The following is a 144,179-nucleotide window of genomic DNA, read 5'->3' on the forward strand; positions in this document are numbered from 1 at the left end:
TATTTATTTACAATAGTATTGTATTTTTACATTTTGCTTGTAAACAGAGTAAAATTTTTGTAAAATGTCAAGTTGCCATGCAAAGTTACAAGTAACTTACAAGTAGTTACTTCACTGCACTGACAACTACAGACCCAGTGATTATACAATACACTGCAATATATTTGTATTGTATTAGTGATCAGACCCCCTAGGGTAGAAAAGAACCATAGTCAAAATCGCACCCTTTTCCCTAGACTGTAAAAATGAATAAATAATCCTAAACATGTAGGGTAAAGCTGCGTCTCAAAATTCCTGATCCATCAAACACTCCCAAAGAGCCACCACTTTTGTGCCATTTGTCACATGAAAATTTGAATTAAAAAAATTCATCAAAAGGTTGTAGAGTCCTTATTTTGGGAGCAAAAAACTACAAAAAGTTATTGTCATCAGAATATGGCAAAAAAAAGAAAAATTTAAATAAATTATATTTTTTACAAAAGTTTTGATATTTGAAAAATCTATTAAAACCTAATACAACCTGTATAAATTTAGCATCACTGTAAAAACGTCCCGACCCCAAGAATAAAAGAGAGCTATCGTTTTGACTGCACAGTGAAATCCCTGAAAAACTGAGCCCTCAAGAATATGACTCAAAAGCAAATGTGCAAATTTTACAGCATTTGGAATTTTCTTTTCCCACTTCCCAGTACATGTCATGGAAAATTAATTCCGTCTAGGAAGGTCAATTTGTTATGCAGAAAACAAGCCCTCACACAGCTCCGCACATGGAAAAAGTTATGGAATTTTGAAGGTGGGGAGTGAAAAACAGAAAGCTAAAATGCAAAAAGTCTATCAGCGACAATGGGTTTTGGGTCTCAGTGATGGGACCCCCACGGATCACGAGAACTGGGGTCTAATGTGTTTGGCAATCTCCTGGGACACCCACAGATTACATGAACGAAGGTCCAATGTGTTCTGCAATCTCCTGGGACCCCACAGATCACTAGAACAGGGGTCCAATGTGTTCGGCAATCTCCTGGGACCCCCACAGATCACGAGAACGGTGGTTCAATGTGTTCGGCAATCTCCTGGGACCCCCACAGATCATGAGAACGGGGGTTCAATGTGTTCAGCAATCTCCTGGGACCCCCACAGATCACATGAACGAGGGTCCAATGTGTTCGGCAATCTCTTGGGACCCCCACAGATCACTAGAACGGGGGTCCGATATGTTCTGCAATCTCCAAAGAGATGAACGGGGGGGGGGGGGCCACCATGAGCTTCCGGCTGCTCCGGTCATCTGGGTTACATCGGACCCCCGTTCTGGTGATCTGTGTGGGTCTCAGTGATGGACTCTCCTGTGGATAGGGACTATCTTATGGGAAAACCCCTTTAAGCGATACTTTCATCTAATAAAATAGCTCCCAGACAAGTTGTAGCGGGGTCCATATTAGTTGTCACAAAACTTTCCCACTAGCTGAATAAACAATTTATAAAACCACCTTAAACTAGTACTTTTCCCCTACTTTTTCTCCATGTCCTCCCGCCATTGCCCTGTCCTGGGCTCACACTACACTTTTCTCCACAAGTAACAACAAGTGTCCATGATGTTTGTGAGAGGATGTGCGCGCCATGATGTGAGGGTGATGGCGCAGCGCCCCTGTCCTGTGTGCGGTCATTATTATCATATACACATTATTATGAGGTCTCCCCTCTGCCGGACCCTCCATGAGCCGCCATGTTGTGCAGCCCTCCTCCTCCTCCCTCCTGTCTCCTTTCTCCTCCTCCTCTTCTTCCTCCCTAGGGAGACTGCGCGGCCTCAGCCCACACAGCCGCAGCAGCCGAGGCGCCGACATCCTCCAGAGCCGCCCGAGTAACGGAGCCTACAGGAGGGAGGAGGAGGAGGCGGCGGTAACGGAGGAGCCCGGGGCCCCACACAGGTACGGCCGGCGCCATTCTGACGGAACTTTAGCGCCATTTCTCACATGACGTTGCGCTTTAACGCTAAAAAGTCGTCGGATGACGAGAAGTTTACTATATGCTGAATGCGATTATCCAGCCCAGGGGACTAAAGTTCATGATGGCGGCCGGGGGTGGTGTAGTAGTGTCTGAGTGCTGTGCCCTCATGTCTGTGTCACATAGAGGCCTCTCTGTCCTCATCCTGATGTAGCAGAGCCCAGGGTGTCACACACACAACATTGCAACTTTCTTTGAGTTCAGTTAGTTTTCAGTGGAAATAACTAAATTTTGGAGCCCTGTGAAAAAAAAAAATTACTTCCTTTATTATATAATTTGAGTGAGGGGATCTACTGAAACTTGTCTTATGTGTGCCCTGGTATGTGACCTCTGTGTTATGCCAGGGACCTGAGCTGACAAATTCATGAAATTTGGTACAAAAAATGACTCCTTTGCGCAAATTTCTCACGATTTATAAGGAATAAGCCGCACATCAGTCGCGCCGATGTAATAGTGACGGAAAGGCAGCTGTGATGTGGAACCATGATCAAGTCACGGCTGCCCCTACGTTTGGATCTAGTAGTCTAGCGCCATGTTCATGTATTTAGAAACACAATTGTCCCAATCACAGACGCGATTACAGCGAAACAATTGCCACCGGGAATGAAAATCCCATTGGCGTTTTGCTGTAAACGCATCTGCGATCAGGACAAGCTCCTCCCCTTCAAGCTTTCACTTGTGTTCAGAAATGCAACATGTGAACGTGGACTAACTATTGAGTTAGAAGGAAACGGCAAAAGACATTGCGTGGTCGGGCTCCACCTGTCGCTCAGTTTGCACCCCTAAAATGTAGCCTTGGCTTACGTTCACACGTTGCGTTTTGATTTACAATTCCGCCACGTCGAAAGGAGTGAACACTTGCCTTTGGGAAATAGCAACATGAATTGAGTTGCGTTGTAACTTGGGCTTCAGCTTTCCCTATCCTCATCATGTTTGGGGGAGAATCTGTAAAAAACTTCTAAACTTGGGACAGCTCCTTAAACAATACCTTATAGGTTCTGTATAGGATAAATATAGGCTGTGTTTTAAGGAAACTTGTCAGGGCTATTTTAGACACTAAACCACTCGCAGGTCCTTTTGGACCACTGGTTTAGCATCCCAAATCGCCCTATAATATTTCTGTCCAGAGCTCTCACCATTTTTGCGGTGGAGCTGCGGAGTACACCCCCATGCAGGGGTAGGTACAGAATGAAGCTGGTATGTACTAAGCTGCTTTCACCGGGGCTCGATGCATCGGACTGACATGTTGCAGGGCGATTTGGGACTCTAAACCACAGATCCATAACTACTTGTAGTTGGTTTACTGAAAGGCTTCCTTTAAGAACATTGCCCCAGGGTTTAGAGTCCAAGCATCATAGTTGTATACAGCGCTAGGAATCCCTGCTGGGCTCTTGTGCCGGACTGAAAACCATTATAATACAGTGTGGTGGTCCTGCGTGGATACAGGGACCCCCCCTTACATCATGTCTACATCCCTGGACTGGGGTTCAGTCCATGAAATGTGACCACCATAAGAAGTCCATCATCAGACATTTTTAACTCCTTTAAGATGTTTGTTATGGTTGATCACTTTATTGAATTGAAGACATGTGTTTGGTTTGCCGATTGACAGCTTGGCTGGTGTTTGGACTCCTGTCTATTTTGGGGGGGGGGGGGGGGTAAAAAATTGACGGATCAACTGTAGGGGAAAACACTCCACCAAACGTGACGTAATGACCCGTCATCCCAAGGTGCCCGGTCATACCATAGCTTCATAACAGCAGGATAACATGTATCTATGTTATAAAGTTTACAGCTTTTGGCTCCAACGTGAGTGTTTTTTTTTGCAAAGGTTTTTAAAAGCTGTGTACCCTCTACACACCCAAATCCCATGCACTATATTGTGACTGTAAATTGCTGCAGGTTACTATTGTTCTCTGTTTGTCCCAGGTCAATGGTTGTATTCAGACATTGCAGGTCTACAGAAACTGCAACAAAAATTGCATACGTATTTGTTGCTATTAGCTGCAGCAGTCTCTTCCTTCATATACATGCAGCCATCTACTTGCTACTAATAATGCATAGGATACGGCTGCAATACTCCTTTTCGGATATGTCCTCCACCAGTTTCCTGATTCCAGAGCATCCCTTTAATATGACCATCATCTTTGGGCTGATTATTTGGAGTTTACTAGCTGTTCTTTACTCAATTGTCCACATTTGCAGGATATTACTTCTAAGAACATTATGGCAAAACCTTCCGTAAGTTATCACTCTGTGTATTATCCTGCCCCGGGCACATCCTAGTTGTGTTTGTATAAGGAGATGCGCTCATAATTCGCCAGCTCTGTATACACAGGGCTTTATCGCAATGGGCTGAGTTATTCTGACACTCGAGCAGCTGTTTGCTTTTCATTGATAGTGTTTGGATAAAGCTGCAGCCGGCGCTGATAATCTATGCAGGTATTCACACTGTGACCTTAAGCCATCACCTGCACGTATGTTCTTTGGGCGTCTTCCAAATAATCCTTAAAGTGGTATTTGGGACTTTTAAGTTGAGGGCGTCTCTTTTAGGGTAGGTCATTAATGTCAGATCAATAACACATCCCATTGATGATTGACAGGGCTGCAATATTCAAAGCAGCGCCGCAGCCCTACTCAATGTATTCCAGGTATAAGCTAGGAATGGTATGTCCGCTCTGTAACAGAAGGGTCATGTGACTTGAGTCTGCTGTGCTTGCCTTGGCACCTGATCAGTAGGGTTGTTAATCGTCAGACCCCCGCCCACATCTTGACCTAGTGTAAGACCATCGTTCTGAAAATACAAAAAGTTTTGTAGGATGTTATAACTTAACCATATAAACTATACTCGCCTTATAAATAGCCGACACTATGGTGATCCCTGCTGGTGGTGATTTAAAGTGACATTGGCACTGAACCCTTCGAGGGCTCACAAATATCCTTAGAAAGCTGTAAATGTGCTTAAAGGGATTATTTGCGATGTCAATGAATTATTCTAGATAAAAAAAAAACTTGCAGAACCTACTGTACATCTTATATCATGCACAAGGGGATAAAAGCCAAAATCAAGCTCCTATGAATTCTGCAACAAAAAGGAATGGAGTTAGATGGGAAACCAATAAATGTCAGTTCTGCACAGAAAAAGAAGAAATGTCCCTTCTTCTTGCAATGTTCCCCGGAGGGGAAATCAATCAGATCAAACCTTTCGGTGGGTAAAAATATAAAGTAAGGGTTCAAGATCTTCAAATATTATAACGTCGATTGGCGAGCTCCACAGCTTCCAGCTGTTGTGCATGTAATGCGGCCCCCCAGAAACGTAGACCTGGGCCACTAGTCGGATGGTCCGCACTGCAGGAGATCTTTTTGATCTCTTATATAAAGCACTGCAATACTTATGTAGTTCTGTGTATTCTATCTGACAGAATCGGGCATCTATTTTCCCAGGCCCCAAATAAATGTTGTCTTTGCTACGTTGGTAGTAATTTTAAAGTTGTGAATAGTTGGCGTTCTGACATTACCATGTCAGGGGAGCTGAGGCTACTTGGACCTGAGACAGTAAGGAAGGCAAGGGGTTAGGCTTCTCTATTTCTGGAAAGATAGGAAAAAATGTATACCTGGTGGGAAGTCTCTGTTGAATGTTACTGGGGTAAGAGGCATCTCTGAAGAAACGTTTGACAGCATAAAGTCATCAGGTTCCGGGCATCGGGGAAGTCGGAGAAGGGGGTAAAGGCCGGCCCAATACCTCGGGAGATTAGAGAGGGGGCATCGGGTGATATTTACCTTTTCTGCTGTGAAATCAGTCTGTTCATCTAGCAGCAGTCGTCAAAAAGTAAACCCTGCAGCCTGAAAGGGCTAAGCCACCCACAGGGCTGACTTGGAAACCATTGTCGAGGACGAAGCCAAAACAAATTTGGAAAATGAGGAGCTTGATTGAATGGAAAAAAGGAGTAAGGGTGAAGACACACGTGGCGTGTTTTTGACAGGTTTGACCAATTATCTTAATTCAAACTGGTCAAAAACGCATGCGTTTTCAAAACGGCCCAAAAACGGCCTAAAAACGCCACGTGTGTATTCACCCTAAGGCAAGTGAAGGGGTAGTTTGAAATGGATACAATAGGCGGAGAAGGGTGTTTATTTTAATACAGTTGATCCGCCCCAATCTAGATATGAGGCCGCGTTTCCATGTGGAGAAATCTCCCTTTAAAGGACACCAGGATGAAGGGTTGTAAACCAAGTACACTTACATACTGGTGTAGGCCCCCTCTGGCAGGATCCGTTCTTTCTGCTTCTTCTGCCTTTTTTATTTATTTATTTATTTTTTTACAGAGCAAGGCTTTACAGAATTATGCAAATTAACCTTGGGGGGGATCTTGGCTCTATGGCTGTCAATTGAGCGTGGAGCCCCCGAGGCTCATTCGCATAATCTTGAAAGCCTTATTTTGTAGAAACGAGCAATTGAGAAGCTAAAAGAAGAGTGGATTCTGATGGAGAGGACAAACACCAGCCATGTAAGTTTGCTTGGTTTACAATCCATCATCCTGGTGGTAGATTACCTTTTTTTTAAAAAAAAAGGAGCGAATTAAAGTGAAAAAGTGTTGGCATTATTGTCAGATTTGACTGCCCAGGTATTTTATGGCTGTGGGTGTGATGAAAAGGGGAACTGTGATCTCAAAGCTTCCACCAGTTTCCTGTCAAGGTTAATTCCACACTTTTTGGAAGGTTAATTTTATAGTTGCTAAAATAGCTGTAGGATGGATGTAGGAAGAACGGTTATACACAAGAGGACACTGTGGGCCAAATCCCTGCATTTATTTTGTTGTGTCCCAATTTGCACACCATGGACGTCAGAACGAAGTCGAAAAGAGCTGAGAAAATGTTCAATGATTTGTATTATGGAGCAGCCCAAAGCTAAACCCTCTTCTCTCATAAACCTACCTAGTTGCAAATTGACCGTGGCATCTAAGGGGTGAAATAGGTCAGGATCTGTGACTTCCACTGCTCCAGTGGAGTCATTTGCTAACATTCAGGGGCTATTCCTTTGTCCTAATATTTTCATGCCATACTACAGGCAGTCCCCAGGTTACATACAAGGTTACATAGATTTGTTCTTAAGTTGAATTGGTATGTAAGTAGAAACTGTATATTTTATAATTGTAGGTGCAGACAAAAAAAGAATTTTTGTCTCAGTGGCAATTGGATTTTCAACATTTTTTGCTGTAATAGGACCAAGGATTATGAATAAATCTTCATTACAGACACCTTACAGGTGATTATTGCAGCCAGAGACTATAGTAATTATAGCATCCAGAGAGCTTCACCAAAGATCAGTGGGCAGAGGGGTCCGTCTTTAACTAGGGGTCGTCTGTAAGTCTGGTGTCATTAAGTAGGGGACCGCCTGAATTGCCATCATGAGTCAGGAGCGACTGAATGTTGTATCTATTGTCCTGACTGCTATAAACCTACAGTACCAACAAATTCCTCGGCACTAGAGTCTTAACTTCTGTCTGAATTGTAGATATTTGCCATCAGAATTGTATTCAGATCATGGCTGGGGATGACAGGAGCTTAGAAAGATGACTGTATACTAGCCCAGGGATACAGATGTCTGGGTCTGGTTTTATATGGTCGTAGTGGTGATGTATGAGCTGTGAGAGCAGACTATGTGTTATAACTCTGTGCTATGGAATAACTGCGGCAATGGTAATATCATTATACTTTGTCTTTCCTTTATGGCAAGGACTGGAAAAGACATTAAAGGGCAGGTTCACCTATTGTGAACCCAGATGAGTATATCATAAGGGTGTATTCAGTGCAACTAAAAACAAGTTCCATTAGAGATATCTTTGGTCCCTTAGGTGCGGCGGATGAACACTGGGTGCTGATGGCTTGTTGTGGCCGCTATACGTCATGTTTGGCTATATGTATAAGGATAGGACCTGTGCTGGGAATGGGATAGATCACAGATACAAGTGTCATTCTGAATCCTCTCCTACAATACTATGTTTTCACTGCACAGCTCCTTCTGCTCTATAACGTGCTGCAAGATTGATCCGCAGGAAACATCTGATCAGTCTGTTTTTGACTGATTCTGAGCTGTATTTATCAGTCACGTGCGCCGCACTGACCACACATAATGATGGGAAGCGATGCTGGGATTGTAGGATTCCTGGATATAAATAGAGAGGAAGTATAGGCCTCTGGTATGTCAGGACTATTTTCAGACACTTCTACAATGAGTGGCCTGTGAAAACCACAGCCATGCCCTTGTGTTGTACCGGAAAAGGCCTCCAGAGGCAGCTGCGAAAGTCATCATTTGCAGGTTTTATTTCCCATAATCACAATTGTATTTTAGGTTACTTGTTGTAACCTTGTGCTTTGTGTAGCCTTTACTTTTGTATTTGTGATTTTATTTAAAGCTGTAGTAGCCAACTTCATAGCACGGACACCTAAAAGGGCACCTACCACCAGGATGAAGGACTGTATGCAAATGAGCCTCAGGGGCTCCAGGCTCCATAGGTTTTAATGAGTGGTTCTTAACCTGGGTTCTATCGAACCCTTGGGGTTCGGTGAGTTGGTCTCCGCCACGGAGGTCATGACACACACATATTTGACTTATATCCTTTAAAAGGCTACACCTCCAGTAGTTTTTAGGCCTTCCCTCTAAATTAATATTGGGATTTTTAAAAGACTGGGACATGAATTTCTGATCCGTAGGGGACCAACAAGTGGCACCTACATCAATCAGACTCTTCTTCACAGGCCGGTGATGTCACATTAATTTATCACGTGGTCCGGTTGCATCACCATCTTATTCATTTCAATGGGCCGACATGGCTCTCTTCATGGTCACTAATCTTAACCCCTTAACGACTTGGCCTTTTTTAGTTTTTTCACTTCCATTTTTCACTCACCAACTTCAAAAATCTATAACTTTTTTATTTTTCCACATAAAGAGCTCTGTTTTGGCTTATTTTCTGCATAACAAATTGCACTTCATAGTGACGGTATTTAATATTCCATGGCGTGTACTGGGAAGCGGGAAAAAAAAATCCAAATGCAGTGAAAATGGTGAAAAACCACATTTGCGACGTTTTCTTGTGGGCTTGGATTTCACAGCTTTCACTCTGCATCCCAAATGACATGTCTACTTTATTCTGTGGGTCGGTACGATCATGTGGATACCAAATTTGTATAGGTTTTTTAATGTTTTCATACATTTAAAAAAATTAAAACCTCCTGTACAAAATATATATTTTTTTTATTTTGCCATCTTCTGGCGCCAATAACTTTTTCATACTTTGGTGTACGGAGCTGTGGATAGTGTCATTTTTTGCGAATTTTGATGGCATTTTCATTACTATAATTTTTGGGACTGTACGACCTTTTGATCACTTTTTAAGAATTTTTTTTATATTTTTCAAAATGGCAAAAAAATGCCATTTTCGACTTTGGACGCTGTTTTCCGTTACGAGGTTAAACATAGTGAAAAAACATTATCATATTTTGATAGATCGGGCATTTTCGGACGCGGCGATACCTAATGTGTTTATGATTTTTACTGTTTATTTATTTTTATATCAGTTCTAGGGAAAGGGGGGTAATTTGAATTTTTAGGTTTTTTATTATAATTTTTTTTTTTACTTTTTTTTATTTTTACTTTTACTATTTTTCAGACTCCCTAGGGTACTCTAACCCTAGGTAGTCTGATTCATCCTATCATATACTGCCATACTACAGTATGGCAGTATATGGGGGTTTTACTACTCATACATTACAATGTGCAATTAGCACATTGTAATGCATGGGTTAAAACGAAGTAGCCTCGGGTATTCGGAACACCCGAGGCTACCATGGCAACGGATCGCCGCTCCCCGTGACGTCATCGGGGAGCAGCGATCCACGACAAGATGGCAGCGCCATCTCTTAGAAGCCGCCTGCAGCATTGCCGGCGCCGATCGAGGTGAAAACACCCGCGATCGGTGCTAGCTGTATGCAATAGCTGTATGCAATATGCAGCAAAGACTTACCGGCTATGGAGAGGGCTCGGCCCGCGCGCGTCGGGAAGGGGTTAAATTCCTGGAAGGCCCCTTTAAGCAAGACACAGATACAAATGATGGAAGATCACTAGCATGGATTTTGCTATTAAAGGAAATCTACCATCAAAATGTGTTATGATAAACCAGGGACACTTACTCATAGATCCACAGGCTGTGACTGTACTAATCTTCTTATATTTGCCTTCTTCTAAAATCAACTTTTAAAAATTATGCTTATGAGTCTTAAGGGCTCCTGGAGGTGTAACCAGAGCCCGTCTGTGCTATAGCTTCACAGTGCTGGTGCGCTCCTTCCGCCCCCAAACGCCAAGTGCAGTGGGAAGGTGAGACAATGTAACATCATGTTAAGCTATAGCACAGAGTGCTCTGCTAACACCCCCAGAGCCCTTCTGGTTCATTAGCATAATTTGATTTTAGAAGGAAGACTGTGGATAACAAATATAGTAATATTACCAGAGGCCCGCTGCCTGGATGTATGAGTAATGTCCCTGGTTTATCGTGATGGATTTTGGATAGTAGAGCCACAGTCACTGCTGTGATCAGCCAATCTTAATGGAGACTTCTCCTGGCAGCCCTGGCAAAAGCGATGTCAACCAGTGAAGATTGCAGAGGAGTATTACATGGCAGATATGTGCAAATGGCTTCTACTATCTCCACTGTGTAGTGAGTTGTACTTCCTAGGCACCACGGGGCAGTATGCATCGCCCTGTAACGTCATATTGAAGGCTTAGGGGCCTGTACTTGTATATTATGCACATCATTGTATAGACATGTATCCTCCCATCAGCGGGATAGGAAATACATTTCTGATTGCTGGAGGTACAACCACTGGAATCCAAATTGCTTGGACCACTAGGCCAGCTCCACCCAGCTGCCCTATACCGCATAGGACTATAGTCTATGGCAGTGATGGCGAACCTTTTAGAGGCCGAGTGCCCAAACTACAACAAAGACCCGCTTATTTATCGCAAAGTGCCAACACAAAAATGTAATTTGTGATTTATACTCCCTTCTCTGTCACAGTTTTCATTGATGCCAGCCCCCTGAGGACACCAATAAAGCAGAAAATAGTCCCAGGAGCGCTGTCACTTTAATATAGCTCTGTGCACAGCAAGTATTGGGCTGTCTGGGACTGCAGGAAGATACCTGGAGTCATCTATGGTGATGGCCTGAGTGCCCACAGAAAGGGCTCTGAGTGCCACCTCTGGCACCAGTGCCATAGGTTAGCCATCACTGGTCTATGGGATCCATCTGATTGTGCGGCTCATTTTTGTCCAGTTGGGCTTTAGCTTAATGTAATATTGTGATGGGAAGAATAGAAAGCACAGCGGGAGCCATTGGAAGTTACTCTGCTTCTTCCTTTTGTATTCTCGTCTCCATCCGCCTCCTCCGCCTGTACATGTCTGATGCAGTAGGATGGGATTGTGAAGAACTGTACTGGAGGAACCTTCCCCATACATCCTCTTTCTTCTGTGTATATATATATATAATGTATGTATGTATATATGTATGTATGTATATATAGGAGGAAGGAACAGCTGGGACCTCCGGAGGAGCCCTTTTCTCCAAGCCTTGCGCTTTATATACAAATGGCCTTCTATCTGTATGTAAATATCATTTTTATTTATTGAACATTTATACAGCTGACCCTCTTGGTGGATTGACATGAAACACAACTCGCACGTTTTCAGACGATCACAGCCGGGTCAAACTCTTCCCCATGGACTGAATAAGGGAAAGCTGATGAATCGCTGGAAATCCAATTGCTGGAATACCTACAGGTCATGTCCCAAGTTACCCCTCTGAAAGAGCGTTCACCACTGTCCCTGTTGTCTCTTTGAACTACCCAAAGAAGCCGAGTACTTTACAAGGATTGCAAAAGTCCCATAGATTTCAGTGGACCCCCTATTCCTGTGACCAATGGGGGGGAGGGGGGCAATGGTAGTTACCCATGTCTGATGCTATATTCCTAACTATTCTTATAGTGAGCCCAAGTTATTTTACTAGGAAAATGTAAGGGTACCGGATGAATCAAGCACTAAAAGAGAGTATGTAAACGGGTCCTCTCTCTATTCCTAGAAGGAAGAGGCTGTTCTGAGGTTTCCTAGAATCGCCTTTGATCCTCACATCAAAGCTTCTGTTCTTCCAGTTGAATAGATTTTGTACGGTGCATATGGAAATCTGTATTGTTTGTTCGTATTGCAGAGGAAGACAAGCTGATTTTAGGATCGCTGGTCAATGGTACACAAGCAAGTCTACGTGAGGTTACTTGTCTTCCGAAAAATAGAAAACCGTTGCTGTGCGCTGTAGCTGTGTCCTACAGTATCACACTGGTCTTCTTGTTAATGGGGGGCTCTGAAGACTACGCCATGAAAGTATAGCTCATGCAGGAGGAGCTGAGCAGATTGTACGTAGTGTCCTATCTGCGAGCAACATGTTATAGACCGACGTGAGCTGAGCAGACAAGGCACTATGCGCAATCTGCTCACCTCCTCCTGCTCCATAACATGCTGCCTGCAGATAGGAGGGCACGATGTACAATCTGCGGGCAGCATGTTAAAGACCAATGGGAGCTGCGCAGATAGGACACTATGTACAATCTCAGGCAGCATGTTATAGAGCAGGAGAAGCTGAGCAGATTGTACATGGTGGCCCCCTGTCTGCAGGCAGAATGTTATAGAGCAGGAGGAGCTGAGGGTTTGTATATAGTGTCCTATCTGCAGGCAGAATGTTATAGAGCAGGAGGAGCTGAGCAGATTGTACATTGTGTCCTATCTGCAGGCAGCATGTTATGGAGCAGGAGGAGCTGAGCAGATTGTACATTGTGTCCTATCTGCAGGCAGCATGTTATGGAGCAGGAGGAGCTGAGCAGATTGTACATTGTGTCCTATCTGCAGGCAGCTTGTTATAGAGCAGGAGGAGCTGAGCTGATGTGGTCTCCAAAAATGAAGTGCCTTAGGCAGAAAAGCCAGCTCCCAGATGCATGAGATACATTAGTAGTGATAATTCTTTATAATAATAATTCTTTATATAGCTCACACAGATTACGCAGCACTACACAGAGCTTTGCCAAATCAGTGCCTGCCTCCAAAACATACTGGTAGGTTCATAAGATTGCGAGCCCCATTGGAGGATGGGAAGAAACCAGAGGACCTGGAGGAAACCCATGCAAACATGGAATGAACATACAAATTCTTTGCAGATGTTGACCTGGATGGGACTTGAACCCAGGACCCCAGCGCTGCAAGGCCGTAGTGCTTACCACTGAGCCACCATGGTTCCCATTCTTAGTTTCTGCATTTTACACAACAAATCTGCTTTGTGTAAACCTAAGACGGTTCTCACAGAAGTCATGGGGGGGGGGGGGATTATGATTATGAAACTGTGAAATAAAATCTCCTATTATTATACCAGTATTGCACAATCCACATTGTGCATATTTCCAGATGTAACTGCGGTTTTGTTGTAATGAATTATTAATAAATTGTCTGAAGTGATATGATATATAATGTAGTTTCCCACGTATTGTAGAATAGTTAGCGGTGTCTGCGTTGTATTAGTTGTTATTGATGCTCTGCTGTTCTGCAGGCGGCTCTGGTGTCGGGCACAGATGTGTGACGTTCCCTGACATGTTGTGTATATACACATGTTAATGAGCGCCCAGTGATAATAAACACCAGGTCCTGGAATAGCTCCTCATTGTCTGCCCCATGGAGAAGCGTTTGTGTACACGGAGGGAGGCAGATGTTTGTGATTTAGAAGGCATTTTATTTAATGGTGGAGGTTTAATTACTTTTGTGGAATTAGAGAGTCTCTATGAGGATGTGAGCGATATTAATGGAAAGATTGGCCGAGGACGTAAGTGTATGTAAATGTTTACAAAGCGGACATTAAAGGAGTCGTCCGACTGAAACCGCAGAACACAGATCATTTGAGTAAATGAAAAAATTTCTTAAATGTGTTCCCGTTGGTCCATCAACCTCTGCAGCTTCTGGCGCTGCTGTTATGGAGCTTTTCATTTTACGCCGGCAAGTCGCCGGACCTACACTCGTGACTTCAGGAATGCCCCCAACACATACATTTTTGCTCTTGAGCTTGACTATCCTATTTACATTCCTTAGGCAGGCGGCACACGTGGCGCTTTGAACCAGTTTTTGGGCCGGTTTTAAGCAGTCCGTTAAAAAACTCATCCGTTTTTGCCCTGTTTTAATTAAGATAATTGGTAAAACCGGTCCAAAACGGATGCATTTTCAAAAAACGCATGCATATTTCAAAAAAATGCATGCGTTTCTTTTTTTTTACGGACTGCTTAAATATGGCACAAAAACGGGTTAAAAATGCCACGTGTGCCGCCGGCCTTATGGTAAAGAAGTCATTCTGGACTGCACATGGAACATGTACATCCTTAAGAGGTTGCAGGTGTATGTAGAGTGCTAATAAGCAGGGCTGGTGTTAGGGAGCAGCAAACTGGGCATCTGCCCAGGACCCCCTGCCCCCTGTATGTGGAATTTTGTGGGCAGAAGATGTTATGCTCATTTATTACCCATTGGTTGATTGCCCGGGTGTAGATTCTTATCATCTATTTGTCTAGTGATCTATCTCCTATAATTTTTTATCTATCTTCCTATCTATATATCTGTGTAACAGTCTATCTAGCTTGGGTTTAGAAATGCAATACAAACATTTGGGGACAGGGCCCAGTCCAATCGCATGTGCATTTCCATTAAAACCCATGCGATCAGCAGCAGTCACCAGTGATTTGCCAGGAGAAGCTTTAGTGTTTTATGACGGTGTAGTGTATGTATTGTAAAGGTTGTCCTGGTATTGTTACTATTTAGTATACTATTTTATATTATCATTTAGGGCTCATTTAGACAGGCGTTTTTGATTTCTGTATGCTATACTTTTTTTGCGAATGGCAAACGGACCCACTGTTTCCTATGGGTCTGTTCACATGTCCGTTTTTTTTTTTTCACGGATGTGTATACAGTCAGACAAAAACTGCAGCATGTGTTATTTTGTCTCGTAATGTGGACCATGTACATCCATAGAAGTCAATGAATCCGCAAAAACATGGACGGCACATGCATGACCTCTGTATGCAGGGTTTTTTTTCCTCAATATGGATACAATATCCACATGTTAATTTTTTTGCAGACACACCTGTCTGAACGAGCCCTTTTTTTTTTTTTTTTTCTTATACATTTTTATTAATTTAATGTAAGTTTATTATATGCTTAAAAATAATAATAATGTGATGATCTAAAGAGAGATGTCTGAGAAGACCCATCTCTATATAGCAGTGTATGAAGCCAGCGTCAGAGTGAAGCTCTTAGTTACATAAAATCCTTCCATTGATAACCAGTAAGTCCATAGTCTAGGGCAGTGATGGCGAACCTTTAGGAGACAAAGTGCCCAAACTACACTCATAACCCACTTATATGTTGCAAAGTGCCAACATGACAATTTAAGCAGTAACTTAGTGACCCCTGCTGTATCACAGGTATTGATCGTATTGGCGTCCTGAGTTCAATACAGCAGAAAGATGATGGAGAAATTTTGATTGTAGCTTCCTTCCAGGGTGCCCTGAAAAGGAAAAATAAGGGGACCCAGAGCAGGACCTCCAATGACAATCCATCTCTGTCCACACCTTCTTTCTCCTCCTGGCAGCCAAGGATGTTGCTTTAAAATAGCGCTGAGCTTGGCAAGTCCTGGGATGTATTGGACCACAGGAGGAAGCGTTGAGTTCTATCTGGCAAACTATGTGTTGGGGTGGAGGCCTGGGTGCCCACAAAAAGAGCTCTCAGTGCCATCTCTGGCACCCGTGCCATAGGTTCGCCACCACTGGTCTAGTGGATAGAGGCTCTGTCTCTGTATGGGTGATGCCACACGTTTTTTGGTCTGTTTTTAAGCATGCATTTTCAGTCAGTTTAAAAAAAAAAAAGCATGCATTTTTAAAACACATCAGTTTTTTACTGTTTACCATGCGTTTGGCTGCTTTGAACCTGTTTATCTATTAAGATGAACACGTTCTAGGCAGCCAACCGCGTGGTAAACGGTCAAAAACGGATGCGTTTTTAAACGGACTGAAAACGCGTTCTTAAAAACTTAGCAAAAACGCTACGTGTGGCATTGCCCTATCTCTAGGGCAGGTGGAGTGTGGAGGTTGTGGGCAAAAAATGTATTGAATAATATAGAGCCTCGTGTCAGGGGAAGCCCTGGGTGATGTAGAGACCATGTATGGGACAGTCCATGGTATTTCCCTGATGATGTGGCCCCTGCTCTGCCGCTAACCTCACACATCTATAGAAAGGATTCCCTGCCCAACGTCTCCTCTGCAGACAGATACGTACAAGGAGTCTATAGAGCAGTAGAGGTCATCCAGTACCGCAAGTAATAGAAACCCAGTACTGAGCCGTTCTGACTCTGAAAGTACCGATGCATTGTGCAAGCCTAAACTATATTCACGCTAATGTATATTTCTGCATCTAGAAATCTATTATCTATTTATAAATCTATATCATCTTTTATATTAATCTTCTATCATCCATCTCCCTATCATCTGTCTATCTCCCATATTACAGATACTTACCTACTACTGTGTGTAACTACAAAGTGTTATTATTGTGCAGGGGTAAAGGAGCCTCTTACTGACTCTGACTGCTCATAAAATAGTTTTGTTTTGGGATCCCACTTTGTCCGGCTGTGCTCACAGGCTGACCCCTTTTCATGTACACCAGGGGAGACCTCTATCTGCGCTTCTATACCAGATTTCTGGCTCGGCACTGAAATAATTGTTTATTCTTATGACTACATCCAGGCCATGTGGGCACGGAGGGGCACGGCTGCTGGCAGAGTAGGCCGGCACAGAGTATTCCTGCCCTGTGTCTGCGCAATTTTATAAAATCCTGCCAACATTCACAGTTGCAATTCTTATTTTCCCGCTTCCCAGTACACGGCATGGGATATTAAAGGACACCTACCATCACGGATCTACCTAATAAGGTAGATCCGGTGGCAGGTTCATCTATTGGATGCCCAGTGGTAATGTTACATCCCTATCCCGAGAGTCCAAACTACTGTTGATACATGACGAGATCCTGCTGGCTTTAGAGGCAGCTGATTGACATTGCAGGCTGTTATTCAATCTACGAGGGACTCTCCTGCACGTAGGACATACATTGTATATAGATATTTATCACCTTTCCATTGTAAGACTGCCCCTTTTTACATGTAGAGAGCATAGTAGTCACCCAGACAGGAAGTAAAGTCTGCACTCACTCATCTGTTAATGCACTAAATATTTTATGGGAAGGTATGTATTACTAAAGCCCTTCCCCCACCCTGTACTCCTAGGCGTGATGCTGATGGTCTCCGCATGACGTTATAGTTCAGCGTTGGATGGCGTGCAGGAGTCCTCGCCACTAGTCCTGCTAGTAGTTATGTCTGTGCTGAGGACCCCGGCTGATCATGAGGAAGGATGAGCAGGATGTATATCCTGTACACAGGGTTCACCCAGGAGTAAACACACACAGAAGCAGCTGCCAGCCTCCCCCCGGGGGCTCACGTATAATAAGTGTCACTGCTGCTGGGAACGTCAGATGCTTTCACCCTATGAACAAAAGCCGCTCTTCAAGTTTTCATTTCCGGCTTATCTTTCGGTAAAACATATTGCCCACAGTTTACAGCATGGAGCAGTATTTCGTGAACGTGGTGCAGATGCGCTGTAAAAACCAAACCACAATCCATCATGATAGACCAGGGGCACTTACTCATAGATCCAGGAACTGGAACTTTGCCTCCTTCCTTCCAAAATCACCTTTTGCAATTATGCAAATGAACCCAATGGGCTCCTGGAGGTGTTACTAGAGCCCCTCCGAGCTGCAGATTCACTGGCTGTTATACTGCGCAGGAGAACTTCTTTCTTCTCACTATACAAAAGGAAGCAAATCATATTCTTTCACATCTCGCCATCTCTAGTCGGAAGTCCCCAATATGTTAGACCATATAATGACCCCTTCACCCAGACCAAGTCACAAATGGTGACACCGACCCTCCCCCCGGCGATTGAGCAATGACACCGAACCCCCCCCCCCCCCCTCTCACAGACCAAACCATGAATGACACCAACCTCTGAATAATGACACCGACCCCCTCCAGACCAATTGACAGGTGGTCCTGGATGGCCACTCTCGGATTTGTTCATTGTCCTGTGCGTTCACATGTAAATGATTTGACAGGGGCGTCTGCTTCACCTGTTTGGATTCTGTGGAGTATTTGTAGCATTTACTTGATGAAGTGATGAAAAATGGACGGTCTGCACACGTGACCTTACAGTGTACTGCTTGTTATGTGCTGTTTTATTACATTGTGTAATTCGCTTGCATTCATCTCCGTTCTATCTGTTTGCAGGAGAGGACAATCGTTTGCTGACCCCGAACGCAGACAAGATGCCGAAGCCGGTGAGTGTACCGAAATTGCACTTTTTAGCGAAATGCATTTGACTAATGCTATATAATCTCTGTCCTTTCTGCTAAACCAAATCCGTCGCTTCCCTTCACACCTATCTTAGGCTACATTGACATGACTTTTGGAGGTCGGATAGACTGTCACAAGCTTGCGGTCATATATATGTCCCCCATAGGCCGGCAATGGGCGCGCGGAGCGATACGGTTCTGTCCCATACCCTGGGAAAATATAGGACTGTGTGCCATACATCTATATGGAGAAGGGCGGGGGTGAGCAGTGCTCACCCACTCCTTTTCTCCCGTGCACCACCTTGTGCGGCAGGCACACTTTAGTGTTAATGTAGCCTTAGAGCGAACTTGTCACAAAAGCTGGCAGCCTGAAGGTGTAACATTTATCAGGCCTTGTCAGAGCAAGAGCCTTTGGTGTAGTTACCCACCGGATATTTCTCTTTTGTAAGAAACGGGCATACAAAAATATGGGGACAGTTTGTTCTCTGTCCATTGTTCAGCACATTTTAAGCAGATTGCATGTTGGGAACGCTCCTTTTTTTGTGAGACGGCGTCCCTGAATAAACAGACACATAGGTAAGTGTACAGGAGCTGCTGTGTCCCTGGTCATGTAGTGATTATACGGTGACCAGTACATGGGATTTTTACAGATCAATCATAATACTTACTCATAGATCCATATATTTGTTATATATGGCCTTCTTCCTTCTAAAATAAACTTTGCAAAATTGTGCTAATGAGCTTGAAGGGCTTTGATGAGGGGAGTACTGACGGTATAGAGGGGTAGGGATAGACAGTATAATAACCTGTGAATCTGCAGCGTGGAGGGCCTTTGGTAACACCCCCCAGAACCTTTCTGACTCATTAGCATGATTTTAAAAGTTAATTTTAGAAGGAAGGAGGCCATGGATAACAAATATAAGGAGATTACCACAGTCACAGTGTCTTCATCTATGAGTAAATTCATCAGGATGGATTTTGGTTATTGATTTGCTTTAAATCTGCAGCATATTAAGCTGCAGATTTTTAGTGCAGATTTCAACCTTGACAATGCAATTTAAGGTGAAGCCGGGGAACAGCAGCAGCAACTTTCTGCTGCAATGATCAGTGTGTATTGGGTGATTTTGGGGCGAATGAAATGTGTACCCTTCTCCCCTATAAGGCTTTTTTCACACAGCTGTTGTGGGGTCATATTCACGTCCCCTTAGATGGCTATGGCACCCGCCGGTGTTGCGGTGCCCACACACTTGTGGCACAGTACCGTGTACAGGGAGAAGATATGGCATGCTCTATATTTCTTCCATGTTTATGGCGGGGCGCCGTGCCCTTCTATGAGGATGGGAAGGGTGAGCAGCGTTTACCCCTTCAGTGCGCTGGGCTACTGCTGGGTGAGCATATGTGGGGTGTTCTCATCTCTGATATTATGGCTTGCGCATGGGATATTTCTTTATTGACTGTTCGGTACAGGCCCCAGAATTGCTTTTCTACTGTGACAGAGCGGAACATAATTTATCTCTAGTGGAGAGGTGAACATAAGGATGAGGACTGATCTACGTCTTCTCTAGATGCGTCTTCTCAGATTGGTGTGCGGTCAGGTAATATGAGTGAGCACATCTCTAAATTAAGATTACGACTTTTCAAACATGCAGCGGTCTCTTCTGTGTATGAGACAATGCCTCCTGCGCTTACTTTCTGCCACTCGCCTCCTATTTTTGTTCCTACCACAATGGGAAAAAGTGAGTAATGCTCCAGCAGCCGCCGCCTGAGGACATGTAATTAGGGAGATTTAACCAAGTCCTTTTGTTCCTCTGTCCTCGTCATCTCCCCCGAAAGAAAAATTAAAAAACATTTAAAGGAAACTATTTTTACAGTTGTGTAGAAAGCAAAAACTTCTTGAACTTGATCATGGAGCCCACAGGGATGACATATCGATAAACTTTAACCTTTGGGACACCCCCCTTACACATCAGCACCAAAGCAGTAACATTTCCCATTACTGTGTACACTGCTCCTATGGGGTATAGGAGCAACTTGCTTCTTTTGAGGAGCAGAGACATATCAGGCAAATTTATGGAAGAATTGTGACCTGTGGGTCTGACTGAGGGGACTTCCACTGTTTTTAGGAGAATAGGAATCTCTAAGTGACCTGTGTGACTAAAGTGTATGAGGATGTAACTGATTTCTATCCCACTTCAAGGTTCATGAATAAAATTTTATAAAAGTAAAAATCTCCATCGTTGGCAACACAACGCTAAGGCCAAATATGTGTCTGAGGTTTGGTTTAGGCTGTATTCACATTTTCATCAGAGGCCTCCGCTTTTCTGTTCTGTTACAGAAGTGGAGAAGTAGCAGGAACAGAAAACCCCATAAGTTTGCAGAACATTACACTAGTAGTGCCCTAAAGACCCCACGTTTGGAGGCTGCAGGGGAATGCTACTCATGGCGTATTAGAGATAAGAATCTCATCTTTTAGAACACATCAGGCTGGTGGTTCTGTGATCTACAGAATCAGAAATACAGACCACTTTAAAAGATAAAGGTGAGAATTGGATCTTTATCCGTAGCTTGCCTTTTCCAATCTGCCTGAATCTCTGTAGATTACAGAACCATAAGGTTACATACATTCACACTACCGTATGGGGGACGTTTATACGGCCGACGTATATACAGCCGATATACGTCCCCCATAGACGGCAAAGGGCGCACGGCGCCCTACAGGAGCGGTACCCCGGAAAAAGATAGGACATGTCCTATCTTTTTCCGTAGTACGGCGCCGTGCGCCATAACTTCCCATGGAGAGGGACGGGGGGTGAACTGCACTCACCTCCTCCTCCTCTCCCCGTGCACTGCTGTTGCCCGGTGCGGTACGGGCGGGCAGCGGCAGTGTGAATATAGCCTTAGCCTGATGTGATCTGAAGGATGAGATTCTTATTTGTAATGTGACACCAAATCCATGTACCTATAGAACCAAATATAGTGGCGTCTGAAGTGAAGCTCCACATGTAGCCTCTAAACTTGACTCCTCTTTACTCAATTTCATGACTAGAGTTGTTTTTTTATTTCTTTTGTATCGGTAAAGAGGGAGGTCTAGAAAAGAAATTTCTAGACCTCCCTCTAGAAAAGAAATTTCATAAAATTTTGTTATGAATTTGAAACACTTTATCACCAACATATACAACACTATGGAGGCAAAATGTGTGTCTCTAGTAGTTGTCTACGGGTTAGGCTACACTCACTTTTTCTTTTGGGGCCCCCATTATTCTGAAGCGTTAAAGAAGCAGAGGAGTAGGAAGAATAGAAGCCTCGAAAGGTTGAAAAAAGTGACACTTCTGTGGGGGGGGCTATAGACTCCATCGATTATTATTGGGTACCTAAGTTTTCTGTTGTGTTGGGGAAAAATTCACATGCCAGGACTTTTTGGCTATGTAAGGCCTGATTCACACCTGTGTCCCTCGGGTTATTCTCTTTCACTACTGAAACCATTATAATGGAAATCTAGAATGTCCATTGTTTTCAATGGAATCGGTGGCTTCCTTATGTGTCTGGAAGTAGATCTGAGCGGATAATCGGACCTGACCTGCAGCACTCAATTTATTTATTTTTATTTAGTCTCAAGTAATGGATACTAGAAAAAAAATAGATACAATAGATATAAATAGAATATATTGGTTCAATTTGACACTTATAGAAACCATTAAAAGCTGTATTGAAATCTGTGGGCATTTTTACTGCTCCGCTAGGTTTCCGTTATTATTGTTGTAGTGACGGAAGAGAATAGGTCCGAAAGCACTTAGACCTGGTGTGTGTCATACAAGATGGGAGGTAAATGCTGGCAGACTGAAATTTTTGTAAAACAACCTTTTCGGAGCCTATTGGGAGAAAAACAGAGAACAGAGAAAAAACCCCATAGACAGCAGTGTGTGGGAATCCAGCCTTTTGAAGTCTCTGTCTGGGAAAGCTGGATGACAATGTGAATACCTGTACATCTCCCTGGGGGTTGGTTGTCTTCCAGGTTTCCTAGAATCAGATGTAACATGTGAATAGACTTGGCAGAACAATGGCGATCGCTAGTAACTACTTCTGTAAGGCAAGTGATGCACACACATTGTACAGATGTGGCACTGTTAGGCTTATAGATGGCGGCACGGTTTCCTCCATCTGGCTTTGGGTCCAAATGAGTCTAGTTTTGCACCAGCGATGATATATGGGGAACGTAATGGTTGAATGTTTCCTCAGAGTTTACAGTAACTTACGGTATTCTTCAAGAAGTTACAATACTGGATCACCATATACTTGAACGCTAAACCATGCTGTTCCTCTGGATCTTCCCCTATTTTCGCCACCATATGTTTTATAGTGGCTGTAATTGGTATTGCATCTCCACCTTATTAATTTCAATGGGATTGAGTTGGAAACAAATCACATGATGAATGGATGTGGTTTTGAGGATCAACCACATCACTTGTTCGATGGGATTGTCAGTCACTCACCTATACGACAGATAGATGATCCATAAAATGCCTAAAACTAGGCTGATTGTGACGCAGATTTCCCCAGTGATGGGAAAGTCAGTTTTAATCAGAACCTGTCAAGAGATTTAAAGGAAACCTTGCATTTGCTTTTATGCATTATGAACCAAACATGCCTTGAGAAAGTTGTAGCAACACTAATGCAGACACATATATCTTGTCTAATCCCTGTACTGTATGACTTTACTGAAAAAAAAACAATTATAAAATTATGATAAGAAGGCCCTGGCGCTCCTGTGGCTGCCCAGGTGCTTCTTCTTTTGCTCTAATTATGCACTGGTCCAGCCTTGTTCTCCTGAGAATACATATTCACTGTGTTGTCTCTGCCAGACAGAATAATCAATCGCTGCACCATCCCCCAGCTGCTGTGTACGACTCATCCAGCTCAGGTTGATTAGTCCTGTCTAGACAGTTCAGGCAGCTTTATTGTGAACAGCAGCCAGTATGCACCCAGCTTCCCCAAGGTCCTGTATTATATGATTGTCTTTTGAGCAAAACCTCTTAGTTCAGGGATTAAACAAGATATGTTTCTGCATCAGTGTCGCTACATCATATTTTGCCTGAGATGAGTCAAGTTTAGAGGCTGTAGGGGAGTGTCACTTTTGGTGTCATATTAAAGATAAATATTTCATCTTTCAGATCCCATCAGGCTCATTGACCTATTAAAAAAAACTAAACAAAAAAACCCTTCAAAGTTGTATATTTTTCAAATCAGATCTTTATTATTTTGATTTTCAAAAAACGCACCAGCCCCCCCACTAATTATCAAATAAAACCCTTGCGGTACGGTTCCAGTTGCAATATGCACCACGCAGGGTTGTAGTAATACAGTCATGCCCCAAAATATGAATATCACACGTACAGATGTCACAGCAGTATACATATTTACATGTTAAATATCCAGGTTTTCCCCCCAAAACCATTCTGTCTTTTAGGAGGACCCCAGAGACCAGACCTGGTTCAATCAAGCCACAAGGCCCATAACTTTTCAAACTTGGGAGCAGTATTGTGCTTTATATACACAGCTTTTTTATTCAGTAACATAACCTCAACTTTACTGAAGAATCCTTTCTTAGTAGAGGATATTGGACCCATCCTTGCTGCTATTGTTTTCTGCCTACGCACAGCCAGTTTTCCTGACCCTTCTAACAGTATCTCATCCGTATAGCCAAGAATAGGGAGACTAATATTATATACTTTGTCAGTAAGATCCAACAATAACACATGATAGGAGTCATATCCGTTGGTTCTTCTCCACGTTTGGGGGAAGTAGCATCTTGGCGTCTCCCTATATCACATAGAAATTTGGGAGTCCTATAGGCTATGCACAGTATATACTTGTGGAAGGACGTTTGGCCTCGCCAAGGGAGCTCACTGGGATAGCCTCAAACAATGACTGCCCATTGCTCATCATCACAGATATCGCCAACGTCAGCCATCCATCTGTTACGGAGCCAAAATCCATCTAGAAACGTGCCCAGAAGTCATTGGTAAAGCAGCGATATCAAACTGGCAGCATGATCATTCTTAGCCACATTCAACAATAACCTATCCCTTAATAATAATACTGTAATTCTTTATATAGTGCACACAGATTGCGCAGCACAGAGCTTGCCAAATCTGTCCCCAGTGGGGCTCACAATCTAATCAACCTGCCAGGATGTTTTGGAGTGTGGGAGGAAACCAGAGGACCCGGAGGAAACCCATGCAAACACAGAGAGGACGTACAAACTCTTTGCAGATGTTGACCCTGCGACTTACACTCAGGTCCCCAGCGCTGCAAGGCTGTAATGCTAACCACTAAGCCACCGTGCTGCCCTAAACCATAAACTTTACAAAGGCTGCAATAAACCTTTTGAAGTCACCATAGAGCTACTCAGAGACTTTTGAAAACCTGTTTCGGCTGAAGATATGTAAAAAAGAAGAAAAAAGTCCTTATGACCCACAGGTATACCCCCTGCACCAGACCTACTTGTTTCCAAAAAGGCGCACATTCTAGGCGTTGAAACTCAGTCGGGGAGGGTTTGTGCCCTAGGGTAAATGCAGAGATTCCCTGCAGATGCTTTACCCTACTTTGCCCTCACATTTTTGAGTTAATAGCGTGGCCATAGGGGAGACTCCCCAGTCTGAATGCCCCTGGCTCTAGTAGTGTCTAATCTTGTCTACCGCCATGGTTCGCACTCCGTCTTCTCCCCACCCCTGACGGTGTTGTGCCAAATAATACAAGCACGGGTTTATTAATCTATTTTAGGGCGCTGCAAGGGCTCCAAATGATTCAAAGGTTGCCCTTTTCCCCAAATCAAGTGAGAAGAGTGATATTTAGAGGCTGCAGGTGGAGTGTCAATTTAGACACCCCTATCTTATGTTCTGTAGCACCTAGAACCATTTATAAGATAAGAAACTCCTCTTTCATATTGTCTGTATTTCTGATTCTATAGATCACAGATCTGCATTCTGTTGTGGGAATTGGAATTTTATCTGCAGCTTTTGTTTTTTTTTCAACTATGGGGGAGATTTACCAGAAGTGTCTGGGGTAAAACTGTTCTAGTTGCCCATGGCAACCAATCAAACTCAACTTTCATTTAATAAACAGCTGTGGGAAAATGAAAGCTGAGCTCTGATTGGTTGTCATGAGCAACTAGAACACTCCTGCGCTCAGGCACTTAACTGTCTGTATCTCTAGTTCTGTAGAGCACAGAGCTACAATCCTAATGTGAGAGATGAGATTCTCTTTAATATGTCACTGAACAATGGTCCTAGGTGCTATAGAACATAAGATAGTCATGTCTAGGTGACACCCAAGCAGCCTCTAAATATGACTCTTTTCTGCTTATGAGATGGATGAGATGTTGCATAAAAGGGGGGATTCTAGAAAGGACATTTCATGCCCTACCTGAGGGGCTGGTAGTTAATGGGGTAAAATCTGGTGACCCTTTTAAAGGGGTTTTCCCACAAAAATAAGTTAAGCTCTATCCATGGGATAGGGCCTAAGTTGCTGATCAGTGGGGGTCTCAGTGCTGAGACCCCCACAGATCACAAAATGAGGGGTCCGATCGGGTCGCACGTACCTCTTGGCACTGAGACCCCCACTGAACAGCAAGTTAGGCCCTGTCCAGTGGATGGGGCCTAACTTTTCTTTGTGGGAAAACCCCTTTAAATCGTTGTGGATCCTTGTGTTCTGGATCCATACATACTTGTATCTGTTGTCATGAACATTCTTCTGAGCCTCACTCCGGCCGCGGACACTTACATGTTGTGTTATGTCAATAGCAACGGCAAACAAATGCTGCAGATGAGGTCATCAGATTTACTTTAAATACCTATTCAAAACACAGGGGCGCAACTTCCAAAACGACGCAGCTCAGTGGCCTGAACCTCGCAGATGTGATGACTTGTCGGTTGTGTCGGATCGTGTGTGATATGGCTGCTCAGCCCATGGAGCAGTCTCCTCTACAGACGTGCACGGTCCATACATTTAGTCTGGATCATCTTTGACCTCTGATCTAGTGCTGACCCTTGCAGAATCCCTCATATAATAACCCTGTGCAGTAGCGGGTAAAGTCTTACATAGCCGCATGTATCGGTGGGACGTGTGTGTGAGTGATGGGCTATGACGCAGGTATTTTCAATTGCAAATTCCCTGCTGTTTTCCATACAGCGAGTCCTACTGTATATGCAGGATCAGCTGTACAGCAGCGTGGCAGGAATTCACTTACAAATGCAGCATTTTTATTGCGTTTCTTACCTTTCCAGGTTGTTATTGCTTTTATGTTTTTCTATACAAGTTAAATAAAAGACTCGCTTTTATCTAGGAAATAATCCATGTGTCTAATAGTTTGTATTTTTATGGAAATGCAGGTGTTTTATCACTTATATTATAGAATAAATATTATTTTTTTATTTTTATTGCCAATTTACAAGCTAGGGGCTAAATTGAATCTACCATCATAAACCTGAGAGACTTACTCATAGAGCCATGGTATTTGTTATCCATGGCCTCCTTCCTTCTAAAATCAATTTTTACAATAATGCTAATGAGTCAGAAGGGTTGGGGGCGGGGGGGCATTACCAGAGCCCCTCAGTGATGTAGCTTCATAGGCTGTTACACTGTGCAGGAGCACTCACCCCTTCCACTACCATATATAATCTCACACAGCGGGAAGGTGGGAAGTGTTGAGGGAGCATGGTGGGATGGTAAGACAGCGTAACAGCCTGTGAAGCTTTAACACAGAGGGGCTCTGATAACACAGCCATATCCTTTCTGGCTCATTAGCATATTTATAAAAGTTGATTTTAGAAGGAAGGAGGCCACGGATAACAGATATAAGAAGATTACCAGTCACGGTATGCATCTATGCACAAGTGTCCCTGCATCTATGAGTAAGTGTCCCTGATGGATTTCGATGGTTGATTTCCTCTAACCATATCTTGGCTATGCACGCTGCGGCCATAACTATTACCAGAAGTGTCCTCCTCTGCGGATGTGGTGCTTTACCCTACAGGGTCACTGATCCTGTATCATTGTTGAATTTATAGGTAACAATACTGAGGAATGGCCGTACTGACCCCCATACTGAAGAGCCGGAGTGAATGTTTTGCATTTTACATTATGATAAGACCCTGTTGATGTATGATGGGGGTCTGTCAGGTTGTAGGGTGGGTGGTCTGTCATTCAGGGAAGACGAAAGACAAAGATGATCAAAAATGTATGGTTCTGAGAACCTCTGCCCAAAATGAGAAGATCTCGGGTCTCTCCACATTGTGGCACTTAAGGCCGTGTAGTTGGATTAGAGTAGCTTGCACCTTGTTGTTCTGTTATGATGTGCTTTGCTGACCTGGGGGTCCACAGTCGGTGACTCCCACCCATGGTGGCTCCTCTGTGTGATGCTGCTCCAGTCATCTCCTGGGGAGATAGTCATGTCATATATTCAGCTCTTCCACAGCCCCAGATGAGAGCAGCCACCGCACATATGTAAAATGGACTGGGGGATGCCAGGACCCCACAGCTCTGATATAGAAGACCTTGGTGATGGAGTAATAATTTTGCACCTTAACAAAAGACGAGGCAAATCCATGTCAGAATAACATGAAGTCTATGGAGCTTATTTACGTACCCGGTCCAGTCGCGAACCAGCGGCGCGCTCTCCGACGAGGATTCGGGTTCTGCCGGGACTCACTAAGGTCCGTGCGGAATTCGGCATATATCGGAAATCGCCGGGAAACCCAACGAATGTGCGCGGTTCGCACCCTTAGTAAATGAGCCCCTATGTGTATGTGGGCAGTCAGGGAGAGGGCACACTATAGTCATCCATGAAGATCCAGCTTCCCCTTAGTGTAGCCCAGCTTCTGTAGCTACATGATGATACAACCCTTGTAGGTCCAGGAGCTGGAGTTGTATTGTGATGCAGGTACAGGTGTAGCAGACGAGTTGTTAATGTCTCTTTTTAATGTCTGTTTCACTTAAGCGGCGGTAAGTGAGCAGTGAACGCTTCCTTTGGCTGCTGTCATTAAGCAAGACCACATCCATTATTAATAGCACAATCCTGCCAGATACTGCAACCAATTAGTGCTCTACGTGTGGTTACCTGAAACACTACTTACAACAGGGAAACTATGGATTTAGGGATTATGTGTGTGCGTTTTGAATACAAATTTTAACCATTTTGGTATTAAATTTGTAATAATGCACACAGTCGCATCGCAGTGTGTGGGGTTATGCTCACAGTCATGTCGGGGGATGCACACAGCCATGTTGCTAGGGGCGGTGGATGCACATAGCCATGTTGCTGGGGGACGGGAGGAATGCACACAGTCAGATTGGAGTTCACAGTTGTGTGTTGGGGGGTGGTGCACACAGTCGTGCCGTTGTGTGTTGGGGGGGGGGTGCACACAGTCGTGCCGTTGTGTGTTGGGGGGGGGGGTGCACACAGTCGTGCCGTTGTGTGTTGGGGGGGGGGGGTGCACACAGTCGTGCCGTTGTGTGTTGGGGGGGGGGGGTGCACACAGTCGTGCTGTTGTGTGTTGGGGGCGGTGCACACAGTCGTGCCGTTGTGTGTTGGGGGGGGGGGTGCACACAGTCGTGCCGTTGTGTGTTGGGGGCGGTGCACACAGTCGTGCTGTTGTGTGTTGGGGGCGGTGCACACAGTCGTGCTGTTGTGTGTTGGGGGCGGTGCACACAGTCGTGCTGTTGTGTGTTGGGGGCGGTGCACACAGTCGTGCTGTTGTGTGTTGGGGGCGGTGCACACAGTCGTGCTGTTGTGTGTGTTGGGGGCGGTGCACACAGTCGTGCTGTTGTGTGTGTTGGGGGCGGTGCACACAGTCGTGCTGTTGTGTGTGTTGGGGGCGGTGCACACAGTCGTGCTGTTGTGTGTGTTGGGGACGGTGCACACAGTCACGCCGGTGTGTGTGTGTTGGGGACGGTGCACACAGTCACGCCGGTGTGTGTGTGTGTGTTGGGGACGGTGCACACAGTCACGCCGGTGTGTGTGTTGGGGACGGTGCACACAGTCACGCCGGTGTGTGTGTGTTGGGGACGGTGCACACAGTCACGCCGGTGTGTGTGTGTTGGGGACGGTGCACACAGTCACGCCGGTGTGTGTGTGTTGGGGACGGTGCACACAGTCACGCCGGTGTGTGTGTGTGTGTTGGGGACGGTGCACACAGTCACGCCGGTGTGTGTGTGTTGGGGACGGTGCACACAGTCACGCCGGTGTGTGTGTGTTGGGGACGGTGCACACAGTCACGCCGGTGTGTGTGTGTGTGTTGGGGACGGTGCACACAGTCACGCCGGTGTGTGTGTGTGTGTGTTGGGGACGGTGCACACAGTCACGCCGGTGTGTGTGTGTGTGTGTTGGGGACGGTGCACACAGTCACGCCGGTGTGTGTGTGTGTGTGTTGGGGACGGTGCACACAGTCACGCCGGTGTGTGTGTGTGTGTTGGGGACGGTGCACACAGTCACGCCGGTGTGTGTGTGTGTGTTGGGGACGGTGCACACAGTCACGCCGGTGTGTGTGTGTGTGTTGGGGACGGTGCACACAGTCACGCCGGTGTGTGTGTGTGTGTGTTGGGGACGGTGCACACAGTCACGCCGGTGTGTGTGTTGGGGACGGTGCACACAGTCACATCAATGTCTGTGGGGCGGTAATGCACACGTCCTAGTGTTTCAGTCACTGTCACATTGCAGTGTGGGGGCAAGGATACACACAGTGGTGCCACGGTGTGCATGGTAATGTACACTGTCGTGTCACGGGCTGGGGTCATATGCACACAGTGATGTCACAGTGTGTGGGGGCTGGGTAATGTTGCAGTGTGGCCGGCATGCACACAGCCGTGTTGCAGTGCAGGGGAATACCAAGTCAATACCACATTTAAACAGATAATAGTGTTATGACTATTTTTGGGATTAGGGGGATTGGAGAAGTGTGGTCATGTTTCCTCCGCCCGGTCCTCGGCTGTGGTCCTGGTGGACTCCTGATGGTAATCCTTTAGTAGAAAACATTAAAGCCACTCAGGCTGCAGAGTCATGGGGTTATCCGGGCAGGACTGCGCAGCTATTAATAGTCATTTGTTTAGTGGGAATGATTAACACCTTGTAAAATAAGCGAGTGGATAAGCCCCCGGAGGAGCTATTCCTGTCCTTCCTGGAATCCCTGTGTCACTAGGACGGGGGATGGAGCATATACTGTGTGTGCCGTATATATGCAGGACATACGTTACAGCTATAGTAACTTACTCCTCATAAACGTGTGGCTTATGAAGCGTCCCAAAGAATGACAGCAAGCAGAGATCTAGAAAACCGTGAGAAATCGATACAGAAAGTATATTTTGTAGCTTTTTACAATTACTGTATATACCCGAGTATAAGCCGAGGCCCCTAATTTTACCACAAAAACCTGGTAAAACCTATATTTTTTTTACCCGAGTATAAGCCGAGTTTGGAGTTTCAGCACCTTTTCTTTGTGCTGAAAAACTAGGCTTATACTCGAGTATATATGGTATTTGCTGCAAGTGGTCAATCCCTTTAGTACATAATGTCCCCCTATGGTGTCCATTTGTGATCAGCTGATGAGTTTAGGGAGACCTGGTAAGGGTAAGCTTTGCATAGGGTCTGTCGGCAGTAATGAGTGCACTGTGGGGGGTGTCCTCACACTGCTGTGCTCTTAGATCTGTGCATTCAGAAGAAGACAGAATGCAGTGAGACCTGTTCTGGTCTGGCTGATATCTCTTCTTCCAGCGAGACGGATCATGTAGTTCTACATCAGATCTATTTTGGTGGCAGTTGTTTTGTGCTCCCGCTAGTAGAGCCCCACAGGGGTGCATGACGTGACTGTGTGCTTCTCAGTGACTTATCCCAATTTCATGTGACAAGCGATTCACGCCACATCAATCCCATCCTGTTATTTGTGTGGTCTGGGAGCGGCCAGGTCCTGGTAGTGCAGACATGACACGGAGAAGCCTAGGCACCAGTGTCTGCTCCCTGCCTCCGGTCATTGTATTCCTGTAATTATTATTCATGGGTGAACTGCGATCAGGAAACTCATCGTCTTTTCTTTTTTATTATAGATCAATGTACGGGTCACCACCATGGACGCCGAGCTGGAGTTTGCCATCCAGCCGAATACCACGGGCAAACAGCTCTTTGACCAGGTATGTTGGGGCGTATGACTGTGTCGCCTGCAGGCTTCATCACTATGGGTAATATGTGCTCAGAGCAATGTCCCCTGCAATACAAAGCCAAAAATGTTGGTCCCTATGTAGTGTAGTACAATCATAAGCCAATGAGAATAAATCTATATATATATATATAGCGCCAGCATGTTCCGCAGCGCTGTACAGATCAGACAGAATAAGACATTAAAGCAAGTAATATGGTCAGATGAAACAATAGTAGTGAGAGCCCTGCTCACAAGAGCTTACAGTCTATGCAATTATTAGATGAGATGTGAAGTTATTTATACACGGACAACTGCAACACAACATTCTGGTTCATGTTGACACAAACTTATTTCTAAATGCCCAGCGGCATCCATGTAGAATGGATAGATCTAGATGTATAGATAGATCTAGACGAAAAGAGAGACAGAGCGAGTGTAAGCTCCTGCGAACAAGGGCCTCGTTCCTATTGTTTCCTCTAAATAATAATTATTCTTTTTTTAATACAGGGCCTTCATAATCTGCAGTGCTGTACAGATCATGAAGGACATACCTTATATACTCGAGTATAAGCCTAGTTTTTCAGCACAAAATATGTGCTGAAAAACCCAAACTCTGCTTATACTCGAGTCAGAAAAATAAAGCAGCAGGCTATATACACTGGGGCAGGGTCTGGCAGGCTATATACACTGGGGCAGGGTCTGGCAGGCTATATACACTGGGGCAGGGTCTGGCAGGCTATATACACTGGGGCAGGGTCTGGCTGGCTATATACACTGGGGCAGGGTCTGGCTATATACACTGGGGCAGGGGCTGGCTGGATATATACACTGGGGCAGGGGCTGACAGGCTATATACACTGGGGCAGGGGCTGGCAGGCTATATACACTGGGGCAGGGGCTGGCAGGCTATATACACTGGGGCAGGGGCTGGCAGGCTATATACACTGGGGCAGGGGCTGGCAGGCTATATACACTGGGGCAGGGGCTGGCAGGCTATATACACTGGGGCAGGGGCTGGCAGGCTATATACACTGGGGCAGGGGCTGGCAGGCTATATACACTGGGGCAGGGGCTGGCAGGCTATATACACTGGGGCAGGGGCTGGCAGACTATATACACTGGGGCAGGGGCTGGCAGACTATATACACTGGGGCAGGGTCTGGCAGGCTATATACACTGGGGCAGGGGCTGGCTGGCTATATACTGGGGAGGCTGTGAACAATGCATTTCCCACCCTCGGCTTATACTCGAGTCAATATGCTTTCCCTGTATTTTGTGTTAAAATCGGGGGCCTCGGCTTATACTCGGGTCGGCTTATACTCGAGTATATACGGTAATCCGACAAAATAAGAAATTACATGACCAGATGAAACAATTAGAGAGAGGGCCCTGCTCCCAAGAGCTTACAGTCTAAGCGAACCATAATATTACTCTGTAACATCTTATTTTGTCCGTAGAGCAATGTTTAATATGAAAGGGCTAAGTATAGGGCTACATTCACACGAACGTATGGGGGACGTATATATAGTGTATATACATCCCCCATACACTTCTATGGGCTCATGGCCATGTACATGTCCTATCTTTCTACGGAATACGCCCCCGTGTGCTGTATATTCGGGAGTGGGGCGGGAGTGAGTTGCGCTCATCCCCTGCTCCTCTCCGCAGCGCCGATGTGTGCCTTCCGTACTACAGTAAGGTGGGCTTACATCGTGTGAATGTAGCCAAAGCTGTGAATAGGGATTGGTATTGCAGGGTTGTAATTTTTTCAAAGTGCACGGCGTTGGGGGGTGTCCTCACACTGCTTTGCTCTTTGCATTGAGTTTTAAAGGAAATCTACCATCAAAATCAAGCATGATAAACCAAGGGCATTTTACAGGCTGTTACGCTATCTCACTGAGACTGTGTAGCAACTACTGAAGCCAGATCACAGAGGGGCTATTATCTTATTATCATAATTACTTATTATCATCATTTTAAGCTTGGATTTTAGAAGGAGGAGGTCATGAATATCAAATACAGACAGTCCCCGGGTGACGTGCAAGTTCCATAGATTTGTTCTTAAGTTGAATTTGTATGCGAGTCGAAACTAATATATTTTAGAATTGTAAATCCAGACTTTTTTTTTTCCCAAGTGACAATTGGAGTTTTAAAATTTTTTTGCTGTAATTGGACCAAATTTTATCAATAAAGCTTCATTACAGACACCTTACAGCTGATCATTGCAGTCTGGGAGTAAAGTTATAGCATCCAGAGAGCTTCACCAGAGGTCACAGTGCGCAGAGGGGTCCGTCTGTAAGGGTCATCTGGAAGTCAGGTGTCCTTAAGTAGGGGACCGCCTGTATAAGAAGATTACCACAGTCACGGGGCCTGGAAATATGATATCCCCCTGGTTTATTATGATGGATTTTTTTATTTTAGAATTCCTTTAAAGAGGACCTGTCACCCCGAAAAAGCCCCCCCCCCAAGGTGCTCCACCTAACCCGCACCCTACCCCCTTTCTGCCCAGCAATTTTATTTTAAATCTATGACCGTAAAGGTGTTTTAAACAGATCCGACCTCTTACAAAATAAGAGGTCGGATCCTCATATCTGGGGAGCTGCAGTCGGCGTTATTCATAAGGGGGCCGGCCGACACACCCCCAGCACGCCCCCTGTCACCTAGGACCAATAGGAGAAGCCGGCAGCATGTATTGCGTAATTGCTGCCGGCTCTCCGCGTTGCTGGCGCGCCAAATGTTATATATATTCGGACCGGCGCTGTCAATGAGCCCGGCGTGGCCGCAGCCACTGTCAGTGCAGCGCGGCCGGCCATGTGAATAAGCCCCGCGCCGGCTTCTCCTATTGGTCCTAGGTGACGGGGAGTGCTGGGGGTGTGTCGGCCGGCCCCCTTATGAATAACGCCGACTGCAGCTCCCCAGATATGAGGATCCGACCTCTTATTTTGTAAGAGGTCGGATCTGTTTAAAACACCTTTACGACCATAGATTTAAAATAAAATTGCTGGGCAGAAAGGGGGTAGGGAGCGGGTTATGAGGGGCACATTTGGGGGGGGCTTTTTCGGGGTGACAGGTCCTCTTTAAAGCTTTAGCAGTCACATCATTGGATTTTTCATGACCAGGTGCAGAGAGCTAAGAGCACAGCAGTGTGAGGAGATCCTAGAATGTCAGGATATGAATTTATTTTTCTGCTGCTTGTAATGGTTAAACAATTTATTCTGGGCTTTTTACTAACATTGTGCAAAATTTAGCATGGGCCGCCATTCCCTTTAATTGAGTAGTCGCTGTTCTGTGCAGCGTTTTGGACAGGGCTGGAGCGGACAACCGTTTTCTAAAGATCTTCTCTGCACAGACATTGGCGTCTCATTAGGACATGCTGACTGTTTCCGCTTGGCAGGGGGTGAGACATTGTGCCCCCTTTCCACCCGTCTCCTTTTAGACCTTTTCCAGGTCATTGCTTGGTCACAGCGAGTCCCACTGTCAGAGCAGTGTATGTCTGTTATACACAAGTAGCTATTACAATCCTCAAACACTATACATAAACTTTTTACATGTAAACGCTATAGAAAGACCATGTACAGATGGTGATCTTCTTCCTGTACCTTTCTAGGTGGTGAAAACCGTGGGTCTCCGAGAGGTTTGGTTCTTCGGGCTGCAGTATGTGGACAGCAAGGGTTACTCTACATGGCTGAAGCTCAACAAAAAGGTTTGTCGTGTCCCTCCCCCCCCCCCCCTTACAGCTTCTTTTATCTGTCTGGTTCTTTGTTCTGAAACGTCCTTTGAATCGGAACGTTCGGTCTTCATTACTTTTGTAATGGATTTATTTTTGGAGCGGCAGCAGGTGGAAACATGTGAGGAGCGGGTAACATGGCTGTGCACAGGGAACTGAATTGTAGAAAATTGCTGGTGCTGGTTATTTTTAGGTGGACAAATATGTAGAATTTTGTAGAGTTTTTTTTTTTCTTTTAATCTACTCTGAGGACAAAGATACAAAGTTTGTAACACTCGGTAGAGAATCCAAATCTATCCATAACATGGTGTGAGGCGAGATCCATACCTATCAGACACTTGGTGGTATATCCTGTGGATGATAGGTGATTGGCACATCCTATGCTCCATTCCGCCTGACGAAGGAACGTCACATCCAAACCGAGAATGAACTCTCCATCTACTTGCAACTCTTTTTGAGAGGTTTGTAGGTCAAAGAGGTAAAGCCAATATAGGGCATGTGACACATCCTTGTTACGTTAAAGGGGTTGTCAGCAGTTTGAAAAAAATTAGCAGGCGGGCTAAATAGGGTATTTACAAAAAAAAAAAAACTATACTCTCATCCTCCGGAGCTTTGGGTTCCCTGCTCCGTGGTCCATTGGAGTCGTGCCCTTGTTTGCCTTTTGTTTTTTAAGGGGCACAGCATTTCTCCTCCGTCAGTCTAGCACGCCCATCAATCTCTTGTCCCAGCACCTGATACGGCCTTGCCTGTTTAAACCAGAAATTAGAGGAAAAAAACCCACTAGGAATTGGATCATCATCTGTAGCTCACAACTATGGGGATCATTTACTAAGGGCCCGAATTGCTCTTTTTCGTCGGGTTTCAGGAAAATTACCGGTTTTCGCCGAATTTCCCCGGGTTTTTGGCGTACGCGAGTGGATTGTGGCGCATCGGCGCCGGCATGCATGCAACGTAAATCGCGGGGCGTGGCCGTCGGGTTTTCCGCGGTATTTTAAAAAATGTGTCGCGTGACATGCGCTTACTTGCACCCAGGAATAGCATGGTGAACTCCGGCGGACTTCAGCGCAGCAGCGACACCTGGTGGACATCGGACACACTACCTTAGTGAATCGCCGGAAGAACCGAATCCTCGACGGAGAACGCGCCGCTTGATCGCGACAGGATCGGGTAAGTAAATGTGCGCCTATGTCGGATGGCGTTTTAATCTCGGTGCGGAGTTCTCTGTTTGTACACGGATGTTCAGTGGTGAAGTCGCAGTGACCTTCTCCGACAAAGATGTGAAGTCTTTGTCCATCCAAACTAAACAGAAATTTGCATTATACAATTGATGTGGGTTGGAATCGGAGGTGGGAATTGTCAGGCTTTTTTGTACTTGTTGGGCCCTGGGTTCAGTGCTAGTTTCTCATGGAGGTGGGTACTAGGGAGCAGCTGCCTGACAACCCTATAGAAAAGCCTGTCCTTGTCAGGCAGTGTACGTCGTCTGTCTCGCATGACTGTTCAGTTCAGTGCTGAAAGCGGCTTTGGCAGCCGTCACACCCTGTCATTTCCTACATTCAGGGGGGGGATCCAAACCCGGATTACGTGTCCTACATGAAGCAAGGAAACAAAACTTGCAGTTACTATTTCCAAAGGTGACAAATGTAATAATCAAACATTGCAGGTGGCCATACACACAGTAGTTGTCTGCTCATGTGGACTATGCCATTCCAGCTCTCTCATACACAGACGTGATTAAATGATATGGGGGATTACGCATTTTAGGGGATAACATCCTATTCGGTAGAAAAGTGGTCCAGTTTTCACTAATTGATGGAGCGACAGGTCATGTATGAGTTTCTCTCATATTGAATGTGAGTGCTGAATATAGCGGAGCGCTGTGCTCAGCAATTTCCATTGTATTGAATGGAGCGGCACTACAGATGCTCTACCTGTTGCTCGCTTCATTCAATTAGTGAAAACAGGACCCCCTTCTCGTGATCTGTGAGGTCTGACTTCTTTTGTTTGCTGTGGATAGCAGATAACTCTCAAACTTGGGACTACACCTTTTAAAGGATATTTACCATTTGTTTTTTTTGCATTGTAAACCAAACATACCTTGAGAATGCTGGAGCTACAGTGATGCGGAAATATATCTTGTTTAATCCCTGAGCTGGGTACAGGCTTGTTTAATACCTGATCCAAGTGGTTTTGCTCAAAAAACAATTATATTTTAATTCTGGACCTTGGGAAAGCTGGGTGTAAGCTGGCTGCAGTATATAACACATTACATGGAGCTTCCTGAACTGTACAGACAGGACTAATCAACCTGAGCTGCACAGCAGCTGGGGGATGGTGCAGCGATTTGATTTCTTCTGCCTGTCAGGGACAACACAGTGATGATGTATTCTCGGCTCATGTTGGGCAGGACAAGGCTGGAGCAGTACATAATGAGGGTAAAAGGAGAAGTGCCAAGGCAGTCACAGGTGCCACAGAGCCTCATTATCATAATTTTATAATTGTTTTTTTGAGCAAAACCATGCGGATCAGGGATTAATCAAGATTAATCATCATTGTAGCTTTAGCATTCTCAAGGTACGTTTGCTTCATAATGCATGAAAGCAAATGGTAGATTTCCTTTAAAGTGAATTTCCAAATTTTTGTGGATACCTGTGACCGAGACTGCAGAAGAATTCGCCTACAGGAGAGACTGTAGTCTTGGCATCACTTAAAATCTTCCTTTTAGTGCCACCATTAGAGCTCAAAGGGGATATATACACATGTACGGTGTATAATATATCCGTATCATATTATGGTGTATAAGAGCACATGTGATCCAGGATTTTACCAGCTGGTCCTCTACAAGACTGTAGACTTATGGAAAGCTCTCTGATCAGACCATATAGAGATTTGCCCTTGTACAGCAATCTTATTTGAATATATGCAAAACTGATTATTTGGATCCAATACAACTGTATGTAATCTCCTCTGTATATACATTTTCAGGTGACTCAGCAGGACGTCCGGAAAGAAAACCCTCTGCAGTTCAAGTTTCGAGCCAAGTTTTTCCCTGAAGATGTCTCGGAAGAGTTAATTCAGGAGATAACCCAGAGACTGTTCTTTCTGCAAGTGAAGGAAGCGATACTAAACGATGAAATCTACTGTCCCCCCGAGACGGCTGTGCTGCTGGCGTCCTACGCCGTACAGGCCAAGTATGCCGATTACAGCAAAGACGTCCACAAGCCGGGATACCTGGCCAACGACCGCCTGCTGCCTCAGAGGTAAGTCACCGGAAGCCGCCGCCTTATGCCATTCATCTCCTCAATGGAGAGGCATTTCTCTTGTCCCTGGATTATTGATTCCCTTGTTCCCGGAGAATGGACGTGACATGGAATCTGTATTACACGTCCTCCTTTACAGAAATAAGTGGTCTGCACTACTTCTTCTCTGAGGCCACAGACAATGGCTTCAGGGAACTAGGTTTCAAAGTGCAATTTGTAGCCAGGTTTAGCTTCAGAAATGTGTCATTCCCTTCTTTGTCCTATATATTGTTCTGGTATTTTTTTTTTTTTTTTATCTTGTTCCCTGACGTAACCTCTTTGCAATGAGTTGTCAGGACCGGAAACTATTTCTATAAAAGGGTTTGAAATGGAAGTATACGGACTGCAAGAATCTGTCACACTGAGATCCTCTGTTAGGGCTTATTCCCACAAATGTGCTCTGTATGTAAATTTCGGACCATGCACTGGCTGGATTTTGCAGACTGAACACGGACTCAGGACAGGATTACAAGCATAATCATGATGTTTAAGGTGACTCTGCTTCCCTGCTTAACAACAGCACCAAACTATAATCATGGTTAGTATTGCACCGTTTTAGAGGTTATTTGGAGGCTCCTTGCATCATATACCATCCATCTAATCCTTCCACCACATGTTTTAGGATTTACCAACCAATCATCTTCATGTGTTTATAGGCCTCGGCTTTCTGACACAAGAAGTGTCTGCAGCAGTGACCCAACTCAGGGTTGTACCCATCACCACTGCTGTAGTTCAGTCTGCAAGAAGCTGGATGCTTCCTCTCCACTGCCCACCAATGTGTTGATGTACGTTTATGACAGAAATTGGGGAATAAACCCCCGTCTAGTTCCTGTTTATCCTTTGGCACATTTTCATATACATCAAAGAATGGCCTTCAATCATGTAAAAGCAGAGCAGATGTATTCACCACAGCCACCCGCTGCAGGACAGTCATGACACCCATCACAATTTACTTGATATTGACCTCTATTCCCAATATTAGGTTCTCAATATAGTGAGTAACCCCCTTCAAAGAATAGTAAGGTCTCACTTATCCAAAGCAGTGTCGGTCCTTTATCCAAAGCAGAATGGCTGCAACAAGTTTCTTGGAAGCAAACTGGGAAACCTTTAGTAAGAATTCTTTTGGAGTGTGAATTTAAAATAAAAATCACATATGGATATGGATTTTTCTTCAGATCTATTGCAGGGAGGCTGGTGAGGGGGGGGGGGTCTGCCAGCAATGCAGCGGAACAATATCACCTCTGCTCTCAGCCTACTATTTTGCCTCAAGTTGTTTCTTTCTATAAAGAAATCCTTGTTAATATTAATCTTTATTGACATAGCATCGTCAAATTTTTGTAGCGCTTAACTCATTGATCATGGTTTCAATTATTTTCTTTAGGGTTTTGGAACAACATAAATTGACGAAAGAACAATGGGAAGAACGAATACAAACCTGGCACGAGGAACACCGGAGCATGCTACGGTACTGTGACTGTGTGTACACATACACCGCCACATGCAGATTTGCGGTCTTGATTTTGCGACACCAAATAAATGGGGGATGAGCATTGCTTCCAGTAATGTCTTTTTAAATATTCAAAGGTGCGGCATGCCCCTTAGGCCATGTTTACATTGGTATCAGGTTCTTTATGGGGCCTCCTATGCCAAATCCATCAAAAATCTAATCTTTCATGCAGGATGCTGGATGGACCCCATAACAAAAACTCAGTGGAAACCATTTCTGTCAATGGTGTCCATCATGTTAGAGGCAAGTCCTCATTGAAACTTTAATGATGTAACAAAACCGGCAAGACTTTAAATGTAAAATTATCTGCTGCATTCAAACTTGCCCTTAAAAGAAATCTTCCATCAGAATCAATCATGATAAACCAGGGACACTAAACCCTGGTAGCGTGACTGTGGTAATATTAGTTACCCATGGCCCCCTTCCATTGAAAATCAACTTTTATAATTTTGCTAATAAGCCAGAAGGACTCTGTGGTTGTTACCAGAGCACCTCCATGCTGTATCTTCACAGACCCTTGCACTGTGCCGAAGCACTTCCTCCTTCCACTATGTGAGATAATAGTGTGATGGACTGTGAAGCTACAGCACAGAGAGGCTGTGGTAACACCCCCGGGAGCTCTTCAATCAAATCAGATTAGTTTTAAAGGTTGATTTTAGAAGGAAGGAGGCAATGGATAACAAATATATAAAGATTCACAGTCACAATGTCGGGATCAGTGAGTAAGTGTCCCTGTATTATCATGATGGATTTTGATGGTAGATTTCTTTTAAATCAATTGTCCCCAGGTTTTTATTGATGACTTTCCCTCATATTGTATTTATAATCCAAAAGATAATTCACATAATATTTATATCTTCATCGTGTGTGGGGGTTCACAACAAATCTCTCCTCTCGTTGTGTAAGGAGAAATTCTCTGAGAATCTTTATCAATATTGTTAACCTTTGTACAGCACCACAGCATTAATGGTGCTCTATAAATAATCGGTAAGGGGTTCACATACATTACATCAAGAAAGCAACAAATGCAATTACAAAATACAAAACTACAGAGTTCAGGAGACAAGTGGAAGGGAGAACCCTGCCCGTAAGGGTTTGCAATCTATATGGGAGGGAGGATGGAGACACGTGGTGAGGGAGCACATCAGGTATTGTAGGCGATCTGCATGTATTACATGTACATTTCCATCCGGGTTTATCTTCGGGAGGGGAATAAGGGTTCTCATCTCAGTCAGGTTTGAGGTTAGTCCATAAAGAATTGATATGTATTTTGTGATTCTATGACTGATGAGTATATCAAGAGTTTGTATAAACAAAGTCTCTTTTATCTTTCTTCCGGTAGGGAAGATTCTATGATGGAATATCTGAAGATCGCCCAGGATCTGGAGATGTATGGGGTGAATTACTTTGAGATAAAGAATAAGAAAGGAACTGAACTATGGCTCGGGGTGGATGCATTAGGTCTTAATATTTATGAACATGATGACAAGTAAGTATGAGGTTGTTTCTTGTATCTTCTGGCATACAAGTCTTTCCATGCAAGGCTGGAAGGATACATCTTAAAACAGAGGTTTATGTATTGATGTTATCTTTATGAACGCTGTAGTAACTTAATGTTATATATTGCTTATCTTGTACTGAATAAAAGTTTCATCCATCTTCTCAGCTCCTTTCCTCCTGCACTCCCTTCTAGCTCAATATATGCACAGAATTTTCTCAAATGATTAGTCTTTGTATAAGGTGTATACAGTGGTGAAAAGTTTATGCATAGACTCTAGGGGGAAGTTTAATTAAGGCTCCTACACCAGTTTTCAAGCCTTGAAATAATCACTGTTGTCATTTAAGTCCTTACGCCACCTCCATGCCCAGGGGGACATATAGATATATCTAGATACATCCTGGATCCATTAAGACACTGGCTATAGCATAGTTGTCTGGATATATCTGGAGGCTGCAGCCTTCTGCAAGTGGGAGGTTTACATCGTACTCGCACTCGATGTGCCAGCATATGATAAATTTCCCCCATTGAACTTCATCATAGACTTTGCATTGATCATTGCCCCCAATGCAGTGTGATTCACACTTATCGTCTTCATCTGGTAGGTTAATAAGATGTGATAATGGAAGTATCTGCTTTAACATTCTATTTCTAAGGATTTTTTCCCCCAGTTATGTGTAATGCTAATGATGGTGTCCATATGGCCGCACTATACACCTGTCAAGTTGTACAAAGTCATGATACGGCACTCTGATGGTCTTTGCAGTTTCTTTTTTACTTTGTTTAATTGGGGTAAAAGTCTTAAAGCAAAAACACATTTTTCTTTAATAAAATCATCGAATTTCTGATTTCAACAAGTCACATCAACTTATGAAAAATAAGCTCAAATTTTATCTACACTTAGATTGCATAAGAGCCCTCCTACCATGCACTTTGTGTGTTATAGATGTTTACTTAGAGCCACTTACTGTAAATTACAGAAAAATACAGCCGTACAACAGGAATCAAATTCCAAACAAGAAGTATATGCTTAAAGAAATATCTACCATCAAAATCCAGCATGATAAACTCTTACTCATAAATTCAGGCACTGTGACTGTTGCAAACGTCTTCTATTTGTTATCTCTGGCCTCCTTCCTTCTAAAATGAACTATTATAATTATACTAATGAGCCAGAAGAGCTGTGCGAGTGTTACCATAACCCCTCTGTGCTGCAGAATCACAGACTGTTACACTGTGCAGGAGCACCCCCCCCCCCCCCCCCCCCTCAAAGATTGTCCTACTCCATCAGTGCAGTTTCTGATAACTTTAAATAAGAAGGTGTGTACTGTAACTCCAGCCATAAGTTGGATATAATTCGTTTTATTAATCCTCTGGTTTCCGGAAATGTACTTCTAATTCTCTGTAGCCAGCCATGTCCCTCCTCTATGCAATGTTCTTGGCGTCATGCACCCTGCTATTTTACCAGCGGCCACAGAAACGTAATGTATTTTCGCTCTAAATATATCCCGCTGTTTTGTTTTTTTTTTCAGATTGACTCCTAAAATTGGATTTCCTTGGAGCGAAATCAGAAACATCTCATTTAATGACAAAAAGTTTGTTATAAAACCAATCGACAAAAAGGCTCCGGTAAGAGCTACTCCCGCTCCTGTGAAACTTGTCATTACTAAGATCTTCATCAGGCAGGGCCACTCGCTCATGTGTCATGTGTTTCGGGACATCTTGTTCCCTTTTTTTTCCCCCTCTGGTGCTTTGAAGGGTTGTGCCAAATGAAAAATGTATGCTAAATTATATTCCTCATCTTGTCCTAGATGTAAAATACAGGAGAATTCTTTATTCCTCTACTTTATACCCACAATAGTCTGCAGCACATTTTCTTTTTTAGTCACTGAGGTCCTTATACTAAGCATAAATAGTTCATACATTTTCAAGAACTGCTCTTATAATTTAAAGGGGTACTTTGACATATATCCGGTTCAGACAGTCTGTGTCTTTTTAATATTGCCCCAAATTAGGATATAGGGCGCTTGGAAATCAGCTACTCGATCCTATTGTGTTGGGAGGATAAGCTGCTGCCAGACATGTTTGAAAGTGGTTTTCCATCAATTCAGTGCACTTGACTTGATCATGCATGTGTGTGGGGAGTGCACCATGATAGGCAAATCCATGTTATGGCAGGCTACACATCCTATATAGAGACCGTCTTAGGAGATTGAACTCTCTCCCATCCATTGCACATGCAGTAGCAGTAAATCGTTCTAATTCTTGTCTTGCAGGATTTCATCTTTTATGCTCCCCGTTTAAGAATCAATAAGCGTATCTTGGCGCTGTGCATGGGCAACCACGAGCTCTACATGAGGCGAAGGAAGCCCGACACCATCGAAGTTCAGCAAATGAAAGCTCAGGCCAGGGAAGAGAAACACCAGAAGCAGCTGGAGAGGTACAAGCTCTAATGCACTCACAGTTTTAGGTTTGTTTTGAGGGGTGTCAGAGCTAAGACAAAGTGGACCCTGTGTTCCTCTTAGTCACATAATGCTAGTAAGTTATAGTAACTTTTCAGACAACTCTTTAACACTTCCTAATACACATAGTATTGTACCAGAAAACTGGACAGGCGGCCATCAGACTTGTCACCTAACTCTGTAACTTGGCACATCTGTCACAAGAGGAGGGAGGACGTGTGTGATGAGAGGATTTAATGAATTTAGGGCAGGGGTGGAGGCACGGCTCAGGGCGGCAGCCACTCGTCCGAAGACCTTCAAGCCCTTCATACTTAAAAGAATGAAGATTCTGGTATAATATGGAGTATATACGCCTTAAGATTATTCTGTAGATGCTTGACTATGCGCCAGACAGAAATATACCTAAATATATGAAGCGGTGTGTAGTTACAAAGCCGCAATGTCTGTGCATGAGCAGATTAGACTAGATTATGCTGTACAGATTTACATTGACTGCCTCTAGTAATCTGCCGTGTTATGTATTAGATGTAGAAAATATTCAACATTCTGTACTTATCCGTCATTATAAGTTACATGTGTGAGTGAAGCTGTCATTAGTGACTTTCAGATGTCTGAGCATGCTGGGACTTGTGGTGCCATAAAAGCTAAGGGGATACTTGTAGCTACCAAAGTTTTTTCGTGTATTGAATGCATACAATGATCACTTACTTTTTGGATGCTGATGTTTTGTTTTGTCTGCTAGTCATGCATGCACTTGGGTCCTGTAGTTGTTTACTATACATTTTGTCAAAGGGGTTGTCTGGAGCCCGGATGTCTTACCTCTGCTGATCTGAAATCAATCTTGGAGAGACCTTATAATGGGTCCTTAAACTTCATGAGGTTTAGGGTCCCAAATCTTTTTACCTTCTCTATGTTGGTGGCCCGAGATCCCAGATGCTAAAGGCAAAGGGGTCCTGCGACTTGAGTCTAATTTGGACACCCGGCACGTGGGCAGATTCTACTGTGATTACTATTTGATCTTAACCTCAATCCATTCCACTTGATTTGTTTGGGTTTTTTTTGTTTTGTTTTTAATGCCAAATGTGTTTTTTTTTCTAGAGCTCAGCTGGAAAATGAAAAGAAGAAGAGGGAGTTTGCAGAGAAAGAAAAGGAGAGAATAGAAAGGGAAAAGGATGAACTCATCGAACGCCTCCGACAAATTGAGGAACAGACACTAAAGGCACAGAAAGGTACGAGGCGACCTTTAGTATATGTGTTCAATATTGAAATGTAAAATTTATGTGACCCCCGACAGGCTGCAATTCACAACACAACCACTGGATGACCACACACGGACACCTATAAGACATGATAGTGTCTTAAATTTCATGTCTTTGTAGATGGGTATTAGAATGAGGGCCGTGGTTTACAGTAAACATTATTCACAAAAAAACAGAAGGCAACACACCAAAAAACGGTAAAGTGTGTGTGTGTGTATATATAAGTAGTGGGTCCTTCATTGTAGACAGGCGCTCAATGTGTATAATGCCTGGTCATACAGCTCTAGCTTTATAAGGCCCCTGGGAAAGTACTGGTGTATGAACCGGTCAGAATCCATATTGAAGCCCTGGAAAGCAATGCTGTATCCGGCCTCTAGATGTAGTGCTATAAACAGAGGCATTGCCCTGAATGGCGGGAGCGCCGAAGAGAGTAAGTATATGTTTGTTTTTCTAGCCCCCTATGCAGATAGATAGATATATCTATGTGTTTGTGTATATACAAGTATATGTATATATAGACAGATATACTAAACCCAGAAAAGAAAAAGTAAAGAAGTAACATTTCCCAAACAGAAGAGCAATGCCATCATTTTATACCAAGTTATATTGTTTCTTTGTGGAGGGGGGTGGGTTTGGGACCCCAACTTCATGTTCTGCTGTAAATGATTGTGCTTCTGTGTCTGAATATGACCTTTAAATTATCGTCCTCTGTTTTCTTTTATGTGATAACAGAGTTAGAAGAGCAGACTCGAAGAGCATTGGAGTTGGAGCAAGAAAGGAAAAAGGCGAAAGAAGAGGCAGAGCGTCTGGAGAAAGAGCGACGGTCTGCAGAAGAAGCCAAGGCCGCACTAGCCCAGCAAGCTGCAGACCAGATGAAAAATCAAGAACAACTGGTAAGAAGGCGCTAAGTAAAGGTAAAATGTTGTGTGGTATTAACCGGCTCCTCTGTCAAACATGGACGCCCATGATTATAAAAACAATATTTTGTGTGTAACGATATCTACACTTGAGGAAAACTAGACCTGCAGTGATATGGCTTCCCCTTACCCTGTAGATGTCTTGATGAGACCACCTCAGTGTGTCTTCATCATTGACTCTTTGCTTTCTTTCAGGCAGCGGAGCTTGCAGAGTTTACTGCTAAGATTGCTTTACTTGAAGAGGCAAAGAAGAAAAAGGAAGAAGAAGCCACAGAGTGGCAGCAAAAGGTAACCCCTGTCAAAACCCCATACTAGGTTAAAAAAATTATTACCCCAAGTCCACACCAAGCAAAGGAACACGCATACAGTCTTTTATATAACCTGAGGAGCTGATAAGTAAGCAATTCTTTTCAGCAAATAATTTGATATGATTTGTGTAATGACAAGTTATGCAATTTTCCAATATATTTCACGGTTTTCTAGATCTCTGCTTGCTGTCCGGCCATGGGATGCTTCATTGTTTAGTTCCTGTGGATAGAAACCGCTCCCTGGTCATGTGATGTTACACAGGTGCACGACTCATTATATTACAGAGAGTAATCATGTGTCATATCACATGACCACGGTGTCTATGCTGATGGTAGAACCGCCTCTCCTGTAGGTGTAGAGCAGGGGTCAGGAACCTTTTTTGCTGAGAGAGCCATGAACACCACATATGTTATTCTGTAAGAGCCGTACCATATGCAGATACCCCCCAGTAGATGGGTAGTCCCAGTGTCACGGGTGCCCCTGCGATCTACGTTTCGGATCGCATGGCACACATGTGCCCCTCTCCATGGCGGCGCCCCTTTCCGAGCTCACTCAACTCACCACTTCCCGGCTCCCGTCCCAGCTGGCACTCGCACATTTAAAGGGCCAATGCCCAGCATTCCCGACGGATCTTAGTGCTTCATGCCTATGAGGGAGCTTTCCACAGCGTTTCCTTCCCAAGTGTTTACCTCCCATTGTGACCGCAGACCTGTTCCTGATTCTGCTCCTTTGCTGCCAGCCCTGATCTCTTGCTCCATCCCAAACCTCGCAGCATTGCCGCCTGCCTTGACCGTCTGCCTGTTCCTGACCACAAGACTGCCTAGTGATCCTGTACCTCGACCTTGGCTGTCACCATGGACAAGTCGCGCCTGTGGAACGACCAGGTGGTACCACGCTGCAGCAAGACCATCCTGCTTTGCGGCGGGCTCTGGTGAAGACCGGGTGCTACTTAGATTCCGGTCTCAGGTGTCTGCTTACATCATTGTTCACAGAGGTCCAGGAGCTTCACTACTCCAAATCCTGACACCCACCACATGCCTCCCAGTAGATAGATAGTCCCAGCACATACCCCCAGTAGATCAGCAGCTACAGTACATACTCCCAGTAAATAGGCAGCTTACAGTACATACTCCCAGTATATAGGTAGCCACAGCACATGCCCCCCCAGTATATAGGTAGCCACAGCACATGCCCCCCAGTATATAGGTAGCCACAGCACATGCCCCCCAGTAGATGGATAGTCAAAGCAAAAAATAAATGAATATTCACTTACCAGCGCTCCCTGCAGCCAGCTCATCTCTCCCACGCTCTTCTCTTTGACCCAGGCCTAGATGGCTCCTGGGTCATACATAGGACGTGGACAGCGATAAAATCACTGCCTGTGTCCAGTGATCAGTCTAAGGCTGCATTCACACTGCCGCAAGGGGGACGTATATACGTCCCCCGTAGACGGCAACGGGCGCACTGCGCCCTACGGGAGCGGTACGGTGTCGCAGGACATGTCCTATCTTTCTCCATAGTACTGCGCCGTGCGCTGCGCTCACCACCTCCTCCTCCTCTCCCCGTGCGCTGCTGTTGCCTGCCGTGCTACGGTATGGCGGGCAACGGCAGTGTGAATGTAGCCTAAGAGACACACAGCAGCCATTACTATTTATTAAAGATCTGCCTGAGAGCCATATGCAGCCAACAAAAGAGCCATATCTGGCTCCCGAGCCATAGGTTCCCTACACCTGGTGTAGAGGATGCCCCCTGTCTATGGTGATGGTAGAACCTCCTCTCCTCTAGGTGTAGAGGATGCCCCCTGTCTATGGTGATGGTAGAATCTCCTCTCCTCTATGTGTAGAGGATGCCCCCTGTCTATGGTGATGGTAGAACCACCTCTCCTCTAGGTGTAGAGGATGTCCCCTGTCTATGGGGATGGTAGAACCACCTCTCCTCTAGGTGTAGAGGATGCCCCCCGTCTATGGTGATGGTAGAATCGCCTCTCCCCTAGATGAAAAGGATGTCCCCTGTCTATGGTGATGGTAGAACCACCTCTCCTCTAGATGTAGAGGATGTCCCCTGTCTATGATGATGGTAGAACCACTTCTCCTCTAGGTGTAGAGGATGCCCCCTGTCTATGGTGATGGCAGTAGCCCCTCTCCTCTAGGTGCAGAAGATGCCCCTGTCTATGGTGATGGTAGAACTACCTCTCCTCTAGGTGTAGAGGATGCCCCCTGTCTATGGTGATGGTAGGACCTCCTCTCCTCTAGGTGTAGAGGATGCTCCTGTCTATGGTGATGGTAGAACCACCACTCCTCTAGGTATAGAGGATGCCCCCTGTCTATGGTGATGGTAGAACCTCCTCTCCTCTAGGTGTAGAGAATGTCCCCTGTCTATGGTGATGGTAGAACCACCTCTCCTCTAGGTGTAGAGGATGCCCCTGTCTATGGTGATGGTAGAACCACCTCTCCTCTAGGTGTAGAGGATGCCCCCTGTCTATGGTGATGGTAGAACCACCTCTCCTCTAGGTGTAGAGGATGACCCCTGTCTATGGTGCTGGTAGAACCACCTCTCCTCTAGGTGTAGAGGATGCCCCCTGTCTATGGTGATGGTAGAACCTCCTCTCCTCTAGGTGTAGAGGATGCCCCCTGTCTATGGTGATGGTAGAACCACCTCTCCTCTAGGTGTAGAGGATGACCCCTGTCTATGGTGCTGGTAGAACCTCCTCTCCTCTAGGTGTACAGGATGCCCCTGTCTATGGTGATGATAGAACCACCTCTCCTCTAGGTGTAGAGGATGCCCCTGTCTATGGTGATGGTAGAACCTCCTCTCCTCTAGGTGTAGAGGATGCCCCCTGTCTATGGTGATGGTAGAACCTCCTCTCCTCTAGGTGCACAGGATGCCCCTGTCTATGGTGATGATAGAACCACCTCTCCTCTAGGTGTAGAGGATGCCCCTGTCTATGGTGATGGTATAACTGCCTCTCCTCTAGGCGTAGAGGATGTCCCCTGTCTATGGCGATGGTAGAACCTCCTCTCCTCCAGGTGTAGAGGATGCCCCCTATCTATGGTGATGGTAGAACCACCTCTCCTCTAGGTGTAGAGGATGACCCCTGTCTATGGTGCTGGTAGAACCTCCTCTCCTCTAGGTGTAGAGGATGCCCCTGTCTATGGTGATGGTAGAACCTCCTCTCCTCTAGGTGTAGAGGATGCCCCCTGTCTATGGTGATGGTAGAACCACCTCTCCTCTAGGTGTAGAGGATGACCCCTGTCTATGGTGCTGGTAGAACCTCCTCTCCTCTAGGTGTACAGGATGCCCCTGTCTATGGTGATGATAGAACCTCCTCTCCTCTAGGTGTAGAGGATGCTTCTGTCTATGGTGATGGTATAACTGCCTCTCCTCTAGGCGTAGAGGATGTCCCCTGTCTATGGTGATGGTAGAACCTCCTCTCCTCTAGGTGTAGAGGATGCCCCCTGTCTATGGTGACGGTAGGACCTCCTCTCCTCTAGGTGTAGAGGATGCCCCCTGTCTATGGTGATGGTAGAACCTCCTCTCCTCTAGTTGTAGAGGATGCCCCCTGTCTATGGTGATGATAGAACCTCCTCTCCTCTAGGTGTAGAGGATGCCCCCTATCTATGGTGATGGTAGAACCACCTCTCCTCTAGGTGTAGAGGATGACCCCTGTCTATGGTGCTGGTAGAACCTCCTCTCCTCTAGGTGTAGAGGATGCCCCTGTCTATGGTGATGGTAGAACTTCCTCTCCTCTAGGTGTAGAGGATGCCCCTGTCTATGGTGATGGTAGAACCTCCTCTCCTCTAGGTGTAGAGGATGCCCCTGTCTATGGTGATGGTAGAACCACCTCTCCTCTAGGTGTAGAGGATGTCCCCTGTCTATGGTGATGATAGAACGTCCTCTCCTCTAGGTGTAGAGGATGCCCCCTGTCTATGGTGATGGCAGGACCTCCTCTCCTCTAGGTGTAGAGGATGCCCCCTGTCTATGGTGATGATAGAACTGCCTCTCCTCTAGGTGTAGAGGATGCCCCCTGTCTATGGTGATGGTAGAATCGCCTCTCCTCTAGGTGTAGAGGATGTCCCCTGTCTATGGTGATGGTAGAACCTCCTCGCCTCCAGGTGTAGAGGATGTCCCCTGTCTATGGTGATGGTAGAACCTCCTGTCCTCTGGGTGTAGAAGATGTCCCCTGTCTATGGTGATGGTAGAACCTCCTGTCCTCTAGGTGTAGAGGATGCCCCTGTCTATGGTGATGGTAGAACCTCCTCTTCTATAGGTGTAGAGGATGCCCCTATCCTTGGTGATGGTAGAAGCACTTCTCCTCTAGGTGTAGAGCATGCCCCCTGTCTATGGTGATGATAGAACGTCCTCTCCTCTAGGTGTAGAGGATCCCCCTGTCTATGGTGATGGTAGAACCCCCTCTCCTCTAGGTGTAGAGGATGCCCCCTGTCTATGGTGATGGTAGAACCTCCTCTCCTCTAGGTGTAGAGGATGCCCCCTGTCTATGGTGATGGTAGAACCTCCTCTCCTCTAGGTGTAGAGGATGCCCCTGTCTATGGTGATGGTAGAACCACCTCTCCTCTAGGTGTAGAGGATGCCCCCTGTCTATGGTGATGGTAGAACCTCCTCTCCTCTAGGTGTAGAGGATGCCCCATGTCTATGGTGATGGTAGAACCACCTCTCCTCTAGGTGTAGAGGATGCCCCCTGTCTATGGTGATGGTAGAACCTCCTCTCCTCTAGGTGTAGAGGATGCCCCTGTCTATGGTGATGGTAGAACCACCTCTCCTCTAGGTGTAGAGGATGCCCCTGTCTATGGTGATGGTAGAACCACCTCTCCTCTAGGTGTAGAGGATGCCCCCTGTCTATGGTGATGGTAGAACCTCCTCTCCTCTAGGTGTAGAGGATGCCCCTGTCTATGGTGATGGTAGAACCACCTCTCCTCTAGGTGTAGAGGATGCCCCCTGTCTATGGTGATGGTAGAACCACCTCTCCTCTAGGTGTACAGGATGCCCCTGTCTATGGTGATGATAGAACCACCTCTCCTCTAGGTGTAGAGGATGCCCCCTGTCTATGGTGATGGCAGGACCTCCTCTCCTCTAGGTGTAGAGGATGCCCCCTGTCTATGGTGATGGTAGAACCCCCTCTCCTCTAGGTGTAGAGGATGCCCCCTGTCTATGGTGATGGTAGAACCTCCTCTCCTCTAGGTGTACAGGATGCCCCCTGTCTATGGTGATGGTAGAACCCCCTCTCCTCTAGGTGTAGAGGATGCCCCCTGTCTATGGTGATGATAGAACTGCCTCTCCTCTAGGTGTAGAGGATGCCCCCTGTCTATGGTGATGATAGAACTGCCTCTCCTCTAGGTGTAGAGGATGCCCCCTGTCTATGGTGATGGTAGAATCACCTCTCCTCTAGGTGTAGAGGATGCCCCCTGTCTATGGTGATGGTAGAACCTCCTCGCCTCTAGGTGTAGAGGATGCCCCTGTCTATGGTGATGATAGAACCACCTCTCCTCTAGGTGTAGAGGATGCCCCCTGTCTATGGTGATGGCAGGACCTCCTCTCCTCTAGGTGTAGAGGATGCCCCCTGTCTATGGTGATGATAGAACTGCCTCTACTCTAGGTGTAGAGGATGCCCCCTGTCTATGGTGATGGTAGAATCGCCTCTCCTCTAGGTGTAGAGGATGCCCCCTGTCTATGGTGATGGTAGAACCTCCTCGCCTCCAGGTGTAGAGGATGCCCCTGTCTATGGTGATGGTAGAACCTCCTGTCCTCTAGGTGTAGAGGATGCCCCTGTCTATGGTGATGGTAGAACCTCCTCTTCTATAGGTGTAGAGGATGCCCCTATCCTTGGTGATGTTAGAAGCGCTTCTCCTCTAGGTGTAGAGCATGCCCCCTGTCTATGGTGATGATAGAACGTCCTCTCCTCTAGGTGTAGAGGATCCCCCTGTCTATGGTGATGGTAGAACCCCCTCTCCTCTAGGTGTAGAGGATGCCCCCTGTCTATGGTGATGGTAGAACCTCCTCTCCTCTAGGTGTAGAGGATGCCCCTGTCTATAGTGATGGTAGAACCACCTCTCCTCTAGGTGTAGAGGATGTCCCCTGTCTATGGTGATGGTAGAACCGCCTCTCCTCTAGGTGTAGAGGATGCCCCCTGTCTATGGTGATGGTAGAACCACCTCTCCTCTAGGTGTAGAGGATGCCCCTGTCTATAGTGATGGTAGAACCACCTCTCCTCTAGGTGTAGAGGATGTCCCCTGTCTATGGTGATGGTAGAACCGCCTCTCCTCTAGGTGTAGAGGATGCCTCCTGTCTATGGTGATGGTAGAACCGCCTCTCCTCTAGGTGTAGAGGATGCCTCCTGTCTATGGTGATGGTAGAACCACCTCTCCTCTAGGTGTACAGGATGCCCCTGTCTATGGTGATGGTAGAACCACCTCTCCTCTAGGTGTACAGGATGCCCCTGTCTATGGTGATGATAGAACCACCTCTCCTCTAGGTGTAGAGGATGCCCCCTGTCTATGGTGATGGCAGGACCTCCTCTCCTCTAGGTGTAGAGGATGCCCCCTGTCTATGGTGATGATAGAACTGCCTCTCCTCTAGGTGTAGAGGATGCCCCCTGTCTATGGTGATGGTAGAATCGCCTCTCCTCTAGGTGTAGAGGATGCCCCCTGTCTATGGTGATGGTAGAACCTCCTCTCCTCTAGGTGTAGAGGATGCCCCTGTCTATGGTGATGGTAGAACCACCTCTCCTCTAGGTGTAGAGGATGCCCCCTGTCTATAGTGATGATAGAACCACCTCTCCTCTAGGTGTAGAGGATGTCCCCTGTCTATGGTGATGGTAGAACCACCTCTCCTCTAGGTGTAGAGGATGCCCCCTGTCTATGGTGATGGTAGAACCACCTCTCCTCTAGGTGTAGAGGATGCCCCCTGTCTATAGTGATGATAGAACCACCTCTCCTCTAGGTGTAGAGGATGTCCCCTGTCTATGGTGATGATAGAACCACCTCTCCTCTAGGTGTAGAGGATGCCCCCTGTCTATGGTGATGGTAGAACCTCCTCTCCTCTAGGTGTAGAAGATGCCCCCTGTCTATGGTGATGGTAGAACCCCCTCTCCTCTAGGTGTAGAGGACGCCCCCTGTCTATGGTGATGATAGAACCTCCTCTCCTCTAGGTGTAGAGGATGCCCCCTGTCTATGGTGATGATAGAACGTCCTCTCCTCTAGGTGTAGAGGATGCCCCTGTCTATGGTGATGGTAGAACCTCCTCTCCTCTAGGTGTAGAGGATCCCCCTGTCTATGGTGATGGTAGAACCTCCTCTCCTCTAGGTGTAGAGGATGCCCCTGTCTATGGTGATGGTAGAACCTCCTCTCGTCTAGGTGTAGAGGATGCCCCCTGTCTATGGTGATGATAGAACGTCCTCTCCTCTAGGTGTAGAGGATCCCCCTGTCTATGGTGATGGTAGAACCCCCTCTCCTCTAGGTGTAGAGGATGCCCCCTGTCTATGGTGATGGTAGAACCTCCTCTCCTCTAGGTGTAGAGGATGCCCCTGTCTATAGTGATGGTAGAACCACCTCTCCTCTAGGTGTAGAGGATGTCCCCTGTCTATGGTGATGGTAGAACCGCCTCTCCTCTAGGTGTAGAGGATGCCCCCTGTCTATGGTGATGGTAGAACCACCTCTCCTCTAGGTGTAGAGGATGCCCCTGTCTATAGTGATGGTAGAACCACCTCTCCTCTAGGTGTAGAGGATGTCCCCTGTCTATGGTGATGGTAGAACCGCCTCTCCTCTAGGTGTAGAGGATGCCTCCTGTCTATGGTGATGGTAGAACCGCCTCTCCTCTAGGTGTAGAGGATGCCTCCTGTCTATGGTGATGGTAGAACCACCTCTCCTCTAGGTGTACAGGATGCCCCTGTCTATGGTGATGGTAGAACCACCTCTCCTCTAGGTGTACAGGATGCCCCTGTCTATGGTGATGATAGAACCACCTCTCCTCTAGGTGTAGAGGATGCCCCCTGTCTATGGTGATGGCAGGACCTCCTCTCCTCTAGGTGTAGAGGATGCCCCCTGTCTATGGTGATGATAGAACTGCCTCTCCTCTAGGTGTAGAGGATGCCCCCTGTCTATGGTGATGGTAGAATCGCCTCTCCTCTAGGTGTAGAGGATGCCCCCTGTCTATGGTGATGGTAGAACCTCCTCTCCTCTAGGTGTAGAGGATGCCCCCTGTCTATGGTGATGGTAGAACCACCTCTCCTCTAGGTGTAGAGGATGCCCCCTGTCTATAGTGATGATAGAACCACCTCTCCTCTAGGTGTAGAGGATGTCCCCTGTCTATGGTGATGATAGAACCACCTCTCCTCTAGGTGTAGAGGATGCCCCCTGTCTATGGTGATGGTAGAACCTCCTCTCCTCTAGGTGTAGAAGATGCCCCCTGTCTATGGTGATGGTAGAACCCCCTCTCCTCTAGGTGTAGAGGACGCCCCCTGTCTATGGTGATGATAGAACCTCCTCTCCTCTAGGTGTAGAGGATGCCCCCTGTCTATGGTGATGATAGAACGTCCTCTCCTCTAGGTGTAGAGGATGCCCCTGTCTATGGTGATGGTAGAACCTCCTCTCCTCTAGGTGTGGAGGATGCCCCTGTCTATGGTGATGGTAGAACCCCCTCTCCTCTAGGTGTAGAGCAGTGATTTTCAACCTGTGTGCCGTGGCACACTAGTGTGCCGCGACACATGGTCGGGTGTGCCGCGGGGAAATTTCTCCAAACTATGGTGCCCCCTGTGTTTTGTTTCCCGGCAATGCGCAGCGATGCGCAGTCACGGCTTCTTACAATGTAGGAGACGTGTACAATAACACATGCGCAAGCTTTGAACCTCGTGCGACAAAATGACGTCACCGAGGCCGACGCATCATCCTGAGTGCGGAGAGACTCCCGCATTTGCCCACCGCCAAGGTAATGCCCACCAATAATGCTGACTATATGAGCTTTTGCCTGAGTATATGAACTGTTGGCAAAATACTCAGCATATGAGCTGGTACTTTTAGTACTCCAGCAGTATACTGCATATAACAATGAGAAATGTAACATGAGAAATACTATAGTCATGAGGCTGGAGTACTACAAGTACCAGCTCATATGCTGAGTATATGAGCTGGCACTTGTACTCTGGATCATGGCCATAGTACTTCTCATTGTACACCTTTATTTGGCAGTATATGAGCCACATAATAAACAGCATCATATACTAAAAACAGGGAGAAACTGAGAACTGTTGATGAAGAGCTTGGTGTGTGTCTTTCCCCCATTCCTGCCAGGATATCCCTTTTGTGTTTATCGAAACAGGCCCAGGTTTCACACTGAGTGAGTAAAATAAATTTAGAATCTATAATATGACTGTTTTAGTTGCTGGTGTGCCCCAGGATTTTCTAAGTATAAAAAGTGTGCCGCGGCTCAAAAAAGGTTGAAAATCACTGGTGTAGAGGATGCCTCCTGTCTATGGTGATGGTAGAACCTCCTCTCCTCTAGGTGTAGAGCATGTCCCCTGTCTATGGTGATGGTAGAACCTCCTCTCCTGTAGGTGTAGAGGATGCCCCCTGTCTATGGTGATGGTAGAACCGCCTCTCCTCTAGGTGTAGAGCATGCCCCCTGTCTATGGTGATGATAGAACGTCCTCTCCTCTAGGTGTAGAGGATGCCCCCTGTCTATGGTGATGGTAGAACCTCCTCTCCTCTAGGTGTAGAGGATGTCCCCTGTTTATGGTGATGGTAGAACCTCCTCTCCTGTAGGTGTAGAGGATGCCCCCTGTCTATGGTGATGGTAGAACCGCCTCTCCTCTAGGTGTAGAGGATGCCCCCTGTCTATGGTGATGGTAGAACCACCTCTCCTCTAGGTGTAGAGGATGCCCCCTGTCTATGGTGATGATAGAACCTCCTCTCCTCTAGGTGTAGAGGATGCCCCCTGTCTATGGTGATGATAGAACCTCCTCTCCTCTAGGTGTAGAGGATGCCCCTGTCTATGGTGATGATAGAACCTCCTCTCCTCTAGGTGTAGAGGATGCCCCCTGTATATGGTGATGGTAGAACTACCTCTCCTCTAGGTGTAGAGCATGCCCCCTGTCTATGGTGATGGTAGAACCTCCTCTCCTCTAGGTGTAGAGGATGTCCCCTGTCTATGGTGATGGTAGAACCTCCTCTCCTCTAGGTGTAGAGGATGCCCCCTGTCTATGGTGATGGTAGAACCACCTCTCCTCTAGGTGTAGAGGATGCCCCCTGTCTATGGTGATGATAGAACCTCCTCTCCTCTAGGTGTAGAGGATGCCCCTGTCTATGGTGATGGTAGAACCTCCTCTCCTCTAGGTGTAGAGGATGCCCCCTGTATATGGTGATGGTAGAACTACCTCTCCTCTAGGTGTAGAGCATGCCTCCTGTCTATGGTGATGGTAGAACCGCCTCTCCTCTAGGTGTAGAGGATGTCCCCTGTCTATGGTGATGGTAGAATCTCCTCTCCTCTAGGTGTAGAGGATGCCCCCTGTCTATGGTGATGGTAGAACCTCCTCTCCTCTAGGTGTAGAGGATGTCCCCTGTCTATGGTGATGGTAGAAGCTCCTCTCCTCTAGGTGTAGAGGATGCCCCTGTCTATGGGGATGGTAGAACCTCCTCTCCTCTAGGTGTAGAGGAAGCCCCTGTCTATGGGGATGGTAGAACCTCCTCTCCTCTAGGTGTAGAGGATGCCCCCTGTCTATGGTGATGGTAGAACTGCCTCTCCTCTAGGTGTAGAGGATGCCCCCTGTCTATGGTGATGGTAGAACCTCCTCTCCTCTAGGTGTAGAGGAAGCCCCTGTCTATGGGGATGGTAGAACCTCCTCTCCTCTAGGTGTAGAGGATGCCCCCTGTCTATGGTGATGGTAGAACCACCTCTCCTCTAGGTGTAGAGGATGCCCCTGTCTATGGTGATGGTAGAACCACCTCTCCTCTAGGTGTAGAGGATGCCCCTGTCTATGGTGATGGTAGAAGCGCTTCTCCTCTAGGTGTAGAGGATGCCCCTGTCTATGGTGATGGTAGAACCACCTCTCCTCTAGGTGTAGAGGATGCCCCCTGTCTATAGTGATGGTAGAACCGCCTCTCCTCTAGGTGTAGAGGATGCCCCTGTCTATGGTGATGGTAGAACCGCCTCTCCTCTAGGTGTAGAGGATGCCCCCTGTCTATGGTGATGGTAGAACCTCCTCGCCTCCAGGTGTAGAGGATGCCCTCTGTCTATGGTGATGGTAGAAGCGCCTCTCCTCTAGGTGTATAGGATGTCCCCTGTCTATGGTGATGGTAGAACCTCCTCTCCTCTAGGTGTAGAGGATGCCCCCTGTCTATGGTGATGGTAGAACCACCTCTCCTCTAGGTGTAGAGGATCCCCCTGTCTATGGTGATGGTAGAACCTCCTCTCCTCTAGGTGTAGAGGATCCCCCTGTCTATGGTGATGGTAGAACCGCCTCTCCTCTAGGTGTAGAGGATGTCCCCTGTCTATGGTGATGGTAGAACCTCCTCTCCTCTAGGTGTAGAGGATGCCCCTGTCTATGGGGATGGTAGAAGCGCTTCTCCTCTAGGTGTAGGGGATGCCCCCTGTCCTGGCCACAGGACCAGGTATAAGATCTTTGGATAGATCCTTGTGCTGCCCATTCAGATATATTTCCAAACCCTCAGCTCGATAACCTTGTCCTCTAATCTACTTATGCTGCCACACTACAAAAAGTGAAACTTTGATATGGTAGCTCAAAATTTGGGGGAATTTGGGTTTTCACTTTAAATGGCATAAATGTTGTTGACTATATGCTATGAGGTGCATTACACTGATGTCATTAGGCCTCACCCCCTGTGTGCACAGCTATGTGCCTGGCTGATTATTATAATAACTGTGTTATACATGGACTTCATGATTGAGGAGAGTGTAATTGTCTCCATAGCCGCACCATATATAGCACCGCACCACGTCTTGCCTCCGCTGATCCAACCATACAAGGCACAGATCCATTTCCTTTTGTGATATCTAATGGACCAAAGTTCAGGAGCGGTGACTCACCTACCTCCAACTAATTTCATCTCCTCAAGAAGTGTAATTTCCAATCAGTCCTCTCCCCGTGCGTCTCACGAGGCCATTTTCTTCACAGCTCGCTCCTGCGTTGTGTCAGGGCCTAATGTATGATTGAGAGAGAGACATTAGGATGAAGTGGACCATTACATAAGGAGAGACGAGGCGTGATCATTGGGAAATTATCATCATCAAAGGGGGGTCCTCCAATTTACACTCTTCCATTAATGGGTTGTACTTAATGGGACTTTGTCCCCAGAATTTAATCCATTATAGTAGCAGCCCCTTCAGGTAGGGGATGAAATGTCCCTCCTAGAATTCCCCCTTTTATGTGAAATCTCACTGGTTTACCTATTTAAAAAAAGAGTCATATTTTTTGTCAAGAGTCAAGTTTAGAGGCTGCAAAGGGAGTGTCACTCAGACATCATTGGTTCTACAGTACTTAGAAACATCCTGGTTTCATATTAAAGATAAGAATCCCATCTCTCACGTTCTAGAATCTACAGAGCGAAAGGTTTATGAAAGAAATGGGCGGATTTAGATCTCTTTTTTTCAACTATGTCTTTAACCGCCTCTGACTCCTGTGTCACAGAAACCCAACTTGAAGAATCTGATGAGTCTTAGCCTTCATATGACACACAGGGTGCTATAGCATGTGAGATATAGCCATCTGAGGTCACACTCCCTCTGCAGCCTCTAAACTTGACTCATCTCGGGAAAATTTGACTCTTCTCTGCTTATTTTCGCATGACTTTGGAGGAGATTTTGTTTATTAGGGAAGATTAGGGAATTCTAGAAAGGAGATTTTATACCCTGCCTGAGGGGCAACTGGTTTAATGGGGTAAAGTCTGATGACAGGTTCCCTTTAAACATAAAATTAAAGCCGGAATTGCACCCAGCTAAGTTGGGGTTCTGTCCTTTTCGTTGACACCGTTACTTACTCTTCAGTTGTAGTTGTTTTTTCTTCATCTTGAATATTTCGAGGGCATGTAACAAGTGAGGTCATGGATATGTACTGTATGGGGGGTCCTATAGCTGTACATGACTTCTGCAGTATTGCCTTGTCCTTAATCTTTACATAGCGGTGAATCCTACAACAGGCCGTGCTGTATCTATATGTAACATGTTCCCTCTCCTTTCCTTATCCAGGCGTTTTCTGCACAAGAAGATTTGGAAAAAACCAAAGAGGAGCTGAAATTTGTAATGTCCGCTCCACCACCTCCTCCACCGCCTCTCCCTCCACCACCGGCTGCGCCCACCGAGAACGAGCATGAGCACGACGAGCATGACGAGAACAGCGCAGAAGCCAGCGCAGAGCTTTCCTCGGAGGGGGTGATGAACCATCGGAGCGAGGAGGAGAGGCTGACCGAAACGCAAAAGAATGACCGTGTAAAGAAGCAGCTCCAGGTACTTACCTGTATATGTGACCTTTCCATATGGCTGGATATTAAAGGAAATCTACCATCAAAATCTGTCATGATAAATCAGGGACACTTACTCATACATCCAGGCACCGTGACTGTGGTAATTGTTATCCATGGCCTCCTTCCTTCTATTATTCTAGTGAGACAGAAGGGCTCCTGGAGGTGTTGGCAGAGCCTCTCTATGCTGCAGCTTCACCAGCTGTTACACTGTAAAATAGAATTCCCCCCCCACCTCAATTCTCTGTGAGATTACAGAATGGAGCATGGAGGGGCTTTGGTTACACCCCCTAGAAGCCCTTCCGGTTCATAATCAGAATTATTGTTAGAAGCAAGGAGGCCATGGATAATAAATATAATAAGATTACCACAGTCCCGGTGCCCGGATCTATGAGTAATGTCCCTGGTTTATCATGATGGATTTTGATCATAGATTTCCTTTAACACTATAAAAGAAATCTAGCATCAGAATCACTCATGGAAGACTAGTCCTACTGTCAAGCATCTGAGGAATCATTCTTCTCACAACTTATCATATTATAACCCTGTATGCCACAATTTCCTGGATATACAGTTAGAAAAATTATGCTAATCAGTTTAGAGCGCTCCACCTTACATCACTGGAGCGGCTCAGCTTATAATTTGTTCACTCCCCCATTACTATCCCGCCTGGTCCCGGACGTCACCAGCTTTGCAATCTGAACAGACGGAACTGGAAGATTGAGGGGGACTGAATAAATTATAAGCTGAAGGGCTCCGGTGATGTAAGCCGGAGCACTTCAGACTAATTAGCATAATTGGTGAAATTATGTACGGGGTTTAATAAAAGATGATCTTACAAACTCCTAGGGATTTCAAAAACCCAGATGACACACGCGGTCTGTATTTGTGGATCACTTGCTAGGTAACATAATCATGTGACCCTTCAAGAGGTTGGGACCTCTCGTAAAGTCATTTGCCTATGTTTGTTTGTTTTTTTTTTCTTATTTGCATATCCGCAAAATTGACCGTTTTGTGGCTCTGCTATGGATTGACACCCGAAACTGAAAAACTGACCATGGATATGTTGTTTGCAGCCCAAGTACTGTACATGGTTGTCTGCAGGGAGCATACCGTATTTTTCGTACTATAAGGCGCAACATCAATAAATGCCTGTCAAAACGTCTAGGTTCATATATAAGGCGCACCTGATTATAAGGATGAATGACCAGCAGGTGGCAGACCAGTGCACAGTTCAAGGCAGCTGTTATCTGTAAGTACGGTTCTTATATAAGGCGCACCATCAATAAATGCCTGCTAAATGTCTAGGTCCACATATAAAGCGCACCGGATTATAAGGCGCACCTGATTATAAGGATGAATGACCAGCAGGTGGCAGACCTGTGCACAGTTCTAGGCAGCTGTTGTCTGTAAGTACGGTTCATATAGAAGGCGCACTGGACTATAAGGCGCACCTTTAATTTCTGAGAGAATCAAAGGATTTTTTGTGCGCCTTTATAGTCCGAAAAATACAGTAAGATAGATGTAGGTGCCCCTTCTGTGATCCACACCTATAGACTACGGCACAAGTCGCTAAGACTTAAGTTATCTGAATAATAACCACTTTCATTACATTTCCAGGCTCTAAGTTCGGAGCTGGCCCAGGCAAGAGACGAAACCAAGAAAACTCAAAACGACGTCCTTCACGCCGAAAACGTAAAAGCAGGACGCGACAAGTACAAGACCCTCCGCCAGATAAGACAAGGCAATACAAAACAGCGCATCGACGAGTTCGAAGCAATGTGAAGAGGCCTCGCCATCCGACACCGTACCGCACTATGCTGCGTCACCAACATAGAACGTAGGCCTTTGACGAAACAATGACGGAGCGCGCCCCACCCCTTGCCAAAGCATCTGTACCAGTCTGAATGTGGAGGATAGAACTAAGCGATGGGTTTTCTATCTGCCGCGCTGAACTCGCCGCGTCTAACGCCACCATATCATATTGTCACCATTAGCCTAGTCCTTAGCTGCTAAATAAAGCTTTACGTTTCGAATGACGTTTGATTCTAGAACTGACAGAAGAGCTTTTGTCCAGTCTTGACTTTATGTTGTTGCTGTTGTTTTTTTTCTTTTTTGGAGGATTTTATTTTTAGTTCTAGAAGCGACGCCCCACGTCCCGGCGATTTTTGATCTAGCGGATTAGCAATAATGGAAAAAGAAAATTCTAAAAATTTTTTATATATATATAAAGAGGTTAGTGATAGGAAGTGGGCTTTATACTACTACCTCACATACACACGACGACTGGTCCTCGTAACACCAACAACTTGTTTTGTTCACTAAGATTTACCCGCGTTTGAGTTGTTTTTTTTTTGTACTTTATTTTATTGCTTTTCACCTGATAAGCTGTCTTTATTAGTTTGTATAGTAGTAACCAGCTTATAATTATAATTATTATTATTTTATATAGGATATCCCTTCCAGTACTAATGATGAGCACTATTCTATATCATCCGTTATTCATATAATGCGCCTTCTTCTGCTATCTCTACACAAGGACGGAGCAGTCTCCATGCTACTACTCCCATCGTGCTCAGTCCTTGCCTCGATATGTGAATTTATTTTATTTTTTTCCTTTTTGTTTTTTTTGATTAAATGTGAAATCGGTAGTGAGAAGAGCTTCTCATGAACCGCTTTATGCGCGTCCGCCGTAGCATTACGCCGCTTCATTTACTTAATGTTAAAGGGACTCCATTACATACTGGTAGGTTGATTTAGATTGTGAGCCCCATTGGGGACAGGGACAGGTTTGGCAAACTCTGTGCAGCGCTGCGGAATCTGTGAGCGCTATATAAATAATTATTATATTCACTCCGACACATGTACATGTTTGCCGCGCTATTTCCTCTGCCTTGGCATTAACAACGCTACACACGGAGCCGCTCTTCTTTTTGGGGCGTCTGTTCTTGGCCCCCATACAAGCCAAGCACATTGAGCTGATGGCAAGAAGATGCCCACGTTTTTGGCAACTTTCGATGCTTTATAGGCTTCTTGTGTGAACACGTACAACTCCTGCCAACCCCCTGGACTCTTAAAACGCCAGATCGGGGGCAGGTCAGCGCTGGTTTAGTGGAGACAAAGCATAGCCAAAGTATCCACCTGCCTGTGCATAATGAGGCTGCTGTCCTAACATTTCATTATAGACGGATAAGACGCTGCTGTATCCGAGTTGGCATTTGTTTGCAGTGCACAGAGACTTCAGAGCGTTTCCGGTCCTTACCGCTCCTGGAGAAAGGGGGTGGGGGGGTGATCGTGGCGCTGGCTTTTACCTTTATCAGTTCACTATCAGTGTTTGGGTTTTCTGGTCACCCCCCTGGCGTGCGTTTAGTTATTGACAAGCTTACATCTAGATTTCTAGTGCAAGCTATAGGACGCTGCTGACGTTTTGACAATGCGCTTGAAGTTTTGATTTCAAGTGAATGGCCCCCCCGGTATAGGAGGCCATAATATATTATTATTACAAAAAAAGGGAATTTATCAGGCACTTATGTCTGGGTTTTTTTGTTTTATTTCTGGATTTATTCTTATAGGTCCTGCTAAGGATCATTGGACCTAATGCGCTAGCAATACATTGCAGCTCCATGTGAAAGGGAATGGTGCATAGAGCCGGCATAGGATGCCAGGAGCCGAGATCTATGTCAGGCTGACATATCTATCAGTCTGCAGCCATTAAAGGTGAAGCATCGTTTCTTGACAGTAAATTTAGGATTATTTTCCCTTATACTCATCTATTTTTGTTGTACATTAAAGCTGCAGTTGCAACTATTTTCAACCAGGTTGTTTAACAATAAAGATATAATGAACATTTATTCTGGTTTTCGTGTCTTTTTTTTTTCTTTTTAGGACTTCCATCAAAATCCATCATGATAAACCGGGGGACACTTACTCATAGATCCAGGCACCAAAACTGTGTTAATAATCTTATATTTGTTATCCATGGCCTCCTTCCTTCTAAAATCAACACTTACAATTATGCTTATGAGTTTGAGGGGCTACTCTAGCCCCTGTGTGATGTGCATTTACAGGCTGTTACACTGTCTGGCCTTCCCCTCTGCTCCCTCAGTACTGAGAACACTGTAGTAAGTGCTCACTGCACAAGCTAGATTAGCATAATTGGATACCAAATATAAGATGATTACCCCAGTCACAGTGCCTGGATCTACGAGTAAGTGCCCCTGGTTTATCATGATGGATTTAGATGGTAGATTTCCTTTTAATAACACACCCTGATAAAGCTCAGTTCACACTTGAGTTCTGTTCCTCTTTCTGTTATTGAATGGCAGAAAAAATAGCACAGCGGCCAGTCCTGGTCTTTTCTTCCGCTATTATAAGGGAGGTGTAACAAGGAAACCTTCCCTACATTGAAGACCATTATGGATGGAAGATCTTCCGTTCTTAGTTTCAGTTTTTGGAGAGAGGAGTGGAAACCACTGATGCAGGTGGGGATTGGGCACTAGAAATGTCAGTTTTTTGCAAAACCTAGAGAAGCAGTTACAGCTTCCACACATTTGTGATTACAGCTCTCATATGTTTAGACACTGGAAGAAAGTTTTCCCCTGATTGGACACTTTTGGGTACCTCTTGGTTTTATATGGTTGCTTCTACAACAAACAAAAAATTTTCTCTAATTTGTAACCCTTTACATATTTCACCATTACAGCCACACACAGTCTTCTATTCCCACAACTCATCTACTTTTAAAGGGATGCCGTCACCAGCTTTAACTCCACTAAACTACCAACCCCCTCGAGCAGGGTATAAAATTTCCTTTCTAGAATTCCCCCTTTTAATGTAAAAAAAAAAAAATGCCTGTTTACCTAAAAGAAAGAATCACATTTTGCCGGAGATGAGTCACTTTCAGAGGCTGAAAGAGAAGCTTGTACCATAGGCTCTATACCTAGAAACAATCGCAACTTTCACATCAGGTTTGTGGTTCTGTGAGCTACAGAACCAGATACACCAGCAGTTATCGTGAACCTGTCATCAGGAGCACACATTTTAACCTAATGACAGGTTCCCGTAGCATTTTTAATACAAATTCCCAAACTGCTTTTAACATTACTTCTTCCACTCACTTTTAAAAGTACATAAAAGTTTACAAGTCTCCCTGGCAGCAAACTGCAACAAGCCACAGGGGCATCTGTTACAAGGATCATCATCATTTTCTACTCCCTGCTCTGCTAGATCTCTCATGCAGCAATTGGCTAACACCATGCTACAGGCAAATCTCTGTCAGCTCCAGTCTCTATGTGGAGAGAGGAGATAATGTTGACGACTACAGGGACTCCCAACGCCCCTGTGACTTGCTGCAGTTTTCCGACAGGGAGCTAGGTATATTTTTATCAAATTTTAAAAAACTAGTTGAACCGTTAATGTTAAAGGAAACCTACAACTTGAAGTGGTGGGTGTAAGATGGAAATACCGAGCACCAGCTCAGGGTGAGTTGGTGCCGGAGCTTAATTTTGTTAGTGTCCTAAACCGCTGCATCGCAGTTTAAAACACTTTTTAAACTTTATAGCCGAAGCTGCTTCGCCGCACCATGCGCGCGACCCTCCTTCACTTCCTATGTAGCTGCACGCATGGTGCGCCGAGCGCATACCACCGTGCCCCGAAGCAGCTTCGGCTATAAAGTTTAAAAAGTGTTTTAAACCGCGATACAGCGGTTTAGGACACTAACAAAAATAAGCTCCGGCACCAACTCACCCTGAGCTGGTGCTCGGTATTCCCATCTTACACCTAACACTTCAAGTGGTAGGTTTCCTTTAATTATAAAAGCAGAGGGGGTTATAAGTATTAATAAGGATATGGGAACCTGACAGTAGGTGTCCTGATAGGTTCCCTTTAAAGAAATATTTGGGAATGCGAGCTACAGATAACAATCCTTTCCCTAACTATTTTAACTGCCTGTTTCTCCGGTTCTGTAGCTCACAGAACCACAAGACTTGTGCAATTTTAAAGATGTGATTCTTATCTTTACTATAAAAGCATGGTTATAGTTGCTAGTGAGCCTAAGAGGGTGAAAGGTGAAGGTCACGGTGCTATAATATTGCTATGAATCACAGTTACATGGAGGTTGCAGTTTAGAAGTCTGAGAGTTTTCAATCTTCACCACTTTTATTTCTCCTTCCTCTAATTAAGGAAGAAAGAGGTTTAATGATTGTTGGGTCATCGCTCATCATTCCCCATGTCTCTGCTATATGTAAGGAGGTTATTTATCAGCTTTTACGCCAGTTTTGTGTGGCAGGTAAGGATTTCATCATAGGCTGGTGCCCAATAAAAAACCCATAGTGTATATGTGTCTTTGGTGGAGCATTAATAGCGGGTCATGGGACTTTTCTTAAACCCCTTTTGGTAAGAGCCGGAAACCCCCTTTAAATGAAGCCTCTTGCTATGTGCTACAATAACAGACGTTGCCTGAAATTAAACACATATGTTTTGTAATAGCAGAATGTAGTGTAATATCCACAAAGCATCATAAATGATTCACTACAGCACAATAGGGGGATTGACATCGGTAAGATTCTCCAAATCTCTTAAAAGGTTTTTTTGTTCTTTTTAATGTGATTTTTTTCTCTTTGGGGAAATAAAGACCAAAAAAACCCCCCAAAATCAGTGATAAAAGTCGTGTTGCTAAACCCAGACAGAAGCATTACCTACATTACCGCGTGCAAGGTAGGTCGTTACTGTACGGCGCCGATGCTGGTGGCATGATAATGACTATTGAACAAACACTTGGACACAACATTGAGCAATTAAAAAGCCATTATGACTGTCCAAGCAAAGAGACGTGCAGTGATTATCAATGTCCTACGTGTCCAGACTCCTACGTGTCACCACCATTCACACATCAATGGTTAACGAGTAGTGATGAGGGGAACCAAGCACCAATCATGGGTGTTATCTCTTTAAATGGATCCCATCGCCCCCCTATGACATCTGTGATCTCTGCTGCCACCAATCACAAGTGTTGTGTTTTATATGCTGTGGGCAAAGCGGTGCCTTGAACCAATCTCGGACTTCAAACTGAAGTTTGGGTTAATGTTCTGCGGACTCATGACTAGTTACTTGGGAATCTACAGGAAGATGGTCTTGTATAGGTTGTTGCTGCGTCGCTCAGTAAAGCAGTTATCGTATAAAAGTTGATATCTTATTAGTAGAAACACAACACGTTTCGGGTCCGGGCAGGAGCCCTCGTCAGGCGAAGTAACATACCCATATGTTACATAGAAAGAATTCACTTGAGTCTCTTGCGCTTGTTTTCTTTCCTCTCTCTGGACCGGCCCGCCCCGCCGTTGTACGATCGGGGAGTCATCCCCACCAATCGCACTCAACTACAGTTTCTCTAGTTACTAGAGTTGTCCTTCTCATCTTCACTGTTGACTGTGTGGCTCAAGATGCCCAATTTTTTTTTGTTAGTGACTGCGCTATAGGCTCCTGCAGCTCCATTTCCCTTTACAGTTCGTCCACATTGTATGGAGCCGCCTGCTTCTACACTGTTCTGGGGGTGGATTGGCACTTACATTTTCACTGTTCGAAGTCACCCTTCATAGATCTACCAAATTCATACTCTAGCATATAATAAAGGTGGAGTGGGAGGTCTCCCTGCAGTAAAAAAAAAGTCAGTTTCAGTCATCCTTGGGACTGAAAAGTGGCCTAATACATCCCTTTTCATGTGAGGTCACTATGTAGGGGGCTCTGATACCAAGGGTCCTGATAGAGATGAGTGAATCTATTCATTGGTTTGTAGAATCTGCACAAATCTTTCCGGCACCGAAACAAATCAGAATCTTTCCTGCTTGGTTTCGGAGGAATTTTTTTTAAATGGTGGCTGGCTACTGATCAATAATAAATAAATAAAAATGCTGATGCGTGAACCAGTCATTGGCCACAATCTTATATCCAAAGTCAATGGTATCTGGTGTAGCTTGGTGTTTGCCATATATCAGACAGGAGGGGGAGACAGAATTGGTTAATAAAGAGGGGGTTAAAATTGCATGCAGTAAGGAGATGTGATAAGCCTGCCTAAATAAATGTTTATTAAGAGCACGGTTAAAGCTTTGGAGATTGAGTATTAGTCTGATAGACTGGGATAGGGCATTCCAGAGAATTGCTGCAGCTCGGGAGAAGTCCTGGATACATGAGTGGGAGATTCGAATTAAGGCTATACTCACACTGCCGTTGCCTGCCCGTACCGTACCGTAGCGGGCAACGGCAGTGCACGGGGAGAGGAGGAGGAGGTGAGCACAGCTCACCCCCGCCCCTCTCCATAGGAAGTTATGGCGCACGGCGCCATACTACGGGTAAAGATAGGACAGGTCCTATATTCTTCCCGGGTACGGTGCCGCACGTGTGCGGCACCGTACCGCTCCCGCAGGGCACCGTGCGCCCATTGCCGTCTATGGAGGACGTATATCGGCCGTATATACGTCGGCCGTATATACGTCCTCCATACGGTAGTGTGAATATAGCCTAAGGAAGAGAATAATCTAAGATCACTGGCAGATCGAAGAGCACAGGTAGGGCGATAGACTGAGATGAGAGAAGAGAGATAGGGAGGTGCAGCATTATTCAGAGCTTTGTGGATGAGAGTGATTAATTTCAACTGTATTCAGAAGGAGACTTGCAACCAGTGCAGTGACTGGAGGCATCCGTGTAGCATTTTGTCTTAAAGACAAGTCTGGCTTCTGTGTGTAGTAGATTAGTAGGGAGCTACAGGAGTCTAGATGAGAGTGAATCAGAGCGACAATTAGTGTTTTAGAGATTTCAATAAATGGTCGGAATCTAGAAATGCTTTTAAGGTGCATACGGCAAGAGAGAGCAACAGATTGAATATGAGGTCCAGCACAACCCAAAGACAGCGGGCCTGCTGCCTCGAGTTTATGGTGACAACACAGACGGAAATGGAGAGATCAGGGTTAGGTCGTTTAGTGAATGCTGGAAAGTTCTTCAATAGCAGCAAACACCCACCAGGCACGGAGAGGGTTCAGCCCATTCTGTCCAACCACTCCCAAAGTGCTATGATGGGGCGCATCAGGAAGGGGTTAAAGTATGTGGCCAGATCTTCAACCCCAAGTTGCTGAACCTTTAGTGTTAGTAAGGGATGAAGAGTATCGAAGAGTCTTTTGGGATTGTTAGAGAGAGAGGATATGAGATGAGTGAAATAGACCTGTTTGGCGAGATGGAGGGCCGTGTTATAGCTTCTAAGCAAGAATTTGCACTGGGGCCCATCAGCTTCTAGTTACGCCACTGGTTGCATCTATCTGGAAATTGGTCCCAACCATTATAATCACAACCTCAAAAGTGCCCTAGATGAGGCGGCACCTCCCTCAGTCCGAACATTTCAACACATACGTCGGCAACCTTGGCACATGCCCCAAACCATTCAAAAGATCAAAGATGGCAGCGCCGTCACTCAAGTGCTGCCATCGCACTGTATGGTTGCATTTAAGGGGTTAACATGGGTGTCAGTTGTGGGCATAGTACAGTTAACACCAGTTCTTTAAGGAGCATGCTCAGACGCTCCATAGAATCTTAACTCACATGTGACCTATGGGTACATCATATGTCGTTAAGGTGTTAATAGGATCGTTCCACTTATGGTGTAGTTCTAATCTTTTTCTCTAGCCCCTGCCGTTCCCAAGCAATCAAAGTAATTTTTCAAAAATCTCTACTGTCAGATGGGTGGAGCCAAGTTTTCTGCTGCAGCCTAGGGCCACCCATCTATCAGATTTCAAAGTATTCTCTTTGTTGTCAAATGAATGGTCCTGTGTTGAAGCAGAAGTCAGGCAAGGTCCACCCCTTCGAGAGTACAGAAAGTGCAGAAAGTCTGCAAATGTTCGCGATTTTCTCCACAGACGTTCAGCATCCTGGAGCACTGCAGAAGGAAATGGTTTGGGGCATGTGCCAAGGTTGCCGACGTATGTGTTGAAATGTTCGGACTGAGGGAGGTGCCCCCTCATCTAGGGCACTTTTGAGGTTGTGATTATAATGGTTCGGACCAATTTCCAGATAGATGCAACCAGTGGTGTAACTAGAAGCTGATGGGTCCCAGTGCAAAGTCTGTGCCAGGCCCCCGACTATAATGTATGGTTTATAGTAATAATCTTCTCATATGGAAAAGTGACACCATAAGGGCCCCCTAAACCTCTTGGGCCCGGTTGCGTGCGCACCCTTTGCACCCCCTCAAGTTACGCCCCTGGATGCAACATTGGTTCAGATCAAATAGATTCAGACCTGAGCCTAAACCTTTGTGAAATACATTACTAGTTCTGAGTGCAAATCCCATCTTGGTCTCCATGCACATCTCCATGTGAAGTGCCGTGAGCCACATGCCGAGGGGAGGACAGGGAGATACCTCTCCCATTGTGTGAACAACTAATCCACCACTGAGAGCTCCCATATCTTCAGCTATGATGATACGTCTTACTGATACCAGTTCTGAAATAAAAGCAACGAAAATAATTCACAGCCGTCTCAGAAAATGTGCCAAAATGAAGCATATGTTGTAGTGTTTATATCCATAAAGTGTCATACATCAGACACAGCACAACAATGACACAATAAGTTACGCTTTTTATTTGGCAGAGCGTAGATCCGGATTATATTTTTATCTCGAATATAGTAAAACCCATAAATCCCACCCAAAAATAATTCAAAACAAGTAGTCGTTTTTCAAGAAATGTTTGCATAACATTTGACTGATGTAGAGAACAATGCAGTTATGTAACAATATTGTTTTAATGTCTAGAAACGTCTTTCTTCAAATACTTGACCTCTTCCCTATGATCATTATTGATTTTGTATGACTATTGATGTTTATTATTATGACATGATGTTACTTTTCTCTTTTCTAGTCAGTAATAGGCGGGGCTTTGTATAAACTGGGCATGGTTTAGCCAGAAATAGGTGGGGCTTTGTATAAACCGGGTGTGGTCTAGCCAGAAATAGGCGGGGCTTTGTATAAACTGAGCTGGTTTAGCCAGAAATAGGCGGGGCTTTGTATAAACTGGGTGTGGTTTAGCTAGTAATAGGCGGGGCTTTGTATAAACTGGGCAGGTTTAGCCAGAAATAGGCAGGACTTTGTATAAACTGGGTGTGGTTTAGCCAGAAATAGGCGGGGCTTTGCACAAACTGAGTGTGGTTTAGCGAGAAATAGGCGGGGCTTTGTATAAACTGGGCATGGTTAAACAGGAAATAGGCAGGCTTTGTATAAATTGGATATTCTTTAACTTCAAATAGGCAGGCTTTGTATAAAGTGGCAAAGTTCAGCCAGAAATAGTTGGGGCTTTGTATACATTGGACATGGTTTAACAGGAAATAGGTGGGCTTTGTAAAAACTAGGGAAGGTTTATCAAGAAATAGGCATGGCTTTGTATAAACTGGGTATTCTTTAACATGAAATAGGCGGGGCTTTGTAGACACTGGGCCTGGTTTGACAGGAAATAGGCGGGGCTTTGTCTAAACTGGGCACGGTTTATCCAGAAATAGGGCGGAGCTTTACATAAACTGGGCGTGGTTTATCCCAAAATGGGCGGGGTTTTGTATAAACAGGGCCGTGGTTTTGAAATCTACAATGTTACAGTGAAGTTTGAAGATGAGTAGCAGCCAAAAATATTCTGCGACATGTCCATAGCTGTATATGTCCCTCTCTCAATCTCATTAATGGAGTAAGAAGAACAGTGATAGGGGGCAGCGATCGATTGGGAGTGTTGTAGGATTAGTAAGGTGAGCATCAATTTTTTTATCGAATTCTTTTAAAGTATTTAAAGACCGTTCGCGACCTTCACCGAGACCAATTCCATGTATAACTTTTTTACATTTTTGTTTTTGCTCCCAACTTTCAAAAATCCATAACTTTTGAAATTTTCCATGTACGGAGCTGTACGAGGGCTTATTTTCTGCATAACAAATTGTTCTCTGTTATTTCCAGTATTTAATGCCGTGCACTGGGAAGCAGGAAAAAAATCTTCCAAATGTGGTGAAATGTTTGCGCCATTTTCTTGTGGGCTTCGTGTTTACAGCTTTTACTGTGCTCTCCAAATGACACCTCTCCTTTATTCTTTTGGCCCTTACAATCATGAGGATACAAAATTCATATTGGTTTTGTTATGATTAGAGATGAGCGAGCACTAAAATGCTCGGGTACTCGTTATTCGAGACAAACTTTTCCCGATGCTCGAGTGCTCGTCTCGAATAACGAGCCCCATTGAAGTCAATGGGAGACTCGAGCATTTTTCAAGGGGACCAAGGCTCTGCACAGGGAAGCTTGGCCAAACACCTGGGAACCTCAGAAAAGGATGGAAACACCACGGAAATGGAAAGGAAACAGCAGGGGCAGCATGCATGGATGCCTCTGAGGCTGCTTAATCGCACCATTATGCCAAAATTATGGGCAACAGCATGGCCATGACAGAATGACCGAATGAGGCTAGATAGCATCTAAAACATGCAATAATTGACCCTGACACTATAGGGGACGGCATGCAGAGGCAGCGGCAGTAGTGGCAGGCTAGGGCGACATACCCTAAATGGACTCAGGTTTCACCAAAGGAGGTGAAATGATTTCCTATGTGAACAAAAGGTTGACGGTATATTTAGTCGATAACACAGCATGGTGGCGACATAGTGACCAAGTTCCATAACGTATGTGGTGAAACACCCGAAAAATGAGCCTGACACAGCTCTTTTGATAAGGGGACGACATGTGGAGGCAGCCATGGAGACGACTTCCATGATTAAGAGCGACAGTATGGGGCATTCATATTGCGCTGCTATGATTGCAACTTCAGGTCTCCAGCATGGCGGCGACAGATGGGCCGAGTTCCACTATGTATCTGGTGAAACACCTGAAAATTCTGCCTGACACAGCTCGTTTGATAAGGGGATGATGTGCTGCATATCCTCTCGTGCTGCAGCGTCTGGGGTATAGAGAGTTGAAATGAGACATTGGTGGACGCTGTGGAGGATCGTGGAGGCAAAATGGACAGGAAACAGCAGGGGCAGCATGCATGGATGCCTCTGAGGCTGCCTAATCTTGGGATGGAGCTGGCGGTCCACTGCCAGGTGAGCTTTCGCCTGTCCAACCCCTGTCTCTTGGCTCCTCCCCACCCAAAATGGGCCTGGGGGCCAGAAGCGTTTACTTTGAAAAAATTATAATTTTCAAATCAGGCGGGGTCGTTTGAATATTTCACCTAGGAATAATGGAATAGCATAGTGGTTCTATTTTTAAGTGTTTTTACGGAAATGGTTCCATGATTAAGAGCGACAGTATGGGGCATCCATATTGCGCTGCTATGATTGCAACTTCAGGTCGCCAGCATGGCGGCGACAGATGGGCCGCGTTCCACTATGTATCTGGTGAAACACCTGAAAATTCTGCCTGACACAGCTCGTTTGATAAGGGGACGATGTATGGAGGCAGTGAACTAGTAGTAGATTAAAGGTGCTGCAGTTAAAACTATGTTAGTTGGATCTTGAGATGGAGCTGGCGCTCCGCTGCCAGGCGAGCTTTCGCCAATCCAAGCCCCTGTCTCTAGGCTACTCCCCAAACAGCACTTCTAAGAACCTTTTGTATAAGATCAAGTGTAGTAGCGTTCTTATAAGTTTAGGATATGGCGGGTGAGGGGAATGTAAACAGATGCGCAAGAAGCGCTGAAATAATATTGGTAAATGATAAAAGTTTGCTAGTATATTTTGTGGATTACACAGCAGGGTGGCGACAAAGTTAACAAGTTTGATGTGGAAGCCATGAAAACAACCCAAAATTCTGCCCGACACAGCTCGTTTGATAAGGGGACGATGTATGGAGGCAGTGAACTAGTAGTAGATTAAAGGTGCTGCAGTTAAAACTATGTTAGTTGGATCTTGAGATGGAGCTGGCGCTCCGCTGCCAGGCGAGCTTTCGCCAATCCAAGCCCCTTTCTCTAGGCTACTCCCCAAACAGCACTTCTAAGAACCTTTTGTATAAGATCAAGTGTAGTAGCGTTCTTATAAGTTTGGGATATGGCGGGTGAGGGGAATGTAAACAGATGCGCAAGAAACGCTGAAATAATATCGGTAAATGATAAAAGTTTGCCAGTATATTTTGTGGATTACACAGCAGGGTGGCGACAAAGTTAACAAGTTTGATGTGGAAGCCATGAAAACAACCCAAAATTCTGCCCGACACAGCTCGTTTGATAAGGGGACGATGTATGGAGGCAGTGAACTAGTAGTAGATTAAAGGTGCTGCAGTTAAAACTATGTTAGTTGGATCTTGAGATGGAGCTGGCGCTCCGCTGCCAGGCGAGCTTTCGCCAATCCAAGCCCCTGTCTCTAGGCTACTCCCCAAACAGCACTTCTAAGAACCTTTTGTATAAGATCAAGTGTAGTAGCGTTCTTATAAGTTTGGGATATGGCGGGTGAGGGGAATGTAAACAGATGCGCAAGAAGCGCTGAAATAATATCGGTAAATGATAAAAGTTTGCCAGTATATTTTGTGGATTACACAGCAGGGTGGCGACAAAGTTAACAAGTTTGATGTGGAATCCATGAAAACAACCCAAAATTCTGCCTGACACAGTTCGTTTGATAAGGAGACAATGTATGGAGGCAGCTATATGGAAGACTTTTGGAGGCAGCTATGGCGATGACGTGTGGAGGTAGCAATGGAGACAACGTGTGGAGCCAGCTAAAAAGACGACATGTGGAGGCTGCTATGGAGACAATTTAATTTGGATAGTGCCTGTATGTGGCAGTCCAAAAAAGTTTTCAAACCAGAGGAGCAGGTAGGTGGTCCTCCAGAAAAATTAAATAAATTGAGTGCCTGTATGTGGCAGTCCAAAAAAGTTTTCAAACCAGAAGAGCAGGTAGGTGGTCCTCCAGAAAAATTAAATAGATTGAGTGCCTGTATGTGGCACTCCCAAAAATTGCTTAAAACAGAGGACCGGGTAGGTGGCCCTCCAGAAAAATTAAATACATAGAGTACTATAGCTAGAGCCAGTTGGCCCTGGCAAAAAATAGCCAGTTTCCTATGCTTTAGTGTACAAAGAGGAGGAGAAGGAGGACAATGAGGAGGAGGAGTGCATACATTATTCAGGTTGAGCTTCTTTCACCTGGTGGAGAATGAAAATTCGGAGAAATCCAGGCTTTATTCATCTTGATAAGCGTCAGCCTGTCAGCGCTGTCAGTTGACAGGCGTGTACGCTCATCGGTGATGATGCCACCAGCTGCACTGAAAACCCGCTCGGACAACACGCTAGCGGCAGGGCAGGCAAGAACCTCCAAGGTGTACAGCGCCAGTTCGTGCCACATGTCCAGCTTTGAAACCCAGTAGTTGTAGGGAGCTGTGTGATCATTTAGGACGATGGTATGGTCAGCTACGTACTCCCTCACCATCTTTCTGTAAAGATCAGCCCTACTCTGCCGAGACTGGGGACAGGTGACAGTGTCTTGCTGGGGTGACATAAAACTGGCAAAGGCCTTGTAAAGCGTACCCCTGCCAGTGCTGGAAAAGCTGCCTGCTCGCCTACTCTCCCTCGCTACTTGTCCCGCAGAAGTACGCCCTCTGCCGCTAGCGCTGTCAGAAGGGAAATACTGTTTCAGCTTGTGCACCAGGGCATGCATTCTCACACTCCTTTCCTCTCCAGGGATGAGAGTGGAAAGATTTTGCTTGTACCGTGGGTCCAGGAGAGTGAATACCCAGTAATCGGTGCTGGAATAAATTCTTTGAACGCGAGGGTCACGGGATAGGCAGCCTAGCATGAAATCTGCCATATGCGCCAGAGTACCAACGCGCAAGAATTCACTCCCCTCACTGGCCTGACTGCCCATTTCCTCCTCCTCCAACTCCTCTTCTTATGCCCATACACGCTGAACAGTGAAGGACTGAACAATGGTCCCCTCTTCTGTCTCGCCAACATTCTCCTCCTCTTCCTCCTCATCCTCCTCCACCTCCTCCAATATGCGCTGAGAAACAGACCTGAGGGTGCTTTGGCTATCAACAAGGGAATCTTCTTCCCCCACGCAAAGCTTCCGACTTCATGCTTACCAGAGAGTTTTTCAACAGGCCAAGCAGCGGGATGGTGAGGCTGATGATGGCGGCATCGCCACTGACCATCTGTGTTGACTCCAGCACTCAGCACCTGACAGATATCAGACATCCACGTCCACTCCTTATTGTAGACTTGAGGAAGCTGACAGACCTGACTACCAGTTCTGGTGGAAGTTGACATCTGGCAGTCTACAATCGCTCTGCGCTGCTGGTAAACTCTGGATAACATGGTTAATGTTGAATTCCACCTCGTGGGCACGTCGCACAACAGTCGGTGAGCGGGCAGTTGGAGGCGGTGCTGCGCTGCCCTGAGAGTGGCAGCATCTGTGCTGGACTTCCTGAAATGCGCACAGATGCGGCGCACCTTCGTGAGCAAATCAGACAGATTGGGGTATGTCTTGAGGAAACGCTGAACTATGAGATTTAACACATGGGCCAGGCATGGCACATGTGTCAGTCTGCCGAGTTGCAGAGCCGCCACCAGGTTACGGCCGTTGTCACACACAACCATGCCTGGCTTCAGGTTCAGCGGTGCCAGCCACAGATCAGTCTGCGCCGTGATGCCCTGTAATAGCTCTTGGGCGGTGTGCCTTTTATCGCCTAGGCTCAGCAGTTTGAGCACCGCCTGCTGTCGCTTAGCGATGGCACTGCTGCTGTGCCTAGAGCTACCGACTGATGGCACCATGCCCACGGATGGTAATTCGGAGGAGGTGGAGGAGGGGTGGGAGGAGGAGGAGGCATAGTAGGCCTTTGAGACCTGGACCGAGGTAGGCCCCGCAATCCTCGGCGTCGGCAGTATATGACCAGCCCCAGGGTCAGACTCGGTCCCAGCCTCCACCAAGTTAACCCAATGTGCCGTCAGCGATATATAGTGGCCCTGCCCGGCAGCACTCGTCCACGTGTCCGTGGTCAGGTGGACCTTGTCAGAAACGGCGTTGGTCAGGGCACGGATGATGTTCTCTGACACGTGCTTGTTCAGGGCTGGGACGGCACTTCGGGAAAAGTAGTGGCGGCTGGGGACCGAATACCGAGGGGCGGCCGCCGCCATGAGGTTTCGAAAGGCCTCGGTCTCTACCAGCCTATAGGGCAGCATCTCCAGGCTAAGCAACTTGGAGATGTGGACGTTGAGGGCTTGGGCGTGTGGGTGGGTTGCGCTATACTTCCTTTTGCGCTCCAGCGTCTGGGGTATGGAGAGCTGAACGCTGGTGGATGCTGTGGAGGATCGTGGAGGCGAAGATGGGGTTTTCGCACAGGAGGTGTTTGGGCCGTGGTCCTGGGCAGGGGGCTGACTCGCAGATGACACAGGGGAAGGAGCAGTGGTGTGCCCGGCCGGAGGTGAACGGGCTTGGTGCCATTGAGTGGGGTGTTTAGCATTTATATGCTGGTGGTAGTTAAGCTAGTAGTGGTGGAACCCCTGCTGATCCTGGTTTGGCAAAGGTTGCACACCACAGTCCGTCGGTCATCCGGTGTTTCTTTAAAGAACCTCCAGACTTCTGAAGATCTAGCCCTCGCCACGGGAGCTTGACTACAGGCAACATTTGGCGCTGATGCACCAGCTCTGGCCCTGCCTCTCCGTCTGGCCCCACCACTGCCTCTTCCAACCTGTTCTGCTATAGGACTCGCCTCCGTCTCAGAAGCACTGTGTTCACCCGGCCTATCAACCCAGCTTGGGTCTGTCACCTCATCATCCTCCGATCCCTCAGTCTGCTCCCCCCTCGGACTTCCTGCCCTGACAACAACTTCACCACTGTCTGACAACCGTGTCTCCTCATCGTCCGACACCTCTTTACACACTTCTTCCACTACGTCAATAATGTCATCATCACCCACAGACTGCGACTGGTGGAAAACCTGGGCATCGGAAAATTGCTCAGCAGCAACCGGACAAGTGGTTTGTGAATGTGGGAAGGGTCCAGAAAACAGTTCCTCAGAGTATGCCGGTTCAAATGCCAAATTTTGCTGGGAGGGGGCAGACTGGGGGGAAGGAGGCTGAGGTGGAGGAGCTGGAGGAGTGCTGATTTCGGTGACATGGGTGGACTGCGTGGAAGACTGACTGGTGGACAAATGGCTAGAAGCATTGTCCGCAATCCACGACATCACCTCTTCGCACTGTTCTGGCCTCAACAGTGCTCTACCACGAGTCCCAGTAACTTGAGACATGATGAACCTAGGGAGTGTAGCTCTGCGGCGTTCCCCTGCTCCCTCATCAGCAGGTGGTGTCTCACCCCGCCCAGGACCACGGCCTCTGACCCCTGCAGTAGTTGGACGCCCACGTCCACGCCCTCGTCCTCTACCCCTAGCCCTCGGGTTAAACATTTTCCAAATTAAAGTGTAAACTTTAAATTTTTTTTTTTGTGTTTATTTTTTTTTTATTTATTTATTTTTTTTAACAAAACGATGCTATCCTATTGCTATGGCTAGTTTCTAACCTACACTGACAGCACACAACTGGATTTTGTGCTGTGCCTGATGACTTTGAGCTATAAAATGAAATAAAGGTAAAAAAAAAAATAAATCAGCAGACTCTGCCTAATTCTAATCAAACCCCTAATAAATTGTCCCACTTCGGTGTTTGAGGTGGATATGCGTGTCACTAAGAGCTAAACACAACGGTCGCAGGTCTCCCAGCAAATTCCTCACAGTATGGTACTAGCTGCACTACTAATGCCAGCAAGCCCAGCCACAAGCAAACAAAAAAAAGGAAAATATAACGCTATTGTAGTCCTAAGTAAGCCGTTGGGGTTCTCCTATGGCTATTTTGTAGCCTACAATGAAAGCACACTGCTTTGCAAGATGAGTTTGAGCTATAAAATGAAATAAAGGTAAAAAAAAAAAAATCAGCAGACTCTGCCTAATTCTAATCAAACCCCTAATAAATTGTCCCACTTCGGTGTTTGAGGTGGATATGCGTGTCACTAAGAGCTAAACACAACGGTCGCAGGTCTCCCAGCAAATTCCTCACAATATGGTACTAGCTGCACTACTAGTGCCAGCAAGCCCAGCCACAAGCAAATAATAAAAAAAAATGTATAACGTTATTGTAGCCCTAAGAAGGACTGTTGGGTTCTTGTAGAATCACTCCTGTCTAACACTATTCTAATAGAACAGCCTAACGCTTTCCCTGACCAGCAGCAGCTCTCTCCCTAGCGGCATCCAGACACAGAATGATGCGAGCAGCGCGGGCAGGGGCTAGTCTATTCCAGGGTCACCTGATCTGGCCAGCCAACCACTGCTATCGACGTGTAAGGGTACCACGTCATGCTGGGTGGAGTGCAGAGTCTCCTGGCTTGTGATTGGCTCTGTTTCTGGCCGCCAAAAAGCAAAACGGCGGGAGATGCCATTTTCTCGAGCGGGCGAAGTATTCGTCCGAGCAACGAGCAGTTTCGAGTACGCTAATGCTCGAACGAGCATCAAGCTCGGACAAGTATGTTCGCTCATCTCTAGTTATGATTTAATAGATTTTAAAAAAATAAAACCATTTGTGCGGAAAAAATTTAATCGTTTCACCCTGTTGTGGCACCAATAGCTTTTTCATACTTTAACAGGTATATATAGGTATACAGGCCTATGAAAAGTGTCACTTTTTGTGGGATAAGCTGTAGTTTTCATTTTCACCATTTTTTGGGACCCTAAGACCTTTTGATCACTTTTTATTTTTATCCGGACATTTGGTTGCTATTGTCTGATATGCGATTCAGTCCCCGGAATGACCTTTTTTTTTTTTTTTTTTGATAGAGTAGAACTTTTTGGATACTGCAATACCGCAACATAAATTGTGTTCTAGAAAACAATAGTTTTGAAAAATTTTTTAAACCTTTTTTTTTTTTTTACTGGATCCCCTAGGGCAGAGGTCCCCAACCGCCGGTCCGCGGACCAGGACCGGGCCGTTGCAGATTATCAGCCGGTCCGCGCAGGGGGCTGCGGCTCCGCTCCCCCCGTTGAGTTGTCGGCTCAGGCTCCAGGCCGAGGCCTCGTCCACAGAGAGCAGCCCCGAGCTGATGCCATTGTTGTTATTATTGCCGCGAGCTCTCCGCTCCCTCCGCCCCCCGCTCCCGGCTATCCACTCCCGTCTCAACCTGTCTCCGCTAACGCCCCCCCCCTCGAGGCTCTCGGCTCCCTGCCCCTGCTCAAGCTCCACGCTCCCCTACCGCTCCCTCCGCTCTCCGCTCCCTCTGCACCCCCCCCCCCCCCCGCTCTCGGTTCTCGGCTCTTGACCTACCTGCTTCCGACTCTCCGCTCCCGGCTCCCCTTCCACTCCCGTCTCAACCTAACGTCCCCCCCCCCCTCCAGGCTCTCGGCTCCTGGCTCCCTGCTCCCTGCTCCCCCTGCCCCCACTTAAGCTCCAGGCTCCCTAGCCTCCCGGCTCTCACGACCTACCCGCTCCCTGCTACCTCACCGCGCCACCACCACTGCAGGACAAGGCACCGAAATTTCCAAGAACACAATAGGTAAGGTAACTTTATCTTTGCATATATATGTGTAATATGTGTATATATGTGTAATATGTGTATATATGTGTAAATATATGTAATATGTGTGTGTATATATATGTGTGTGTGTATACGTATGTTTGTATATATGTATATGTTTATGTATATATGTATGTGTATGTGTGTGTGTATGTGTGTGTGTGTATATGCTGTATCTACTGTTTGTTTATGTGTATATATGCTGTATGTATATGCAGCATTTGTGATATTTATCAGGGCTTCTATTTTGTACTACATGGCAGTACTCGGTATGCATTTTATACTACTTGGTGGTACGTTGTATCTATTTTATAATACTTGGTGGCATGCTGTGTGCATTTTATACTACTTGGTGGCACGCCGGATGCATTTTATACTACATGGCGGTATTCTGTATGCATTTTATACTACATGGTGATACGCTGTATGCATTTTATACTACATGCCGATACGCTGTATGCATTTTATACTACATGGCGATACGCTGTATGCATTTTATACTACATGGCGATACGCTGTATGCATTTTGCATTGCTTTATTTTTACACCAAACCGATACTCCCTAATATCTTATATTGTAAGCTCCACCCCTCCATAACCCCACCCCATATGACCAAAGCCCCGCCCCCACCCCCACCGGGCCATGGAAAACTGGTCTAGCTTAAAGCCGGTCCCTGGTGCAAAAAAGGTTGGGGACCTCTGCCCTAGGGTACTTGAACCCTAGAGGGTCTGATTACTTATACGATATACTGCAATCCCACAGTATTGTGGTAGATTGTAAAATTTCTGGATCTGTAAAAGATCAAAGATGGCAGTGCCGTCACTCAAGTGCTGCCATCGCACTGTATTGCTGCATTTAAGGGGTTAACATGGGTGTCAGTTGTGGGCATAATACAGCTAACACCAGCTCTTTAAGGAGCATGCTCAGACGCTCCATAGAATCTTAACTCACATGTGACCTATGGGTACATCATATGTCGTTAAGGTGTTAATAGGATCGTTCCACTTATGGTGTAGTTCTAATCTTTTTCTCTAGCCCCTGCCGTTCCCAAGCAATCAAAGTAATTTTTCAAAAATCTCTACTGTCAGATGGGTGGAGTCAAGTTTTCTGCTGCAGCCTAGGGCCACCCATCTATCAGATTTCAAAGTATTCTCTTTGTTGTCAAATGAATGGTCCTGTGTTGAAGCAGAAGGCAGGCAAGGTCCACCCCTTCGAGAGTAGAGATCCAAAAATAATGACATGAATAATTATTAAGGAATGGTAGTGAGGGTAATGACAAAATTCCAATTAAACCAGAATGAGTGACACTGTCAGGCACCGGTGGTAGTGGACCCACTGGACCACCGCAGACCATTACGTAATCCTTCACCTGGGAGCTGAGTCTAAGTGGTATCCGGTTTTCTCCAGAGCCCACCGCAAAGCGGGTTGGACTTGCTGCGGCGTGGTACCACCAGGGCATTTCACAGGCGTGACTTTGTCCGCGGTGGCAGCCAAGGCGATGTACAAAGCCGTATGTCAGAATCGTAGTCGGGGACAGGCAGGAGGTCAGGACGGGCAGCACTGGATCAGAGTCAGGGATGTGGCAGAAGGTCAGGACAGGCAGCTCGGGATTGAAGTCAATAACGGAAGCGGGGTCACAATGGGAATTCACAACACCTGCACAGGGCATCAGGAACAAGCTTTCTCTAAGGCTATGAGGCAGAAAGATCCGTCAGGGGTCAAAGGAAGGGGCTGGACATTTAACAGAATTGGTAGCCGGCCAGCGGCAATTGTTGGCACTGGATTGAGGAAAGGTGAAACCGACAGCGGGGGGTCCTGGGGAGCAGAGAGGGGCACCGGGGGGACGTGGGTCGCAGGAGCAACTGTGACAGACACCTATTCAAGGTTGCAAAGTGTTGGAGTTGATGAAGGTGGTGAAAGGTCCTATTTTAATCTATTTCTCTTCTACCTTCCCAATAGATCCAAGCCTTCAGCACCTATTGGCAAGTCTGGTTCTGGTTTCCCCAATTCCACTTTTTGTATTTCTAAACCATGGCCACTGTGTGTATGAATCACAATAAAACCAAGTCAATTTTCCAAGTGGTGAATTTTAAAATATTTAATAACTTGTTCATCCAGTCAATAACAATGGCATAAAACATTGATGAAGGTACAGCACTATGTATTGTATTATACATAGAAGTGAAAAAAATAGACTTATAAAAAAGTTTATTTCAAAAAATACTTTATAAAATGTTGACACTCAGGTATCTGTAAAATGGCACATATGTCATGTTTTTTTTCATTAAAACAGTTTTTTGGATGGTCATCCTACATATGGTTAGATATTAGTCACTCAACAGCTATATATATATAAGGTTCAAGTTATTGATATATTGGAAATATAGGGTCAAAAGTGTCATAAAACATCGGCATGTCTTGATGGGAATGTTCCTTGACTAAATCAAGCATCTCAACCATAGCCTTGAAGTAAACCACAAGGACATTCAAGGACCCTCAAAAGGATGAGGTCCTGTAAACTCCAATATGGGGACCACCCCAGAGCAATGGACCCTTCTGCCCATGCAATGGTCCAGCACTAGTCTATTGCTGAACTTTAATAAGAATGTTCAGATTTCAATAAAGATTTTAGTAGTCAACAATGTCGCCTCCGACTCACAGTGGAAATTAGTCTCTGGGTATATCAAAATATAACTGGAAGGTATCGGAAAATCTTCTACAAAATATCTTTGATATAACACTAGTAAAATGTCTGGATGCAAAAATACAATTTTTGGTGTATTGAATCATTTTTATTTCAATGTAACATTTTTTTTTTAAATTAAATATTCCTTTTCAAAAACATTTGACACATTTTCTACCACTCTGGAATAGTTGATTTCGCTAACAGACATCTAAAATAAGAGATCGTATCTTTCGGAATAAAATTACGTAGAAAAATACTCATGGTCCTTGTGATAGAATTCTGTTGGCTCCCGATTCTCGGGATCGGTGACGGTCCAAGTGGTTGTACCTCCACCAATCACAAGTGATTTGTGGGCCTTCAAACTTATACATATTGATCTACAAATTTCATTCTACTCTTCCTTTGGTTTTACAAGTTGACTCTTTTTTATTATAATCGATCCATGGACTCACTATTTCAGTGGTAGGACCATAGAAAGTCCTCGTAGATATTAAAGCTTTTGCCTGTGAATGCCATCCCCATTGGTGGGGAATAGAGAAAGGACAGTCAGTATTCGATGTGTTGTCTGACAGGCACTTAAATATTCTTCTAGATCCAAAGAAACCACAAAGCCCTGATTTAAAAAGAATCACTGTATTATATATCTATATTATCTCCGTCTTGATCTGCTCATATGGAGAATTCCTTCAAAACTGATTGATCTTAGTAAATTGTAGGTCTATACTGTGTTCTAACATCTTCTTGTAACCCTTTACCAATTGGTTACTTCAAATGCAGTGATTGCTTGTCATGAAAATCACATGGTTAGGACCTGAACCAATAGGTTCTAATGACACAATCAGAACAAGAAGTTGGTGGTATAATCAGGATCGGGGAGTTGGGCCTGCCGTGATGGACAGAATCGGCAGCGCAACAATGGACGCAAACATAAGCCAGAACACAATCCAGCAAATGTCCTGTAAGTGTCCTGTAAGAGTCAGCAAATATCCAGAGCCTTGTGGAATGCTCCTGCATCCACTGGACTCATGGTGATTTATGTGTGGGTGTGTCCTAAACTGAATGGAATGTCGATCTTCCACATCCACCATAGGAAAAGTTGGCAACTTTCTTTTTACAATGGGTTTTCTATAAAACAACTTTGTAATAACCCAGTTCAGACCAGCCCTGTACTGGGAAGGGAGCACTTATATAAAACCAAAATCTGGGCTTTGCCCTTATATATTGTTATGCGATTATCTCACCTTACAAAATGTGCACATATTTGGTATCGGTATAAAAAAGAAAAATTAAAGTTGGATTTTCTAGGTGTATACCATTGATGTAATCTACTATCTTTGAATAGGAAAATATATGTCTAGATTCCCATCAGAAATTAATTTTTAAGGAAAAAAAAAGACTAAAAAAAAATACAATTCTGTAATTAAAAAAAAGAATGTGTGATATAAAAAGCCAAAAACACCCCTGATTATGATAGATTAAAAGGGATTGTCCCCCGAAGAACATTTGCACCAATCCACAGGACAGGAGACAAATGTCTGATTGATGAAGTTTCTACTGATTCCCAACAGATCCCAACTTATAAATGTTGAGTGTTTTTCAATGTTTTTGTTAGCCCCATAGACATTAATAAAGACCACTGCTCTTTCATACTCATCCTCACTATAGAATTGTCCTAGTGATCACAGGGTCGCACTAAAACTCCAAACGAGTGTAGGATTTAATTTAACCAATTATGTAAAAACCTGTAAATTAAGCGACAATGATAATTGGCACAAAGCCGTCTTATCCTCCTCTGTCTTCTAGGACTACTGGAGATCCCAATATAAGTTCAAACTGTCAATTGAGTACAATTCTTCGGTAACTAAAATATATCTTATTTTATCAAAAGAAGCCTCGTATTAAACAGAATGGACAGATACTTCCAATATTCTTATCAAAATTTTGGTAAATTTTCACCACACCAAGCTACATTTTTCTCTGTTTAGAATGTAAGGGAAGAATAGTATATGGACCTTGCCCTTTCATAGCTTAACACCCTCTCAAATCTCAGAGTTTGGATCAACCAACTTGGCCTGTTGGATGGAGATTTACCAGCTTAATCTTAAAGGGGTCACAGCAAGTTATCCCCTATCCACAAAGACCCCCAATGATCAGTACATTTTGACAAAATCTTAGCTGAACCGAAGATGAGTTCAGTTCAGTTCAACTATGCCAGGTGCACGTTGGTAGCTCCAGTTGAGTCACGGGCAGCATGGTGACTCAGTGGTTAGCACTATAGCCTTGGAGCGCCGGAGTTCTGAGTTCAAGTCCCAACCAGGTCAACATCTGCAAAGAGTTTCCATGTTCTCTCCGTGTATGTTCTCTGCGTGGGTTTCCTTCCACACCCCAAAAAAACATACTGGTAGGTTTGGCAAGCTCTGTGCTGTGCAATATGTGTGCACCATATAAATAAAGGAATTATTATAATTAGTTGTGTCCAGGGGCGTAACTACAGTGGTAGCAGCCATAGCAGCTGCTATGGGGCCCACAGTGTCAGGGGGCCCCGGCATCCTACCTGACATACTTAAGAGTGGAGGATGTGCACCATTATATACATATTATGCTGCACATTGTTCAGAATAACATGTATATAACATGTATGTGATGTATATATGCTCTATATGTGTGCATAAACGTGTGATTGTAACTTGCAAGTGTGAGTATACAAATATGTATATTTCTTAATTAAAAACGGGGCCCCATGCAGAAGCCTGCTATGGGGCCCTGGTTCTCCTAGTTATGCCACTGGTTGTGTCAAAACCGACTGAGTGTAATATTGGTCCATATTGTGCAAAAAAAAAACTGACCAATCCCTCATATCCTTCCAAACTGGTTGGGGCCTTGTTAAGCAACAACAAGCCCCTTACTCTCTAGGCCCCTGAGTAACTCATGGTAAATGTAATGTAGCGCAAGTGTTTCTGTCACTGTGTGTATTTGTACAATAGATAAATTAAACCAAAAGTAAATGTCTGTATGCTGGTTCATAACAAAATGCCCTAAGTTGGGTTTGTGGTATAGTGCAAACTAGTTTTGGTCCAAAAAGTCAGTAAATTCCAAAAGTCTAATTTCAAAACCCCAAAATGGCTAAAAACAGTCAGTCAAAGTTACATATTTTTCTGAAAAGTAGCTACTCAATAAAGAACAACAGCAACTCCAATAAAAGTACAGGAGCCCCCACTGAAGTAAGTGGTTACCCACTATCGTAAGCTACCATTGAAGCAGAAGACAAACACCCCAGCTAATTTGGGCCTGAATTTTTTTGTAAACAAATTTTAATTTACCCCCTTAAATTTATACAATACTGTGACTATTCCCAGTCAGTAAATGTATTTGTAAACCTTCCTGCCAACCTGTAAAATTCCCTCCTGGATGGCATTTGAGGGGGGAAAATAAAAGCTTGTAAAGGTTTAAACCTGCATTTTTAATGATTAAAATGCAAATTGTCATAATTTGCATAATTCACATAAACACACTTTGTACCAGAAGAAAACCTTTAGCATTTATATATTCAGCACTTAGAAATCTGTCTCAGCCTCTGCTAATGTCAGGGAATGCTCCACATGTTAATCGAGAGCCTCCGATGCCAATCATTCGGGCCCGGCTGAATATGCAGCAGGTATTAAGCTGTTCTCATTTCAAAAACATGTATCTAATATTACAAGTTTTCTTGTTTCGGCATTACATTTTAATCTTTGAACAGGTAACCAAGTCTCCCAATGCTCCCTATCAAAACATCTCTTGTTCTCACTGAAAATCATCAAAATCAACACACTCTTGCTCCGCTGCTACCTCTGCGATCTTGAAACAACAAGCTATGGGCGACTCTTTACCACCAGATTTTGAGATATGGCTTCAAAAAGACCCAGCCTTGTTTTTTATTAACATAATCGCATTTATGGACAGGTCACTGCTTCCCAGAAAATCATCACACTCGTCTCCTGCTGCTGTCATTGCTGCCACTAACTTTTACCGTTTTCTTTAAAGGGGTTTTCCCATAAAACAAGTTAGGTCCTATCCACAGGGATAAGGGCCTAACTTGCTAATCGGTGGGGGTCTCAGTCATAGATACCCACAAATCATGAGAATAGGGGGTCCTAGGTACCACCGTTGGACCCCTCGTGGCTCCCTGAGATGAGCGGAGCACATGGCCACGCATGGCCAGCATGCTCCATTCCTCTCTATGGAGTTGAAGTAGATTGCCGAGAGATGAATGGAGCAAAACGGAGATGCACGGCAGTCTGCTACCTTCATCTAGGGGAGTGATGAGGGGTCCAACAGAGGTATCTTGGACCCCATTAGACCCCCTGCTCTCATGATCTGTGGGGGTCTCAGATGCCCACTGATCAGCAAGTTAGGCCCTATCCTGGGACTAGTGCATAACTAGCTGGAAAACCCCTTTAACACAGGTGACCCATAGACAACAAGGAAAAATAGAAAATGATTAAATATAAAATATATCCATGAGATCACAAATTGAAGGCAAAGACGTGAAATCTCTGTTCTATTAGTGATCAGATGGCCTACACTTATCTCTTCTGGCTGAACTATGCACATTGGGGTTTAGGAGGGTTATCACAATGATGAGAGTGGAGTAAATGGCCATCAGACACATCTGGTGAGTCTTATCTTGGGCAACCAATAGAAAATCCGATAAAAACCGGTCACCCAATCACCATATTAGATCTGCCACTGCAAATCTTTTCTGTCCTATGTAGACATTTTTACATTTCTTTTAACTGTAAAAATTATTGTAATAAACCACGGATATCAAATTCAGGTCGTCGAGAGAATCGCATCAGTAACTCTTAAGTGTTCGAATCAGAAAGTGAATTATGAAACTATTTACAGGTCTAATCTCTGAGTGAGGCTCACAAAAGATAAAAAAATAATAGCAAAACACTTAAAAAACTTCTATCACTGTCTGTAAAAAAAAGCCAATCAATTCCATGTTTTCTCTTTAATTTTTTGGATGAATCTGCACAGGTTCAATTTGGACCACTGTGAACCCATCAAACAGATGGGATATGGTGCCTACTATTCAGATACACAAAACAGGGGTGTGCCATTATTTCATATGTAAACCTAATGGGCCCTGATCATGCCAAGCCATAAGCTAACCAGAGGATGCTTCTGTTTTCTCAAGGACTAGTCCGCCCCTGACTGCATACAAAATTATAGTCATCTTAAAAAAATTCAGTTCTGTAAATTTCCTTTACTCCCATCACCTGTTCTGCCATCAATGTTTTATCATTTTATGCTCCTCCGTAACACAACAACTACAAATATGAAAATTCTGTCCTGATATAAAAAAAAATTGGGTTATAGTCTAATGTCATTAAAGGGGTTGTCCCAAGTTAGATTGCTATCCCCCATACTGTGGATAGGATATAACAATCTGATTGGTGTTGACCACAATCAATTGAAATTGGTTCATAATAAGACCCCAACTGATCAATTTGTATCTCCTTTCCTGTGTACATTTGATAACAATTACATTATACTCATGGGGTATTGATGACCTATCCTAAGGATGAGACCTCATTATCAGATTGATTGGGGTTCAACACCTAACACCCCTAAAGGGAACAAGCAGCTCTAAATATGTAAAACATCTTTTACATCTTTTAGGGTCTTCAAAACATTAAAAAAAACTGCAAATATGCTCAGAAATGCAGAGGGATACAATAAAACTGTATATAAGCCCAATTCCTCTGTATTAGACAAAATTATACAAGAAACTATATCAGTGCCCATTCCACAAACTGAATTGTAAACAGATGTTTCTGTAGACTCATATATATATCTATGGTTCGGTTTAGCATACATTAATCATGTAGCACTGTATCCTGTAAAAAATAAAATAAGCCAAAATATTAAGAAATAAAAAAAAACACACAATAAAAGTGCTGTACGTTGTGTGTACATCGTCAATATATTGTAACCCATGTTAGTTGGCAAAATACAAAAGAAAAAGCGTAAAAAAATAAATAAAATAAAATCAGTGCTGTTTGGTCTTTGTTTTATACAAAAAAAACCCCACAACAATTATATAATACAAAGAATCTACAGTGTTAAAAAATGCTTAGTTCATGTAATAAGCTACATGTACGATCAAGCAACTATCAAAAGAAGCAGTCCCTTTTTTTTTCACTTTGATCACAAGCTGACGGAACACTAGTTCTTCTTTTCCGAGGATATACATAGATATCATTCAAAACTCTAATCTAGAGTGGAATATTGGGAAAAAAAATATTAATAAATAGAACAGAAAAAAAAATAAATTAATTCGGAAGAACTAAAGGGTAGTGTTAGTGGAAGCAGTTAATTTTATGGGATTAATATATAAAGTTTCCAATTGTAAAAAAACAAAAAAAAAACAAAATAAAAACAAGCACATCGACACTGGATAATCTCTCATATCAGTGTTTAAGGGAATTTGTCAGCAGTTTGGACAGTTTTTGTAATTCACATAGTGAGAAATAGATGTAAATATTCCAGGATTGTAGATTCTCCAAGTGCACTGGTGACACATCCTCACACTGCTGTGCTTATAACTCCTTGCATTAAGGGGCTCCACAAACCTTTCCCTTGGCTGTGAATTAAAGCTGTACCAAACTTCTGGTTGACTACTACAGTAGTCACTCAGAGCTGTAGATCAGTTCAATACAGAGATCCAAGAGCACAGCAGTGTGAGGACAAACCTCGTTGTGCACTTAGGTAAGCTAAAATTAAATTAGATTTTCAAAATGGTGCGATTAAACAGGTCTCCTGGGATGACAAAACTGAGGACAGGTTCCCTATAAAGGGAACCTGTCACCAGGGGGATCATTTTCACATGATGACAGGTTCTAATAGCCTCTAGCATGTTTATTTCAAAAATGCCTCTGAATAATTCCACTGCTTATAAATTGTTTCTTACCTGGCTCCCTACAGGATGCTGAGTCCCGGAGGGGGGGCAGTTCAAATGACAATTGCTTGTTCCTGTAATCTGATATAAGCGGGGGTGGGAGCAGCTGATAGGCTGAGGGAGGGCAATGAGTGAGGATGATGGGAGAAGAAATTGAGGAGAAGGCAAATTGTGCCATATCAACTGCCCCCCCAAGGGAATCACCAGGTACTGCTGGCAGGGAGCGAGGTTATGTTACAAAAACTATTAAAAAGTTGTGGAATTCATATGAAACATATTTGAAATAAACATGCTGGATGCTTTTGAAACATGTCATTGTGTAAAAATGAACTTCATGATGACAGGTTCCCTTTAAGTCGCTGGATGTCTACTGTCGGACACAACAGTACATAGCGATTCTTCCATAAGAGAAAATACCTCCGTAATATGACATAATACTGAGCACTCTATGGAGTTCCTATGGTCCCATGATATGTGTCTATGAGACCTAAGTCAAAATGGGACTGGTGCTTTAAGCTGTTTTTATTAGGAAATGAGAAGAGGAATAAAAAGTGCTTCTCTGAAAACCCCTGATGCACCAAAAATATCAAAATATAAATTAAATATCTATGTTTATAAAATTAAAGTTTGGCCCAAGCCAAAGGCTGCCGGTTATGTCATGGGTAAAGGCAAGTATAAAAGAAAATACAACAACCTTTGCTTGTAGTACAAATGCAATATAACCCTGTGCTGTAACTGAGCGGTCACACCTCGATACAATACGTGAGCACTGCTAAAATGTGAGCGTACCGCTGTACATAGGAGATGTATGGCTCAGTAAATAACATACATGATTTACTAGATAACCCCCTTGCTGAGAAGGAGATTACAAATGCTATTGTAGCAAACCTCCTTCAGCAATAGCTGAACAAAAGAAATAAACTTCACACCGCAAAAGGTGTATAGTTCTTGTTATTATCTTCAATATCCACACTGGGATTTTTCCACCAAAATGGCTGCCGCTAGCTGTTGGGCGTCAGTGACGTGCGGATTCCTTTTCATTACTATTCGCACAAGTTCTGCTGGAAAGATGTTGCACAAGTTCACAAAAATCTTTTCTCTGGTATTTGAAAATCTTTGGGGTTCCTGAGGGATTCCACAATATGGTACCCTCCAAGAAGGATCTTGGCTTTCTGGTGGGCTTTGGAAAGCAAATTGCTCGTAACACGGTTGGGAAGGGTTAGCCGGCATTGGGTAGCTTGGTCGATAACCGTAAGTATCTCCATAACTCATTCGATCCCAGCTTCTGGGACTTTCTTGACTTAAGTAGGTCTTGTGTTGACGTTGTGGTGGGCTTTCGTACAGTCTCGAATCAGAGATGCTTTCCATTCTTGTGGACACCAGAGATCTTCCCATTATGCCATTCTTTGATAAAGGAGATTTTTGGGTAACGTGGTACTCATTTGGGCAACTAGACCGAGCAGCAACAGCAGGATGCTGCAGCGGCAAAGACATATATGGTGGAAGAGTTTTGTGGTGATGCTTCACTTCTTGTTCATGCCCAAAGCTTTGGACTCTGGTCAAGGAGTCATGGTAGCCTTGCATGAATGCTTGAGAAGCGGATCGATTGTGCGGATGAATGTGCTGGCACTTTATATTATCTTCCAGTTGTGGATCAGGGGAACTAACATAGGAACGATCATTATATCCAGCATAAGAATCACTACTCCCACAGCTCAAACTACCATCGCTACTGCAATCAGATGCCACAGAACTGATCCGGTAATCCGTGTCTAGAGAAAAACGCCTTTCTGGACTCCGTGTTCCAGAGATGCTAAGGTTTGAGTAAGCATTCATCATGGAATAATATCCAATATCCACTGGAGATTCACATTTGGGATACTGTTCACATGAGATGTTCCCATGGTTCTTTGTGGACATTAACATTGGAGAGTAGAGTCCAGGTGGTACTGGGTCCTGAGATGGTAAATGCACAGTAGTAAGTAGGCCGTTTCTAGATGGAGTTGTACTTTGGGGTTTTATATTGGATATGCTAACTAAGGATGGCACAGACCGTGTTTCCAACTTGTTCTTGGAGGGTAGCTTCTCCTCCAAGTCATAAGCCTGAGTTCTAATACTGGGGTCTGATTGCCTCTTTGGGGCTGAGCGCTTTACATCTGAGTTGGTGTCAATCTTGGTGTTTGATGGAACACTATTGCTCTTGACTAGCCCAACTTCATTGGCCGACTTGGTAAGATTGTTTCGAGACATGGCACGAAGTTCATCTGCTACTGAACGTTGAGGTTGGTTTCCTCTTTCCGGGTGGTAATACTTGCATTTATGCCCATAGGTGCATTTCTTTCCTAAGAAAGTAGAAGAAAATATACACAAAGTCATCTCTACTCTTTTTCTGAATATGCATCAAACAAAATTTACTATTACTACTTTTATTACCACTGCAAATACCACCAATACTCAAGGGTAGCGGTTTTGGTATCTCTCAAAACCCTCCCAACCACTGTGGGACTGTTGCAGATTTTTTTGTGGATACAACAGTCTGACTCAACCACCCCTGTAACCTTATAGTATATATTGTAGTAGCAAATTAAATACTTACTAACTCTATGGTTGGCAGAAATTGACAATTTACTGTAAGTCCCAGCACTGAGATGTCCCAGAACACATCCCTAGACTGACTGACCCACCCCTAAGTCATTTTTGTGTCAAAGTTGTTCGAATGGTGTAAAACATTTTGACTGTCTCAACAAATATCAGAAAGTTGGCAGGTATCAGCTGTCTCCAAAATCAGCTTCAACTGAACCTTAGAAGAACAGCCTAGGCCCCTATGAACGTATCATCAATGGTATTGGTGCATTATCTTACCATAAGGACACGGCTGCTTCTTGTACTCAGGCACTACAGGCTTCTTTCTTAAAAAGTTGTCCAGGCTTGGTCCATGACGGCCTAGGGGATCATCTGGGGGCATAAATCTACCAAAAAAAGAGAGGACGTTATACAATTATTTCTCATTTACAATATTACAAGGTTTTTCTGATATATGGAACCTGTATAATAAAGGGTCTACCATTTAAAAAAAACCTACAATATCTTTGGCATAGGGGAACAATGTTTCATCTGACTTGCACGTGAAGAGGACACTGGTTCTCAAGTGAGACCATAAGAAGTAAAATCAATTATCGTTTTACACATTTCTCGTCTTATTCACATAAAATACAACTTTCTTTTTACTAGACACTTGAGGTCACCTTTTCCACCTTTTTTACTCATACGAGCTTGACGAGCATTCATTTGTGTAGGAGCTAAGAGCTTTAGCGCTATTTATAGGAGATGAATTCATAGTAATACGACGTCTTCTGCTTCTATTAAATTCCCCTGACTGTTAGGTTTCTTCTTTTATTAGTCTACTTACGAAGTGTCGCTTACGACAACAGGACCCTGAATCACAAGTGATAGCTAATATTGGTGCAATGGGGGATGTGACTTACGGGGTCTACCTTATTACTGCACGGTGAACGTCCATGACTGGAGGATGAAGGAGATGAACGTAGACTAGAAGTCATTATTTCTCAAATTAGATTTCCTTTATTAGGTTATTGGAGGACACATCTGCTCGGCGTTCATTTCCTCCTCAGTGTGTCATACTATATCAGAATTTGTCCTATCACAGCTATATATAACATCTATGTTTTTCCATTTAGTTTCATTTATGTGAATGGGATATTGGGCAACCAGGGGACAGAATTGTGAGGGCCACCAGACATCTACGTAAAACTTGTCCACGTTTAATTCCATTGCACATCATCTATATAGCATTAGTATATGTATAGACTTGGTTGCAAGCATCTGTCAAGACACAGATGAGATCATCTTTTGTGAGATCTTTAGGGACTATTATGTGAGTGACCATTGGAGTAAGTTAAAGGACATCTACCACCAGGATGAAGGATTGTACACCAAGCACACTGACATGCAGGTGTGTGCCCCCTCTGGTAGGTTCTGCTCTTTTTTTTGCTTATTATGCCCTGGCTTTTACAAAAAAAGGCTTTTAAAAATATGCAAATAAGCCTCAGGGCTTTCGGCTCCATAGGTGTTAATGGTGCCTGGAGCCTCTAAGACTCATTTGCATCATTTTAAAGCCTTTTTTCTTAAAAACAAGGGTATAAGAAGCTAAAGGAAGAGCAGATCCTGCTAGAGAGGACACACATCAGTGTCTGTGCTTGGTTTACAATCCTTCATCCTGGTGATAGGCGTCCTTTAAGGAAGTGCAGGGGTCCAATTGCTCCCAGACCCAGGAGCCTTATGGTGACCAAAGGGAGTCTTTTCACCATACAAGAAGACATACATTATAGTTGGAGGGGGATTGGTGCTAATTTAGCTTTGGACCTCAGCAGCTTCATGCTACGCTGACACAGAATCAGCAAGGACTACTAGAAAATATAAGCACCGAAATTGTTTATAAGCATCATTTTAAATTCTCCCCAAATAAAGAAAACCCCCAAAAATATGCATTTTTTTTTATATAAAACAAAGAGTACTGACTCACTTGTCATTGACAAAAGAATACATGAGCAGCCTTTCATCGATGAATTTCTTCCACTCAGGCTTCTCGTTTGCCAGATCCCTGTAGTTATCATTTGACACAATGATGCCTTCAGACTCAAACGCCAACTTTACTATAAAGCGATCATCGTAGCAGACCACTCTTCTGCCCTGCACACGCCGAGATGGAGTGAACACCAGGATCTTGTCCTTTTCCAATTTTCTTAGGATTTCCTGATCTGGAAGATATTGCAAGGATTAAGACTCAGGGTTATTGTTTGGTTGTGGTTCTAGAAGTCCAGTCCACCATAAATGAGAGGAGGAGAAATACCCTTTACCAGAGGCAGGGGCGGATTAAGACTGCCAAGGGCCCTGGGCTGTATGAATATTATAGCCCCTACAAGTCTGGAATCACTTCCTACATCTGGTACTAGAAGCAGCTTCTTAGGGAATGGAGGATGTGTCCCTTCTCCCTGCTTTCAAACTGCAGATTCAGGATCTTTAGAGGACCTTCAAAGGTCTTGAAATGGCTCTTGCGTACATGTGTATTGAGAGCATGACAGATGTATAAGGATTTAATGGATGAAGATCCTTCTCAGTCTAAAATTTGGTGGGTGGTTTGGGTGGCCATGGGCTACCACCCAAACCGCCTATATTATAATCCAATATTGACCACAGGTTTGGTAGGTAGAAGAGAAAACTACCTCTATGGCCAAAGACCAAAGACATAATGCAGAAACCATTATCTTTTTTGGGGTATGCAAATTAGCTCCAGGAGTTTCAGAGGTGGGCCCACTTTTCCAATAAACAGCAGTGACTGGGGCAGAGACTGAAAATAAAGTTCACCGATATAGGTGTGCTGTTTTACATGAAAAAACTGATAGACTTTTGGCTTTGGGTATCTTTTTTAAAAAATTGAACCCGTCCCCCTAATGCATTTTTTTTGCTAATTTGCATATCTAGAAAAAAAAAATATCACTGCATTGCTTCAAACTCCCAGCATGTCCTAACAAATAATCATATTCAGGAAATGTGAAGGCATCTGCTTGGCTTCACCCTGGCACAAGGTGGTACAATTTATGATAATAACGTTTGATCACATATGGTAAGATATCATCACTAACCGGTAATAAGAGCATCAGGGCGGGACTGCTCCTTCCGCCAGGCAGGGACAAACACTGTAATATCCTTATGTCCTCTATCTTGGAACCAGGAGACCGCAAGCTTGATGCCACGGCAAGAAAACACTTCTTTATTTCCATGACTGGAAAAGAAATAGGTTGGTATTACAGGAAGATGTACCAGTAATAAAATGCCTAAATATTCCTTTTACCAATCAATCTTGGTCATCCTAGCCTACAAGAAAAAGATGTTGTAATTGTTTTAGAGTCTGATGTGATAATAAAACCCATCTATAATAAGGTCCCTGCTGAGTAAACATCCTCAGAGGAGAGAGAGCTGCCTGAGGAGATAGAGAGCAGAAGCCTGAACCAATGATGACACAGTGGGTGTGTCCTAGACTACCTCAGACTTCCTGTAAGCACCGTAACTGAGCAGTAGTCACAGACTGAAGCTTTGTCCTAACAAAAATTAATTAAAAAGCAGCCACTCTATCAAATAATCCATGGACTGAGGTTTTATAAATAGTTTTACATTACTTTTCTGAACAAACCCTTTAAGTATCGTAGGAATCTTTTTAATGGATTGTTTGATACTTGGCACCAATACCAGACGTAGCCATAAAAAGGGGGGTGTCTTGTCCTGAATAACCTACATTTCACTTGTAGATGAAATGTTAGCAAACATGGTCATGTGAAATATGTCCACCAAAGTGTTAAGAATACTAATAAAATTGTTAAACCATGGCTGTCAATCACCACCAGAATCACAGATGAGTCACAGTTTCTACAAGATTCTCCCCCATTCTCTTCCTATAAAACTTTAGGGTCTTATATCACCTCTAACAATCTAACAGATGAAAAGGAAATTACCAGAGTAATTCCGATGTAATGATTTCTTGTCTGGAGTGGGATCTCTCGGAGAACATTACAATTATACCAATGACTACTTATCACATGCATCTCTATTCAGAGCCGCCTTGGGAATGGAAGATAATTAATTGAATACCACGTGGAATGTAACTACATTTCCCTATTGCTAGGATTTCTTAGCACCAGATAATAGAAGCCATACACCTAGAATCACGGCCTGTCAAGGTCATTTAATTAACAAATTTCATGTGTCGTAGCACAGTAATGAAAGAAACCCACTTATTATGTGCCTAATCTGATGTCATAGACCCAAGTGATCTCTTATGTCTCATAGATGCATATAGATGAGGCAAGTTAGGAGGATCTATCGAAATCTGTTGATTTAGCCAACAAACATCTTTTTCCGAATGTTTGAAGAACGCGCACATTCATGGGAACCACCGGGGATTGTAAAACCAATCTTCGAAGACTAGTTTAACAATACCCGGTGGTTCCCATGAGTGCCAAGCGCTCTTCTAGCTTTCTATGCTTTAGCCCTATGGTTGTGGACTGTTTTCTAAGTGCACCGGAGCCGATACCGGAGGGTCCTTGATCAGGATTGTCTAGGTGAGCTGGTGTTCCACCTGATAGTGGTTATACTTTTCACAATCTTTTTCAGGTATGTTCAAACTACACAGTTAGACGCCTGTCAGTATGGAGTACTACAGATGGTCCTGCACCTATGGCTTAGGATGACCACACATTGTAAAAAGTAGGACCCCAATTTCCAGGGTTTCACAAAAAGAGGTTTTCCCATTCTGGTCAAACATGATCAAATTGGACCAGTTGGCAGTTGTGTAAACTCCCTGTTTTACTTTATTGATGTAACTCTCATGGAGAAGGTTATTCATATAAGATATAAGACTTATATCCCGGTGCATAGTGAAGCAGATGTTAGTAAAACACTTTGCTGCACGTGCCCTGAACATTGGACAATTTTACTCTGTCCATACACTGTCCATGGGTGAGGTCGGAGATAGCCACTGTGTTTGGCTATTTCAGTTATTCCCATACAACTGATAGGATCGGCAGGACGCACGTTAGTCCTGCTGCTCCTCACATCAGGGAGAACAGGATCCCCTTTGTCTGGAGAGCTGGAGCAGGGCCGGCACCAGCACTGGGCATACCTGGGCAAGTGTCAGGCCCAGGGCTCTTGGGGGGTCCACATAAGGCTGTACATAAGAAATTCATGGAGGTGATGGGGGCTGTATCTAATGAATCCATAGGGGATGAGGGGGGCTTTATATAAAATAACCATGAGGGTATGTGTTTGGTATGATAAACTAGGAAATATTTTACAGAAGATTTTTTCAATTTCTGAATTTTTAATGCCGCCACGTGAGTTCACTGTAAAGGGGCCCACTGAGGCCCAGAGGCCTATTAACACCTGGAGCTGACCCTGAGCTGTGGGCCCAGTTCTTGTGATCATAGAAATGTTTTCTAAGATGACAGATCACCAGAAAAGAAATGTCTGGACTAGCTTATAAAGCGTCCTACACAATGCTTGGATGGGGTCATGTGGGAGCTGGTAAACTGTTTTTAAAGGGATAAATAAAAAAAATCAATTGAGGGGAAAAAAAGTCTAATGACTCTAATATTCTTTATTTTGCAGAGGTGATGATTACAATGTTTACAATCACAAATTACAATTGCAATGTTTTTATGATCATGGCCACAAGGGGCACTGCGTTACAACATTGGTAAATATTTCATCCTATCTTAGTTATGTGATAATTCTGATTCACTAGGAGAGATTCTGAAATTGATTTTAACTTTTGATGGCAATGCAAACAGTATTTTAGTGCATCATTCCTTTTTTAATTAGCTGCATAATAAATCAGAACCAATGTGTTGATCAAAGTGAATCAGTTGAGACTATAATTTAGTTATTATTAATACATGTTACACTCTCCTTTGCCAAGATATCAAGGGAATGTGGCTGGAATGTTGAAAAAAATTACCCCATTTATATCCAAAGTAAACTCCATTAAAGGAACACTCCAGTCGCAGATGTTTAATTGAATGATCCCTTGTGCAGGGCCTGAAGGGAGGAGCATGACTCCAGGTTCTAGCAAGGTTCTCGGAATACTAGGAGTCCTGCTCCTCCCTTCAGGCTGTGCACCATGTATTATTCAATGAATTAGCTTTGACTGGCATGTTCCTTAAAATGCTATGTATTGTGTTGAGACCCCCATACACATTATATAACTGTCCGGAGAATGATCGTTCACTTGACCCCATCATACAGATGCATGATCGACTTGGTTGAAAGCTCATTACTAATAAATGGAGAGAGCAGTGGCCTTTATAGTCTTCTAGTAGCTGCTTATCTATCCAGAACAGAAGAATTTCAATTTGCCTCATCCTTATATCCACCACTAGAGGAGAACTGGGATGCCTCATACACTTTAGAAGGTCATCCAGGCCCAAATTTGGACTATTGTCATTTAAAGTATGTGGAGGCCCTTATATTTAGGACTCAAGTTCTACTTTTGAAACAGCAAAAGGCAGAATCTTTCACATAAAGCCATCCAATTCTAAACCAATACAATACCAATGTGATACTTCACTAAGTAACCCATGGGTCATATATCGGGTCAAAGGAACGTGTTGCATTCTGCTCTGGAGGTAAGTGCCTTCAGCACCTCGTACAGATTCCCTGTATCAGCTCTGGCTTTAACAATGAACATGCCAACTATAATAACGCTTGAACCTTGCTTAGATCTCTGGGGATGGCCTTCCCTAAAAAGTCCAATATACATACTATATAAAAATAGGAATTACTAAAGGGAAGCAAAGGTTGATAAAAAAAAAAAGTTTAGGATAATCAACGGAAGTTGAATGCCTGGAGGTACAGAACAGAAAGTAACCCTCCAGTTCACCACAAAAAACGGACACAAATTCATATTTAGATGTCCGGCCTTCTCCAAGTCCCAGTCAACTCTTCGATTCTATAAAATTGCCAATTATTACAATATTTCTCCTGGATGGACCGTAGCTGGGGGAATGTTCCAGACCAGTACCAAAACACCTTAATCAAAGGTTAAGCCCGGATGCTGGCGTCCACGGAAAAGAGGACTGGAAATTAAAAAGAGGGCACCAAGAATTTGAACTATGAACCATGCATTTTTGTGAAAATTTTACTGAAAAGCAGACAGTGTTTTACTGCGTTTCATCATCCCAAAAAATACTTGTCAATTCCTTGTACATGAAAATAAGACAGATTCTCCAGAGAAATGGGAATTCTTAGTAGTCGCTCTTCACTATGGTTAAAAGCTGTTTGCAGCCATGTTTATGGTCAACATGAAGCTTCCAAGTCTCTTCAAGTCTCCAAAACAGACTTCTGCATTTTTCGTAGACCATTCAACATCATTCTTGGATTGATTAGATGTGACTTAAAGGGTTTTTTGAGGAATATAATATTTATGACCTATCCTTAAAAGAGTTGGGTGAAGACTCCCAATGGCACCCCCAATGAATAGCATTTTGAATAGATCTAATTATTCGGACAAGCACTCTTTACTCCTTACCAATCACATTGTAGTACCTTATATAGCTGCTGTGTTTGGTATTGCAGTTTAGTCCCATTGGCTTGAAAGGGACTACACTGCAAAAGAGCAATGTGACTTATAAATGTAACTTGAGGACGGAAGCTCAATGAAACGCCGCTACCACCTCCACTAATTTCTGATATCTCATAGTAATATTTAGGGTCTGAAAACACCCTTTAAGTATGTACTAAATAAAAGTTTAGACATAATCAATATAATTGTTCACACATCTTGTAAATGTAATGTTTAGCATTTTACACATATTGTGTACTTACCTCATAGCAACATTACTCCCGTCAATCACAATTGGTCTTAGGTTTTCACTGTCATCTTTAACATCCTGATGAAATGGAGATTCAGGTCTTTGAGATTCAAAGGAAGATACTTCCCGTACAACGGTGTTACTCCCTCCACCATTTTGCTCAGTTTCGCTCTTACTACCAAGCTTGACAAGTTCCCCCAGAATGTCATTGATTAAAGCATTTGTACCAAGCTTGTTGAGGACCAGAAGAACCTGCTCTTCAGAGTAACCCAATTTGAGTGCAAAGTCCAGTTTTGTTTGGTATTCCTTTACTTCATCAGGTGGCTTCTTTATCTCCTTGGAGTCCGTTTGGTGATGCTCACTTTTAAGGTCCTCCAGAATCTCATTCCTTTTCAGTATATAGGGCTCGATGCAAGGAGAACGGCAGAGCTGTCTATGCTTCTTGGTCACCCTGCAGGGTTCTGCCACAAGTCTGCTCGACAGCTCCGACTCATTATCAGAATTTGTGCTTTCTTCGGAGTCACAGCTTGAACTACAGGTCTCTTCGGAGGTATCTTTGTCAGAATCATCCTTCCTGGAATTAACTTTATCCATGGTTGGCTTCCGCAGAATAGTCCACGGTACAATTGCACTTAAGTGTGTATCACTGGTCTCTGTGTAAAGGCGCCCAAAGCTATGGCCAAAGTCATCTTTCAAGCCCATGAAGCCGGTACATGTGTCCGACTCCACCTTGCTATTATTTCTGAAGCCTTGATAAAATGACCTGAATTCCTGAAAATTAAGAAAAGTAAAAATTAGACATGGAAGATTTCATAACATAATTGGACAGAGCTCATTTCAATGATATGCACCCTTGACTGTCCACCCTTGCAGGTTGGAAGAGGGTGCTACTACATCTTCTTTACCAGTTTTCAGAATTTATTGGTTGTGAAAGATCTACCAAAATTATCAGATGCCCCACCTATGTACATTATTCCTCTACAACCCAATATCCCTGAAATCTTCCAGTGCCCATCCACCATCTATTTTTAAGTAACAGCAGGTTCATTTGCAATCTCCTTTCTTAGTGACAAGAGGTCACAACCTTGCTCCAGTAGCTAGCATCAGTGAATAGTAATAGGATCATGGTCACCATTATCTTCTCTTCCTCAAAGCTTTCACAATGGCCCCCTCCCCCTATGGTTCTGGGTTTTAACTGTCATGCTTGCTCACCAATGTTCTCCCCTTCGTGCGCATTCACTACAAAGCAGCATAAAATCTCTGGAAAGAGTTGGCCAATATGGACAACTAGTTTAGTTTTGTTGGTTACTAGATGCTGGTTGACTAGGGTCTCATTGTTGTAGACCCCTGATTAGAGGTTTAGTGTAGAGCTCTTCTAAACTAAATTGAATTTTTGTAAAACCCGACATGAAAGAAGCTTTCCAAAATGTGACCTTAATGGCAAAAAGAACCTTGGAGATATGGGATCCATACATTGTATTGTGGTTTGTATTTTTCCATTCTATAAACTACTTTCATTGTATAGTCTGGAGAGGATGACACATTAGACATATTGTACAAACAGAATGGTCTCCTGGGAAGCTTCCTCTTGCATCTAGACTGGACTGCAACATCTAATTGTACCTAATTAAGAAGATTGTCCTATTAGAATCATCCCAAGGTTCAGCAGATTGCAGACATTCCCACTGCCTTGTCAGTGATGGGAAGGCTGCAGATGGCGAGGAGGCTATAGACGATGGCTTCCCATTTGTAAATGTGACATCTGTGTGACAGCCAATCATTGTGAGACCTGATGAGACACCACTAATTCTGCAAGGTCCATGTGCTGCAGAAATCACTAGACTGTGATCACCGACTTCATTAACCAAAGGGTTTCAGATTTTCAGCATAATGAAAAGATAACTCCGCTCTTTATATTACATTGATTCACTATTTGTATTCTTTATGATCCTATATGACCAATTGCTCCACTCTTTATATGTTATATGACCCCATAATACATTGCTTGTACCTTGTTATGGCCCTCTATACCCCATTGTGTTTTTCTTTATATGATGAGTCCACATGATCCATTACTTTTTTTCTTCTAGTATTATAAATTAGTATTTTATTCTGACGCTACATAATCTATTGCTTTTCCCTTTATATTTTGTTATATTTTTATTATTTTATTAAAACCTTTATGTCAATAACTCTTAACCCTAGAGGTAAGTCTAGCCTTTAGATAACCACAATGCATGCAAAATTGTGTGTAGTTTTTTTGACCTGGCCAAACCTTCTTAAGACTTTTTGAACCAAACTTAGGTGCCCATACACCTCTGTGGCAGTCTATTGTATGTTCAGAATGTTAGGACCCGAGGGTCATTTGTAGATAATAGTATTATTTTTCTAATTTTACACTTTCCAGTGTTTGTATCCAGGTGATAAAGTAGAAGGAAGGGGAGCTAGATGATTTATAAATTATTCAGTTGGAACAGGATTCAATCACTTTCAATCACTGTGTGTGGGAGGGACAATTAGGACTGTTACTGTCAATCCCTGTGTATTGGCAGAGCAATCAGGACTCCCATGGTCAATCCCTGTGTGTGGGCGGAGTAATACGGCCTCTCCCTGTCAATCACTGTGTGTGAGCGGAGCAATGAGGACTCTTCCGGTTAATCCCTGTGTGTGGACAGGGTAATCAGGACTCTCCCTGTAAATTACTTCGTATGGAGGGTAATCAGAACTCTTCATTTCATTTCACTGTGTGTGGGAGTGGAAATCAGTACTCTCACTGGACAGAGATAACTGGACAGAGATACTCTCACTGGACAGAGATAACTGTAAGTAGGTGGGGCAAATAGGAGTCTCAATGTCTATCCTTGTGTGTGGGCGGAGTAATCAAGACTCTCGCTGTCTATCCCACTGCCCATTGTCTATCTGTCTCACTGTCTATTCCAAAGTAATCAGGACTCTCCCTTTCAATCACTGTGTGTGGGTAGAGCTATCAGGTCTCTCACTGTCTTTAACTGAGTGTGGGCAAAGTAATCAGGACTCTCACTGTCTATCCCAAAGTAATCAGGACTCTCCCTTTCAATCACTGTGTGTGGGCGGAGTAATTAGGACTCTCACTGTCTATCACTGAGTGTGGGCAAAGTAATCAGGACTCTCACTGTCTATCCCTGTACTCTCACTGTCAATCCCTGTGTTTCGGTGGTAATCAGGATGCTCCCTGTAAACCACTTTGTGTGGGCTGGCTAATCAGGACTCTCCATTTCAATTATTGTGTAGTGGCGGGGTAATCAGGATTCTCACTTTCAATCACTGTGTGTGGGAGGGACAATTAGGACTGTTACTGTCAATCCCTGTGTATTGGCAGAGCAATCAGGACTCCCATGGTCAATCCCTGTGTGTGGGCGGAGTAATACGGCCTCTCCCTGTCAATCACTGTGTGTGAGCGGAGCAATGAGGACTCTTCCGGTTAATCCCTGTGTGTGGACAGGGTAATCAGGACTCTCCCTGTAAATTACTTCGTATGGAGGGTAATCAGAACTCTTCATTTCATTTCACTGTGTGTGGGAGTGGAAATCAGAACTCTCACTGCTAATTCCTGTGTGTGGGCGGATTAATCACAACTGTCACTCCCAATCCCTGTGTGTGGGCGGAGTAATCAGGACTCTCACTCCAATCTCTGTGTGTGGGCAGAGCAATCCGGACTCTCACTGCCACTCACTGTGCGTGGGCAGCGTAATTAGGACTCTCACTGTCCTCGCAGTTCTGTCAGGATTTATTGTGCTTTTATCCAGAATTCCTGCTCCAAATCATGTAAACCTATTGCAATTCTCTGCCTCTATCAAATACTGCTCTCTAATTGGGACAGAGTCCCCCCTTCTCGGCAATACCTTAACTAACAGTTTCCCTTCATTCTACAAATACAATGATAGAAAATTGCTTTGGAAAGGGACAGGGTCAGAGTCAATTCCACTGGGTCATATGACAATGCTATTGTTAGTTATTATTGTTGGTGTTTCACGGTGCGTTCTTATCAGGTGGCAACCCAGGTTTCATGTTCCTTTAAATCTCATTGCTTTGAAAGCCTGGATTCCTTTAATTTAGAACTATCAACACCATAGCCTACTACACATAGTAACCTGTATAAACCAACAAGCATGTAAAACAACATTTTCCTACAGTCTGTCTGGTTTTCCTTTGATATAAGGATTATATTGGTAAAATCTTGAGTTTTCGGCAGCTTTTCTCCACCAAGCACTTGATCTGCTCTTTGATACAAGAGCTGCTGTAGGAGCAGGGCTCTCCGGGGAGGTGTTGTAACCTGCAGGCATTACGTGACTGTACACCGACATCTATCAATACATCTCTGTAATGAAGCTCTCAGTAACATAAATCCACAAGCACTTGGCGACGTGTACGGGCAGTTCAATTACGTGGAGCTGATAATATTTACAGCTGAGAGAAGATTACAACACATAGCAGTTTCCTATATTTACCTACAATTGTATTATTTTCTTATTAAAAAAAGCTCATCCCCTGAAGCCATCACCTAAAACTTCCTGCCTTGGATTCCCCCTTGAGCCTTCTGTTATTGGTGTATGGCCTTTTCTTAAGGGCGCCCAATCCTGAGGTCACCTATATCATATAGGTGGTGGTCTGACAGCTGCAACCCCTACTGATCAGCTTTTACATTAAGATGAGCGATGCAGATTTTCTGACTCTCTGTCAAGCATAGTGCCACATAACATAGTGGTTGTGTTTGGTATAGCAGCTTCATTTATTTGAATAGGACCCAACTCTAAACAGATTGGGCCACATTTACTTACCCGGTCCGCGGAGTTCACCGAAAGTGCATTGTCCGACCATAATGCACCATGTGCCGCGATTCACTATGATCGTGCGCGCCATATCCCACATTGCTTACACGCTCAGGTCCGCCGGAGTTCACCTTCTTCTTCCTAGTGCATGTAAGTGCTTGATCTTGCGACACAATTTGAAAAGTTAAATCCTGTGCTCGGTCCGGACCCCCAATTACTGTCGCATAAAAGCCAGCTCAACTGCGACACAATCAGATCGCCTGCGACACTATCCCAGCGCAGCACCTGTTAAATACCTGTCAAGGTCGCCCAAATCCCCAAACCGTTGGAAAGTCAGACGAAAGTGCGTTCCGCGATCCTTAGTAAATAAGCCCCATTGTGTGACATGATGCTATAGAAGCGTCCCTCACTATCACCTCTTAAAGTAGCTGATCCGTGGAGTTGGGGGGTTACAGACCCCCACTCACCTAATTCAGATGATAAATTCCAAAGTAAAGGTTATCAATATATTATGAGTGGACCTATTCAGTTTCTGTCCCCTCCCAATCTGATATTGATGACCCATACAGAGGATAGTTCATAAAAATTTTAAAGGGATCATTAGACATTAGAATAATTTTGGCTAAACTGTCTAACATGTACTGTATGAGAATGCCTTTACTTTCTCCCAATCTCAAATAGTGGAAAGAAACAGGCTTTGTTTTTCAACATGGCTGAGGCATTGTCCAACTTTAGATAAAGTAATTTTTATTGTTTGTGTAATGAAAAGTTTTCCAATATACTTTCTGTATCAATTCCTTGAGGTTTTCTAGACCTCTGCTTGCTGGCATTCTATAAGAAGTGTCACACAGGTGCACGGCTTGTTATATCCCTGGTCATGTGATGTCACACAGGTACACAGTTCATTATATCTCTGGTCATGTGATGTCACACAGGTGCACATCTCGTTATATCCCTGGTCATGTGATGTTGCACAGGTGCACAGTTCATTTTATCCCTGGTCATGTGATGTTGCACAGGTGAACGGCTCGTTATATCCCTGGTCAGGTGATGTTGTACATGTGCACGGCTTGTTATATCCCTGGTCATATGATGTCACACAGGTGCACTGCTTGTAATCAGAGCTGCGCGATATATAAGGAGCCGTGCACCTGTGTGACATCACATGAGCAGGCAGGATGAGCTGTGCACCTGTGTGACATCACATGAGCAGGCAGGATGAGCCGTGCACTTGTGGGACATCACATGAGCAGGCAAGATGAGCTGTGCACCTGCGTGGCATCACATGACCAGGGATATAACGAGCCGTGCACCTGTGTGACATCACATGACCAGCGACCGATGTTTATCCCCATGAAGTAAACAATGAAGCTTCTCATAGAATGATAGCAGGCAGAGATCTGATTACGCTCTGTGATATACCAAGCCATGCACCTGTGTGACATCACATGACCAAGGAATATAACAAGCCGTGCACCTGTGTGATATCACATGACCAGAGATATAACGAGCCGTGCACCTGTGTGACATTACATGACCAGGAATATAACAAGCCGTGCACCGGTGTGACATCACATGACCAGGGACCAGTGTTTATCCACAGGAAGTAAACAAAGAAGCTTCCTGTAGAATGACATCAAGCGGAGACCAAGAAATCTGTGAGGAATTGGTACAGAAATACGGTATATTGGAAACTTCTATAACTTATCATTATCAAGTCGCTAAAAGTGGTTATTCCCCTTTCTATACTGAGAACACGCATACTTGACTGAGTTGAGCATGCATGTATGTGAGGGAATAGCTGCCATCTAACATGTATGGACAGACCTTAACCCTGAGGTGTGTTTTACATGAGTGTGATATGGGCACCTAATGGTGTGTGAGTCATTTGGGTCATTTACAAGCCTTATTCATAAAGAAATATTCAAATCATTTCCTAGAATTCCCAGAGTTCTATACTTCAAGGGAAAACTAAAGATAAACTCTAAATTAGGAGCCTCTCCCCCAGTTTATTCACAGGGGCCTCGGACCAATTCTGACTGCTTCCTTTTAAGTTAGAATGTATAAGTTTTTAATATGTGAAACCTTCATACTTAAAAGTATCTTCACAAGGAAATCCGACCGGGAACTCTGTTGCCGAGCAACAAGCCTCAGTTGCTAAGAGACAAGTCCTTTAACATACCATCATGAATGCTATCACAGAAAAAAAAAGATTAATTTGGTATGAACAAAAGGCCTATGAAAGAGGTTGGGACATAAGTGCGTCTGGTTTACGCTTCGAGAACAATGAAGCTGCCAAACCAATCTGAAGCCACCAAGATCATTGTTCAATGAATCCGCCAATGCGCTCGGGCTGGAGGAAGTGCATTTAATAAGGGAACTTTCCTTTTTTTTTTTTTAATCTGCTCTAGAAAGTTGAGGACAACTTTTATTCGATCGGGGTTTTCAGAAAAGATCAGTGGGCGAGCAATTCAAGGCATACTAAACGATTAGGCATGAAAATGAGGTCATCTGCATGCAAATCCTATTGTCATGCAAAAAGGGGGAAAAACCTCTAGAAATTAAAATATAACTTTAATTAAAACATGTTTGAAACTTTACAATTTAAAAAACAAAAATAATAAAATATATATATTTTTTTGTAAATTGTAAACTTTCAGACATTTTTTAATATATATAGCACAGAAATGTAAAAATAACTATAAATAAAAAAATAAAATAAAATATGTCAACTCAGAGGTTTAAAATTTAATGCATGTTAAAAGGTAACAAAAATTAAAAATTCTAAAAAAAATATTAATTTCATTTAAAATTCCAACTTAAAAAAATCTAAATATTTATTCCAGAAAAAAATTATAAGTATATTGACCTGCAAAAAAAAATGCACATTAAAAAGTAAAAAAAATATTAATTCATAAAACATTAGATTACATATTAAAATTGTACATATAATAAGAACCCGGAGTGTGATGAACATTTACAAAACAGCAGATGTACTAATAGAATTGTATTGCGGCTGCATTTTAACAGCTTGCTGCCTGAATTAACTGCTGGAGCACACGTCTGTCTATCGGGGGGTCAGGAAATTTCAATATGAAAGCCCATGAAATCCGAAACCTTATCATTAAGTCTGAGACAAATGCATAGAGCTGCCAGGCCCATGGTCATCTTGCAAATGCGATGGTCCTGAATATATTAAGTAGCATCTGTGTCCTCCTGTTTATTCCCTGTGGATTTTTTTTTTTTTTTTTTTTGGGGGTGGGGGGTAAGGACTTATCTGCAGCTGTCTTTTATGGGAGGTCCTTTTCATAAAGTTGATAAAATTACAAAATCAGTATTTTATGTACAAGTCAATACAGAGAGAGAGAGAGAGAGAGAGAGAGTATTCTAAAATAAATTAATAATTAACAAAAAAATGACAATTAATAGTTGAATATTTTACACACTTTGTCAGAGTCTCTGGAATTTCTCGAATCCCTCATTGATTTTCTCTATTTTAGTCTCCCCACACCATATGGGCATATACTATATACATTGACCTCCATGTAAATATTGCATCTGTATTGGCTGCTTCGTAGAAGAACATCCTTTTCGTTGTGGAACCTAAGGTCCACACTAGACAAAGACCTCATATCAGAACAGTCATCAATGGTCTTGATGCCTATTTCATCCGGTTGGAATTTGCCTATCCTTTATTTTGTAATAGTCTTGCCTATCCTTTAGTTAGTAATAGTCTTGCCTATCCTTTAGTTAGTAATAGTCTTGCCTATCCTTTAGTTAGTAATAGTCTTGCCTATCCTTTATTTAGTAATAGTCTTGCCTATCCTTTATTAGTAATAGTCTTGCCTATCCTTTATTTAGTAATAGTTTTGCCTATCCTTTATTAGTAATAGTCTTGCCTAACCTTTATTTAGTAATAGTCTTGCCTATCCTTTAGTTAGTAATAGTCTTGCCTATCCTTTAGTTAGTAATAGTCTTGCCTATCCTTTAGTTAGTAATAGTCTTGCCTAACCTTTATTTAGTAATAGTCTTGCCTATCCTTTAGTTAGTAATAGTCTTGCCTATCCTTTAGTTAGTAATAGTCTTGCCTATCCTTTAGTTAGTAATAGTCTTGCCTATCCTTTATTTAGTAATAGTCTTGCCTATCCTTTATTAGTAATAGTCTTGCCTATCCTTTAGTTAGTAATAGTCTTGCCTATCCTTTAGTTAGTAATAGTCTTGCCTATCCTTTAGTTAGTAATAGTCTTGCCTATCCTTTATTAGTAATAGTCTTGCCTATCCTTTAGTTAGTAATAGTCTTGCCTATCCTTTAGTTAGTAATAGTCTTGCCTATCCTTTAGTTAGTAATAGTCTTGCCTATCCTTTAGTTAGTAATAGTCTTGCCTATCCTTTATTTAGTAATAGTCTTGCCTATCCTTTATTAGTAATAGTCTTGCCTATCCTTTAGTTAGTAATAGTCTTGCCTATCCTTTATTTAGTAATAGTCTTGCCTATCCTTTAGTTAGTAATAGTCTTGCCTATCCTTTAGTTAGTAATAGTCTTGCCTATCCTTTAGTTAGTAATAGTCTTGCCTATCCTTTAGTTAGTAATAGTCTTGCCTATCATTTAGTTAGTAATAGTCTTGCCTATCCTTTATTTAGTAATAGTCTTGCCTATCCTTTATTAGTAATAGTCTTGCCTATCCTTTATTTAGTAATAGTCTTGCCTATCCTTTAGTTAGTAATAGTCTTGCCTATCCTTTATTTAGTAATAGTCTTGCCTATCCTTTAGTTAGTAATAGTCTTGCCTATCCTTTATTTAGTAATAGTCTTGCCTATCCTTTATTTAGTAATAGTCTTGCCTATCCTTTAGTTAGTAATAGTCTTGCCTATCCTTTATTTAGTATAGTCTTTCTCTTCATTTGGGCATCAGACTAATTCTACCTAAACCTTCATGGTCAGTAGAGAGGAGCGAATCTATTTGTCAATTCATAGATTTGTTACGTCCTAAAGCCCCTTTCACGTGAACGTACAATTTCTCCAGAAATACTGGAGAAAATAGAACATTCTCTATAGTTTTTTTACATTTCGTTTAAAGACAGGTATGGTGGATAATACGCTTATTAAAATAAATGGTTGTATTGCCCATTGAAATGAATGCAGCTGTATGCTATACGTATTAAAATGGGCAGCATATGACCGTTTTCATACTTTTGTGAGAAAGAGGCCTAAGTGAACTGATACACTTAGGACCTAACTGGTATATACGATAATAGGGCACATTCACATGGCCGTCTGTGGGGACGTACATGCGGCCGCAAATTTGCCGCAAACATGTGTGGCACCGATCCGGGCCGCACACCGCAAAAAGATAGAGCATGCTCTATCTTTCGGCGTGTGTGCGGCGGTGCGCCGCTATTCTCTATGGAGGGAGGAGGGGTCACCTACTCCTCCACTCCAGCACACGGCGGTGTTCTCGGACGGCGGGCATACCGTGTGTGAATGGACCCATAATAGAATTGTTAAATATCTATTGATTTCAATGGACTTTTGTCGGTTGTACGATTAACGTTTTTGTACAAAATTATCTAAACAAGATAAAAGATAGGATCTTTCTATTAAATAGAAATAATCTGTCTTTTAGAGAGGATGTTATATACCAATTTCCACAACAATGAAAGTAACGTCGATTTGGACCAAATAAATTAGGACCTAAATGAAATCGCACTAAAAATTTGGTGAACCTTGAATGGTTTGAGCGTCTCTAATAAACAGAAAGAGAATTTGTATTGATTTGTATATGTGGATTATATGTTTAGATTTATTGGAAAATATTCAGTATTACAATTTATTGATGTAAATCTCTGCTAATTCTCGGTTTGGGAGTCCAGTTGGAGGACTTACATGGTGATTGATAGTGAAAGTATTCTAAGCACTTATAATAGATAGATAATAAATAGATATTTAGATCTATACATTTTAAAGTATACTGAATATGTCTGACAAAACTATATACTGTATATACAGCTTTCTCGTCTATTCTACACAATCCTGGCAGATTGAACCATGTTCACCTTATGGGATGGTTTAGCGTTCTGGATCATTTATTGCTTGTAGCTAGTTACTTTGCTAGGACTTCTCCAAAAACAAGCAAAATACTTTACTATTATTCATTATTAATCTTTAACTATTGCAGGATATACTAGTTTCCTCTCACATATACAAACAAGGATGTCACTGGTTCCCTATAGAACTGTGTCTAGTGCATGTGGGTTATAAGACTGGAGAGAGTGAAGAAGAAGCAATATCAGTGATAATAACCTGAAATTTTTACATTACTATTGTTATACAACAGTACAATAAATAATACTACCCAAAAATACACTTCTTGCACAAAGGTCCTAAGTTTTTAGCACACAGAGACTTTTCTGCAACTTTTACAAAAATGGCATGTCCTCATGCAACTTTGTATCTTTTTTTGTACTCTTACATCTACTCTACTGTCTTCAAACTAGACCTGGACATTACATATAGTTGACAAAACCTATCTTAAATAGTAGAAAAGATTTGGGTACAATTACATGAATTTAGAAACAACTCTCCAGTTTGGGTGATGGTCCTAAGGGAATATTTGGACTTTGTCCCCAATATGATTCTCTACAAAAAACGATCAGTTATGAACATTTACATTCAGAAGAATTTTTATACAATGTTGGGAATGAAGAAGAGAATAATATATAGTAGCTAAATATATGGATAAAACATTATTCAAGCTACTATAGAACCAAAAATGTTATTAAAACTTCTAACTTCCGAGGCCATGGTCAGAGGAAGCACAGAAATATTTACAATGCCTAAGCCCTAGTGCCAACGAGTTACCAAAGGCTCTATGTTACTTCATCCTAAAACAGAAACCATCAAGGAATCCTTCACCTGGAAAGGTTGAACATTCCCTTAAGTTTTTCAGGTGTTTAACTGAAATACTCAAGTATGAAATATTTTTGAGGTCTACAATGTCTTTGGTCTTCATCTGACAAGACCCTTCAAAGTGGTCATGGCTACTTCTTTTAGAGTCAATACATCTGACAATCTGTCATTGGCATTTGACTTTCTTTTTGTGTTCTCTCCAAAAAAACTCATTGCAGGGTCATAAACATCATCAAATTGTCCCCTAGATTGATGCAGATTCTCTTGTTCTCCATCCGTGCCCTGTGACCTGCCATTGTACAAGCAAGACCCTGACATCTGCTTCCAAAACATGTTGTATTCATCATATTACCAATTCCAAAAAAATAGGGTCAGGAGTACAGTACCATTCTAAATATTTTTGGTTGAATTTTTTACCTATTTTAATACATTTTGTTAAAATTCTTTGTTGTAAATAGAAGTTGAAAAGTTTACAAGTAGCCGTAACAGTTGTTACATTCATAAAAGTAATCAATATTCCCCTCAATGGCTACGAGCCATCTGTAAGACTACCATATGTCTTGGATTTCCATGGATGGCCCCCTATTGCACAAAATTGTCTATATTTAATAGTAATTCCTTTCCCTTTAAGGTAAACTCCTGACAAACCCACATTAACAACTTGGGATAGCTCTTCATAGGACTTTTAACTCACTTGAGAAATCTAAGGAGTAGACAGGCCTTTACGGCCTGATCAAGCCGATATTATCTTCAGGGAATCCATTTGGGCCTCCAGGCATCAAAAGTCATGAACACGATATGAACCTCAATGACCTTGATACTCGGGGGAGAGGGGGGGTCGTATCAGAGAAGCTCTTAGATTTCTTTCCTCTCCAGTGGAATTGAGTTCCATCTTACAGACACAACCTATGGACATCTGTGGTGCTGCTCAACCATGTTTTTCTAATCTAGGGCAAAACTCTTGCAAATTGCCACATGCCATCATCTACGTAGGTTATGACCTCTCTGGTACTGCCTTAATGATGTAATGGTCAACCAAAAAAGCCCAAATTTTGAAAATTCTTATCTAAAATTATGACACAACTTGAAAACAACTATTTTCTATAAGCGATATCATTTTATAGAATATAGAGATCTCACTGGTAAAGATTATTATGTCAGGAAAAGAACACCAAGCAGAACCAAAAACAGACATCTTGAGACACCTGAAGACCCAAATAAAGACCCAAAAAGGAGTCCGGACATTCAGGAGAACCAATATAGATACAGTCATGTCTGCTGTGGTTTCTCTAATTCTCCGTCCTCTTGTCTATAACATGGTCACCAGCTTCTCAGACTTCTCCATGTCCAGCATGTTTGGCAAACTGTGACCCCTTTCCTTGAATGGACCATCCCAAGGCCGAGTGTCCAAGACTACCAAAGTACACTATGTATATAACATCATCACTATAACTAAACCAGATTATTGACTTCACCAACATTTGTGGTCAAGAATTGATGTGAAGGTAAATATAGGTATTGAGAAGATGAAGAACCATGAACCAGTATTTTGGAATCCTACTTCTCGACCTCAATGCAATGGACATCAACAACTCTTTGCCGATCCACTGGAAGCACCAAACAACCTAACCAGGCACACTGGTGACCACAGGACCAAGTGTGGTGGCTTAATTCTTAATTATCAAAATTTCCAGAAGAGTCCATGTTTTTAAACTCTCGCCAACCTTAACCTGACCCATCTCGATTTCTAAGTTAGATCACAAGATCTTTGTGCAAGGCTGATCTCATTATGACTTATTATCGTTGAGTATAATTTCGCAAATGATATACTTGTCAAATGTCACATAAAAGCAGTTACATTATATCACTCTGAGTGCGGCAATTCCAAGAATGTCCCATAATATGAAAAGTTTGACAGCTCAAGATCATCACGTTCTTTACTCCGATGACTCACAGAGGAGATTATAAATCTACAGAGCCTGTGATATAAGCAAATTCAGGAAAACATTCACATTTGTGGAGGTATTTGGCATTTTTCAAACGGGTCTTTAAAAGTTTTTAAAAAGTGGGTGGTAGCACCCAAATATCAAAAAAAGGAGAAGCTCTCACCTCTCTGGAGGATTTGTTTTTAAACAGATTCAACTTGTAATCTAAAGTATAGCTCATTCTAACCCATTAGGCGACCCTACTCAGAGTCACTCTCTCAGTGACTAACCTGCTAACCTACTTACCTGTACAACCCTCTCAGCTTATTCTGCTTTATAGCATCCTATAGTATCCTGGCTGCAGGTAAGACACCATATACAATCTGCTCAGCTCCTCCTGTTCTATTATATGCTGTCTGCAGATAGGACACTCTACAATTTTTTCAGCTTATTCTGCTCTTTAACATGCTGCCTGCAGATAGGACACTATGGGGGTCATTTACTAAGGGCCCGATTCGTGTTTTCCCGACGTGTTACCCGAATATTTCCGATTTGCGCCGTTTGTACCTGAATTGCCCCGGGATTTTGCCGCACACGATCGGATTGTGGCGCATCGGCGCTGGCATGCACGCGACGGAAATCGGGGGGCGTGGCCGAACGAAAACCCGTCGTATTCGGAAAAACCGCCGCATTTAATAACCGAAAATGTGTCGCTTGGGAAGCGCTTACCTTCACCTGGTCCAGCGAGGTGTATTCCGGCGCGTTCGGATGCTTTTCAGCGCAGCAGCGCCACCTGGTGGACGGCGGAGGAACTACCTTCATAAATCCCATCCGGACCCGAATCCTGTTCAGAGAACGCGCCGCTGGATCGCGAATGGGCCGGGTAAGTAAATCTGTCCCTATGTACAATCTGCTCAGCTCCTCCTCCTCTATAGAATCTGGCTGCAGATAAGGCATTATCTACAATCTGCTCAGCTCCTCCTGCTGCCTGCAGATAGGACACTATGCACACTCATCTCGGCTCATCCTACTCTATAACATGCTGCCTGCAGACAGGACACTATGTACAATCTCCTCAGCTCCTCTTGCTCTATAACTTCTGGCTGCAGATAAGGCATTATGTACAATATGCTCAGCTCCACCTGCTCTATAATATGCTGTCTGCAGATAGGACACTATGTACAATCTACTCAGCTCCTCCTGCTCGATAACATGCTGCCTGCAGATAGGACACTATGCATAATATTCTCTGCTCATCCTGCTCTATAACATGCTGCCTGCAGTTAGGAAACTATGTGCAATCTGCTCAGCTCCTCCTGCTCTATAACATGCTGTCTGCAGACAGGACACTATGTACAATCTGCTCAGCTCCTCCTGCTCTATAATATCTGGCTTCAGATAAGGCACTATGTACAAACTGCTCAGCTCCTCCTGCTCTATAACATGTTGTCTGCAGATAGGACACTATGTACAATCTGCTCAGCTCTTCTTGCTCTATAACAAGCTGCCAACAGATAGGGCACAATGTACAATCTGCTCAGCTTCTTTTGCTCTATAACAAGCTGCCTGTAATTAGGATAATTTGTACAATCTACCTTAGCTCCTTCTGCTCTATAACATGCTGCCTGCAGACAGGATACTATGTACAATCTGCTCAGCTCCTCCTGCTCTATAACATCTGGCTACAGATAAGGCACTATGCACAATCTTCTCAGCTCATCCTACTATATAACATGCTGCCTGCCGACAGAACACTATGCAAGATCTGCTCAGCTCTTCCTGCTCTATAACATGCTGCTTGCAGACAAGGCACTATGTGAAATCTGCTCAGCTCTTCTTGCTCTATAACAAGCTGCCAACAGAAAGGGCACAATGTACAATCTGCTCAGCTTCTTTTGCTCTATAACATGCTGCCTGTAATTAGGATACTTTGTAGAATCTGCTCTGCTCCTCCTGCTCTATAACATGCTCCCTGCAGATAGGACACTATGTACAATCTGCCTTAGCTCCTCCTGCTCTATAACAAACTACCTTCTGTTAGGACACTATATTCACTTTGTGCTGTGGGAAATACGTTGTGTACAAATGTGCCAATTATTTTTAAAGTGGTTGAAATTGAACTCCTATCGCCCCCCCCTAGTGTTAGTCAAAATTCTGCAGCAAAATGGCGCACACTGTCATAATGTAAACAACGCCCCTTTAATTAAACCACACCCTCTTTAGAAGTAGCAGCTCCCTTGTTGAACAAGGCGGTAAAGTGTCTAAAACACATTATAAATGTGGTGTAACACATGTACTCAGTTTTTGTAAAATCAGCCCAAATTTACCTCATTACTAAAAATAATGGGGCACATTTACTTACCCGGTCCTGCCGAGTTCTCCGACGAGGATTCGGGTATTCGGAAACCCGACGAAAAAGAGCGATTCGGGCCCTTAGTAAATGAGCCCCAATAAGTTTTTATATATTTTTTTTTCTGCATACCTCTATAAATGGAAGACTATGCTGATGGCAAGTCTACATTGATTGGATAGTTTGCAATAATTGAGTCACCGATTTGACGATTCTAATTGAATAACATAATAATAATAATTGGATCATCGTTGCTGTAATTAATGCAGAGCGGGCGCTTTTCCCTGCTCGGAGCATTGATGCAATGTGGAGAGACAATGCGGGAAATATAATGAATATGTAATAAAAGCTGTGTGTGCGCTGGATTCCCGGGATTTAATGACCATTGTGTAGCATTGAGTGCTGTTGTCTGCTAACCTCCAGCTCACAAAGAAAAGATGTCCCATTGAACAGATTGGTTAATACTCCGAGGCAACAGATGTCTACTGGAGCTGCAGGAGATCGGCAACTGGTGGTCTGCCCATCTCCTGAAAAACTTTCAATAGCCCTAATGCGTATGCGGGAATAATAGGGGCATGTGGCACGAGTGCTGCCTTTATATTAACCCTTCGTGCACCTGCCCCTACAGCGCTCGCCCACAATAGACCCTTTGGGAGTTTGGCGTGCTCCCTAACACAAATCATGGCCCGCTGCCTTTCATTGGACAGCAAGTACAAGGAGAACTCCCACTCTACCCCCTACAGATGTAGCAGGGCTGAATTAGTCCATAACTTCATGTATGCCGCTTACTGCTGTCAAAGTTGCCTTTCCACCTATGTATACACACGTATCGCCCATAGCCTCAGCTTGCGACACCCGAAGCCAAAATAGGATCGAAAATTAGGAAAGTCTAAAATTTCCTATGCAATCCACAGTTTATAAAACATGTACATGCTATAATTTGCTACAATGTTGCATTCATAACAAATGGTGTCATAAAGCTTGCCCACGAAGCTTGCAATCCATGTATGCCGGTCACTATGTTTACTAGCTACACCCTGCAGATTTTTAGCTAGATTTCGCCTCCCCTGCATCAATGTATCAGCGTCGCAGTATTTTGTATACAAATGTAATTGTGGTAATTGTCCATCCAGCTGTTCTGTCACTGCACCCTCTGCTGTGCGGAGACACTCAGCACCTGCTCCGAGATCCAGGATATCCATGGATTCAACACCGCAATAATACAACCACAGCATGCAAGACGCTATATACTACAGAGGGTCTCATCACATTGCACCATGCACTTACAGGTTATCATCTTACCATTTCTTTGTGCATCCTAATAATCCCCAATAGAATAAAGCAAGAAGCTTTATTAACCCGCAGCCCTATGGAAAACCATATATGACCGAATGATAAATCCGTAAAAGAAAAAACAAAAATCCATAAATCCATTCATTGCACAAATCCGCCCTGTACTCACTTTAGCCGGTGAACACACAGACATTGGTTTTAGCAGCAAAGTCCTTATCCCAGTGTCAGCTCCAGGCAGGCAGAGTGTGAACAATGAAGAAGGAGACAGATGGAAGAGCAGTGTAGCTACTAGACAAGCAGCCAATGAATGAACAGGCAGATGCAAAGCTCAACCTCCCCTCGCTCTGTGTCAGGTTTTGGAGGATTGGGAGTTGATTCCCTTCCCAGGGTCTGCCCCCGGGCAGCATGTGCATTAACAAGGGGCGTGCTGCAACAATAGCCCATACAAAGGAGGCAGCAAGGCAGCTGGTCTCTGAGAGTCGAGTCATTAGCAAACAAGCTGCCAACAAAAAGCACCTGGCTCTGGACAGGCCTCACGTCCTCGTATTGTTTCCAAATTCTCCAAACAAAGAAGAGAATTATTTGGTGGCAAAAGTTTGGGGTTTGTAGGGGTTGGACGGACAAGGTACAGAACTAAGGGGGATATTCATACAGGGGGCTGCGCTGGTTATGTCCTATTCTAAGGCGCTAGTCATTTGTAGGGTGTGGGGGGCACCACACTGCGTAACATACCTCCCAAGTGTTACCCCTATTATTATCATGAGAAGGTCCTACCTTAGTCTCGCTGTCCCCTTTGGAGAGTCGTTCTCTTTGATCTAGGTAACGATACATTTACTATAGTGCAACAGAGACCCCCAAATGCCAAACCGAACCCTCGACCTTGAAGTCACAGGATAAGGGATAAAAAGTTTATTGTAATGGGTTTTGCTGCAAAAAACCACCAAGATCACCAGAAAGCGGGACTAGAAACCCCCCTTAGTGGTAGAGGAGTCCTGTAGTCGTCCTGCAATCCAGGACTGCCCTTAATATAAATGGGGATAAACGTGTTTCCTGAAAAAAACCTTTAAATACCCATAAGGTGTATCTTCCTCATACAAGGTGAACAGTACTTACTAGAGGGTCCCGATCCAGATTTTGCACTGAAGTCCCGTAGTTTTAAGCTAAGCTACCTCCACAACTTGTATATTATTTCTTTAAATCTACATTCAGATGATTGTTTTACACTACAATGTAAGTTAAAACTATCTGAGGGTCTTCTTACAAAAGTAAAGTTGACCTACAACACAATAAGGGCTCCTCTTACAGCCCAAAAGGTTAGAAGAGGTGGATATAAAGGATGATAATAAGTGATGAGGGGACTCGGCCCCCAATGTTCAGGTTTGTGCTGAACATTGCTGGTGCAGATCTGCAGAACATAAAACTGATCCTCAGTCACAAGTCACAAGGTTCAAACCCCTCCCTACTGGTAACATTGTGATAGGTGCTGGCACCTATTGCGGGCGTTTTCCTTTACATGAACTGATGGCAGTGATGGAAGAAATCTTGTTGCTCCCGATGACCCATACACACCACAATTTCCCCGGGAATCATCACTCCTTGTGACGTTGTGGGGAGCGATAAGATCTCTTCCAAAATGGTGGCGCCGTTGCGTGTGCTACTGGTGGGTAATCAGACCCATTTTAAGGGTTAAGGGTTGGAATTTGGGTCTGGGTCCACAAACTAGTGATAATGTCAGGTACAGATTGTGAATCATGTAGATTTGATACAAAAATATGTCCCAGGATATATGAGAAATAAGCTTACTTATGACTTTCAAAGGAAACCTATCAGCATGTAGTCAAGCCCAATTTGCAGGCCGCATGCTACAGAGCAGGAGGAGCTAATTTTCGGCTTAGGAGTCCAATGGGTGGTCCTATCCTAGTGATTGATGGTCTTTTCTTTAGAAGCATAAATACAGAGCTGGCTGTCAATCACTGAGATGGACCACGCACTGGACTCCTAAGCCCAGAATGAGCTCCTCCTGCTCTATAACATGACTAGACTGTAATTCCATATACCATCATATCTTGGTGTATTGTACTAATAGAGTTTTTCCCATCAAACTGTTGTTGGATTAATCCTACCTTTCATAGGCAGTGATGGAAAAAGAATGGTGGGGTATCAGCGAGGGGGAGGGGTGTCAGTTTTTCATGCAAGGACACCCTTTTTGAGTGTTGCCTAAACCATCACTGTTGGATGCTGGCTGCATTATATAGCTTGCACCTACCTCTCAGCAGGTGGGAAATAACTCTGATTGAGACAGATTAACCCATTAGATGCGGCCGATTATAAAAAATTATAGTGCTTTACGACTGTAGCATCTAAGTGGTAAATGTCGATATTGTATGGGCCCGGCCAGAGGCATAGCTGAATAATTCAGAAAAGCACTGATACTGCAATGCCGACATGATACAATGTATTGTCATAGTGCAGTGGTGGTGAACCTATGGCACGGGTGCCAGAGGTGGCACTCAAAGCCCCTTCTGTGGGCACCCAGGCCTTCACCCCAGCACAGAATTTGCTAGAAGTGACTCAAGGCTTCCTTCTGTGGTCCAAGACAGCCATGAACAAGCATTGCTCAGCGCTATTTTAAAGTGACATCCTTGACTGTCAGGACTACACGAGAAGCGAGAAGGTGTGGACAGAGATGGATTATCATTGGAGCTCCTGCTCTAGGTCCCCTGATTCTTCCTCTTCAGGGCACCCTAGGGGTAAGCTACAATCCAAATTTCTCCATCATCTTTCTATTGTATTGGTGTCCTCAGGACGCCAACACGATTGATACAGCTGGGATCAATAGGTTACTGCATACATTGTCATGTTGGCACTTTGAGACATAAAAGTAGGTTTTGGTTGTAGATTGGGCACTCTGTATCTAAAAGGTTTGCCATCACTGTCACAGTGAATATTATTAATTTGATTTTTAGATACTCTTGTGCCAGTAACACAAAAAAATGTTTCAAAGTACATTTACATTTAAAAAGTTGCACAAATTAAAGGTCCTTTTCTATGTTATTATATTTTATTTATCATAGGTATTGGCATGTTCATAAAGGAGCAAAATATTATATTATTATAGAAATAAAAAGTGATCAAAAAAGTCACACCCCCTCATAGTACCAATAAAAACTTCAGTTGGCCTTTAAAAATCAAGCCCCCATGAAAAATTGTTCCTCAATATATAAAACAGGTTTCAGAATGCAGTCCACTATGTTTTTTCCAAAACAATTCAAAGTTATCGTAATAACTTTCAACAAAGGCATCAAACAAACTTAACTTCAAATAATTATGGAAAGGCTGTATTATTTGTGCAACCCCCCCACCAAAAAATAAAAAAATACTTTATAAAATACTTCTAAAATAATACCCATCCCACAAAAACAAACATATGCAGACACTGAAATGTAAAAAATTATGGGTTTGGAAATGCAGATGAAAAAACCAAAAAAATATTTGAAATCAATAATAGACAGAGCCCATAACAGGGTAATATTATGACGAGCCATCAAATCTATGTGGTGCTGTAGCGGGGGCTCTGGATATTACAAGGATTGGTAAAAAACTATCCACACAATGGGGCACATTTACTTAAGGGCTTTGCAGTATTTTACTTTGCATGCTTGCACATGTATTTACGAAGGGTCCACGTCCCTATGTGCCACAGATGCACTATTCTACACGTGACACAAATTTCGTCATTGAAATGGGCGTTCCGGTGCTCAGTCGGATCATGTGCCACATTTAAAGGGGTTATCCGAGTTTACTAATAATTTGGGGCCGGGCTGGGGTGGGCTACTTGAAAATAATAAATGTGTACTTACCTCCTCCGGCACCGCTGATGTCCCGCACCGCGGTCCGTCTGATCTGTGCCCCTGAGGCCACGCACAGGGAGCTTCCAGCCGGTAATGTGGACTCGGCCAGGAGCTCCCTGTGCACCCTTGTAATTAAACCGATGCACAAATCAGATGGACCGCGGGGAGGGACATCGGCAGCGCCGGAGGAGGTAAGTACACATTTATTATTTTTAAATAGCCCGACCCAGCCCGGCCCTAAATTATTAGTAAACTCGGATAACCCCTTTAACATGCAAAGTCAGACAGAATTGTGTTGCACACCCCATGTTAAAGGTGCAACAAAACAAAAGTTGCAATGTGTTGGAGCAGTCCTGGGGGCGCCAGATTCATTAAGAACGTGCACCACATGAATCTGGCGCCCCCTACACACTACACAGGCAAACTGCACATAGTACACACTGCACTGTTTTAGTAAATGTGCCCCACCGTGTAAAAAACTGTGAATATTCTCACCATAGTCTTCACTATGTGAATTGAGCTGGGTTGCAATACCAAGATTTATGACAGGATTTCTTAGCAAGGTCTCATGTACATGTACTTACAGACACGCATGTACCTATCTATGTCTCCGAGTTCATAGAGATGGGGCACAGGTCATCAAAAGCCGTGTGGGCATCAGTACATAGGTTCCTGGCTGTGTTCAGTTTCCAAATATTGATGTTCCAACCTTGGACCACTGAATAAGAGTCTTACTTACTGTAGGCACCTACTGCTAACCAGCCAATGAGCAAGCAATGCGCCATCTTGTTAACTACATTACACTGTACTGTATACATAGGGTATGGGGCCCTTCACACCTAGTACAAGTATAATTAAATCTCTATACATACAATGCCCAATGGCCAAACATCTGTCCCAAGTGGATTGCATCCAATACTAGATTTGCATACTCTCCAATTTTTTTTTTTTAAAACATCTCCAAATCCATATTTCAGACCGAGCTGTATATACTGTATACGGGATTTATTATTATCATTATTATTATTATTATTATAGGGCTTTGTGCAGTTGCAGATGTTCTTACAGATATATCTTCAGTGGAACCTTTGCTTAATAGGTGATGTAAGCTGATTAACCCCCCGAGCACCACAACACTCAGCAGCATGCCATGTTTGCACAGTCTGGACATAGTGTACTTTTTTGCATTTGAAATCCTGCCTTACCATGAATTTTAAAGAGAAAAGCTCAGATAATGGGAACAGATGGTAAGTAACATGCAGAACAAGAGGGGCTTCATTGTGCCTTCCCTAAAGCGAATCTTTAAGCACTGGACATTGGGGACAGTTGGCTGCTGTGAAAGCCTCATATTTCTTGGGTAACTGCGTGCCGGCAAATTGCAGACTCAATTTGTGGCAATTTCTCTAATATTCCTAATATTTTCTATTGATGATTCATTTGGAGGTTTTAGTCAATTTGGACAAATGATATTCACAAGCTCCAAATGACAAAATAAAAATCACAGCAATCACAACAATATTATAATTGTATAAAAAAAATCCAAGCCAAGTCATAAATTCTGCTACAGAAATCCCCCCAAATTGTGGTCAATGAGGGAAAATTTATGAAAAGTGTCTGAGAAAAAGACTATTCTACTTGCTCATGGCAACCAATCAGAGCTCAGATTTCATTTTGTCACAGCAGTATATAAGAGTATATAAGAGTCTGAGCTCTGATTGGTTACCATGAGCAACCAGAATAGTTCTTCTTACAGACAGTTTTGGGAAATGAGGCCCAGTATAAATCACGGCCAAAATTAGTGGGACATCAACTTTTATGTACCAGAGATTTTCCATAATCTTCATCTAAATAGAAACCTATTGCTTCAATATTTCCCTAATTTTTAAATCCTTCACAAAATTCTTGTTTAAAATTAATGGATAAAACTGGAACAATCCATTCTTTGGGGTAATGTAAATTGTTCTCTATGTACATCAACAAACAATCTGGACAAGTGACAACCATTAATTAGATTCACTTGGGAAGGGTGAATAAGACAACCTCATCCTTAAAGGGGTTGGCTCAAGTTTTAAAGGAGTTGTGCCACAATAGAGACTATTTCCCTTTTTGACGACTGAGACTATCAGTATTCTAGAGAATAAGCAACCTAATGTCCTCCTAAATGGCCCAAACTGAGCTCCATTCACTTCTATAGGACTTTGGAGACGTCTTATAAGGAAAAAGTGTCTGATAAAGAACAAATTCTATTCACAGAATAGGAAATAACTTGCTGATCATTTGAGGGTCCGATCATTGGGACCCAAACCAATCACAAGAGGGGTTCCATTTTCCTCATCTGAATGGAGTAGCAGGTGAAGCATTCATTTTCTATGACCATGAATGGGTGAAGAATGGGACCACTGTTCTTCATGTGGTCAAAGGGAATCCCACCAGCCAGACACAGATCGGACACTTTTGCTCTATTCAGTTGGAGGTATCCGCAGTTCATGGTCTAGGTCCTCTGCTCTCTGGTACTTTAGGTCCAATCGGACTGAAAGTGATGTTACCTACATGGTGTACAAGTCAACTGAGACAATCCATGACCACGGATGAGTTGAGGTATCATGTGAATAGCCTATGTAAGGTCATTACTTCCGGCCCAACATGACCTGAAGCACAGCAGAACAGATGGCCATTTCTGTCCATCTGAGGATAACAAAGGACACCCCCAGACAGGTAAGCACCTCTAAGGCTGCCGTGGGTGACTGGCATGTAGAGGTAAGTAATATGAATGGGGCTTCACGTAAAAAACAGAAATAGAACTAAGCAGCTATTTCTGAGCACGAAAAAAAAAAATCACAAATCGACCAGCAATAAAGTCAAGGTTGTATCAGGAGAATTGCTGAGTGCTGCAGAAAATAGCAACAACCTAAATAATTCATGACAATTTCCTTACTAAAATCAGTAAGCGTAACACAACAATCCAGAACCTGAGATGTCAATAGTTTCCCCTTCAGAGTCGTGCATCTACTCCCTGGCCCTTCTTCACCCATAAGTGACACGTGGTGAGGCTTGACCTATTACCCCCATTCCCGTCTTTGTTTCCTCATGCTTTTGTTGTATTATGCCTCAGTATGGCTCACATTGTTGTTTTATGCTAAGTTAATGACCATGTATTTTTCTAGGATAGCATGCGGTAACTATATAGGGTGACTACAGTCCTACCAGAATATCTCTATCCGCTTTACATACAATTAAGTAGAGTATAATTTTAGCTAAACTATCCAAAGACTACTTATACATTGCTTTTTAGGCTGTCCTCTGTGTTCTTTACAGATCTGTATATACCCATTATTGATCCCATGATGGCCATGCAACATCTGGCCACTAAGAATAATCCGAGCTCCTCGGTAAGGGGATTGGAATAGTAGACAGATGTTGTCTTCTAGTTTGTCATAATTTGGGAATGGGTTGAAGACGCTCTATGCCATCTTAGCTGTTTGGGTTTGGGCTAACTATCTATGGAGGTGTCCAGGGGTTTTACCATTTTAACTCTGTACAGGAACATGGATTTTGCAGTGAAGTAGTCACAAGGTTTCTCAAATTTAAGTTACTCCAACTCCACCTCTATTTTCCACCTCTAGGAATTGTGTTGACTCAGGTGGGTCGAAAGATGGCAAAAGCTAGCACCAAGGGATGGGCAGAGACCTGGCACAGAGCAATCTGAGGTCAGGTTAGGCAGCATGCATTAAATTTAGTAACAAGCAATGGGTTAGGGTAGCTGATTCAGATCCAAAAACAAGTCAGGAGAGTCGGTAGTCAGGCATATAGAGATAGAAACCATTGCTCAGGCAGCTTCCTGATGGAGGAGCTGGCTAAGACAAACCACTGGTGCAAGGGAATGACTATTAGAAGACTAAAAGTTTTAGAGTTTCTTGAAGAGGTTGTCTGCCCCACAAGCAAAGACTAGAGCTCAGTGCCCAAAAAAAGTTGCAAATGGCCAAGGCTAGGTGGCAATACTCTGCAGGATAGCACCAAAATAGTAATTCTTTATTTATATAGCGCACACAGATCACGCAGCGCTGCACAGAGCTTGCCAGATCACTCCCTGTCCCTAATGGGGCTCATAATGTAATCAACCTACCAGTATGTTTAGGAGAAAACCGTAGCAAACCCACGCACAGAGAGAGAACATATAAACTCTTTGCAGATGTTGACCCGGATGGGACTTGAACCTAGGACCACAGCACTGCAAGGCTGTAGTGCTAACCACCGACCCACCGCACTGCCCATGCACTTTCTTTGCTTCCTAGTTCCCCCTGAAATGGTTCCCTCAACACAGACTCATTTAAAGTTATATAGCCGAATTTCCTATCCTGCCTCCAAGTTGGCTGAACACGATTATTATCAATAATATTTTCCTATGGAAACTCCAGGATGTTTCATGTTAATAGGAAAACCATCAATACCCTTTCGCTATCACCAGTAGTGGATTATAATATAGGCGGTTTAGGTCGTAGCCTGGGGCCCATGTCTTCAGTATCAAATTTTGATACTGAGAAGGACCTCCACCAACGAAATTCTGAAACTTCTGTTCCTGCTCTCAATACACATCTACGCAACAGCCGTTTCAGGTCCTCTAAAGGTCCTGAAACCGCAGATTGAAAGCAGGCAGAAGGGATGCATCCTCCATTCTCCATGTAAGAAGTCAATTCTGGACTTGTAGGGGTTATTATATATAATATAATCATGTAGCCCAGGGCCTATGGCAGCCGTTTCAAACAGATAATTAGTATGGCTAATGAGAGTCAGAGCCCCCCAAATATGACATTGATGGCTTATGCCATTTCTGAAAACTCCCTTTAAGAAAATCACTAACTTCAAATTACGTTTGTAGAATTCTAAATCTGTCCATTATCTCTATCAGCCAGCAGCTACGAGCGCGTCGCACTCCATACAAGTGATTATTCTAAATACTTCTCCCTAAGAGAAGGTCCTGATTTGCATAGCGCGCTCAGGATAAGTCTCCTCCGCCCTATCGCTCTTCATTATTAATATTATGTGCATTTCATATGCAAAACTGGGCTCTGTATAGAAAGCGGAGGGACAAATGGCGAATTGGTATTTGATCAGAAGGGCTGAGGGGAGATAGTGACGTGAACAGCAGGCCCTCTGATCTGTAGCACTGGATTAGAGGTCTTTGCACGCAGCAAATAAAAGGCCGCCATCCTAAAAAGCTAATCAGTGCCCGCTGTGACATTCAGCTCAGATTAGTCACTGGCATCAGATAATGGTAAGCACATTACAACATCTGTAAAGGAAATACGGAGCAAGTCGGGATTACTCAGTCACATCCACTGACTTCTTCAGGATGAAAATGAAAGTGTTAGTTCAGAGAATTAAGTCCATTTACCAGCTGCCGGCCCAGGAACAACCATTCAGACCCATTCAGACGTATCATTTATTCTGCGAAGGCCACAGCGGGCATGAATATGTCTAGTGTCCAGGAAAAAAAAAATTCCTAAAAGTTTTCTAGACAAAGGGGTAAATAGGCAGGAAATTCAGGGCTTCTGTCATAGGTGTTAAAAGAATCTTCCACCATCTGTATCTCTTGTAAAAGAAATATTTATTTACAAGGGATCTCTAAGGAGCCTGTAAAATATCTGTATACAGTTGATTCACGATGTACTTGACTTCCTGGGTTTCTCCCGACAAAACAGGACACTCTAGGAGAGGCTGCTTAGCCACTGGCTATTTGGAGTCAATATAAATATAATCTGTACTATTACTGGTGCCCTACACATCAATTCAAACACAAATTTGTTTTATAGGACTCTCCCTTTAAAAGAAACCCACCAACACGGATCTACCTATTAAGATAGATTGGTGGTAGGTGCCTCTATCGCACGTGAGGATACCCATTTTTAGCCTAATATGATCATTTTCTAAAGAGGCTACTGGGACGTGGAGTAGTCGGAGCTAAGGCTACACGGCACGGCTACTCCACACCCTCTTTGATCCTTCTACCCCCATATCTTCGGCATGCAGCTACGAGGAGCTGCGCGCCCTCGTCCGTGAAGCTGGAGTTCTGCGCGGCTCCTTGTAGCTGCACGCCGAAGACATGCCGGTAGGAGGATCAAAGAGGCTACTGGGGCGTGGAGTAGCCGTGCCATGTAGCCTCAGCTCCGACTACTCCACGTCCCAGTAGCCTCTTTAGAAAATTAGCATATTAGGGCAATAAAAGTTATACAAAGATACAGGGGACTTGAGGATTAGCCCTTAAAAGGGCTACCCTCACGTACAATAGAGGCACCTACCACCCGATCTACCTTAATAGGTAGATTCGTGGTGGTAGGTTTCCTTTAAGGAAAGCATGTAAAGATCTGAGTACTCTCTTTTAAGTTTTCGTTCCATATAATATCATATCGTATCATATTCCATAATCTATAACTCAATTTTATAAATATAAAGATGATATATAAGGTAATAATATAAGGTAATACTGTATTATAGTTTTACCTTTTGTAATATATTTTAAGCAAATTACCATATATACTCGAGTATAAGCCGACCCAAGTATAAGCCGAGACCCCTAATTTTACCACCAAAAACTGGGAAAAACTACTGACTCGAGGGTGGGAAATGCATTGGTCAAACACCCCCAGTAGTATACAGCCTGCCAGCCCCCAGTAGTATACAGCCTGCCAGCCCCCAGTAGTATACAGCCTGCCAGCCCCCAGTAGTATTTAGCAGCCCCTAGTAGTATACAGCAGCCCCTAGTAGTATACAGCAAGCTCCTAGTAGTATACAGCAGCCCCTAGTAGTATACAGCAGCCCCTATTAGTACACAGTAAGCCCCTAGTAGTATACAGCAAGCCCCTAGTAGTATACAGCAGCCCCTAGTAGTATACAGCAGCCCTTAGTAGTATACAGCAAGCCCCTAGTAGTATACAGCAAGCTCCTAGTAGTATACAGCAGCCCCCAGTAGTATACAGCAGCCCCTAGTAGTATACAGCAGCCCCTAGTAGTATACAGCAAGCCCCTAGTAGTATACAGCAGCCCCTAGTAGTATACAGCAAGCCCCTAGTAGTATACAGCCAGCCTGCCCCCACGGCCCTTAAAAAAATAAACTTAAATACTCACCCTCCGATGTCAGCGCGGCCATGTTTTCTTCTAGCAGGCGCATACTATGACGCGGCCGCTGCTGACGTCATAGTATGCGCGGCCACGAAGAAAACATGGCCGCGTCCATGACAGAAGAAAGAAGAGAGAAGAGGAGCCGCGGAGAACAAAGAAGACAGGACGCGCTGAAATCGGGGACATCGGTAAGCCGCGCCGACATCGGGGACATCGGGGAGCCGCGCTGACATCGGAGGGTGAGTATTTAAGTTTATTTTTTTTAATTGGGTAATTTCTTTTGTAATAGACTCGTGTATAAGCCGAGGGGACGTTTTTCAGCACATTTTATGTGCTGAAAAACTCAGCTTATACACGAGTATATACGGTACTTTCTTTTTTCATTAAATTATTTTATTTTGGAAGGGGGGCACCTTTTGATTTTCCTAAACTTATATAGCTAATAAAAAAACTCCACAGAAGTGGTCAAGTAGACCAAATGGCGTGAGCTAGTGAAGTGAATACACCTAAAATGATCCAAAATCTGAATGCACCTAAAATGATCCAAATTGGTACAATGATTAAAGATGGTACAGTAGTCAAAAAGTATTAAGTCCTGAATTATTGTATAAAAATGGTAGAAGGCGGGGAACAAAGACTAGAAGAAACACGCAAAATTCAATTGTTCATTTAACCCTTTTGGGGTTTCAGTTTTGAGTCTAAAAATCCAGCGTGTCTCTTTTTGTCTGAGAATGCGATCCCAGTCCCCCCCTCTCTCTGGGGGTTTCACCAAATCAATACCAACAAAGGAAAGTCCCTGCGTGCTGCCCCCATGTTGGTCATGTATGTGTCTAGAGAGGGGTTTGTCCCTGTTGTGCCTAATGTCACCTAAATGGTCCCCAACACGACGTCGGAATTCCCTAAAGGTCTTGCCCACATACTGTTTTCCACACCCGCATGTGGCTAGGTAAATGACCCCCAGGGATTTACAGTTAATGTACTGTCTGATGGTATATGTGATCCCCGTGACAGAACTATTAAAGACTTTACTGTTCTTTATGACCTTGCAGGCCACACACCCACTACAACGGTAGCATCCCACTACGTCCTGTTTGAGCCAGGTCCCCGTCTGTTTACGTCTGACAAAATGACTATGGACTAGTCTATCCCTGATATTCCGCCCTCTGAAGGTAATTAGGGGATAGTCTTGTGTCACTGTCAATAAATCTGGGTCTATTTTGAGTACGTGCCAATGCTTGTTGAGGATTTGACGTACAGTCTGTGCACCACCGTCATAGGTGCCAATTAAACGGATGAGTTGGGGCGTAGGAGAAGCAGGACGTGGCGTAAGTAAATCAGTCCTATTTGACCCCAATGCTCGCTTGTATACTGAACGGAGGATGCGATCCGGATAACCACGGGCTGGGAAACGGGATCTCAGGTCTTTAGCTTGACGTCTGAACTCACCAATGGATGAGCAACTCCTGCGCATCCTAAGGTATTGTCCATAGGGGATACCTTTCTTTAGGGATGGTGGGTGAAATGAGTCCCAGGAAGGAATTGGTGGAGGTGGGCTTCCTGTACACTGTGGTATCTAATTCACCGTTATGTTTTTTTCTGGATGAACACATCCAGAAATGGTATGGTCGTGGTGTGAATTTCGTGAGTAAATCTAAGGCCCAGGGTATTTTGATTGAGGTCACCCATGAGTGTCAAAAACTGCTCCTCTGAGCCCTCCCATGTGATGAAGATGTCGTCGATATAGCGAGCCCAAAGGCTCGCCATACTGACGCATCGAGGGCCGGATTCATCACTGAAGACGACACTATGTTCCCACCAGCCCAGGAACAAGTTTGCATAGGTGGGTGCATAAGAGCTACCCATCGCGGTGCCCCTGAGCTGGTGGTACACAGTGCCATCGAAGGTAAAACAATTGTGCGTAATTGAAAATTCTAGTAAGAGCAAAATAAACCTATTGTGTGCTTTGCACTGTTTGCCTCGAATGTTCAAATAGAAGTCTACTGCTTGGAGGCCTAGCTTATGTGGGATCGACGAATAAAGGGACTCCTCATCTATGCTCGGCCTAGGTGTTGGGGCCTATTGAGAGTCCATCAAGTCTTTTAAGTAGATCCGTGGTGTCCCTAATGTATGAGGGGAGGGCCAACAAGAAAGGGGCCATGATCCTATCTATATAGATGCCTACGTTCTGACATAAAGCCCCAACCCCCGAGACAATAGGTCTTCCTTTAAGGGGGTCTGTCCCTTTATGTAGTTTGGGGAGGCCATAGAAAGTGGCCAGTCTAGGGTATTTGGGTAGAAGGAAATCCAGTTCATCTCTACTAATAAGTTGATCATCGAGTGCTGTTTCCAAAATATCCTTAAGTCCTACCAAGAATGCCTCAGTAGGGTTTTTTGACAGGATGGCATAGCCTTCCCTATCTTTCAATAGGTCAAGACACATGACCCGATATTGTTCGGATTGCATGACCACTATGTTTCCCCCCTTATCTGAAGGCTTGATGGTAATATTGATATCCTTCTCGAGGGAGGAGAGGACCTGTATTTCCTCTTTGTTACAGTTGGTATATGCCTGGCTAGCAAGTGTCTCTTCCAGCTCTTTAAGCACCAACTGTGCAAAAACATCAATAGTAGAGATCTCTCCAATGGAAGGGGTTTTCGTGCTACTCAATTTGAGGTCAGTAAAGGGACCCATCCCCGAGGTGGCTGGTAAAGGTTCCGCTAGGCTCCCCAGCAAATGGACGTCCTTGTGGACATCCTGTGGGATGCCCAATTCTTGACTCTCTTTTCTCTTATTTTGAAATATTTGTGCCATCGCAGCTTGCGTAGGAACAGTTGGATGTCCTTGAAACCAGCCAAAATCATCAAATTTGTTGGTGGGTACAAATGACAATCCCTTCATCAAGATATCTTTCAACATTAGAAAGTGTCCTTGATGATAGATTAACTATGAAGGAGTCTAGGGCCGTCCCCTGGGGTTCCGGTTCCGTAGGGGGTACAGGGGACCTGCAGTATGCAGTATTTTTATGCATCTTGGGACCTTAGTAAAAGTTATGTTTTAGATCACTTTTTTGTATTTTTTTTTTTATATAGCTAATGTAACATTTTTTGGCCAAAGACCTAGCATTATGGTAATTATGGAGTCTTATGATCTTGATTGGCTGAGAGATATCACATGGTAACATGATGCCTCTTCATGACCTACCATCCATGAACGGCAGATGGTTAGAACAGGAGGTCAACACACTATACAGTAGGTTTAAAGTAGTACAATATGCAGGGGCGGATTAAGACCACCATGGGCCAAGGACTGTATGAATATTACAGCCCCTACAAGTCTGGAATCACTTCCCACATATGATACTAGAATCAGCTTCTCATAGAATGGAGGATGGGTCCCTTCTGCCTGCTTTCAATCTGGGAGTTCAGGATCTTTGTTGGACCTTCAATGGTCCTGAAATGACTATTGTGTACGTGTGTATTGAGAGCAGGAATAGATTATTCCAATCCAATATGGACAATATCGCTGTTTTTAGATTAAAATGTATACTGTTTGTATCTACAGCTTAAGGACAAACCAATGGGGCACATTTACTAAGGGTCCGAACACCGCATTTTTGCTGGGTTTTGTGATTTTTTTCTATTTTGCCCTGAATTGCCTCGGGTTTTTGGCACACGCGACCGGCAGATCAGCACTCACATGCACCGGGAAGAAGAAAGTGAACTCCGGCGGACCTCAGCGGGAGAAGCGACAAATACAGGAAATTGGACGATCTTAGTGAATCTTGGCAGACCCGAATCCTCGTCGGATAAAATGTATTCACATGTGGCTTCAGGATCAGACTACACAAATGTTTTACGTGTAGTCTGTTACTATGGAGACACACAGGTCAGATTTGGAGCTGTACACTACAGCAGTATTTTATTAAAATCATTTATTAAAACTGTATTTGCCAAGTTGATTATCTGTGACTAGTTCACATTCATAAGACTGGCACGTGAGCTGTATGCACAAAACGGTGGATTTTTAATCAAGGCTGTTGGGAAGTTGTTTCCATTACCATTAGGTTTTCTAGCAAACACGACAAAATTGGCCTTGGCTTAATATCATTTTCAATGTGAACATTCCATTTAGGCTAATGCACGATTTTACTATTGAGAAAGGGAAAACAAAAAATGAGCAGGGTTCCTTCTAAGTGATGTTGTGTAGGCGACAGCTATTTCTCTTCGCTGTTCCTGGACACGCTTCTTCCATGCAGTGCAATGATGCATGGTCTAATCCAGACCTTGAGGGAGCATGGATCACTCTGACAAGTGTGTTTGACCCGGGGCCAGCGCTCTCAGCAGGTGATGGCACTGTGTAGGAAGCCTACAAGCAGGGAATACATTAGAATACTATGTAACTAAAGAGAAGCTCCTCCAAGTAGTCCACTCCCTGCTATCCTCACCAGAAACTTTATAACATAATGAGGCAGATTTACTAAGGGTCCGCACGGCACATTTTTGGCGGGTTTCCCGACTATTTCCGATTTGCGTCGCATTTAAGTGGGCTTTTTGGCGGATTTTGGCGCAATCACGCCAACTTGCATGCGGCACAAATTGGGGGGCGTGGCCGACTGACAACCTGACTTATTCAGACTAAGCGTGGGATCTACAATTCAAATTGTGTCACAAGACAATGCACTCACATACACCGGGAAGAAGAAGGTGAACTCCGGCGGACCTCAGCAGGGAAGCGACACATGCTGGAAAATGGACGCACAATCTTGAAGAATCGCACCGGACTTCATCCACGTCAGAGAACTCACCTTGGGGATCGCGACAGGACCAGGTAAGTAAATCTGCCCCAATTTATACATTTATAATTATTCTCCTATAGTTTTACTATTTGTGCCATTCACCTATTACTAAAAAAAACATGAATTAGAACCTGGACTTTTACAGAAAACATGTCACTAAGAACAAAATACTGAATACCCAATTTCATCGTGGCTGTGCCCTTATGAATATAAAAGGTTACCGCCTTCTTGACTATTAGGAGCTAATTTGCGAGGGCTAGGTCCTGTGAATGGGCGGTTGGAATTTTAAGGGAATCTACTATCAAAATCCATCATGATAAACAAGGGACACTTACTCATGGATCCAGGCACCGTGACTGTGATAATCTGCTTATATTTGTTATCCATTGCCTCCTTCCATCTAAAAATCAACTTTTAAAATTGTGCTTATGAGTCTGTGTGGCTACCCTAGGCCCTGTGTGATCTGCATTTACAGGCTGTTACACTGTAAGGGTAATGAGTCTGAAGGGCTCCCTGGGATGTTTACAGAGTCCCTCCATGTTGCAGATTCACAGACTGTTACACTTTGCAGGAGTACCTCCCAGTGTGTGCTGAAGCTTCCTCTGCTGCAGTGATATTACATCAGGCAGAGGGAAGGGTGAAGTGCTGAGGGAGCAGGGGGAAGCTGAGAGAGTATAAATTGGATCTCTGTATCATTGGATTACACAAAAGTTTTACAGTAGTATTGCAGTATATGGTAGCAACGATCAGACCATCTAGAGCTAACGTACCCTAGAAGGTCTAAGAAATCGTGAAAAAAAAGTTACAAAAATGTAAACAAAGTCATAAAATATTAAAAATTCAAATCACCTGATATAAAACATAATAAACATTAAAAATCCAAACACATTAGGTATAGCCATGTCCATAACGGAATATGGCGCCCAAATGTCCAAAAAGTGACTTTTACACCATTTTACATGACATAAAAAATGTAATAAAAAGTGATCAAAATGTCAAACAGTCCTCAAAATAGTAACAATAAAAACGCTTTCGCACAAAGTGACACCTACCCCAGCTCCATATATCGAATAATAAAAAAGTTATTAGCGTCAGAAGATGGCAACATTTTTTTTCTTTTTCATACACATTGGTTTAATTTTTGAAAATGTATTAAAACGCAATAAAACCTGTCTAAATTTTGTATCACCGTGATCGTACCAAACCAAAGAATAAAGCTGAGGTGTTATTTGGAGCGAAGAGTGAAAGTCGAGAAAACTGAGCTCACAAGAACGTGACACGTGCGTTTTTTTTTTAATTTTTCCACATTTGGAATTTTTTTCCAGCTTCCCAGTACATGGCATGGAACAATAAATAACATCACGGAAAGTAAAATTTGTTACGCACAAAATAAGCCCTCACACAGCTCTGTACACGGAAAAATGAAAAAGTTATGGATTTTTGAAGGTGGAGAGTGAGAAATGAGCAAAAAAAAAACATGCGTCAGGGGTTAACTTAAGGGGTTAACTTTTGTTAATCTCATCCTTGCTTTATCTGAGTTTCCTATAACTGAATCTTATCCTTTCATTTGTCCTCAGATCCTTTTTAGAGGGGTTGTCCAGGGATAAAAAAAAAAATTGATGTATGGCTAGGGGGCTTAAAAACCAATAAACTACTTCTTCTCACCTCCTCCAGTGCTTCCGCTGTCACATGGCAATGCATGTCACTGCTGGCCTCTGTTTCCTCTGGGTACCTGACCACGTATTTGTCTCCATAGCAACAGACTACAAATTAATGCTATGTAGTCTTATTTTATTTTATCAGTCCCACGGTACTTTTTGTTACATTAAAAACTAATTCTAAAGGTTTTTTCTGCAAATTAAAAAAAAGCTGGGGGAGGACCATAAGCCTCCTCCTGTGCTCCCATTCTCCCGTGCCATCCCAACCACTGCTGTGTACCTGGAATAGCCTAAACTCTTGTTATAGCAGGCACGTGGCAGTGGTCAGGACAGCACTGCAGGTTTCAGCAGTGGCAGGCACCGACACCAAGAGAAATGGGGATTTATTTTTAAGCCCCCCCCCCCCCAGCCATATATCAATTTTTTATTTATCCATAGACAGCCCCTTTAACATAAATTTTTTAATGTATCAAAAAGTCGGATAAATAAAATAAGAGTGCTAGAACCGACTACATAGCATTCATTTAAAGGCTGCTACCATGGATACAAATACGTTACATAGAAGCTGTAAATAGGTAGTAGTTTTTTACAGGGGTTTTCCTGTTTCAAAATATGGCATAAACTTAGTATTGGCCATTTATTCAGGCCTATTCCCTTTAAATGTTTCACTCTGTTTCATTGCAGCCAATTTGTAAGATCAAAAAAGCTCCAGAGATGCAGGAGGGAGATGGGAAAAAGTTCCACAAAGTCAACTTTCCCTGCAGCCTCTACCGGTCGGGGCTTTATGGCAGAGTGTGCCGACAGAAGCCTCTCCTCAGTGTAAGACATATGAAAGCTGCATACAGAGTGCAAAAAAAACACACAAAGGACTCCCAGACTATGAGAAATAATATTCTCTGGTCTGATGGGATGAAGATTGAATTTTGGTATTAATTAAGCGGTATGTGTGGAGAAAACCAGGCGCTGCTCATCACCTGCCAAATACAATCCCAGCAGTGACACAGGGTGGTGGCAGCATCAGGCTATGGGGGCAGGGGCAGGACCACTGGGTGCGATTGAAGGAAAGATGAATGCGGCCAATTACAGAGATATTCTTGAACCTCTTCCAGATGCTCTGGATCTCACACTGGGCCGAAGGTTCAACTTCCACCAAGACAATGACCCTAAGCACACAGCTACAATTTCAAAGCAGAGGCTTCAGAACAACTCTGTGACCATTCCAGCCAGAGCCCGGACCTAAACCCAATCGAGCATCTCTGGAGAGACTTGAAAATGGCGTCTGCCATCGTTCACCATCCAACCTGAGGAAACTGGAGAAGATCTGCAAGGAAGAAGCAGAGGATCCTCAAATCCAGGTGTGAGAAACTTGTTGCATCAAGAAGACTCATGACCGTACTAGCTCCAAAGCTGCTTTTACTCAATATGACCAAAGTGATATTTCAGTTTTTCTTGTTTAATAAATTAGCAAAAATATCTACATTTCTGTTTTTTTTCTGATTGGGGGGAAAGTGTACATTAATAAGCAAAAAAAAAGAACTTTTTTGATCTTACCAATTGGCTGCAATAAAAAGAATAAGAAATAGAGAATGTACCCACTGTATATCAGAGATGCAGGGATTTAACCCTCAGATGATGAGTGGCAGAGGACAGTAATACTTGACATGTAAATCAGTACTAATGCTACTTATACAAAATAGAAAAGCAGCAGCTAATGTAATGCTGGAATGTATTTCCCCATCTACAGTAAGGAGACTTGCTATTGTCTACAACTAAAAGTACACGTCTCTTTATTCCCCTTAGATAACAGTCATTATTCATCATGCTAAAAATAATCTCATCATTCTACAAATGTGATTTTCGCAGTTTTTGCAATGCGATGAGCGTAAAGTGGAGATTTTCTTTGTTCTCTAAACAAGATGTTCTAACTGTACCTGAAAATAGCGAGACATGGAAATCAGCCCTCTCCTGTGACATGCAGAGTACTCCTCTCCGACACGCTGCGTTTCATAATGTCATCACCTAAATGGAATCATGGAGCTTTCTTACATTCTATTCTTAATTCAATTTTAGAAGATAATGGTAAATAGTTTTGAAATTCAAACAAAAAGTTTTACATTTGTTCCCTCGGGTTTGATGTATGGAAATAGCATGGAACTTTAAATGACAGAAAAGCTGCTAAAAATTGATAGTAATAATAATAGAATGAGCGTTGAGGATTTAAAGAAGACAAAATATATTGGTTGAAGTGTTCATCGCCTCCTTTAATGCATCAGGATATTGTAACCATAACACTTCCATGGAAAACCTTATTATTGGAATCCATTTTTCCAACCATTAGCAGCATAATCCTAGTAATACTTACATTACAATTTTATAAAATACCTGTCTTTGCTATGAAATTACAAAAACATCAAAAAATTTTTGTCAATAGCACAATGATCCAAGAAGTCATCCTGACGGTCATGTTTAGATTCAGGAAGTCATTGGGGGTCATTTACTAAGGGCCCGATTCGCGTTTTCCCGACGTGTTACCCGAATATTTCCGATTTGCGCCGCTTGTACATGAATTGCCCCGGGTTTTTGGCGCACGCGATCGGATTGTGGCGCATCGGGGCCGGCATGCGCGCGACAGAAATCGGGGGGGCGTGGCCGAACGAAAACCCGACGTATTCGGAAAAACCGCCGCATTTAAAAACCGAAATGTGTCGCTTGGGGAGCGCTCACCTTCACCTTCTATGGGATGGTGCATTCCGGGGCGTTAAGATTATTTTCGGCGCTGCAGCGCCACCTGGTGGACGGCGGAGGAACTACCATCTTAAATCCCAGCCGGACCCGAATCCTGTGCAGAGAACGCGCCGCTGGATCGCGAATGGGCCGGGTAAGTAAATGTGCCCCATTATTCCCTACTATGGGCCAATTGGCATGAGCCTTGTAGTTTGGTTTACTGGTTTACACTGTAATTTCTAGGTTGGACTTGAAGGGAACCTTCTACAAGCTTTTACCTCACTAAGTTAGCAGCACCGTCTGGAAGGAAATGAAATGTTCTTTCTAGAATTCCCTCTTTTATGTGAAATCTCATCAATGTTCCTATAAAATGACCTCCTAAATCACATAAAAAATTAGATGAAAAGAGCTACAGAGAGTCTGGAAGAGTCATGCTGAGAGGCTTAAGGGCAAGTGTCACTTTATCTTCAGAATCATGCTTTTTTGTATTATAATAAAGATAAAAATCTCATGTCATAGAGCCCAATGTATGGTCTTCTAAAGTGACATATTCTGGGGCTGGATATATAGCTGCTGCATGGCCTGCCTAGTCATCTGCTGGGAGCAGCATCCTGGGAATGGTTATATGGCTGCTGCAGGGTCTGGCTATTCAGCTGCTGGGAGCGGCATCCTGGGGCTGGATATATAGCTGCTGCATGGCCTGCCTAGTCATCTGCTGGGAGCGGCATCCTGGGGCTGGATATATAGCTGTTGCAGGGTCTGGCTAGTCAGCTGCTGGGAGCAGCATACTGGGGCTGGATATATGGCTGCTGCAGGGTCTGGCTAGTCAGCTGCTGGGAGCGGCATCCTGGGGATGGATATATGGCTGCTGCAGGGTCTGGCTAGTCAGCTGCTGGGAGCAGCATCCTGGGGCTGGATATATGGCTGCTGCAGGGTCTGGCTAGTCAGCTGCTGGGAGCGGCATCCTGGGGATGGATATATGTCTGCTGCAGGGTCTGGCTAGTCAGCTGCTGGGAGCGGCAACAGCTCTGGAACACTAAATTCTACCAGTAGTTCTTGAACCCTGAATCTTGCCAGTAGCTCTGGAACCCTGCTTCCAGCTGGTGTTTGGAACCCTCTATCTTTGCGTTGTCTGAATCTTGGAAGAGTCAGTAACCCAGGAAGAATTTTGTATATCTCTCCCGTTAATCATAGTCATAGGGCTGCATGGGCTCTGATGTGTCCCCATTACTGTGCAAATCAAAAAACACCATCACCCATTGGTCACTAAAATGTAACTTTTATTCAATTGTAAAAAAAATTATATGCTCACTATTAGAGATGAGCGAACATGCTCGTCCGAGCTTGATGCTCGGTCGAGCATTAGCGTACTCGAAACTGCTCGTTGCTCGGACGAATACTTCGCCCGCTCGAGAAAATGGCATCTCTGGCCGTTTTGCTTTTTGGCGGCCAGAAACAGAGCCAATCACAAGCCAGGAGACTCTGCACTCCACCCAGCATGATGTGGTACCCTTACACGTCGATAGCAGTGGTTGGCTGGCCTGATCAGGTGACCCTGGGATAGACTAGCCGCTGCCCGCGCTGCTCGGATCATTCTGTGTCTGGATGCCGCTAGGGAGAGAGCTGCTGCTGGTCAGGGAAAGCGTTAGGGTGTTCTATTAGCTTACTGTTAGGCAGGAGTGATTCTCCAAGAACCCAACAGCCCTTCTTAGGGCTACAATAACGTTATCCTTTTTTTTTTTTATTTGCAGCTAGTACCATATTGTGAGCAATTTGTAGTGGGACTTGCGACCGCTGTGTTTTGCGCTTAGTGACGCACATATCCATTTAGGAGAATCTAAACGGCTTACTTACGCCTACAGTAGCGTTATATATATTTGATTTCTGGTTGATCTGCTGGTGGCTGTACTTGCTGCAGTGCATCTACTAGCAAATTGTGAGCAATTTGTAGTGAGACTTGCGACCGCTGTGTTTTGCGCTTAGTGACGCACATATCCATTGCAAAGACCGAAGTGGGAAAATTTAGTAGGGGTTGGATTTCAATTAGGCACAGTCTGCCATTTTTCCTTTTTTATTTTACGTTTATTTTGTTTCATAACTCTGCGTCATCTCATTTGGCATAGCAGTGTGCTTTCATACTTGGCTAGAAAATAGCCATAGCAATAGGATAGCATTGTTTGGTTTTAAAAACTCAAAAACACAAAAAAAAACAAAAAACACAAAAAAAAGTTAAAAAAAAATTAAAGTTATAACTCTCATTTTAAAAATGTTTAACCCGTGGGCTAGGGGTAGAGGACGAGGGCGGGGACGTGGGCGTCCTACTACTGCAGGGGTCAGAGGCCGTGGTCCTGGCCGGGGTGAGACACCACCTGCTTATGAGGGAGCAGGGGAACGCCGCAGAGCTACACTCCCTAGGTTCATGTCTGAAGTTACTGGGACTCGTGGTAGAGCACTGTTGAGGCCAGAACAGTGCGAACAGGTGATGTCGTGGATTGCCGACAATGCTTCGAGCAATTTGTCCACCAGTCAGTCTTCCACGCAGTCCACCCATGTCACCGAAATCGCCACTCCTCCAGCTCCTGCACCTCAGCCTCCTCCCCCCCAGTCTGCCCCCTCCCAGGAAAATTTGGCATTTGAACCGGCATACTCTGAGGAACTGTTTTCTGGACCCTTCCCACAGTCACAAACCACTTGTCCGGTTGCTGCTGAGCAATTTTCCGATGCCCAGGTTTTCCACCAGTCACAGTCTGTGGGTGATGATGACCTTCTTGACGTAGTGGAAGTGTGTAAAGAGGTGTCCGACGATGAGGAGACACGGTTGTCAGACAGTGGGGAAGTTGTTGTCAGGGCAGGAAGTCCGAGGGGGGAGCAGACTGAGGGATCGGAGGATGATGAGGTGACAGACCCAAGCTGGGTTGATAGGCCGGGTGAACACAGTGCTTCTGAGACGGAGGAGAGTCCTCGACCAGAACAGGTTGGAAGAGGCAGTGGTGGGGCCAGACGGAGAGGCAGGGCCAGAGCTGGTGCATCAGTGCCAAATGTGTCAACTAGTGAAGCTCCCGTGGCGAGGGCTCTTGCGGCGAGGGCTAGATTTTCAGAAGTCTGGAGGTTCTTTAAGGAAACACCGGATGACCGACGGACTGTGGTGTGCAACATTTGCCAAACCAGGATCAGCAGGGGTTCCACCACTACTAGCTTAACTACCACCAGTATGCGCAAGCATATGAATGCTAAACACCCCACTCAGTGGCAACAAGCCCGTTCACCTCCGGCCGTGCACACCACTGCTCCTTCCCCTGTGTCAGCTGATAGTCAGCCCCCTGCCCAGGACCCTGCCACAAAAACCCCATCGTCGCCTCCACGATCCTCCACAGCATCCACCAGCGTTCAGCTCTCCATACCCCAGACGCTGGAGCGGAAACGCAAATATAGTGCAACCCACCCGCACGCCCAAGCCCTTAATGTCCACATTTCCAGATTGCTTAGCCTGGAGATGCTGCCCTATAGGCTAGTAGAGACCGAGGCCTTTCGCAACCTCATGGCGGCGGCCGCCCCTCGGTATTCGGTCCCCAGCCGCCACTACTTTTCCCGGTGTGCCGTCCCAGCCCTGCACCAGCACGTGTCAGACAACATCACCCGTGCCCTGACCAACGCCGTTTCTGACAAGGTCCACCTGACCACGGACACGTGGACGAGTGCTGCCGGGCAGGGCCACTATATATCGCTGACAGCACATTGGGTTAACTTGGTGGAGGCTGGGACCGAGTCTGACCCTGCGGCTGGTCATATACTGCCGACGCCGAGGATTGCGGGGCCTACCTCGGTCCAGGTGTTTCAGGCCTACTATGCCTCCTCCTCCTCCCACCCCTCCTCCACCTCCTCCTCCGAACTACCATCCGTGGGCACGGCGCCATCAGTCGGTAGCTCTAGGCACAGCAGCAGTGCCGTCGTTAAGCGACAGCAGGCGGTGCTCAAACTGCTGAGCCTAGGCGATAAAAGGCACACCGCCCAAGAGCTATTACAGGGCATCACGGCGCAGACTGATCTGTGGCTGGCACCGCTGAACCTGAAGCCAGGCATGGTTGTGTGTGACAACGGCCGTAACCTGGTGGCGGCTCTGCAACTCGGCAGACTGACACATGTGCCATGCCTGGCCCATGTGTTAAATCTGATAGTTCAGCGTTTCCTCAAGACATACCCCAATCTGTCAGATTTGCTCACGAAGGTGCGCCGCATCTGTGCGCATTTCAGGAAGTCCAGCACAGATGCTGCCACTCTCAGGGCAGCGCAGCGCCGCCTCCAACTGCCCGCTCACCGACTGTTGTGCGACGTGCCCACGAGGTGGAATTCAACACTGACCATGTTATCCAGAGTTTACCAGCAGCGCCGAGCGATTGTAGACTGCCAGATGTCAACTTCCACCAGAACTGGTAGTCAGGTCAGTCAGCTTCCTCAAGTCTACAATGAGGAGTGGACGTGGATGTCTGATATCTGTCAGGTGCTGAGTAACTTTGAGGAGTCAACACAGATGGTCAGTGGCGATGCCGCCATCATCAGCCTCACCATCCCGCTGCTTGGCCTGTTGAAAAACTCTCTGATCAGCATGAAGTCGGAAGCTTTGCGCTCGTCACAAGAGACAGGGGAAGAAGATTCCCTTGTTGATAGCCAAAGCACCCTCAGGTCTGTTTCTCAGCGCATATCGGAGGAGGTGGAGGTGGAGGAGGATGAGGAGGAAGAGGAGGAGAATGTTGGCGAGACACAAGAGGGGACCATTGTTGAGTCCTTCACTGTTCAGCGTGTATGGGCAGAAGAAGAGGAGTTGGAGGAGTTGGAGGAGGAGGAAATGGACAGTCAGGCCAGTGAGGGGAGTGAATTCTTACGCGTTGGTACTCTGGCGCATATGGCAGATTTCATGCTAGGCTGCCTATCCCGTGACCCTCGCGTTCAAAGAATTTATTCCAGCACCGATTACTGGGTGTTCACTCTCCTGGACCCACGGTACAAGCAAAATCTTTCCACTCTCATCCCTGCAGAGGAAAGGAGTGTGAGAATGCATGAATACCAGCAGGCCCTGGTGCACAAGCTGAAACAGTATTTCCCTTCTGACAGCGCTAGCGGCAGAGTGCGTAGTTCTGCGGGACAAGTAGCGAGGGAGAGTAGGCGAGCAGGCAGCTTGTCCAGCACTGGCAAGGGTACGCTTTACAAGGCTTTTGCCAGCTTTATGTCACCCCAGCAAGACACTGTCACCTGTCCCCAGTCTCGGCAGAGTAGGGCTGATCTTTACAGAAAGATGGTGAGGGAGTACGTAGCTGACCATACCATCGTCCTAAATGATCACACAGCTCCCTACAACTACTGGGTTTCAAAGCTGGACATGTGGCACGAACTGGCGCTGTACGCCTTGGAGGTTCTTGCCTGCCCTGCCGCTAGCGTCTTGTCCGAGCGGGTTTTCAGTGCAGCTGGTGGCATCATCACCGATAAGCGTACACACCTGTCGACTGACAGCGCTGACAGGCTGACGCTTATTAAGATGAATAAAGTCTGGATTTCTCATAATTTCCAATCTCCACCAGGTGAAGGAAGCTCAACCTGAATAATTGATCCACTCCTCCTCCTCCTCATTTTCCTCCTTCTCCTCCTCTTTGTACAGTAAAGCAGAGGAAACTGGCTATTTTTTGACAGGGCCCACTGGCTCTAGCTATAGTACTTTATGCATTTAATTTTTCTGGAGGGCCACCGACCCGGTCCTCTGTTTTAAACAATTTTTGGGAGTGCCACATACAGGCACTCAATCTATTCAATTTTTCTGGAGGGCCACCGACCCGTTCCTCTGTTTTAAACAATTTTTGGGAGTGCCACATACAGGCACTCAATCTATTCAATTTTTCTGGAGGGCCACCTACCTGCTCCTCTGGTTTGAAAACTTTTTGGGACTGCCCCATACAGGCACTCAATCTATTCAATTTTTCTGGAGGGCCACCTACCTGCTCCTCTGGTTTGAAAACTTTTTGGGACTGCCACATACAGG

At 44.1% G+C, this 144,179-nt stretch overlaps 2 protein-coding genes across 2 annotated transcripts; one reads left to right on the top strand and one right to left on the bottom strand.

Annotated features, from left to right (window-relative positions):
* Window positions 1–1,744: 1,744 nt before the first annotated feature.
* On the top strand, window positions 1,745–64,020 carry RDX (radixin). The gene is made up of 14 exons (XM_072134250.1): window positions 1,745–1,922; window positions 18,465–18,514; window positions 31,622–31,705; window positions 35,321–35,416; window positions 38,423–38,697; window positions 40,118–40,201; window positions 41,586–41,732; window positions 43,274–43,370; window positions 44,018–44,181; window positions 45,302–45,432; window positions 46,195–46,355; window positions 46,575–46,667; window positions 59,898–60,155; window positions 61,790–64,020. Exons 2-14 carry the CDS (start codon window positions 18,503–18,505, stop codon window positions 61,952–61,954), a joined length of 1,767 nt encoding a protein of 588 aa, XP_071990351.1. The 5' UTR covers window positions 1,745–1,922; window positions 18,465–18,502; the 3' UTR covers window positions 61,955–64,020.
* An 18,774-nt stretch (window positions 64,021–82,794) lies between these two features.
* On the bottom strand, window positions 82,795–118,243 carry ZC3H12C (zinc finger CCCH-type containing 12C). The gene is made up of 6 exons (XM_072134251.1): window positions 118,176–118,243; window positions 100,739–101,496; window positions 96,007–96,146; window positions 94,887–95,121; window positions 93,206–93,312; window positions 82,795–92,685 (listed from the first exon to the last, which is right to left on the bottom strand). Exons 1-6 carry the CDS (start codon window positions 118,197–118,199, stop codon window positions 91,304–91,306), a joined length of 2,646 nt encoding a protein of 881 aa, XP_071990352.1. The 5' UTR covers window positions 118,200–118,243; the 3' UTR covers window positions 82,795–91,303.
* Between the last annotated feature and the right edge of the window lie 25,936 nt (window positions 118,244–144,179).

This window comes from Engystomops pustulosus, chromosome 2 (assembly GCF_040894005.1).
Source record: "Engystomops pustulosus chromosome 2, aEngPut4.maternal, whole genome shotgun sequence".
Classification (NCBI taxonomy): Eukaryota; Metazoa; Chordata; class Amphibia; order Anura; family Leptodactylidae; genus Engystomops; species Engystomops pustulosus.

What these genes read in the sequence shown, in the direction of transcription:
- RDX (XM_072134250.1), top strand. An exon ending in GACACTAAAGGCACAGAAAG is followed by an intron (nt 45,433 to 46,194) that starts GTACGAGGCGAC and finishes ATGTGATAACAG; the next exon opens with AGTTAGAAGAGCAGACTCGA. An exon ending in TGAAAAATCAAGAACAACTG is followed by an intron (nt 46,356 to 46,574) that starts GTAAGAAGGCGC and finishes GCTTTCTTTCAG; the next exon opens with GCAGCGGAGCTTGCAGAGTT.
- ZC3H12C (XM_072134251.1), bottom strand. Translation starts at nt 118,199, where the DNA reads ATGTCTGTGTGTTCACCGGCTAAA. An exon ending in CCCTGATGCTCTTATTACCG is followed by an intron (nt 95,122 to 96,006) that starts GTTAGTGATGAT and finishes AATATCTTCCAG; the next exon opens with ATCAGGAAATCCTAAGAAAA. An exon ending in TATTCTTTTGTCAATGACAA is followed by an intron (nt 93,313 to 94,886) that starts GTGAGTCAGTAC and finishes TTTTTTTGGTAG; the next exon opens with ATTTATGCCCCCAGATGATC.